The sequence below is a fragment of the Chiloscyllium plagiosum genome, unplaced genomic scaffold (assembly GCF_037043375.1).
Source record: "Chiloscyllium plagiosum isolate Xiang-an unplaced genomic scaffold, Cpla_swu_hap1 HiC_scaffold_14, whole genome shotgun sequence".
Lineage (NCBI taxonomy): Eukaryota > Metazoa > Chordata > Chondrichthyes > Orectolobiformes > Hemiscylliidae > Chiloscyllium > Chiloscyllium plagiosum.
Window position 1 is genome coordinate 55,325,534 of NW_028270152.1, and position 144,179 is coordinate 55,469,712.

Consider the following 144,179-nt stretch of genomic DNA (forward strand, 5'->3'; position numbering starts at 1 on the left):
AGCTAATGGAGAGAGCCTGAGGCAGGATCTGAGCTTGTGGAGAGTGCAGGATTCAATATCCGATCTAGTGCAGGGAGCAGGCGGCATTATCTGAACAAGTGGAGAGAGCAGGAGTCAGTGGCTGAATTAGTGGAGAGAGCAGGAGTCAGTTCTGAACTAGTGGAGAGAGCAGGAGGCAGTATCTGAGTTAGTGATGAGAGCAGGAGGCAGGGTCAGAGTTAGTGGAGAGAGCATGAGGCAGGATCTGAGCTATTGGAGAGAGCAGGAGTTAGTATCTGAGTTAGTGGAGAGAGCATGAGGCAGGATCTGAGTTAGTGGAGAGTAATGGAGTCAGTATGTGAACTAGTGGAGAGAGCAGGAGTCAGTATCTGAGCTAGTGGAGAGAGCGGTAGTTGGTATCTGAGCTAGTGGAGAGAGCAGGAGTGAGTATCTGAGTTAGTGGAGAGAGCAGGAGTCTGTATCGGAGATAGTGGAGAGAGCAGGAGACAGTATCTGAGCTAGTGGAGAGAGCAGGAGGCAGGATCTGAATTAGTGGATAGAGCAGGAGTCAGTATCTGTGCTAGTGGAGAGAGCAGGAGGCAGTATCTGAGCTTGTGGAGAGAGTCGGAGACAGGATCTGAGCTTGTGGAGAGAGCAGGAGGCAGGATCTGAGTTAGTGGAGAGAGCAGGAGTCAGTGTCTGAGCTAGCGGAGAGAGCAGGAGGCAGTATCTGAGCTAGCGGAGGGAGCAGGAGGCTGTGTCTGAGTGAGTGGCGAGAGCAGGAGTCAGTATCTGAGCTAGTGGAGAGAGCAGGAGGCAGTATCTGAGCTTGTGAAGTGTGCAGGAGTCAGTATCTCAGCTCATCATGAGTTAAGGAGCCAGTATCTGCGCTAGTGTAGAGAGCAGGACTCATTACCTGCGCTCGTGGAGAGAGCAGGAGGCAGTATCTGAGCTAGTGGAGAGAGCAGGAGTCAGTATCGGAGCTAGTGGAGAAAGCAGGAGGCAGTGTCTGAGTTAGTGGAGAGAGCATGAGGTAGTATCTGAATTAGTGGAGAGAGCAGGAGGCCGTGTCTGAGTTAGTGGAGAGAGCATGAGGCAGGATCTGAGTTAGTGGAGAGTAAAGGAGGCAGCATCGGTGCGAGTGGAGAGTAATGAATTCAGTATCTGAACTAGTGGAGAGAGCAGGAGTCAGTATCTGAGCTCGTGGAGAGAGCAGGAGGCGGTATCTGAGCTCGTGGAGAGAGCAGGAGGCAGTGTCTGAGTTAGTGGAGAGAGCAGGAGGCAGTATCTGAGCAAGAGGAGCGAGCAGGAGGCAAAACTGAGCGAGAGGAGAGAGCAGGAGGCAGGATCTGAGCTTGAGGAGAGAGCAGGAGGCAGGATCTGAGTTAGTGGACAGTAAAGGAGACAGTGTCAGAGTTAGTGGAGAGAGCAGGAGGCAGTTCTGAACTAGTGGAGAGAGCAGTAGTCAGTATCTGAGTTAGTGGAGAGAGCTTGAGGCAGTATCTGAGTTTGTGGAGAGAGTCGGAGACAGGATCTGTGCTTGTGGAGAGAGCAGGAGGCAGGGTCTGAGTTAATGGAGAGAGCATGAGGCAGTGTCTGAGCTAGTGGAGAGAGCAGGAGGCAGTATCTGAGCAAGAGGAGCGAGCAGGAGGCAAAACTGAGCGAGAGGAAAGAGCAGGAGGCAGCATCTGAGCTTGAGGAGAGAGCAGGAGGCAGGATCTGAGTTAGTGGACAGTAAAGGAGACAGTATCTGAGTTAGTGGAGAGAGCAGGAGGCAGTTCTGAACTAGTGGAGAGAGCAGTAGTCAGTATCTGAGTTAGTGGAGAGAGCAGGAGGCAGGGTCTGAGTTAATGGAGAGAGCTTGAGGCAGTATCTGAGCTAGTGGAGAGAGCAGGAGTTAGTATCTGAGTTAGTGGAGAGAGCATGAGGCAGGATCTGAGTTAGTGGAGAGAGCAGGAGGCAGCATTGGTGCTAGTGGAGAGTAAAGGAGTCAGTATCTGAACTAGTGGAGAGAGCAGGAGTCAGTATCTGAGCTAGTGGAGAGAGCAGGAGGTGGTATCTGAGCTCGTGGAGAGAGCAGGAGGCAGTGTCTGAGCTAGTGGAGAGAGCAGGAGGCAGGATCTGAGTTAGTGGACAGTAAAGGAGACAGTGCCTGATTTAGTGGAGAGAGCAGGAGGCAATATCTGAGATAGTGGAGAGATCAGGAGGCAGTGTCTGAGCTAGTGGAGAGAGCAGGAGGCAGTGTCTGAGCTAGTGGAGAGAGCAGGAGGCAGTGTCTGAGCTAGTGGAGAGAGCAGGAGGTAGTATTTGAGCAAGAGTAGCGAGCAGGAGGCTAAAATGAGCGAGAGGAGAGAGCAGGTGGCAGGATCTGAGCTTGAGGAGAGAGCAGGAGGCAGGATCTGAGTTAGTGGACAGTAAAGGAGACAGTGCCTGATTTAGTGGAGAGAACAGGAGGCAGTATCTGAGATAGTGGAGAGATCAGGAGGCAGTTCTGAACTAGTGGAGAGAGCAGGAGTCAGTATCGGAGCTAGTGGAGAGAGCAGCAGACAGTATCTGAGCTCGTGGAGCGAGCAGCAGTGAGTATCTGAGTTAGCGGAGAGAGCAGGAGTCTGTATCGGAGATAGTGGAGAGAGCAGGAGACAGTATCTGAGCTAGTGGAGAGAGCAGGAGGCAGGATCTGAGCTTGTGGAGAGAGCAGGAGGCGGGCTCTGAGTTAGTGGAGAGTGCAGGAGTCAGTATCTGAGCTTGTAGAGAGAGCAGGAGACAGTATCTGAGTTAGTGGAGACAGCAGGAGACAGTATCTGAGCTAATGGAGAGAGCCTGAGGTAGGATCTGAGCTTGTGGAGAGAGTCGGAGACAGGATCTGAGTTAGTGGAGAGAGCAGGAGTCAGTATCTGAGTTAGTGGAGAGAGCAGGAGGCAGGATCTGTGTTCGTGGAGAGTGCAGGATTCAATATCCGATCTAGTGCAGGGAGCAGGCGGCATTATCTGAACAAGTGGAGAGAGCAGAAGTCAGTGTCTGAATTAGTGGAGAGAGCATGAGCCCGTATCTGAGCTAGTGGAGAGAGCAGGAGGCAGTGTCTGCGCTAGTGGAGAGTAAAGGAGTCAGTACCTGAACTAGTGGAGAGAGCAGGAGGCAGAGTCTGAGCAAGAGGAGCGAGCAGGAGGCAAAACGGAGCGAGAGGAGAGAGCAGGAGGCAGGATCTGAGTTTGAGGAGAGAGCAGGAGGCAGGATATGAGTTAGTGGACAGTAAAGGAGACAGTGTCTGAGTTAGTGGAGAGAGCAGGAGGCAGTTCTGAACTAGTGGAGAGAGCAGTAGTCAGTATCTGAGTTAGTGGTGAGAGCAGGAGGCAGGGTCTGAGTTAGTAGAGAGAGCATGAGGCAGTATCTGAACTAGTGGAGAGAGCAGGAGTCAGTTCTGAACTAGTGGAGAGAGCAGGAGGCAGTATCTGAGTTAGTGGTGAGAGCAGGAGGCAGGGTCAGAGTTAGTGGAGAGAGCATGAGGCAGGATCTGAGCTATTGGAGAGAGCAGGAGTTAGTATCTGAGTTAGTGAAGAGAGCATGATGCAGGATCTGAGTTAGTGGAGAGTAATGGAGTCAGTATCTGAACTAGTGGAGAGAGCAGGAGTCAGTATATGAGCGAGTGGAGAGAGCGGTAGTTGGTATCTGAGCTAGTGGAGAGAGCAGGAGGTGGTATCTGAGCTAGTGGAGAGAGCAGGAGGCAGTGTCTGAGCTAGTGGATAGAGCAGGAGGCAGGATCTGAGTTAGTGGACAGGAAAGGAGACAGTGTCTGAGTTAGTAGACAGAGCATGAGGCAGTATCTGAACTAGTGGAGAGAGCAGGAGTCAGTTCTGAACTAGTGGAGAGAGCAGGAGGCAGTATCTGAGTTAGTGGTGAGAGCAGGAGGCAGGGTCAGAGTTAGTGGAGAGAGCATGAGGCAGGATCTGAGCTATTGGAGAGAGCAGGAGTTCGTATCTGAGTTAGTGGAGAGAGCATGAGGCAGGATCTGAATTAGTGGAGAGTAATGGAGTCAGTATGTGAACTAGTGGAGAGAGCAGGAGTCAGTATCTGAGCTCGTGGAGAGAGCGGTAGTTGGTATCTGAGCTAGTGGAGAGAGCAGGAGGTGGTATCTGAGTTAGTGGAGAGAGCAGGAGGCAGTGTCTGAGCTAGTGGAGAGAGCAGGAGGCAGTGTCTGAGCTAGTGGAGAGAGCAGGAGGCAGGATCTGAGTTAGTGGACAGTAAAGGAGACAGTGTCTGAGTTAGTGGAGAGAGCAGGAGGCAGTTCTGAACTAGTGGAGAGAGCAGTAGTCAGTATCTGAGTTAGTGGAGAGAGCAGGAGGCAGTATCTGAGCTAGTGGAGAGAGCAGGAGTCAGTTCTGAACTAGTGGAGAGAGCAGGAGGCTGTATCTGAGATAGTGGCGAGGTCAGGAGGCAGTTCTGAACTAGTGGAAAGAGCAGAAGTCAGTATCGGAGCTAGTGCAGTGAGCAGCAGACAGTATCTGAGCTCGTGGAGCGAGCAGGAGTGAGTATCTGAATTAGTTGTGAGAGCAGGAGTCTGTATCGGAGATAGTGGAGAGAGCAGGAGACAGTATCTGAGCTAGTGGAGAGAGCAGGAGGCAGGATCTGAGCTTGTGGAGAGAGCAGGTGGCGGGATCTGAGTTAGTGGAGAGTGCAGGAGTCAGTATCTGAGCTAGTGGAGAGAGTAGGAGGCAGTATCTGAGTTAGTGGAGAGAGCAGGAGGCAGGATCTGAGCTTGTGGAGAGAGCAGGTGGCGGGATCTGAGTTAGTGGAGAGTGCAGGAGTCAGTATCTGAGCTAGTGGAGAGAGTAGGAGGCAGTATCTGAGTTAGTGGAGAGAGCAGGAGGCAGGATCTGAGCTTGTGGAGAGAGCAGGAGGCAGGATCTGAATTAGTGGAGAGAGCAGGAGTCAGTATCTGAGCTAGTGGAGAGAGCAGGAGGCAGTATCTGAGCTTGTGGAGAGAGTCGGAGACAGGATCTGAGCTTGTGGAGCGGGCAGGAGGCAGGATCTGAGTTAGTGGAGAGAGCAGGAGTCCTTATCTGAGCTCGTGGAGAGAGCAGGAGGCAGTATCTGAGCTAGCGGAGGGAGCAGGAGGCTGTGTCTGAGTGAGTGGCGAGAGCAGGAGTCAGTATCTGAGCTAGTGGAGAGAGCAGGAGGCAGTATCTGAGCTTGTGAAGTGTGCAGGAGTCAGTATCTGAGCTCATCATGAGTAAAGGAGCCAGTATCTGCGCTAGTGTAGAGAGCATGAGTCATTATCTGCGCTCGTGGAGAGAGCAGGAGGCAGTATCTGAGCTAGTGGAGAGAGCAGGAGGCAGGATCTGAGCTTGTGGAGAGAGCAGGAGGTGGGCTCTGAGTTAGTGGAGAGTGCAGGAGTCAGTATCTGAGCTTGTAGAGAGAGCAGGAGACAGTATCTGAGTTAGTGGAGACAGCAGGAGACAGTATCTGAGCTAATGGAGAGAGCCTGAGGTAGGATCTGAGCTTGTGGAGAGAGTCGGAGACAGGATCTGAGTTAGTGGAGAGAGCAGGAGTCAGTATCTGAGTTAGTGGAGAGAGCAGGAGGCAGGATCTGTGTTCGTGGAGAGTGCAGGATTCAATATCCGATCTAGTGCAGGGAGCAGGCGGCATTATCTGAACAAGTGGAGAGAGCAGAAGTCAGTGTCTGAATTAGTGGAGAGAGCATGAGCCCGTATCTGAGCTAGAGGAGAGAGCAGGAGGCAGTGTCTGCGCTAGTGGAGAGTAAAGGAGTCAGTACCTGAACTAGTGGAGAGAGCAGGAGGCAGAGTCTGAGCAAGAGGAGCGAGCAGGAGGCAAAACGGAGCGAGAGGAGAGAGCAGGAGGCAGGATCTGAGTTTGAGGAGAGAGCAGGAGGCAGGATATGAGTTAGTGGACAGTAAAGGAGACAGTGTCTGAGTTAGTGGAGAGAGCAGGAGGCAGTTCTGAACTAGTGGAGAGAGCAGTAGTCAGTATCTGAGTTAGTGGTGAGAGCAGGAGGCAGGGTCTGAGTTAGTAGAGAGAGCATGAGGCAGTATCTGAACTAGTGGAGAGAGCAGGAGTCAGTTCTGAACTAGTGGAGAGAGCAGGAGGCAGTATCTGAGTTAGTGGTGAGAGCAGGAGGCAGGGTCAGAGTTAGTGGAGAGAGCATGAGGCAGGATCTGAGCTATTGGAGAGAGCAGGAGTTAGTATCTGAGTTAGTGAAGAGAGCATGATGCAGGATCTGAGTTAGTGGAGAGTAATGGAGTCAGTATCTGAACTAGTGGAGAGAGCAGGAGTCAGTATATGAGCGAGTGGAGAGAGCGGTAGTTGGTATCTGAGCTAGTGGAGAGAGCAGGAGGTGGTATCTGAGCTAGTGGAGAGAGCAGGAGGCAGTGTCTGAGCTAGTGGATAGAGCAGGAGGCAGGATCTGAGTTAGTGGACAGGAAAGGAGACAGTGTCTGAGTTAGTAGACAGAGCATGAGGCAGTATCTGAACTAGTGGAGAGAGCAGGAGTCAGTTCTGAACTAGTGGAGAGAGCAGGAGGCAGTATCTGAGTTAGTGGTGAGAGCAGGAGGCAGGGTCAGAGTTAGTGGAGAGAGCATGAGGCAGGATCTGAGCTATTGGAGAGAGCAGGAGTTCGTATCTGAGTTAGTGGAGAGAGCATGAGGCAGGATCTGAATTAGTGGAGAGTAATGGAGTCAGTATGTGAACTAGTGGAGAGAGCAGGAGTCAGTATCTGAGCTAGTGGAGAGAGCGGTAGTTGGTATCTGAGCTAGTGGAGAGAGCAGGAGGTGGTATCTGAGTTAGTGGAGAGAGCAGGAGGCAGTGTCTGAGCTAGTGGAGAGAGCAGGAGGCAGTGTCTGAGCTAGTGGAGAGAGCAGGAGGCAGGATCTGAGTTAGTGGACAGTAAAGGAGACAGTGTCTGAGTTAGTGGAGAGAGCAGGAGGCAGTTCTGAACTAGTGGAGAGAGCAGTAGTCAGTATCTGAGTTAGTGGAGAGAGCATGAGGCAGTATCTGAGCTAGTGGAGAGAGCAGGAGTCAGTTCTGAACTAGTGGAGAGAGCAGGAGGCTGTATCTGAGATAGTGGCGAGGTCAGGAGGCAGTTCTGAACTAGTGGAAAGAGCAGAAGTCAGTATCGGAGCTAGTGCAGTGAGCAGCAGACAGTATCTGAGCTCGTGGAGCGAGCAGGAGTGAGTATCTGAGTTAGTTGTGAGAGCAGGAGTCTGTATCGGAGATAGTGGAGAGAGCAGGAGACAGTATCTGAGCTAGTGGAGAGAGCAGGAGGCAGGATCTGAGCTTGTGGAGAGAGCAGGTGGCGGGATCTGAGTTAGTGGAGAGAGTAGGAGGCAGTATCTGAGTTAGTGGAGAGAGCAGGAGGCAGGATCTGAGCTTGTGGAGAGAGCAGGAGGCAGGATCTGAATTAGTGGAGAGAGCAGGAGTCAGTATCTGAGCTAGTGGAGAGAGCAGGAGGCAGTATCTGAGCTTGTGGAGAGAGTCGGAGACAGGATCTGAGCTTGTGGAGCGGGCAGGAGGCAGGATCTGAGTTAGTGGAGAGAGCAGGAGTCCTTATCTGAGCTCGTGGAGAGAGCAGGAGGCAGTATCTGAGCTAGCGGAGGGAGCAGGAGGCTGTGTCTGAGTGAGTGGCGAGAGCAGGAGTCAGTATCTGAGCTAGTGGAGAGAGCAGGAGGCAGTATCTGAGCTTGTGAAGTGTGCAGGAGTCAGTATCTGAGCTCATCATGAGTAAAGGAGCCAGTATCTGCGCTAGTGTAGAGAGCATGAGTCATTATCTGCGCTCGTGGAGAGAGCAGGAGGCAGTATCTGAGCTAGTGGAGAAAGCAGGAGGCAGTGTCTGAGTTAGTGGAGAGAGCAGGAGGCAGTATCTGAGCTAGTGGAGAAAGCAGGAGGCAGTATCTGAGTTAGTGGAGAGAGCAGGAGGCTGTATCTGAATTAGTGGAGAGAGCAGGAGGCAAGATCTGAGCTAGTGGAGAGAGCAGGAGTCAGTATCGGAGCAAGTGGAGAGATCAGGAGGCAGTGTCTGAGTTAGTGGAGAGAGCATGAGGTAGTATCTGAATTAGTGGAGAGAGCAGGAGGCAGTATCTGAGCTATTGTCGAGAGCAGGACGCCGTATCTGAGCTTGTGAAGAGTGCAGGAGTCAGTATCTGAGCTCGTCGTGAGTAAAGGAGCTATTTATTATCTGCGCTAGTGGAGAGAGCAGGAGGCCGTGTCTGAGTTAGTGGAGAGAGCAGGAGGCAGTATCTGAGTTAGTGGAGAGAGCAGGAGGCGGTATCTGAGCTAGTGGAGAGAGCAGGAGGCCGTGTCTGAGTTAGTGGAGAGAGCAGGAGGCAGTATCTGAGCTAGTGGAGAGAGCATGAGGCAGGATCTGAGTTAGTGGAGAGTAAAGGAGGCAGCATCGGTGCGAGTGGAGAGTAATGAAGTCAGTATCTGAACTAGTGGAGAGAGCAGGAGTCAGTATCTGAGCTAGTGGAGAGAGCAGGAGGCGTTATCTGAGCTCGTGGAGAGAGCAGGAGGCAGTGTCTGAGTTAGTGGAGAGAGCAGGAGGCAGTATCTGAGCAAGAGGAGCGAGCAGGAGGCAAAACTGAGCGAGAGGAGAGAGCAGGAGGCAGGATCTGAGCTTGAGGAGAGAGCAGGAGGCAGGATCTGAGTTAGTGGACAGTAAAGGAGACAGTGTCTGAGTTAGTGGAGAGAGCAGGAGGCAGTTCTGAACTAGTGGAGAGAGCAGTAGTCAGTATCTGAGTGAGTGGAGAGAGCATGAGGCAGTATCTGAGCTAGTGGAGAGAGCAGGAGTCAGTTCTGAACTAGTGGAGAGAGCAGGAGGCTGTATCTGAGATAGTGGAGAGATCAGGAGGCAGTTCTGAACTAGTGGAAAGAGCAGAAGTCAGTATCGGAGCTAGTGCAGAGAGCAGCAGACAGTATCTGAGCTCGTGGAGCGAGCAGGAGTGAGTATCTGAGTTAGTGGAGAGAGCAGGAGTCTGTATCGGAGATAGTGGAGAGAGCAGGAGACAGTATCTGAGCTAGTGGAGAGAGCAGGAGGCAGGATCTGAGCTTGTGGAGAGAGCAGGAGGCGGGATCTGAGTTAGTGGAGAGTGCAGGAGTCAGTATCTGAGCTAGTGGAGAGAGTAGGAGACAGTATCTGAGTTAGTGGAGAGAGCAGGAGACAGGATCTGAGCTTGTGGAGAGAGCAGGAGGCATGATCTGAGTTAGTGGAGAGAGCAGGAGTCAGTATCTGAGTTAGTGGAGAGAGCAGGAGGCAGGGTCTGAGTTAATGGAGAGAGCATGAGGCAGTATCTGAGCTAGTGGAGAGAGCAGGAGTCAGTTCTGAACTAGTGGAGAGAGCAGGAGGCAGTATCTGAGTTAGTGGTGAGAGCAGGAGGCAGTATCTGAGTTTGTGGAGAGAGTCGGAGACAGGATCTGAGCTTGTGGAGAGAGCAGGAGGCAGGATCTGAGTTCGTGGAGAGAGCAGGAGTCAGTGCCTGAGCTAGTGGAGAGAGCAGGAGGCAGTATCTGAGCAAGAGGAGCGAGCAGGAGGCAAAACTGAGCGAGAGGAAAGAGCAGGAGGCAGTATCTGAGCTTGAGGAGAGAGCAGGAGGCAGGATCTGAGTTTGTGGACAGTAAAGGAGACAGTGTCTGAGTTAGTGGAGAGAGCAGGAGGCAGTTCTGAACTAGTGGAGAGAGCAGTAGTCAGTATCTGAGTTAGTGGAGAGAGCAGGAGGCAGGGTCTGAGTTAATGGAGAGAGCATGAGGCAGTATCTGAGCTAGTGGAGAGAGCAGGAGTCAGTTCTGAACTAGTGGAGAGAGCAGTAGTCAGTATCTGAGTTAGTGGAGAGAGCAGGAGGCAGTGTCTGAGTTAGTGGAGAGAGCAGGAGGCAGTTCTGAACTAGTGGAGAGAGCAGTAGTCAGTATCTGAGTTAGTGGAGAGTAAAGGAGGCAGCATCGGTGCGAGTGGAGAGTAATGAAGTCAGTATCTGAACTAGTGGAGAGAGCAGGAGTCAGTATCTGAGCTCGTGGAGAGAGCAGGAGGCCGTATCTGAGCTCGTGGAGAGAGCAGGAGGCAGTGTCTGAGTTAGTGGAGAGAGCAGGAGGCAGTATCTGAGCAAGAGGAGCGAGCAGGAGGCAAAACTGAGCGAGAGGAGAGAGCAGGAGGCAGGATCTGAGCTTGAGGAGAGAGCAGGAGGCAGGATCTGAGTTAGTGGACAGTAAAGGAGACAGTGTCTGAGTTAGTGGAGAGAGCAGGAGGCAGTTCTGAACTAGTGGAGAGAGCAGTAGTCAGTATCTGAGTTAGTGGAGAGAGCATGAGGCAGTATCTGAGCTAGTGGAGAGAGCAGGAGTCAGTTCTGAACTAGTGGAGAGAGCAGGAGGCTGTATCTGAGATAGTGGAGAGATCAGGAGGCAGTTCTGAACTAGTGGAAAGAGCAGAAGTCAGTATCGGAGCTAGTGCAGAGAGCAGCAGACAGTATCTGAGCTCGTGGAGCGAGCAGGAGTGAGTATCTGAGTTAGTGGAGAGAGCAGGAGTCTGTATCGGAGATAGTGGAGAGAGCAGGAGACAGTATCTGAGCTAGTGGAGAGAGCAGGAGGCAGGATCTGAGCTTGTGGAGAGAGCAGGAGGCGGGATCTGAGTTAGTGGAGAGTGCAGGAGTCAGTATCTGAGCTAGTGGAGAGAGTAGGAGACAGTATCTGAGTTAGTGGAGAGAGCAGGAGACAGGATCTGAGCTTGTGGAGAGAGCAGGAGGCATGATCTGAGTTAGTGGAGAGAGCAGTAGTCAGTATCTGAGTTAGTGGAGAGAGCAGGAGGCAGGGTCTGAGTTAATGGAGAGAGCATGAGGCAGTATCTGAGCTAGTGGAGAGAGCAGGAGTCAGTTCTGAACTAGTGGAGAGAGCAGGAGGCAGTATCTGAGTTAGTGGTGAGAGCAGGAGGCAGGGTCAGAGTTAGTGGAGAGAGCATGAGGCAGTATCTGAGCTAGTGGAGAGAGCAGGAGGCAGTATCTGAGTTTGTGGAGAGAGTCGGAGACAGGATCTGAGCTTGTGGAGAGAGCAGGAGGCAGGATCTGAGTTCGTGGAGAGAGCAGGAGTCAGTGTCTGAGCTAGTGGAGAGAGCAGGAGGCAGTATCTGAGCAAGAGGAGCGAGCAGGAGGCAAAACTGAGCGAGAGGAAAGAGCAGGAGGCAGTATCTGAGCTTGAGGAGAGAGCAGGAGGCAGGATCTGAGTTAGTGGACAGTAAAGGAGACAGTATCTGAGCTAGTGGAGAGAGCAGGAGGCAGGATCTGAGCTTGTGGAGAGAGCAGGTGGCGGGATCTGAGTTAGTGGAGAGTGCAGGAGTCAGTATCTGAGCTAGTGGAGAGAGTAGGAGGCAGTATCTGAGTTAGTGGAGAGAGCAGGAGGCAGGATCTGAGCTTGTGGAGAGAGCAGGTGGCGGGATCTGAGTTAGTGGAGAGTGCAGGAGTCAGTATCTGAGCTAGTGGAGAGAGTAGGAGGCAGTATCTGAGTTAGTGGAGAGAGCAGGAGGCAGGATCTGAGCTTGTGGAGAGAGCAGGAGGCAGGATCTGAATTAGTGGAGAGAGCAGGAGTCAGTATCTGAGCTAGTGGAGAGAGCAGGAGGCAGTATCTGAGCTTGTGGAGAGAGTCGGAGACAGGATCTGAGCTTGTGGAGCGGGCAGGAGGCAGGATCTGAGTTAGTGGAGAGAGCAGGAGTCCTTATCTGAGCTCGTGGAGAGAGCAGGAGGCAGTATCTGAGCTAGCGGAGGGAGCAGGAGGCTGTGTCTGAGTGAGTGGCGAGAGCAGGAGTCAGTATCTGAGCTAGTGGAGAGAGCAGGAGGCAGTATCTGAGCTTGTGAAGTGTGCAGGAGTCAGTATCTGAGCTCATCATGAGTAAAGGAGCCAGTATCTGCGCTAGTGTAGAGAGCATGAGTCATTATCTGCGCTCGTGGAGAGAGCAGGAGGCAGTATCTGAGCTAGTGGAGAAAGCAGGAGGCAGTGTCTGAGTTAGTGGAGAGAGCAGGAGGCAGTATCTGAGCTAGTGGAGAAAGCAGGAGGCAGTATCTGAGTTAGTGGAGAGAGCAGGAGGCTGTATCTGAATTAGTGGAGAGAGCAGGAGGCAAGATCTGAGCTAGTGGAGAGAGCAGGAGTCAGTATCGGAGCAAGTGGAGAGATCAGGAGGCAGTGTCTGAGTTAGTGGAGAGAGCATGAGGTAGTATCTGAATTAGTGGAGAGAGCAGGAGGCAGTATCTGAGCTATTGTCGAGAGCAGGACGCCGTATCTGAGCTTGTGAAGAGTGCAGGAGTCAGTATCTGAGCTCGTCGTGAGTAAAGGAGCTATTTATTATCTGCGCTAGTGGAGAGAGCAGGAGGCCGTGTCTGAGTTAGTGGAGAGAGCAGGAGGCAGTATCTGAGTTAGTGGAGAGAGCAGGAGGCGGTATCTGAGCTAGTGGAGAGAGCAGGAGGCCGTGTCTGAGTTAGTGGAGAGAGCAGGAGGCAGTATCTGAGTTAGTGGAGAGAGCAGGAGGCAGGATCTGAGTTAGTGGAGAGTAAAGGAGGCAGCATCGGTGCGAGTGGAGAGTAATGAACTCAGTATCTGAACTAGTGGAGAGAGCAGGAGTCAGTATCTGAGCTCGTGGAGAGAGCAGGAGGCGGTATCTGAGCTCGTGGAGAGAGCAGGAGGCAGTGTCTGAGTTAGTGGAGAGAGCAGGAGGCAGTATCTGAGCAAGAGGAGCGAGCAGGAGGCAAAACTGAGCGAGAGGAGAGAGCAGGAGGCAGGATCTGAGCTTGAGGAGAGAGCAGGAGGCAGGATCTGAGTTAGTGGACAGTAAAGGAGACAGTGTCTGAGTTAGTGGAGAGAGCAGGAGGCAGTTCTGAACTAGTGGAGAGAGCAGTAGTCAGTATCTGAGTTAGTGGAGAGAGCATGAGGCAGTATCTGAGCTAGTGGAGAGCAGGAGTCAGTTCTGAACTAGTGGAGAGAGCAGGAGGCTGTATCTGAGATAGTGGAGAGATCAGGAGGCAGTTCTGAACTAGTGGAAAGAGCAGAAGTCAGTATCGGAGCTAGTGCAGAGAGCAGCAGACAGTATCTGAGCTCGTGGAGCGAGCAGGAGTGAGTATCTGAGTTAGTGGAGAGAGCAGGAGTCTGTATCGGAGATAGTGGAGAGAGCAGGAGACAGTATCTGAGCTAGTGGAGAGAGCAGGAGGCAGGATCTGAGCTTGTGGAGAGAGCAGGAGGCGGGATCTGAGTTAGTGGAGAGTGCAGGAGTCAGTATCTGAGCTAGTGGAGAGAGTAGGAGACAGTATCTGAGTTAGTGGAGAGAGCAGGAGACAGGATCTGAGCTTGTGGAGAGAGCAGGAGGCATGATCTGAGTTAGTGGAGAGAGCAGTAGTCAGTATCTGAGTTAGTGGAGAGAGCAGGAGGCAGGGTCTGAGTTAATGGAGAGAGCATGAGGCAGTATCTGAGCTAGTGGAGAGAGCAGGAGTCAGTTCTGAACTAGTGGAGAGAGCAGGAGGCAGTATCTGAGTTAGTGGTGAGAGCAGGAGGCAGGGTCAGAGTTAGTGGAGAGAGCATGAGGCAGTATCTGAGCTAGTGGAGAGAGCAGGAGGCAGTATCTGAGTTTGTGGAGAGAGTCGGAGACAGGATCTGAGCTTGTGGAGAGAGCAGGAGGCAGGATCTGAGTTCGTGGAGAGAGCAGGAGTCAGTGTCTGAGCTAGTGGAGAGAACAGGAGGCAGTATCTGAGCAAGAGGAGCGAGCAGGAGGCAAAACTGAGCGAGAGGAAAGAGCAGGAGGCAGTATCTGAGCTTGAGGAGAGAGCAGGAGGCAGGATCTGAGTTAGTGGACAGTAAAGGAGACAGTATCTGAGCTAGTGGAGAGAGCAGGAGGCAGGATCTGAGCTTGTGGAGAGAGCAGGTGGCGGGATCTGAGTTAGTGGAGAGTGCAGGAGTCAGTATCTGAGCTAGTGGAGAGAGTAGGAGGCAGTATCTGAGTTAGTGGAGAGAGCAGGAGGCAGGATCTGAGCTTGTGGAGAGAGCAGGTGGCGGGATCTGAGTTAGTGGAGAGTGCAGGAGTCAGTATCTGAGCTAGTGGAGAGAGTAGGAGGCAGTATCTGAGTTAGTGGAGAGAGCAGGAGGCAGGATCTGAGCTTGTGGAGAGAGCAGGAGGCAGGATCTGAATTAGTGGAGAGAGCAGGAGTCAGTATCTGAGCTAGTGGAGAGAGCAGGAGGCAGTATCTGAGCTTGTGGAGAGAGTCGGAGACAGGATCTGAGCTTGTGGAGCGGGCAGGAGGCAGGATCTGAGTTAGTGGAGAGAGCAGGAGTCCTTATCTGAGCTCGTGGAGAGAGCAGGAGGCAGTATCTGAGCTAGCGGAGGGAGCAGGAGGCTGTGTCTGAGTGAGTGGCGAGAGCAGGAGTCAGTATCTGAGCTAGTGGAGAGAGCAGGAGGCAGTATCTGAGCTTCTGAAGTGTGCAGGAGTCAGTATCTGAGCTCATCATGAGTAAAGGAGCCAGTATCTGCGCTAGTGTAGAGAGCATGAGTCATTATCTGCGCTCGTGGAGAGAGCAGGAGGCAGTATCTGAGCTAGTGGAGAAAGCAGGAGGCAGTGTCTGAGTTAGTGGAGAGAGCAGGAGGCATTATCTGAGCTAGTGGAGAAAGCAGGAGGCAGTATCTGAGTTAGTGGAGAGAGCAGGAGGCTGTATCTGAATTAGTGGAGAGAGCAGGAGGCAAGATCTGAGCTAGTGGAGAGAGCAGGAGTCAGTATCGGAGCAAGTGGAGAGATCAGGAGGCAGTGTCTGAGTTAGTGGAGAGAGCATGAGGTAGTATCTGAATTAGTGGAGAGAGCAGGAGGCAGTATCTGAGCTATTGTCGAGAGCAGGACGCCGTATCTGAGCTTGTGAAGAGTGCAGGAGTCAGTATCTGAGCTCGTCGTGAGTAAAGGAGCTATTTATTATCTGCGCTAGTGGAGAGAGCAGGAGGCCGTGTCTGAGTTAGTGGAGAGAGCAGGAGGCAGTATCTGAGTTAGTGGAGAGAGCAGGAGGCGGTATCTGAGCTAGTGGAGAGAGCAGGAGGCCGTGTCTGAGTTAGTGGAGAGAGCAGGAGGCAGTATCTGAGTTAGTGGAGAGAGCAGGAGGCAGGATCTGAGTTAGTGGAGAGTAAAGGAGGCAGCATCGGTGCGAGTGGAGAGTAATGAAGTCAGTATCTGAACTAGTGGAGAGAGCAGGAGTCAGTATCTGAGCTCGTGGAGAGAGCAGGAGGCGGTATCTGAGCTCGTGGAGAGAGCAGGAGGCAGTGTCTGAGTTAGTGGAGAGAGCAGGAGGCAGTATCTGAGCAAGAGGAGCGAGCAGGAGGCAAAACTGAGCGAGAGGAGAGAGCAGGAGGCAGGATCTGAGCTTGAGGAGAGAGCAGGAGGCAGGATCTGAGTTCGTGGACAGTAAAGGAGACAGTGTCTGAGTTAGTGGAGAGAGCAGGAGGCAGTTCTGAACTAGTGGAGAGAGCAGTAGTCAGTATCTGAGCTAGTGCAGAGAGCAGCAGACAGTATCTGAGCTCGTGGAGCGAGCAGGAGTGAGTATCTGAGTTAGTGGAGAGAGCAGGAGTCTGTATCGGAGATAGTGGAGAGAGCAGGAGACAGTATCTGAGATAGTGGAGAGATCAGGAGGCAGTTCTGAACTAGTGGAAAGAGCAGAAGTCAGTATCGGAGCTAGTGCAGAGAGCAGCAGACAGTATCTGAGCTCGTGGAGCGAGCAGGAGTGAGTATCTGAGTTAGTGGAGAGAGCAGGAGTCTGTATCGGAGATAGTGGAGAGAGCAGGAGACAGTATCTGAGCTAGTGGAGAGAGCAGGAGGCAGGATCTGAGCTTGTGGAGAGAGCAGGTGGCGGGATCTGAGTTAGTGGAGAGTGCAGGAGTCAGTATCTGAGCTAGTGGAGAGAGTAGGAGACAGTATCTGAGTTAGTGGAGAGAGCAGGAGACAGGATCTGAGCTTGTGGAGAGAGCAGGAGGCATGATCTGAGTTAGTGGAGAGAGCAGTAGTCAGTATCTGAGTTAGTGGAGAGAGCAGGAGGCAGGGTCTGAGTTAATGGAGAGAGCATGAGGCAGTATCTGAGCTAGTGGAGAGAGCAGGAGTCAGTTCTGAACTAGTGGAGAGAGCAGGAGGCAGTATCTGAGTTAGTGGTGAGAGCAGGAGGCAGGGTCAGAGTTAGTGGAGAGAGCATGAGGCAGTATCTGAGCTAGTGGAGAGAGCAGGAGGCAGTATCTGAGTTTGTGGAGAGAGTCGAAGACAGGATCTGAGCTTGTGGAGAGAGCAGGAGGCAGGATCTGAGTTCGTGGAGAGAGCAGGAGTCAGTGTCTGAGCTAGTGGAGAGAGCAGGAGGCAGTATCTGAGCAAGAGGAGCGAGCAGGAGGCAAAACTGAGCGAGAGGAAAGAGCAGGAGGCAGTATCTGAGCTTGAGGAGAGAGCAGGAGGCAGGATCTGAGTTAGTGGACAGTAAAGGAGACAGTATCTGAGCTAGTGGAGAGAGCAGGAGGCAGGATCTGAGCTTGTGGAGAGAGCAGGTGGCGGGATCTGAGTTAGTGGAGAGTGCAGGAGTCAGTATCTGAGCTAGTGGAGAGAGTAGGAGGCAGTATCTGAGTTAGTGGAGAGAGCAGGAGGCAGGATCTGAGCTTGTGGAGAGAGCAGGTGGCGGGATCTGAGTTAGTGGAGAGTGCAGGAGTCAGTATCTGAGCTAGTGGAGAGAGTAGGAGGCAGTATCTGAGTTAGTGGAGAGAGCAGGAGGCAGGATCTGAGCTTGTGGAGAGAGCAGGAGGCAGGATCTGAATTAATGGAGAGAGCAGGAGTCAGTATCTGAGCTAGTGGAGAGAGCAGGAGGCAGTATCTGAGCTTGTGGAGAGAGTCGGAGACAGGATCTGAGCTTGTGGAGCGGGCAGGAGGCAGGATCTGAGTTAGTGGAGAGAGCAGGAGTCCTTATCTGAGCTCGTGGAGAGAGCAGGAGGCAGTATCTGAGCTAGCGGAGGGAGCAGGAGGCTGTGTCTGAGTGAGTGGCGAGAGCAGGAGTCAGTATCTGAGCTAGTGGAGAGAGCAGGAGGCAGTATCTGAGCTTGTGAAGTGTGCAGGAGTCAGTATCTGAGCTCATCATGAGTAAAGGAGCCAGTATCTGCGCTAGTGTAGAGAGCATGAGTCATTATCTGCGCTCGTGGAGAGAGCAGGAGGCAGTATCTGAGCTAGTGGAGAAAGCAGGAGGCAGTGTCTGAGTTAGTGGAGAGAGCAGGAGGCAGTATCTGAGCTAGTGGAGAAAGCAGGAGGCAGTATCTGAGTTAGTGGAGAGAGCAGGAGGCTGTATCTGAATTAGTGGAGAGAGCAGGAGGCAAGATCTGAGCTAGTGGAGAGAGCAGGAGTCAGTATCGGAGCAAGTGGAGAGATCAGGAGGCAGTGTCTGAGTTAGTGGAGAGAGCATGAGGTAGTATCTGAATTAGTGGAGAGAGCAGGAGGCAGTATCTGAGCTATTGTCGAGAGCAGGACGCCGTATCTGAGCTTGTGAAGAGTGCAGGAGTCAGTATCTGAGCTCGTCGTGAGTAAAGGAGCTATTTATTATCTGCGCTAGTGGAGAGAGCAGGAGGCCGTGTCTGAGTTAGTGGAGAGAGCAGGAGGCAGTATCTGAGTTAGTGGAGAGAGCAGGAGGCGGTATCTGAGCTAGTGGAGAGAGCAGGAGGCCGTGTCTGAGTTAGTGGAGAGAGCAGGAGGCAGTATCTGAGCTAGTGGAGAGAGCAGGAGGCAGGATCTGAGTTAGTGGAGAGTAAAGGAGGCAGCATCGGTGCGAGTGGAGAGTAATGAAGTCAGTATCTGAACTAGTGGAGAGAGCAGGAGTCAGTATCTGAGCTCGTGGAGAGAGCAGGAGGCGGTATCTGAGCTCGTGGAGAGAGCAGGAGGCAGTGTCTGAGTTAGTGGAGAGAGCAGGAGGCAGTATCTGAGCAAGAGGAGCGAGCAGGAGGCAAAACTGAGCGAGAGGAGAGAGCAGGAGGCAGGATCTGAGCTTGAGGAGAGAGCAGGAGGCAGGATCTGAGTTCGTGGACAGTAAAGGAGACAGTGTCTGAGTTAGTGGAGAGAGCAGGAGGCAGTTCTGAACTAGTGGAGAGAGCAGTAGTCAGTATCTGAGTTAGTGGAGAGAGCATGAGGCAGTATCTGAGCTAGTGGAGAGCAGGAGTCAGTTCTGAACTAGTGGAGAGAGCAGGAGGCTGTATCTGAGATAGTGGAGAGATCAGGAGGCAGTTCTGAACTAGTGGAAAGAGCAGAAGTCAGTATCGGAGCTAGTGCAGAGAGCAGCAGACAGTATCTGAGCTCGTGGAGCGAGCAGGAGTGAGTATCTGAGTTAGTGGAGAGAGCAGGAGTCTGTATCGGAGATAGTGGAGAGAGCAGGAGACAGTATCTGAGCTAGTGGAGAGAGCAGGAGGCAGGATCTGAGCTTGTGGAGAGAGCAGGTGGCGGGATCTGAGTTAGTGGAGAGTGCAGGAGTCAGTATCTGAGCTAGTGGAGAGAGTAGGAGACAGTATCTGAGTTAGTGGAGAGAGCAGGAGACAGGATCTGAGCTTGTGGAGAGAGCAGGAGGCATGATCTGAGTTAGTGGAGAGAGCAGTAGTCAGTATCTGAGTTAGTGGAGAGAGCAGGAGGCAGGGTCTGAGTTAATGGAGAGAGCATGAGGCAGTATCTGAGCTAGTGGAGAGAGCAGGAGTCAGTTCTGAACTAGTGGAGAGAGCAGGAGGCAGTATCTGAGTTAGTGGTGAGAGCAGGAGGCAGGGTCAGAGTTAGTGGAGAGAGCATGAGGCAGTATCTGAGCTAGTGGAGAGAGCAGGAGGCAGTATCTGAGTTTGTGGAGAGAGTCGAAGACAGGATCTGAGCTTGTGGAGAGAGCAGGAGGCAGGATCTGAGTTCGTGGAGAGAGCAGGAGTCAGTGTCTGAGCTAGTGGAGAGAGCAGGAGGCAGTATCTGAGCAAGAGGAGCGAGCAGGAGGCAAAACTGAGCGAGAGGAAAGAGCAGGAGGCAGTATCTGAGCTTGAGGAGAGAGCAGGAGGCAGGATCTGAGTTAGTGGACAGTAAAGGAGACAGTATCTGAGCTAGTGGAGAGAGCAGGAGGCAGGATCTGAGCTTGTGGAGAGAGCAGGTGGCGGGATCTGAGTTAGTGGAGAGTGCAGGAGTCAGTATCTGAGCTAGTGGAGAGAGTAGGAGGCAGTATCTGAGTTAGTGGAGAGAGCAGGAGGCAGGATCTGAGCTTGTGGAGAGAGCAGGTGGCGGGATCTGAGTTAGTGGAGAGTGCAGGAGTCAGTATCTGAGCTAGTGGAGAGAGTAGGAGGCAGTATCTGAGTTAGTGGAGAGAGCAGGAGGCAGGATCTGAGCTTGTGGAGAGAGCAGGAGGCAGGATCTGAATTAATGGAGAGAGCAGGAGTCAGTATCTGAGCTAGTGGAGAGAGCAGGAGGCAGTATCTGAGCTTGTGGAGAGAGTCGGAGACAGGATCTGAGCTTGTGGAGCGGGCAGGAGGCAGGATCTGAGTTAGTGGAGAGAGCAGGAGTCCTTATCTGAGCTCGTGGAGAGAGCAGGAGGCAGTATCTGAGCTAGCGGAGGGAGCAGGAGGCTGTGTCTGAGTGAGTGGCGAGAGCAGGAGTCAGTATCTGAGCTAGTGGAGAGAGCAGGAGGCAGTATCTGAGCTTGTGAAGTGTGCAGGAGTCAGTATCTGAGCTCATCATGAGTAAAGGAGCCAGTATCTGCGCTAGTGTAGAGAGCATGAGTCATTATCTGCGCTCGTGGAGAGAGCAGGAGGCAGTATCTGAGCTAGTGGAGAAAGCAGGAGGCAGTGTCTGAGTTAGTGGAGAGAGCAGGAGGCAGTATCTGAGCTAGTGGAGAAAGCAGGAGGCAGTATCTGAGTTAGTGGAGAGAGCAGGAGGCTGTATCTGAATTAGTGGAGAGAGCAGGAGGCAAGATCTGAGCTAGTGGAGAGAGCAGGAGTCAGTATCGGAGCAAGTGGAGAGATCAGGAGGCAGTGTCTGAGTTAGTGGAGAGAGCATGAGGTAGTATCTGAATTAGTGGAGAGAGCAGGAGGCAGTATCTGAGCTATTGTCGAGAGCAGGACGCCGTATCTGAGCTTGTGAAGAGTGCAGGAGTCAGTATCTGAGCTCGTCGTGAGTAAAGGAGCTATTTATTATCTGCGCTAGTGGAGAGAGCAGGAGGCCGTGTCTGAGTTAGTGGAGAGAGCAGGAGGCAGTATCTGAGTTAGTGGAGAGAGCAGGAGGCGGTATCTGAGCTAGTGGAGAGAGCAGGAGGCCGTGTCTGAGTTAGTGGAGAGAGCAGGAGGCAGTATCTGAGCTAGTGGAGAGAGCATGAGGCAGGATCTGAGTTAGTGGAGAGTAAAGGAGGCAGCATCGGTGCGAGTGGAGAGTAATGAAGTCAGTATCTGAACTAGTGGAGAGAGCAGGAGTCAGTATCTGAGCTCGTGGAGAGAGCAGGAGGCGGTATCTGAGCTCGTGGAGAGAGCAGGAGGCAGTGTCTGAGTTAGTGGAGAGAGCAGGAGGCAGTATCTGAGCAAGAGGAGCGAGCAGGAGGCAAAACTGAGCGAGAGGAGAGAGCAGGAGGCAGGATCTGAGCTTGAGGAGAGAGCAGGAGGCAGGATCTGAGTTAGTGGACAGTAAAGGAGACAGTGTCTGAGTTAGTGGAGAGAGCAGGAGGCAGTTCTGAACTAGTGGAGAGAGCAGTAGTCAGTATCTGAGTTACTGGAGAGAGCATGAGGCAGTATCTGAGCTAGTGGAGAGAGCAGGAGTCAGTTCTGAACTAGTGGAGAGAGCAGGAGGCTGTATCTGAGATAGTGGAGAGATCAGGAGGCAGTTCTGAACTAGTGGAAAGAGCAGAAGTCAGTATCGGAGCTAGTGCAGAGAGCAGCAGACAGTATCTGAGCTCGTGGAGCGAGCAGGAGTGAGTATCTGAGTTAGTGGAGAGAGCAGGAGTCTGTATCGGAGATAGTGGAGAGAGCAGGAGACAGTATCTGAGCTTGTGGAGAGAGCAGGAGGCATGATCTGAGTTAGTGGAGAGAGCAGTCGTCAGTATCTGAGTTAGTGGAGAGAGCAGGAGGCAGGGTCTGAGTTAATGGAGAGAGCATGAGGCAGTATCTGAGCTAGTGGAGAGAGCAGGAATCAGTTCTGAACTAGTGGAGAGAGCAGGAGGCAGTATCTGAGTTAGTGGTGAGAGCAGGAGGCAGGGTCAGAGTTAGTGGAGAGAGCATGAGGCAGTATCTGAGCTAGTGGAGAGAGCAGGAGGCAGTATCTGAGTTTGTGGAGAGAGTCGGAGACAGGATCTGAGCTTGTGGAGAGAGCAGGAGGCAGGATCTGAGTTCGTGGAGAGAGCAGGAGTCAGTGTCTGAGCTAGTGGAGAGAGCAGGAGGCAGTATCTGAGCAAGAGGAGCGAGCAGGAGGCAAAACTGAGCGAGAGGAAAGAGCAGGAGGCAGTATCTGAGCTTGAGGAGAGAGCAGGAGGCAGGATCTGAGTTTGTGGACAGTAAAGGAGACAGTGTCTGAGTTCGTGGAGAGAGCAGGAGGCAGTTCTGTACTAGTGGAGAGAGCAGTAGTCAGTATCTGAGTTAGTGGAGAGAGCAGGAGGCAGGGTCTGAGTTAATGGAGAGAGCATGAGGCAGTATCTGAGCTAGTGGAGAGAACAGGAGTCAGTTCTGAACTAGTGGAGAGAGCAGGAGGCAGTTTCTGAGTTAGTGGTGAGAGCAGGAGGCAGGGTCAGAGTTAGTGGAGAGAGCATGAGGCAGGATCTGAGTTAGTGGAGAGAGCAGGAGGCAGCATTGGTGCTAGTGGAGAGTAAAGGAGTCAGTATCTGAACTAGTGGAGAGAGCAGGAGTCAGTATCTGAGCTAGTGGAGAGAGCAGGAGGTGGTATCTGAGCTCGTGGAGAGAGCAGGAGGCAGTGTCTGAGTTAGTGGAGAGAGCAGGAGGCAGTGTCTGAGCTAGTGGATAGAGCAGGAGGCACTGTCTGATCTTGTGGAGAGAGCTGGAGGCAGGATCTGAGTTAGTGGACAGTAAAGGAGACAGTGTCTGATTTAGTGGAGAGAGCAGAAGGCAATATCTGAGATAGTGGAGAGATCAGGAGGCAGTGTCTGAGTTAGTGGAAAGAGCAGGAGGCAGTGTCTGTGCTAGTGGAGCGAGCAGGAGGTAGTATCTGAGCCAGAGGAGCGAGCTGGAGGCAAAACCGAGCGAGAGGAGAGAGCAGGAGGCAGGATCTGAGCTTGAGGAGAGAGCAGGAGGCAGGATCTGAGTTAGTGGACAGTAAAGGAGACAGTGTCTGAGTTAGTGGAGAGAGCAGGAGGCAGTTCTGAACTAGTGGAGAGAGCAGTAGTCAGTATCTGAGTTAGTGGTGAGAGCATGAGGCAGTATCTGAGCTAGTGGAGAGAACAGGAGTCAGTTCTGAACTAGTGGAGAGAGCAGGAGGCTGTATCTGAGATAGTGGAGAGATCAGGAGGCAGTTCTGAACTAGTGGAAAGAGCAGACGTCAGTATCGGAGCTAGTGCAGTGAGCAGCAGACAGTATCTGAGCTCGTGGAGCGAGCAGGAGTGAGTATCTGAGTTAGTTGTGAGATCAGGGGTCTGTATCGGAGATAGTGGAGAGAGATGGAGACAGTATCTGAGCTAGTGGAGAGAGCAGGAGGCAGGATCTGAGCTTGTGGAGAGAGCAGGAGGCGGGATCTGAGTTAGTGGAGAGTGCAGGAGTCAGTATCTGAGTTAGTGGAGAGAGCAGGAAACAGGATCTGAGCTCGTGGAGAGAGCAGGAGGCAGGATCTGAGTTAGTGGAGAGAGCAGGAGTCAGTATCTGAGCTAGTGGAGAGAGCAGGAGGCAGTATCTGAGCTTGTGGAGAGAGTCGGAGAGGGGATCTGAGCTAATGGAGAGAGCAGGAGGCAGGATCTGAGTTAGTGGAGAGAGCAGGAGTCAGTATCTGAGCTCGTGGAGAGAGCAGGAGGCAGTATCTGAGCTAGCGGAGGGAGCAGGAGGCTGTGTCTGAGTGAGTGGCGAGAGCAGGAGTCAGTATCTGAGCTAGTGGAGAGAGCAGGAGGCAGTATCTGAGCTATTGTCGAGAGCAGGACGCAGTATCTGAGCTTGTGAAGAGTGCAGGAGTCAGTATCTGAGCTCATCGTGAGTAAAGGAGCCAGTATCTGCGCTTGTGGAGAGAGCAGGAGGCAGTATCTGAATTAGTGGAGAGAGCAGGAGGCAAGATCTGAGCTAGTGGAGAGAGCAGGAGTCAGTATCGGAGCTAGTGGAGAAAGCAGGAGGCAGTGTCTGAGTTAGTGGAGAGAGCAGGACGCAGTATCTGAGCTTGTGAAGAGTGCAGGAGTCAGTATCTGAGCTAGTCGTGAGTGAAGGAGCTATTATCTGCGCTAGTGGAGAGAGCAGGAGTCATTATCTGCGCTCGTGGAGAGAGCAGGAGGCAGTATCTGAGTTAGTGGAGAGAGCAGGAGGCAAGATCTGAGCTAGTGGAGAGTGCAGTAGGCAGTGTCTGAGTTAGTGGAGAGAGCATGAGGTAGTATCTGAGTTATTGGAGAGAGCAGGATGCTGGGTCTGAGTTAGTGGAGAGAGCATGAGGCAGTATCTGAATTAGTGGAGAGTGCAGTATCTGAATTAGTGGAGAGTGCAGTATCTGAATTAGTGGAGAGAGCAGGAGGCAGTATCTGAATTAGTGGAGAGAGCAGGAGGCAAGATCTGAGCTAGTGGAGAGTGCAGTAGGCAGTGTCTGAGTTAGTGGAGAGAGCATGAGGTAGTATCTGAGTTATTGGAGAGAGCAGGATGCTGGGTCTGAGTTAGTGGAGAGAGCATGAGGCAGTATCTGAGCTAGTGGAGAGAGCAGGAGGAAGGATCTGAGTTAGTGGAGAGGAAAGGAGTCAGTATCTGAGCTAGTGGAGAAGCAAGAGGCAGTTTCTGAGCTCGTGCAGTGAGCAGGAGACAGTATCTGAGCTAGTGAAGAGAGCAGGAGTCAGTATCTGAGTTAGTGGAGTGAACAAGAGTCAGTATCTGCGCTAGTGGAGAGAGCAGGAGGCAGTATTTGAGTTAGTGGAGAGCAGGAGGCTGTGTCTAAGCTCGTGTGAGAGCAGGAGTCAGTACCTGAGCTATTGTCGAAAGCAGGACGCAGTATCTGAGCTTGTGAAGAGTGCAGGAGTAAGTATCTGAGCTAGTCGTGAGTAAAGGAGCCTGCATCTGCGCTATTGGAGAGAGCAGGAGTCGTTATCTGCGCTAGTGGAGAGAGCAGGAGACAGTATCTGAATTAGTGGAGAGAGCAGGAGGCAAGATCTGAGCTCGTGGAGATAGCAGGAGGCAATATCTGAGTTCGTGGAGAGAGCGGGAGGTCGTGTCTGTGTTAGTGGAGAGAGCAGGAGGCAGTGTCTGAGCTAGAGGAGAGAGCTGGAGGCAGGATCTGAGTTATTGGAGAGTAATGGGGGCAGTATCTGAGCGAGTGGAGAGAGCAGGAGGCTGTGTCTAAGTTAGTGGAGAGAGCAGGAAGCAGTATCTGAGCTCGAGGAGTGAGCAGGAGTCAGTATCTGCGCTAGTGGAGAGAGTAGGAGGAAGTTCTGAACTAGTGGAGAGAGTACGAGTCAGTATCGGAGCGAGTGGAGAGAGTAGGATGCAGTATCTGAGTTCGTGCAGAGAGCACGAGGCAGAATCTGAACTAGTGGAGGGAGCAGGAATCAGTATCTGAGCGAGTGGAGAGACCAGGAGGCAGTATCTGAGTTAGTGGACAGAGCAGGAAGCAGTTCTGATCTAGCGGACAGAGCTGGAGTCAGTATCGGAGCTTGTGGAGAGAGCAGGAGGCAGTATCGGAGCTAAAGGAGTGAGCAGGAGTCAGTATCGGAGCTAGTGGAGAGAGCAGGAGGCAGTGTCTGAGTTAGTGGAGAGAGCAGGAGGCAGTGTCTGAGTTAGTGCAGAGAGCAGGAGGCAGTATCTGAGCTTGGGGAGCGAGCAGGAGGCAGGTTCTGAGTTAGTGGACAGTAAAGGAGACAGTGTCTGATTTAGTGGAGAGAGCAGGAGGCAGTATCTGAGAGAGTGGAGAGATCAGGAGGCAGTTCTGAACTCGTGGAGAGCAGGAGTCAGTATCGGAGCTAGTGCAGAGAGCAGCAGACAGTATCAGAGCTCGTGGAGTGAGCAGGAGTGAGTATCTGAGTTAGTGGAGAGAGCAGGAGTCTGTATCGGAGATAGTGGATAGAGCAGGAGACAGTATCTGAGCTAGTGGAGAGAGCAGGAGGCAGGATCTGAGCTTGTGGAGAGCAGGAGGCGGGATCTGAGTTAGTGTAGAGAGCAGGAGACAGTATCTGAGCTAATGGAGAGAGCAGGAGGCAGTATCTGAGCGAGTGGAGAGAGCAGGAGGCCGTATCTGAGCGAGTGGAGAGAGCAGGAGGCAGTATCTGAGCGAGTGGAGAGAGCAGGAGGCAGTATCTGAGCAAGTGGACAGAGCAGGAGGCAGTATCTGAGTTAGTGGAGGGAGCAGAAGTCAGTATCTGAGCTGGTGCAGAGAGCAGGAGACAGTATCTGAGCTATTAGAGAGTAAAGTTGTCAGTATCTGCGCTAGTGGAGAGAGCAGGAGTCAGTATCTGCGCTAGTGGTGAGAGCAGGAGGCTGTGTCTAAGCTCGTGTGAGAGCAGGAGTCAGTATCTGAGCTATTGTCGAGAGCAGGACGCAGTATCTGAGCTTGTGAAGAGTGCAGGAGTCAGTATCTGAGCTAGTCGTGAGTAAAGGAGCCAGTATCTGCGCTAGTGGAGAGAGCACGAGTCGTTATCTGAGCGAGTGGAGAGAGCAGGAGGCAGTATCTGAGCGAGTGGAGAGAGCAGGAGGCTGTATCTGAGCGAGTGGACAGAGCAGGAGGCAGTATCTGAGTTAGTGGAGGGAGCAGAAGTCAGTATCTGAGCTGGTGCAGAGAGCAGGAGACAGTATCTGAGCTATTAGAGAGTAAAGTTGTCAGTATCTGCGCTAGTGGAGAGAGCAGGAGTCAGTATCTGAGTTAGTGGTGAGAGCAGGAGGCAGTATCTGAATTAGTGGTGAGAGCAGGAGGCAGGGTCAGAGCTAGTGCAGAAGCAGGAGGCAGTATCTGAGCTCGTGGAGAGTAGGAGGCAGGATCTGAGTTAGTGGAGAGAGCAGGAATCACTGTCTGAGCTAGTGGAGAGAGCAGGTGGTAGTATCTGAGCTAGATGAGAGATCATGAGTCAGTATCTGAGCTAGTGGAGAGAGCAGGAGGCAGTAGCTGAGTTAGTGGAGGGAGCAGAAGCAGTATCTGAACTCGTGGAGAGAGGAGGAGGCAGTACCTGAGCTAGTGGAGAGAGCAGGAGTCAGTATCGGAGCTAGTGGAGAGAGCAGGAGACAGTATCTGAGTTAGTGGAGAGAGCAGGAGTCAGTATCTGAACTAGTGGAGAGAGCCGGAGGCAGTATCTGAGTGAGTGGAGAGCAGGAGGCTGTATCTGAGCGAGTGGACAGAGCAGGAGGCAGTATCTGAGTTAGTGGAGGGAGCAGAAGTCAGTATCTGAGCTGGTGCAGAGAGCAGGAGACAGTATCTAAGCTATTAGAGAGTAAAGTTGTCAGTATCTGCGCTAGTGGAGAGAGCAGGAGTCAGTATCTGAGCTAGTGGAGAGAGGAGGAGGCAGTGTCAGAGCTAGTGCAGACGCAGGAGGCAGTATCTGAGCTCGTGCAGTGAGCAGGACTCAGCATCTGAGCTCGTGGAGAGTAGGAGGCAGGATCTGAGTTAGTGGAGAGAGCAGGAATCACTGTCTGAGCTAGTGGAGAGAGCAGGTGGCAGTATCTGAGCTAGAGGAGAGATCATGAGTCAGTATCTGAACTCGTGGAGAGAGCAGGAGGCAGTACCTGAGCTAGTGGAGAGATCATGAGTCAGTATCGGAGCTAGTGGAGAGAGCAGGAGGCAGTATCTGAGTTAGTGGAGAGAGCAGGAGTCAGTATCTGAACTAGTGGAGAGAACAGGAGTCAGTATCTGAGTTAGTGGAGAGAGCAGGAGGCCGTTTCTGAACTAGTGGAGTGTGCAAGAGTCAGTATCTGCGCTAGTGGAGAGAGCAGGAGGCATGATCCGAATTAGTGGAGAGTAAAGGAGGTTGTATCTCAACTAGTGGAGAGAGCAGGAGGCTGTGTCTGAGCAAGTGGTGAGAGCAGGAGGCTGTGCCTGAGCTAGTGGAGAGAGCTGGAGGCTGTATCTGAGCTAGTGGAGGGAGCAGGAGGCAGTATCTGAGCTAGTGGAGAGAGAAGGAGGCAGTATCTGAACTAGTGGAGAGAACAGGAGTCAGTATCTGAGCTCGTGGAGATAATAGGAGACAGTATCTGAGTTAGTGGAGAGAGCAGGAGACAGGATCTGAACTAGTGCAGAGAGCAGGAGACAGTATCTGAGCTAGTGTCGAGAGCAGGAAGCAGCATCTGAGTTAGTGGATTGAGTAGGAGGCACGATCTGCGTTAGTGGAGGATAAAGGAAGCAGTATCTGAGTTTGTTGATATTGCATCCCATTTCTCTCCAGTCTAACATTTTTCCCTCCTTCAAAATTTTATCAGTTTGCAGAACATAATATAATAATGCGAAGATTAGTTTATTTTTCATCGGCGGAGCGTGTAGTAAAAGAATTATTGGTAACACATCGACAAGTAGTCCAGGGGAAATGGACCGATGTTTTCAATGTTTCAAATTCTGCTGTATGTGTGTGTCTGTGTGTGTGTGTGTGTGAGAGAGAAATGGACTTAAAAATGATTGTTCAGGTAACGTATGGGCAATTTAGATTTGCAATGTATGTATGTATTAACTGTGTAGCATGGTTAAAATGTAGTGTGAAAAATGTATCACCATCATAAAATAAAGCAAAACAAAGTGGCATTGCTTTCATTTCATGAAACCGACAGGAAATAGCACTCTTTCCTTCAGAGATTAATGGAACCACATTTAAAAAGAGTAAAAAGCAGCCAAGAATTGCCAATAGAGCTCAGAGCACCTATTATCTTTCTGTGCAAACTCGTGCGTTCATGCATTGACTTCCCTTTCCCTGCCTAGCCTCATGTGTTTCTTGAACTAGATGTAGAAATTTCATTTTGAAGACAAGGCTTAATGTTTTTGATCTATCTTAAACCCACTGCTCAACATAACAAATCGGCCAGAGGTAGAAGAAATCTTAAAATTCATGCAATAAGATAATGCTTTTTAGACATAGTTAACCTTTCTAATATCATTTACCAATAGACTTATTTTTACATTGTAATTTTACTTGTGATTAAAACTTCCAGTAACTCAAATAAATAAAGTTTTTTTATGTTTTAGTAGTTGTGATAAATATTTCCTTCAAGAAATTCAACAATTATAATTTAAGTTATTCTCGGTTGTATTCAGGAAATTATTGTTTATACTACAGTTGCATATCCATTTTCATTGCCTTCATTCATGAAAATTCAGAGTACAACAAACAAGTGCACCCGCTATAATAAACAGTGGAAGTCTGGAATCTTTTTAACATGTTCAAATTTCATTCTCAGTCTTGCAAAAGAAAGTGACGTTTGATTCTTTTAAATCCAAACTACTTGCTTACAATAATTGCTTTACTTGATAGCATACACCTGGTTCAAAACACGCATATCAAATAATCACAAAGAAATGATTAATGGATTAGATTTGAATGGATTATCCATTCAATGGCATATAATGTACATTGCTACCCTGAGAAGTTTCAAATCCCTATAATTTTGAATGTATGCCATGCACTTAATCTCTCTTTAATAGTGAGATGGTTGAACTAGGAAGAAATGTAGTAATGAACAATCCTAATTATGTATTAGGCATTTACATTATATTTATATCGATGAATGAAACTGCTATTGGAACTCCTTGATTTCTTTAGGTGAAGTCTAAAATTAAATTGCACAAACAGTAAGACATTGTTAGATGTATAACTGACTTTAGGTTTGAATAAATAACTTGCGTGGTCTCTGTGAAACAAAATGTTAATAAGCAACAAGCCATTCAAGGTGAATTTGCAAACTGCCTGTTTCAGGTTTTGTTTTTTTGGATGGTAAAGTTAGTAATAGCTTCAATAGTCAGTTGCATTACATAACATAAGTACTATTTTCTGATTGCCATATTTTTACTGAAGTTCATTGTTGCTTGATTTGAAAACCTAAAACTAATTATCATTTAATTTGGCTTATTTTCATGCATATTGCCGGGTGGATTGTCTGTGAATATTTAATGACTTAATCAACGTACAAAACAGAGTTCAGACACATTTTCCATTCTAAGCCATTGACCAGGAAGGAGCTGCTTTGTGTGTTTGTAGTAGACATTGTAACATAGGTAGGTTGATGCTGTTGGAAAATCTAGGGTAAGCGAACTTCTAGTAAAAATAATGCTTAGTTTTTGACACATTTAATTGTCATGACATAGTACAATGTGGATGGAAAGAGGTGGAGATAAAGATAATTTAACATGGCATAAATTTAAGAAATTGACTTCATAGAATAAGGTCACCTTCACTGCCCTTGTAAGGTCACTAATTCTTTTTACAACATTGAATCCAGATTTGTCGAATGGTTAAATTAGTTGAATAAAAAATTCTTTGAGAATAGGAAATATGTAAGATTTAAAGTCTGCAAAAATTCAAATTCCAAACCTTTCTTTTTAGACTCGGAGGATAAAATTCAATTTGGCCTAAGTGAGGAAGTTGAGAGATGGGAGGGATCTGTAGAATCAGAGAGAGGAAGTAGGGTCTGCCGGTGCCTTAAAGATATTGCACTATTATCTCAGGGACGTGGAAGATTTAGGACATTGTTCCTGCTAAGAGGTCAGTTGAGGCCTTTATGTGGCCAATTAAGGGACGTTAGTGGGCCTCTTTCTATCACTGTTGGTGCAGTGGAACATTTTGCTAAGTGGAAGAGTATAAAATAAAAACAAATCCCCTTGTCTGTTGAAGGCTAACTTTTATGAGTTGGGTACCATGTGGTGCAGGGAGAATTCTACCTATTGCATGACCAGCTAGTATGGAAACACACCTTTTTCTTCACCAATAACAACAACTGCCATCCTGTCAGGGCTTACCTTGCTGGCCTCAATGACCTGGATCACAACTACCTACCTCTCCATATTATTGCTTCAGCCTGGATGCAGTCCCAGCAGTGGACAGTGCTGCCTGTGTCTATCTCAACCTTAAATACAATTAATGACCCAGCCTCTAGCTCGATCTGCCTTAAAGAGTTTTATAGGTTCAGTACCCTCTGAGAGAAGAAATTTCTTCTCAACTCTGTCTTAAATTGGTGACACCTTATTCTGAGATTATACCCCTCTGGTCTGAGGTTCTCCTACAAGTGAGAGCAACTTTTCCACATCAACCCTGACAAGCCCAGCCAGAATCTTAAGTAATTCACTAACATAATCTACTCAACCTCTCCTCAGAGAGAAAAATAAATCCCCCCATATCTTAGATTGCCCTAGTGAACTTTCTTTGGTGCCAGCCCTCTTGTTGACTTTTGAACTTGGCATATTTTCCCCAAAGATGAATGATGGCCTCAATGTCAGACCATTTAATTGTCTGAAGGCCACAAAATAGCTTCAGGACTCCCAGAAATGATGAAGGTTATGCTACTCCTGGATTTTCAGCTTGCTGTCAGGACTCCTTCCTGCTTACTTCACACACAGCCCTGAGAACATCCCAACTCCTGTTTCATTAATGCAGCTCTTGAAATTTAGTTGTAATAGTTGTGCTAGAGGAGAGGGCCTGCCTTTGGGATGGAAGGAAACTAAATCTACAGGTCAATGTTGCAATGTGCATGGAAAGAGATGAAAACAAGTGCGATTACATGGTCTGCTCATCACAAAGACTGGAATTGATGCCACAAAATATTTAACAACCTGGCCAGCCATGTTAGCATTACCCAATATAAAGTCAACTTCTTAAGTACTTGTGCAAGTAGAATTTTCTCATCTCCTATTACCTCTACCCCTCCCTTGTGCCCACACATGCCCTATTTCACAGTATGAAATTGTGCTCACAATTGTTCTCTAACAAAGATAAAAGGATTTATCTTAGTCTTTGTTCTTTTAAGTCTGTTAAAAATGAAAAAAAATGTTAGAGTGTGCATAGTCAACCTTAATGAATACGTCAATTCCAAAAGCTTCATGTTACTGCTTAGGGTTTTGTTTCTTTAAAATGATTATTTTAAACATGAGGGTATAGCTAGAAAAATGTATAGTTATATAAGCATAGTAATTTTAATTTAACTTTGTTCAATTAGAACATCTGCTGTAATATGAAACTCTTCGATGCAGAAACAGTTGCTGACTGACTTGTTGAGCATGTCCAATATGTTCTGTTTTTATTTCAGATTTCCAGTATTTTGCTTTTGTATTAGTGTTGTTTAGATGTATCTGTTGGCTTTATCTGGGGGCAATGGTGGATGTTTGATATCTAGGAAGTCCCTTTTGCCCTTTCAGGGATTAAAAAAAACACTGATTCTGACTTAATCAGGGGAGGCATTTTCTGAGAAAAAGATTATGTGAAGGCAGTGATAATTCAAATTGAACTTCTAAGGAACTATTCAAATTACATAGGCTTCTAAAGTGGCAAGAAGATCAAAGAAAATTAATGCTAGTATTAAATATTACTGAAAAGGTTTCTTTTTACCAGATGACAAGGGATGAATTGATTTCCATCTTGTCAAACCCCTTGGTTGACAGCAGCAAAGATTTATGTTCTTTTTGCACACAGCTTTACCTCACTCCAGTTAGAATGGAGGGGGTGCTCCTCATCCTTCTAGAGCACCCTTAACAAGATAACACATTCCTACTTCTCCCCCACTGTTTTAAGCACCTTAAAAAAAAGTAATGAATCCTACTCGTCTCAAACAGCATTGAACCTACAATGAAATTACTTAGCCTTATATCGTCTTGTGAAATTACAAATACTTTTCTTTCCTGCAACTTCAGACTGTTCTTTGTTTCAAAATTTAGAGACAGAAGATTGAAATGACTTTACAAATTGACAATTCAACACATCTTATTCACTCTTTATGCTAATTTGTGTTGCATCAATAATCTCAAAAACATCCCATGACCTCTGTCAAATGGGTACTCCAAGTGTCAACACTTGTAAGTGCTCCTTTAAGAGTATTCATTCAAAACATATATTTCCCTGTAATGCAATATCTTGGTCCATGGTAACTTGAGAATTAATGTATGGCTTCCTGACAATTCAATTCTGTTACCTGTTGTTACCTGAGAGAAAATATCAGGCAAATTTCCTTTCTTTAGTCTCCTACAATAGACTGTATTTGCTAGTATTTAATATTAATTGGATAATTTGTAACAAATATGCACTCCTTTAAGGTGCAGAAACTTCACAAAACTGTTCCAAACATGGCTAACAAGGGGAGTTAAATGCAGTGTTCGATCAAAGGAAAAAACTTATGTTGTCAAATAGAGCAGTAAGTCAGAGGTTTGGTAGTAATTTGGGATTCAATCCAGGAGCAAGAAATGAATAAGGAAAGATAGAAGAGCTAGAGACAGGCAAAATCATAATGGACAACAAGGAAATGGAAGAGATATTAGATAAATACTTTTTGATTCTCATACTGGGAAGACTTCCGGTATTTTTATTCCTTGCCAATGATGGTCCGAACAATCAGTATCCTCTTCTCATGCTGTACAAATGATGTTTCTTCAGTCAAGTCTACATCCTGGTTCTGATGAGTTCATGATGAAAATCTTCCACTTGTTATCTCCTTTTAACAGTATTTAAGGTACATACTGATATACGAGTAAGGAGCAGGAGTAGGCCATTCAGCCCCCTGAACTTGCTTGGCCATTAAATAAGATTATGGCTGACATGATTGCAGTCTCAAATCAACATTCCCACATCTCTACGACTTTTGCTCCTTTGCTTACCAAAGTTCTATCCACCTCTATCCTGACAATATTCAAAGCCTCTGCTTCCAAAACCTCTTGAGGAAGAGAGTTTCAAAGATCTTCAACTCTCTGAGAGAAAACAAATATTTTCTCATCTCTGCCTGTAATGAGCAGCTGCTTGTTTTTAATTGGTGATCCCTAGTTCTAGATTCTCTCTTAAGATCAAACATTCTTTCCGTATCTGCCCTGCCAAGCTTCTTAGAACCTTCTGTGTTTCAATCAAATCAAAACAAATCCCCTGGGCTTGACAACTTATACCATTGGGTTTTAATAAAAGTTCCTGCAGAGATAGTGGTTTTGATCTTCCAGGATTCCTTAGATCCTAGAACTGTTCCCAAGGATTAATAGACAGTAAAAATAACAGTGCTTTTGAAGAAAAGGAGGAAGAAAGAAATTGGGAAATATAAGACTGTTGGCCTAATATCAATAGTAAAGACAACTTCAAAATCTATTATTCGAGGCATGGTAACAGGGCACTTAAAAAATCTTAATATGGTTAAGCAGAGTCAATAAGCATTTATGAAAGCATTTTTAAAAATAAATCTGTTCATTTTGTTTTGGAAGCAACTAATAAGATGAATAAGGGTGAATAGGATGAATAAGGGTGAACCAGTGGACATAGTACATTTTCAGAAAACAATTGCTAAAGTGGCACTTGGGAGGTTATTAGACTAAATTAGGATTTGTAGTTGGGGTTAATGTCTTATTAAGAATTGAAAATTGTTTAATCAACAAGAATTAAGGGCGGCACGGTGGCACAGTGGTTAGCACTGCTGCCTCACAGCGCCAGAGACCCGGGTTCGATTCCCGCCTCAGGCGACTGACTGTATGGAGTTTGCACATTCTCCCCGTGTCTGCGTGGGTTTCCTCCGGGTGCTCCGGTTTCCTTCCACAGTCCAAAGATGTGCAGGTCAGGTGAATTGGCCATGCTAAATTGCCTGTAGTGTTAGGTAAGGGGTAAATGTAGGGGTATGGGTGGGTTGTGCTTCGGCGGGTCGGTGTGGACTTGTTGAGCCAAAGGGCCTGTTTCCACACTGTAATGTAATCTAAAATTGACAGCAGGGATAAATGGGACATATTGGGCCTGGCAGTTTATTACTACCAGGGGACAGTAGGGACTGATTATTAGCATTTTCTTGAGAGGACTGAGTACAATGTATTTAAGTTTGCTGCTGATAAAAAAAAGATTAAAATAAATAGCCAGATAGATGTAAAGAGGCTTTGGGGATGTAATCAGGTTGAACATAATCTTTTCCTATACCTGGGAATGGGAAGAGAGGCAGGTGAGTGAACTTAGTTCAGTGGGAGGACAAAGATCAGAATCCAACATTCAATGAAATTTTAACTTCTTGTAGCTTTAAAGGTGTGTCAATTTTCCTGATGCATTGAGCAAGCGCTTATACATGCATTTACATCTCATGAATGCTCATAAAAATGCCAACTCATCAGAATTAAGTTGCCCAAGAGTGAGCTATAAATGCCTTCTCATTCCAGACTGTATTTAAGAGGTATGCAGCAGCTAAGGTGCTGGACTTTAGGGTGAGTTAGGGTGAGTTGGCATACCGTGATTGAGGTAAGTTAACAGTAGTCTACATCCACAACCATGGGTGGATGACTGAAAAAAGGAGGCTGGAGTGTATTGGATATAGAACAGGAGGCTAGTCAAGGGTAGAAATCTGTCTCTCCAAGGAGCTAAGGTGACTGAGGAAGGATAGAATAGCCAGAATGTTTCACTGCAGGTGTCCATTCCCAGACCAGAATGGAGTTCCTGGCTAGTAGGTCGTGAATAGCTTTCTAGGTACTCTTTAGATATGGCACGAAATCCTTCAATCCTGAAAGGTAGAAGCCGAGCAAGGAGTTCCACTCCACCATGCCCCAAGTTTCACCGGCTACTTACACATAAATACATTGTGAGCTGAGAATAGTGTGACTGTGTGAGAGAAGCCAACATGTCTAAGTGGAAGTGACACTCACATTTTTGTCCTATGCTGAACCTAGACTCAGAAATGGAAAATTCTACCATTGGAGATGTGGAAGAAGGTGGCAGACGCAATATAATGTGACTAAATGTGACGTTATCCACTTTGGCAGGAAAAATAATGAAACAGGATATTTTTGACAAGAGATTGGGAAATGTTTGAATTCAGAAGGACCTTGGTATTCTTTGTAAATGAATCATAAAGTGATAACATATGGATACAACAACAAGTAGGAAGGCAAATAGAATGCAAACTTCTTTCCCAAAGAGATTGAAGTATAAGAATAAAGAAGTCTTACCATAGTTACACAGGGAATTGGTCAGTCCACACTTGGAGTGTTGCTCTCTTTATCTAAACAGGGCATACTTGTCCTAGAGGATGTAAATCTTTTCATCAAGATAAATACAACTTTATTGGAGGTGCCAGCAGTTCTGAAAAAGAGTCACTGCACTCAATATGTTAACTCTGTTTTCTTTCCACAAATGCTTCCAGAGCTACTGAGTTTCTCCAGCAATTTCTATTTTTTTTTCTGATTTTCAGCACCTGCAGCTTTTTGTTTTATTTAATCAGACTGGATCCTGGAATGAAGAGATTGTCTGTCTGTTATACATATGAACTGAATAAAGATACCTTTCCCAATGGAGAAGAGTATGACCTAAATATCCTTGAGATGGTGTTAGTTAATCTTGGTTAGACTTGTTGATAGTATTTCCATGTTTACTGAAAACCTCTGATTAACATGGGCAATCCTCAATTGCCACAATATTTACTGACCTGAAAGTCACTGCATTTAACCACATTATTTATAACACATATTTTCACAGAAACCAATGTAATTGTTCGGGTTATGTTCCCGGAATATCTAACAAGTACAGAATGCAAGTACAAAGCTAATATAAAACAACAAAATGGATGTGAATATACGGAATTAAAAAAAACTTTTCATATTTCTTGCAGCAAATACAAGATTGCTTATCTGGTGGTGGAAAGCAGCTAACAATTTTGAAATATTTATACAGCCTTAATTGTGGCAGTTAATGAGTAAAGTGAGTTGAACAGGAACTTACTGAGGAGTGCAATGTTTTAGTACACATTTATTCCTCAACAGTGTTAGGTACTAACCACTATTCCACCAGTCAGGCATGTATTTTATCAATCATCGCCAATGTCCCCTCCAGTAGCTGCAAGTGTGCATTGCCACTTTGAGGGTCTGTAAAGACCATTAGTGTGCTGGTGCATTTGCAGCATTGACTTCTGATTCTAGAGCTCAGTGCTGTGTATGGTCCTCAGAGGATTCTGTAGAAGAAAAAAAATGACAGGAATGCTGGTAATGGCAGTAAAGTAAAAATTATATTGTGGCAAAGTGCTAATTGTGGACTACCTGCAGTTCATTATCCTTTATAGCTTTTGCAGATAGAGATATTTTAACTTTCCAATGTACTCTCCTGAAGGAACTGACTCAAGCTAAGTCTGGTTTCATTCATAGGTATCCAAGACATGAGTTAGGTTTTTCCATTGTTAGGCTAAGTATTGTTTTTGGGACTTTTCATGATTCGCGCCCTATCATGATTCACAGCAACTTTGCTCATACCTTTTTCTGCTCCTCATCTTGTTTGTTATGCATCTAGCATCGTTGGCATCCTCTCATATAATCATGCAGCAAAAGGGGAGACATTGCTGCTGCTGGGACCCTCCAGTATATGAGCCATTAGCATCATATTTAAATCCCAGGTGCACATCACTTCAGAGCTCACGTGCTGTTCTCTTGGGAAAACTGAAATGTCCGAAAAAGGGAAGCTTATACCTGGCTTTCCAGATAGAGACCTGTAGGTCCTGCTAGGAGAGTGATCAAGAGGAGGGTCATGTCTAACTGTGGACCACCAGAGAATCTCAAGGCACCAAACGCAGCTAACCTGGTTACAGACAGAGGTTTAGGTCCATGATGTCTTCAGGGTCAGACAGAATGAGTAGCAATTCAGGAAAATAGTCAATGATTTTCTGTGCTACACAAGGCTATGTGCCACCTTCTCTTCTCTGCTACCTCACATTAATTTTAGTTCTGTCACTGCACACGAACCCCATCAACACCCATGGACTACCCACCTCACTACTGCATACAGCACTTCAACTCAATGTGTCTCACAAGCTTCATCCTCCATATCTAACCCTTTTTGCACTCTGCTAAAATGTTGTGCAATCCACAGAGCCTGGCAGCCTCTAAGTAAGCACAAAGTGAGAGAGTGCAAAGAAATGAAGCTAAGAGCCATAAGATGCAAGAGATAGTTGGATATGGTTCTAAGCACAGTGACCTGGCAGGAGCATGCAATCCAAAGGTATCCTTAGCTCCATAGTAGAGCCCTGAAGGGTTAAAGTAGATATTGAGTCAGTCTGAGGTCAGCTATGATCATGTCATGAGGCTGGTAGTTTGACTGTGCTGATTTAAGTGATCAATGGGTGGAGGATCTGGCTGGGCATGGAGCATGCAATGTAATATTGAGTGAAATATGAGCCTTAAACTGGAGCCCTGGAGAAGTGAGCAATGATCTGCTTCCACTAGGCAACTGCTCTGACTTTCAAGTCAGGAATTGTCAAAGTCTTGTTTCCTGGGGGAGGAGGGGAGAATTGCAAGCTGCATAGAAATGATACAAGATTAGCCAAACTGAAATGGAAATGCAGGGAAATAAGGTAGTCACTGTTCATTAGCCAGATTTAGCACCCAGCATTGAAACTTAAGAGGAAAGTCAGCACTTCTTCTCAATGTCAAGATTCAGATTTTTTCAACCTCACCATATTTTTCCACAGTGCCCACACCAATTAAGCGCTAGGAAAACATCATTATTGATAGTCTTTCTTCACATTTCCATCTAAGGAATAAGTACTAATGAACTATTTGACAATTGGGTGCATCACAAGTTGGCTAAATACAGTCCTCATTTCAAGCCTAGATGTGTATGTTTCCATTGTCACATAAACAAGTGGAACAATTATGCTATTTTCTATTTTTAAATCCAAGCATTTGATGCCATTTGCAGTGTTCTTTCTGCTCCTTTAGACAAAATGAGTATATTCAGTTTTAGCCATAGTCTCTACTCTGCTCTTTCTTGGTCTAACTTGCTTGATATTTTTCTAATCAAACTATTCAGTGGTGTTATTACACAGGAGCAGGTGGGGCTTGAACCAAGTCATCCTATCTCAGAGGTAGACACACTACCACTGCACCACAAGAGCCCAGAACTTGATACATTTATTCAATTAGATTTGTGTGTTGAGTTGAGGGGTGTTCCAGAAATGCTTATTCACTTGAAAGTATTTAAAGCTATTACAATACTTTATATTAAAATAACAATTGACACAAATAACAGACTTATTTATTGGTGAATATCCACGATGTGGCTAACAGCAATATTAGTATCTCACTGAAAAATTCACAACTGAAATACATGGAGATGTGTTCTTACTTTAATTAACAGACAAATACGTATTAAAGTCTTCAGAAGAGATTAGGGTTTGTCCATTACAGTATAAGTAATGATTTTCTAATGATTTGATCATTCTTACATTCTGTGAAACGATGTCACTGACACTGAAAATCAACTTCAAGATGTATGGTGTCTTAATCTCAATCTAAATGATTGCTAGTGATATAATTTTCGTTCCTTTACTTTTTTTTCTTTCTGTCTCTTTTATTGCTTCCTTCATCACATTTTTTGATCTCTATTTTATTTTCTGCAGTCAATTTAACATTGAAGTACAGGTCATTCTGCTATAGTATGTTTTGTTAACGCAAATTCACTATAACGCAAATGATGAATTGGGGACACTGTTTTTAAAGTGCAAACTTTTAAAGCATGTATTGGTTATAACATGATTCTAGCCCCATTAGTTTAAATGGTGCTGCTATTACATGATTTTCTTATTATACGGGATTGCATGAGAACGAAACTATCGCGTTATAGTAGAACTGACTGTAACTGTTTAAAGAAATACATCCTAGTTCAGACTCTGTGCTTCTCATTAATGATGCTTCATTAGTTAAAGAGACACACAGTTGTTTGCTCTGTTCACACAGGTTCTACATGCACTACAAAAGGGGGCTGCACTTGATAATTGGTTAACGGGAACACTCACTGAAATCGACAAGAAAGTGCAAGTGTAATAAATGTTTGGCACTGTTTACTGCTCACTGCAGAATCCATCTCAGTAACTTGAAGTTATAAATTGAAAATCTCCCCATCTATCTTGTTTCCAGATAAAAAAGTTGAAATGATAGATATTATTAAAATTAGCGGATTGAAGCATATGAAATATCAAATACCATAGAATATGATGTTGAACATGTCTTGTTATGTTTATTTCATAACCACGAAATGTGAATCTCTAGTAGTAGCAAGCTGCACTGCCAAAAACCTATTCAACTATGAATCAGCAGATTGCAGAGGGTACTGTGAATTTTGTGCAATACTCTGAGCAATCTGGAAAAGATTCTTCTGTAAATTTTGATTGGCATGTTGTTCCATGGGAATTTTTTGTGCTCTGACTAACCTAAAGGTTGTGAGAGAATGAACAACATTGACTGATGGTTCTAAAAGGGAATAAATGGTTACTATAACATTACCTGTGAACTTAACAAGGTTGTGGAAAGTTCAAAGGCCATCTAAGTAGTAACATTGATTTATATCCTTGACAGTCTTCATTGCCCTTTTAACATCTGTGTGTTTTATATTGGATGCTATCTGTGAACATTAACAATTGTTAAAATTAAAAAGATGAAGAATTTGTACTCTATTGCAATTTTTGTGCATACTGTTGTTTACATGATCAGCTGACGCAAATTCCACCCTTATGGCTGAATGTAACAATTAATTATGTTGAGTGGTGCAGGACTGAAGAATAGCAACAGACTGTTTAGTTAAATGGAAGTAGTTACCTACAGTTTGAAGAAAGTCAGTGCTTTTGTAAGGAAAGGCAATAAATTAACCTTCCCCTCAGCAGTTAAAGAACACAATATCCGAATAGCTCTACAGATGTGCAGTCTTCAAATTATAGCCTTGTGCTGAAATATATAGACAAGGAACACTAACTATCAATGCAGAAAATATTAACCTCGAGAAAATCTAATTTTAGGATTTCATCTTAGAACACCACATGACATCTATTTAAATGATCAATTGCCAAACATTTACCTGAGTACATTGCTGAATTGCTTATAATTCAGAGATAGATGTCCCTAGAGGCTGAAGATAATCTGCAATAATTTTTATTCATTCAGTTGTATATTTATATAATTATTTATTACTTAAATTATAAGATTCCCATGCGACTATATTAAAGTTTTATTGATGTTGGTCATATGAATGTAATTAGCATACAACATTCTTGCTTGCAAAGATTACAGTCCGTCTATCGAGATATTTCTACTCAAGATTATTTACGAAAATAAATTGCTCCTATGCTGTCCCAAAATATCTTGTTGTTGGAGATATGTTAATTTTTGGTTGAGGAGTGGGTGTTGGCACAAAGAGAAAAATAAGCTTTGGTTCTGGCAGGCGAAGAGATAAATATTTGCAAATATCTGCCACAGTTCAATGGGCAGCACCATTGCCTCTGTGTTTGAGTTCCACTCTAGGATTTGATCTTGGTTGACATACAGCAAAATTCTGAGGAAGTACTGTGCTGTTGGAATTGCTGCTTTTTGGGTGAGACGTTCAACAAAGACTGTTTATAATTTCAAATTGATGTAAAATTCTCAAAACAAAAACAGGTGAGTTATCCCAATTACCCTAGCTAATATTTGTCTCTTGATAACAATAAGACAAAAACAAATTGGAATCACATTGCTGTTTGTTGTGTGCTCATTGTTAACCATGTTTCTTTTGTGAAGGTAATAGTGATACTTAAAGAAAAAGTACTTAATTTGCGAAAAAAAGAACTTTGTGATGTCCTGGGATTGTGAAAGACATTATATAAGTGGTACTTCTTACATGTAATTCAGACTTTTTTGTGAACCTAAAGGATAATTCCTACCATTTTTGCAATCATTGCTGAAAAATGAAGGGTTTTCTCTTTACCTAATCCTCACCTACTTTGTGGTAATCCATGGTGGAACTTCATTTTGACAGATTTGTATAATTTAATCTTCCCCTTCTTTCAACATTCTTGCTTGCAAAGATGTAAGCTAAATTATTTTTTGATCATAATCATTACAATTCATGGGAAAGATGGGCAGTAAAAATAAGTAGAGAAATATAGATAACAAAATGTTTTAAAATGCTACATTTATGGCCAAATGAATCATTTTGCTCTAAAGAATGTTTGACATGAAACTATTCATTTAAATTGTATCTACTTCAATTAAAAATTCTACATTAATTTGTGTCAGTATGTTATGCTCATAAGGCCAAGTAACCATGCTATTTCCGGAAGAGGCAATTTTGCACAGTAAATAATCAGAACATCAAAAGCTATTTACATTTGAATGCAGCATTTAGATGTGACACTGTTTTGTTAAACGTGCTGTAGTAACTTTGAGCTGAGAAATGGATTATGGGCACAGCAGTCTACATATGAAACAATCTCACTGATGAATTCAAGCTCATTGTAAGCACACTGTAAATGACACTGAAAGCTTCTTTTTACCCTTGCACAATTTGAGAAAAGTTATGTCTTTTTCTTTGTCCTTTTAGATGCTGTATTCAATTGTAAATAGCTTTGGGTTCCTGATCTATTGCCTTGTAAAATCATTTTCCCACCGCATAACTGAAGATGCTTTTATGCTAAACCTATGATTCGGAAGAGGAATGCCAAAGAGATCTCTGCGTTGCTCATTCACAGCTTGTGGTTCCAAGATGTGTTGGAAGCCATTTTGTAGAACACTACTTCTTGGCTTTACAATTCAGCCTTTAAATAAAGAACAGAGGCACAGACAATATAAAATGTTCCCACTTAATTTCAGAGACATTGAATTTATTAGATTTAAAATGTGGCTGATATTGGAATATACATTGAATTGTACAGGTGAGACACATAGATACTGTGTACTCTGAGCATTTTGGCACTGACCTGTTTCACTACATTTGGCAGCTGTAGAAATAGGTCTTCAGATAATATGAAATATGGGTCTCTTTTGTTGTCAGCTAGAAGGAGCTTGGGAAATTTATTGGAGGAGTACAGCTTCCATAGGGCTGAGCTATGTAGAACACACAGTTAAGGCAAAAGCACATTTAGTTTGATTATGTTAACACAAAATGGAGGAAAATTATATGTTTGAATTTGAGATTTTTATGTTGTAAAACTACAGATGTATTAAATATGTTGCTCTCTGTAGCAGATCTGTCAAATGCATTTACCCACTAAGTTAGGAGGGGAGGGAAAAGGCAAAAAAATAAACTGCATCACCTCAAAATGATCACTATTATCAGGGTTTTTTTTTCTGATTTGCACTAATATATTAAAGTTTACCACAAAATAATTATACATGTACAGTTAAAATCCTTTGTTTCTGAATACTAGAAAACATAATACAGTTTTAATTGGAAAGGGCACTCCAGATTATATGTTAGAAGTTTTATATGAAGTTATATTAGTTTAATGGAACTTTGCCTTAAAATATGATTGTACATATTTGGAAGTAACACAAACACAATGGCAGACATTTATATGTTTTCAGTGTTCACCCCACATTGTCTCATTGCCTTCACTAAGTATGGCTAGGATTCTCCATTGGGTTGGCATCCCCACAAAAAACCACTACCCATGCCCCCAACAGAAATGTTAAGAAGGAGCCTGCCCTTGCTCTGTCAGTTTGTCTTGCAGCCATTTAGCAGCCAGCATTAACTGACATGAGGTGGACCTTCTATACCATCTGTGAAAAAAAAATCTCCAAAAGCTTCTGGCCAATCATGAGGCTGAGGTAGTGTTCTGTCCTCCAAGGTGATATTCACAGGACCTGAGCATCCTGGTAACAGGAGAGGTGTTGGGGAGGGACGTCTATGAATTTTACATTGGAGTCAGGGAAGCAAGCCCCGGAAAGTTGGATGGGTGGCCACAGTGACTGGTCAGGAGGGGAGAGGAAATGCTGGGTTGCATGGGAGGAGAATGAGGGAGCTGGGGCAGGTCTGGGAAAGTCACATTGAGCTCAGGATGCACATAAAGGAAAGATTCACTCTGTTGCCCACCATCAGGCCAAGCAGTGAAGTTTGCCAGCATTCACAATTGGTGCACACCTACAATGTCTTGGTAAAAATTATGGTGGGAGCAGGAATAAAATTTTAAGTGAACAATTATTGCCATTGGAGTCACATGTAGGCCAGACTAGGCAAAGATGGCAGATTCCTATGCCAGATGACATTAGTGGAACAGGTGGGTTTTTCCCAACAACAGATTCAAGGTCATCATTAGACTCTTACTTCCACAGTATTGTGCTCAATTTTATGCAACCCCACTCCCACAACACCTCATCCCTGGAGAGAGAGGGCTGAGTTTGGGTGTGAGATAAAATTCAGGCCTAAGTTTCAGTATTGTTGGACTTCAGGTGGCCATGAAACACAAAGTAATTCTATTTCCAAACCCAATAGGCTGACTTAGTGACAGTGTTAGTGTTACCATTGTAATGTTTGTTGTCTTGAATTTTTTCAGGAAAGGATACTCAAAAGCTTTGAAATCTCACATCGTGCAGCAAGAACTGAATAAAGTCTCAGCTACACTGAAGCAATCTTCAAAGTAATGTAATATGCATTATATTTTTTACTAGCTGTTTCACACATTAATTTTAACCATTCATTTTCCCCAATGCCTTCACACCACAGATATAAGGAAATCACAAGAGCAATGAGATAATTATTTATATTCAATTTGTTGCCCTTCTGTTACAGCATCAGCTGACTTGAGGCAAATAGATCACATACCATGGGTTTTTCTAATGTCTCCCTTGTGTCTCTTCCAAACTGATAAAACAGTCCCATTGCACTATTTGTTGATGTACTGAAAGATTATGCTAGTGTGTCTGTACACAACAATCCTTTGTTGTACAGTACTTAGATTTTTTTCCTTTTTGTAGTTTATTGACATAATGCTCAGATGAACACATAAATTCTAAAGCTGAGATTTTATTTTATATTTTGCTATTTTATTAAATATATAGTGGTCTTATACTTACAATTTTGGTTTTCAAAATAATTCCAGGCCCATTTGTAAATTAGGAACATGAACCGTAGTTGAATTAAGTTTCACCAATTGCTAAAAACAGTGCAGTAATTAATGCTAATATGGGGAGGCAATGGGCTAGTGGTATTATCGCTGGACTATTAATCCAGAGAACCAGGTAATGTTCTGGGGACCTGGGCTCAAATCCTGCCACAGCAGATGGTGTAATTTGAACTCAGTAAAATCTTGAAGTAAGAGTTTAATGATGAATCTGTTGTTGGGAAAAGCCCACATGGTCCACTAATGTCCTATGGCAAAGGAATCTACCATCCTTGCACAGTCTAGCCTACATGTGACTCCAGATCTACAACCTATCTCTGGGTAATTAGGGTAGGTTGTGTGAGTGATTAGAGAATACAGAGGTCATGCAGGGTTTGTAGTGTTGAGGGAAACAGTGAGTAAGGAAGGATATTGCAAGCATTAGTGAGACTGGTGAAGCTTGAGTCTGATTGGAAGGGGGCATAGTAGTAGAGATGGACTGAGTGTGAGGTATCAAAGAGAAGATAGTGGGAAAATAGGTTGGCAGGGTGGAGAGAATCGTTGACTTTCTTCCTACAGTGATGGGCATTCTTCCAGATAGCTGAGACTACTTTAATACTGATGTAAATCTAGGATGGGCCAGGCATGGTGTGATGTTGTGGCCTCCATTGCTGGTCCGGGGGGAAGAGGATAATCTGTATCTGCACAGCTTCAGGAGCTCCAGCTCCCTGGCCAAAAAGCAGGATAAAGATTTGCTCTGGTCCGTCAGGTCTGGGGCAAATGGAGGTGCAGCTCCAGACAGACAGTGCTTGTCTGGGGATGGGGGTGAGGGGGGAGGGGTGCAATAGATTTTTAAAAATGGTGGGTGTAAAGGAATTCTGATGACTTCTGGGATATCCGCTGAGTAGAGAATTGTTCTGGTGAAATTTGGACCTAAACCCCAGCTATACATAATCTCAGATGCTGCTAGCCAAGATCTCTTACATCACAGTGCTCGGCTGTTATTGACCAGGACGTGGTCCAGAAAGGAAAACTCACTCCTCATTTTGCAAATAGAGACTCAGAGGTACCGCTGGTAGAAAGGATGGCTGTTCTATTTACTGAAAACTGCCAAAAGAGGCTATACCACTGGGCAGAGCCAGACTGGGCTCAAGAAGTGGCACAAATCAGACCAGTGTCCCAGGTAAAAAGAAACACCCAGCTGTGCAGGAACAAGATGTTGTGTGTGTCACAGCCTTCTCTATGCTACTGCACACTCAGAAAGCCAGCAGTCGCTCTAACTCTGACTCTGCACACACATCTCGCTCAGGCTCAAGGACTTCAACTCTGATTATTGCCTGAAGTCCACTCAGTGGTTCTCACCCAACTCATTTTCAACCCATCCTGCCCTATGTGCCTTCTCTCTTCCACCCTGATGTTGATGACATCACCTCTGCTACCCAGAAATCTCCATTAACTGCTCTTCTGTCCATGTCTATTGCACATTCCATCCATGGCCCTGCAGGAAAACATGTCTCAAAATTGGAGCAAGAGGACGAAGGTGGGTGGTGGGATGGTGGACAGAGGAGGAGAAAATGTGTGACTGTTCATGTGGGAGCATATAGACTTCCATGTGCAATCGGCCCAGAGAGCCTGATTGTGCTGTGCTGCTCGGCCATTAATACCAACACTAGAATTTTAACACTAATTTTTTGTGGGACATGAGCATTGCTGACTGACCAGCATTTATTACCTGTCCATCATTGCCTTTGAGATCGTGGTGGTGAGCTGCCTTCTTGAACCATTGCAGTCCACCTGCTGTGGAACCCACTTTGCAGTTAGGAAGGGAATTACAAGATTTATTCTTAACCTGCAAAAGCTTTGATCCCTTTTACACAATCCAGTTCCTCTCTTCTTTTATGCAGGAATTGTCACACCCAGTGAAATCTCACCAAGAAAAAGCCAGTGCTGGAGATCCTTGGTTTCAGCTGCACCTCTGAGGAGTACTCTGCTTGCTATAGATGGGGTGAAATAGAGCAGTACAAGCCTCTTTCCTTTGGAATGGACAGAAGGACAAGGAAAGGCATTCGGCAAAGCAAGACAGAAAAACATGGAGATGCTGTGAGCATCCGAATAGGGGCAAAGTGGATGAAAACTAAGAGGAAAAGCAAAGACACCTGAGAAGCACCCTAGCCAGGGTTGGAAGAATTGAGCTACAGGGAGAGGCTGAACAGGCTGGGGCTGTTTTCCCTGGAGTGTCAGAGGCTGAGAGGTGGCCTCATAGAGGTTTATAAAATCATGAGGGGCAAGGATAGGGTAAATAGACAAAGTCTGTTCCCTGGGGTTGGGGAGTCCAGAACTAGAGGGCATAGGTTTAGGGTGAGAGGGGAAAGATAGAAAAGAGGCAACTTTTTCACACAGAGGGTAGTGTGTGTATCGAATAAGTTGCCAGAGGAAGTGATGGAAACTGGTACAATTGCAACATTTAATAGACATTTGGATGGGTATATGACTAGGAAAGGTTTAGAGGGAGATGGGCCAAGTGCTGGCAAATGGGACTAGATTAGGTGAGGATATCTGGTCGGCATGGATGAGTTGGACCGAAGGGTCTGTTTCCATACTGTACACCTCTATGACTGTCTGACTGTATGATCGGATCCATGCTTGTCCCTGCTGAGTGATCTGGCAACAGCATTGTAATGAAAGGTGTCAATGCACTCCAAAGAGCAGCACCACTTGGGTACATGGGCTGAGATGTCCCATGAAGAGGGTGATAAGGCTAATAATTGTTCAATGTCAATGTCTGTGAGGGGGGTTGGTGGCATCCATTGAGCGTGACCTGTGATGTTAGTCACTGGTGACTGAAGGGCCAGAGGAGCAAGCGGTGAGCTGGAGTCTGCAGATAACCACTCTGACTTACATGTCATCAATTGTTCTCATCTACATTCTTTAAGGGTGTGGGAAAATGGGAAGCTGCACATCAATGAGGTGAAGTTAACTAATAAGCATGCTGGTCACCATGCCTCACCACTCACAAGAAAGATTCTTGTCTTGCCTTTCAACAGTAAGTTGGAGAATGGAATTTTCTGCTCTCGGTGTTGGAAATCACCTGATGTTGTTCTCATCTGATTTTCCCAACTTTCTCACTGATGCCCACGCTGTGGCTGGGAAGATTCTGCCCTTTCCAGCAGTCTTTGCAGAGGAAGGCTCAAGATGTCTTCTTGAAATAGATCCAAGCATTTAGTGAGAACATGGAACTGAAGGAAATTAGCATTACTGGAAAAAATAGTATTGAAGAAATTATTGAGATTGAAGATTGACAGATCCCTGGACCTGATGGCATTCGTACCAGAATGTTGGAAGGGATGGCTACAAAGGTAATGGATTTACTGATGATGTTCCATCAAAATTCCATCAATTCCACAATGGTGCCTGTGGGTTTGAAGTTTGTAAATACAATTGAATGTTTAAGAAAGGAAGAAAAGAGAAAACAGTTAACTACAAACCTGAGATCCTATCGTTAGTAGTGGGCAAAATCCGAGAATCTATTGTGATTGTTAGGCTCCCAGCCTATGGTAATACTGGTCAAATCAAAACAAAACCTGGCTTGATGGACCTGAAGTTTTATTTTTGCAATTGGGTTGCCTTAGTGGCCAGTCACTGAACATATTTATGCAAAGTTACTAGTGTACTTTCAATAAAAGAATATAAGTTTATCACACAAAAAAGAAGAAAAATATCAAAAGACTACATATATTGGATGATTTGTAACTATCTTTTAACCACCAAAGAGAAAGATTCAGCCCCATTACCCAGTAATATCCTTTACAGATACTCAACCTCAGAATAATTACCACTCCTAGTTTCACTTTAAATTTTCTAACTCAATTGATGTCCCATTTCTTCTTGGTGATTTTCTTTTTGGTTTGCTCATGGGACATGGACTTTGCTGGCTGTTCTAACATTTATTGCCTACCCCTAGTTGCCCTTGAGAAGGTGCCGCTGAACTGCCTTCTTGAACTGCTAGAGTGCATGTCTGTGGGTAGACTCACAATTCCGTTGGGCAGAGGATTCCAGATTTTGACCCAATGATAAGTGAAGGAACAGTGATATTTTCCAAGTCAGGATGGTGAGTAGTTTGGACGGGAATTTGCAGGCAATGTTGTTTCCATACTTTTGTAAGCATTCACCTAATCTGATTCTCTTCCCCCGTGACATACAGACCCAGCCTAACTCACTGACTTTCCTTTCTCAACTCTAAGAGAAGTTTATGGCTTTTTCTAGGCCTGTGTACCTGGTCTTCTAAAGCAGCTTAAGAGTTTTTATCCAGCTCAGATGACAAGGACACTGCCAAACCTAAAATTACGCTCTTGCCGATATACATCTCTTTTTCTGAATGGAATCTGCCCTCTGTTGTCTCGGAGATCTAGAACCAAGACCACAGTCTCAAAATAAAAGGCACGGACTGAGATGAAGGAGCATTTATTCACTTCGAGGGTGGTGAATCTTTGGAATTCTCTACCCCTCAAGGAGTTTGGAAACTCAGGCATTAAGTTAAGATCAAGACAGAGAATGATAATTGCTAGTTACTAATAACATCAAGAGGTTCTGAGGTAGTATTGCCATATGTTAGATGATCAGAATGATCTAGAATGATGGAGTGAGCTCAAGGAACTGAATGGCCTTGCCCCTAAATTCCTACTTCTTGTGAATTGGTGAGTCCAGGAAGTCAATGACAAGTTGAGGATCTCTCAAATAGATCTGCACACTTGCAATTGTAAGCTGGGAATTGACTCACTTTGCAGGTGAAACACAAGTTTCTTTCCAGAGATCAGACTTTTGATATATTGAGTATTTAGGTCACCTAGAGCCTCTTCTGTTGTCTTCTTTAACTGTTGTTACAAGAAGATTGATGTAAGAAGTCAAAAAAATTGTAAGTCAAAAGCTTAGGCTACGGCAGCTTTCCATGAGCATGAAATTATTTAGAAGACATTTGGGGTGTGAAAATGTACTAAATTTTTCTTTTCTATTTTTCTTGCGGGACTGGAATGGCTACCTTTGGCTCAAAAGGATAACTTACGCCTCTCTGAATCCAAGCTCCCATACATGGCCCTGGTACTCACTTCCCCATTCTTACCGACATGGCAGTGGGTGACCTCTGTTGCTTGACTTTCCACGGGCCAGCAACTGCTTCCTGCTCAGAACTGGTGGGAAATGAACACATAATATTTTGAGGCCTGACCGATAAAATCATCATGGCTTTCCGTTGTAGCTGGTTGGCGAAATAAACTCTCTAATGCCATTACTACTGCATACCTGCTGGGAGAAGGGGATGATGGTTAAGATGTTGTTCCCTTCCCATAACACCCTCTCTGCCCCCAACTCCAGATTCCTGTAACAATTTTGAGACAGTTGTTGGGTATACAGCCTAGGTCTGGAACAGTAAACTTTTAAATAAAACATCTAGAAAAGTTACTCAGCATTTATTACTAGGCAAAGGTTTCATGTGATCATTCTTTCCAATTGTATGCCATGAGAGAACATGATTTATCCTCTTTACCGATTTATTGTGGATTAAGAATATGTTTATGATTTTCCTGTGTATAGCAAACAATGACATTCCTCTCCCTAAGTGGCTGTTGTGACATGGTAGCATATAAATATGATTATCTTCCTTTTACAATGCAGACTTACTGGCTGCCAAATAGCTGCTTTATGCATGGGTTCCACTTTTAAATGTTTGTGTCTGTCTTAGACTAATGTTGGAGAAATTCAGCAATATGCTGTTGTAGAATTAATTAAAATCATATGTTTCTATGTCTTACATATTAATTTGCTCTGTAAGCCCTCTTAAGTTTACATGGAATTTATTTGTACATCTGTTTTCAAAATTCAAACATGTGCACTTTAATTCTAATCCACTGTCTCCCACAAACACTAACCATGTGATATTTTGATTCTATTGTTGTGTGAATCACAGAGTTCTGCAAAAGATATGCTTTTAGAAAAAAAATGTAGTTTAGCTGCATGGTGCTATAGCGGGCCCAGCATGGGGGTGCTATTAAACTTTATGTCCCCATTTCCACTGTCGCTACAGCAGAACATTAATAACACATACAGATACGTGAAACATCCATCAAACCTAACAAAACTGAAACCAATATTCTCAGATTGGCATCATGTCTGTTAAAATAATGTGGTGTGATTGCGATGTCTGTGGGACAATTATGTCTGTGAGACAATTATATATGTGGGACAATTATGACCGAATGAGTCAAAACAAATTCACAATGAAATAGAGCAAGCCAGCAGAAAGGAAAGGATAGTAGATTGTACGAGATTCACCATTTTATGTGCAGGCAGATGATTCAAACCATACTTATTGTGATGACATTATATACTGTTGAGCGTAAAACATTTTAAATGTGTTTTCATAAGTGTTCACTATTTTTGAGTGCAGACATTATTCACAAACCTTTTATAGCATCATTTTTAAATCCACAACACCTTTGTAATTTCTATATAAAGAAATGTTAACAGCATTTTGAGTCAAAAATGTTTGATTGCATCTATTGTTCAGTGTTGCGAGTGTTTTTGGTTTGTTCTGTGGTTAATGATCTCAATATCTTGCATCTTGCTTCATTTAATTAACCTAAGTAAAATACTACATTTCTAAAGTGTTTAGAAGAAAGAGAACAAAACCATATTGTACTTATAGATCAGCATGTGAAGGATAGTTATAAGATTAATTATCAATTCACATGGAGATATTGCTGGTTACATATCAAAATACTTGCCTGAAACCAGTATAAAACGGCATTGATTATACGGTCTTTGTATGGTTGAATATAAATTTAACAACATTTTAGCTGATTTGTCAAATTGATAAGGAGCTCAATTGGATGAACTGATATGTTTCTTCTATTTCCAATTCTTATAAATTAACCTATCCACAAGGTGCGTATTTAGTGGTGAACATTTTTTAAGTAACTTTTATTGCTATGCTTTCAAATTACATTTCTTAGTCAAGAGTTTGTACAGAGACCAGTGTTATAGTGCTGCTGGGAAATGATGCATCTGTTACCAGGCACTGCAAAATTTTATTCTCCAATATTTATGTGAATCTTGGATTGAATTCATTGGTCTTCTGTGATTTTAGTTTTGTTTGTGGTTTAAATAAGGTTGCACCATTGATGCTCCAAATCCATTCAGCTTTTTGATGATCAAAAAGTATCAAGTTTGAATAAAAAAGATCCATACCCTTTCTAGTTGCTCTACTCTATTTCTACAGAAGTGAATCATTTTATTCATTATCTCACTCCTGACAGTGCCAGTGTTTACTGAAACACTTGGGAAAGTTAATTTTAATGTAAGCTTAATCTTGAGAGCAGTATCATCTATACTTATGGGTTCATGTGACTTAGGCAAACTATCTGGAATTTGAATTGGCTCACATCTTTTTTTTACAGATAAAAGATTTTGTCCTGATTAGGAGATGCCGGTGTTGGACTGGGATGTACAAAGTTAAAAATCACACAACACCAGGTTATAGTCCAACAACTTTAATTGGAAGCACACTAGCTTTCGGAGTGACGCTCCTTCATTAGGTGGTTTTGTGTTATTGCGAGATTAGCAATATGACTTCTGTCCACTTTTCAGGTAATTGTGTTTTTTTGGAAAACTAGGCTTCACAGAGGGTGAGACTTAAGACAGGCCTAGCTCAGCCTGCAGTCTGACTATGATTTGACTAAACCTTGGATTCTAAGGAAATTGATGCTAACACTAACTAGATTCTTATCAAACTGAAGTAATGTTTCAGCAAATGTACAATTACAGTTTTGTTTTCAAAGGTGAAGATCATAGTCATATGATGGAGCACCTGGATTTCAGCTTAATGAGGTAGTTTCTATTTGGAAAGTGGTTTCTATCTCCCTTGTCAGAGACATTGTTTGAATGAGATCAAATGGTGAGCCATTCGTGCCATTTGTAATGAGTTTCAATAGCTTCCCCCTTGTTCAAAACTGGCTAAGGAGGCATCTTGTTTGTTGGCCTTTTTATGTTTGTGGACTGCAAGGTCCACAAAGTGCAAAGATCTTATATTCCAGGGGAGGTTATAGTGACTGACTGTGAAGTCGAGGCTGCATTTGATAGAGTATTACATGAAAGAGCCTTAGCAATTCTACAGTCGAAAGGAATCAGGGAGAAAAATCTCTGCTGGTTGGAATCAATTCTAGCACAGCAAAGATAGTTATTTTTGTTGAAGATCAGTTATTTCAGTTACAGGACATCTCTGCAAGAGTTCCTCAGGGTAGTCCAGAGTCCAATCATCACCGGTTACCTTGCTTTCAACATGAGGTCAGAAATAGGGATATTCGCTGATGATTATGCAATGTTCAACACCATTCACGATGCCTTAGAAACAAATTCAATCTATGTTATAACACAGCAAGATCTGGACAATATCTGGATCTGGGTTGACAAATTGCAGGTAACATTCTCATTGCATAAGTGCCAGGCAATGACCATCTCCAACAAGAGACAACCTTACCTTTTTTCCCCAGAAATTCAGTGTATTACCATCATTGAATCTCCTCACTGTCAATATCTTGGAGGATATCATTGACCAGAACTGAACAGCTCCAGCCCCTTAACTACTATCGTTACAGGAGCAGGTCAAGTCTGAGGAATCTTACATTGAGTAACTCACCTGTTGACTTCCCAAAGCATGTCTACCATCCAGAAGACATAATTCAGGAGTATGATGGAATATTCTCCAGTTGCATGGATGCTTGTAGCTTCAAGAATAATCAAGAAACTCAATTTATTCAGAACCCGGCAGCATACTGGATTGGCTTCACAGCCACAAACAGTCACTCACTGCATCACCGATGCTCAGTAGTGGCAATGTGTACCATCTACTGCTCAGATGCTCACCAAGGCTTTTCAGACAGCATCTTCCAAACCCATGGCCACTACCATCTTGAAGGACAAAAGCAGCAGATACAAGGGAACATGATCATCTGCAATCTATTCACCATCCTGACTTGAAAATACATTGCTTTTCCATCAATGTCACTGGATCAAAATCCTGGAATTTCCTCCCTAATGGTATTGTGGGTCTACCCTCACTAAATGAGCTGCAATAGTTCAAGAAGGCAGTTCACCACCAGCTTCTCAAGGGCAACTAGAGACAGGTAATAAATGCTGACCCAGCCAATTTTTCCCACATCCCATGAATGAATAAAAATAGAATTCCAGTGGGATGATGTCTATGTCCTGGATTGATAATTACTGATTAGAAACCTTCCAAAAGTCAATATGCAGGTGGAGTGGGAAAATCAGGTTGGTAGGAGATTTCAAGAAAAGGAATTTGTGGATTTTTAAAATATATTCCTTCATGGGATCTGGATAATGCTGGCCAAGCCAGTATTAATTGCCCAAGCCTAATTGCCCAGAGTGCGGTTTAAGAGTCAACCACATTGCTGTGGGTCTGGAGACACATGTAGGCCAGACCAGGTAAGGATGACAGTTTCCTTCCCTAAAGGACATTAATGAACTATATATTTTTTTCTCTACAATCAACAATGAGTTTCACAGTCATTATTAGACTCTTAAGAACATCTACTAGATTTTGGAGCTGTTTGTTGTAGACCCTACAAGGAAACAGGGAATTCTGGATTTGGTGATGTTTTATGAGGCAGACTTGATTAGGGAGATTAACGTGAAGGAACCCCTCAGGGGCTGTGACCATAATATGATAGAATCCACCCTGCAGCTTGAGGGAGGGAGAAGCTGGAATCAGTTCAGGATTCTCTAAAGCTTAACATGCAAATTCAATTGGTGGTTAGGAAGCCAACTGCAATGTTCACGTTCATTTCAAGAGGGCTAGAATAAAAGGCAGAGATGTACTGCTGAAGCTGTATAAGGCTCTGGTCTGACCATAGTTGGAATATTGTGAGTAGTTTTAGGCTCCATCTCTAAGGAGGATGTGTTGTCATTAGATAGGGGTCCAGAGGAGATTTAAAAAAATGATCCTGGCGATGTTTGAGGACTCTGGGTCTGTACTCAATGAAGTTTAGAACAATGAGGGAGGATCTCACGAAAATGTACAGAGTACTGAGAGGCCTGGATATCGTGGACATGGAGAAAATGTTTCAATTAGTAAGAGAGACTCAAAGCGGGCACAGCCTCAGAATGAAGGGAAGACCCTTTCGAATTGAGATGAGGAGGAATTTCTTCAGCCAGAGGACAGTTAATCTTTGGAACTTGTTGCTGCAGAGGGTTGTGGAGGCCAAGTCATTGAGTGCATTTGTGGCAGTGATAGATAGGTTCTTGATTGGTAAGGAGACCAAAAGTTATGAGAGAAGGCAGGAGAATGGGATTGAGAAACACATTAGCCATGATCGAATGGTCAAGCAAACTTGATGGGCCAAATGGCCTAATTCTACTCCTATATCTGATGGTCTTATTGTCTTATTGTGACCAATTTGCATCATGAGATTGGTAACATCCATTTTTAATTCAGTGAAGTTAATTTCAAAGTTTAAACAAGTAAGTATAGTTTTTGAATCAATGTGTGCAGGAAGGCCAGGAGAAACAATGACTGTAATTTAGCAAGGATTATAAAGAAGAAAAATAGGATAATCCACAGACACATAAATCTCAGGATGAGAATAGAGCCAATAAGAGATGTACCAATCAATGCACAGGTACTATTATATTCTTCTCTTAAACGTAAAAGTACAAATCACATACAAAGATTGTTAAAACAAGATGTGAGTTCATTATTTTGAAAATAAGATGACATAAACAGATTTCCTGAGAGGCTTGGTAGAGTATTATGTGATCTCTATTATTACTGCTTCAGGCTGGCTTCAAGCCATGGGATTAATACATCACCTCATATCAAGACATGTTATGATAGTCAGCAGCTTAAGCTTACTTCCATTTAAAGATGTATGCACATCATATCACAATGGGTCAAAAATAACAGAGGTATTAAATAATTCATTTGCCTCAGTATTTACTGGGACTAACATGGTGAAAATGACATTTGAAGAAAAGTTATAAAAAGGCAAAATTATTCAGGATATGAAGTGTGAGATTAATTCTGAACTAATTAACTCTGAGGAGATAGAGTCCACGTTGCACTGATGCAATTTTAAATAAGTTGCAGAAAACATACCAAAGGCACAATTATACATAGATAGCTATTCATTATAAAAGGGAATATTATCAGAGCATTCGTAGACAGCTTCCTTTTGTTCAAGAAATGAGTTAGAACAAACACCAGAGCAATTTGCTTATCACTAATAGTAGGAGAGGTAGTGCAATCCTCAATCAAAGATGTCATTAGATATTCAGCAATAATCCCAAAAGAGAAAATCATACTTGAGAAATTTGAGTGAATTACTTGAAGGACTAACAGAAAGGGTGCATATAGTTAATGTAATAGACATGATGTATTTTGATTCGTATAAAAACTTCGATGCGATATCTCGCAGTAGAAACGTGTCTGAAAGGTCAGAACATGAGAAGTTAAGGAATGAATAGCAGTAAAGATTGAAAACTTGATACAAAACATGAAACAGAGAGTTGAAGTGAAAATTTGGAGAAAAATGAAAAATGGATCACTGCTGAGGCTGTTGATATTCAATATTTATCTGAACAATCTGGACTGAGGAACTGAAAGTGCAAATGTAAATCTTTTACAATTTCTCCTGGCTGTGGTTGCAATTTTACTCATTTTGAGGACTGTTTTACACTTGATTAAAGTGACAATAATCAAGGGCGTGGTCTGACAGATATAGAAATATATTTTACTTTGGAGGCATGTACAAAGATACTTTTAAATATAGGTATAGTCTATTGGCCATCCTGTTCACATTGAGCATGACTGTAAGGATGCAGGATAAGTTACAAGAGGAAAGACAGAAGTAGGGTAAAAGGTGAGGTTGGGGAAAGAGGTCTTGGCAGTAATGGCCAGCCATTTGGGGGTGAAGAGATACAGTCAAGTCTCACTCCAACTGATTCCTGTTGCCTCCTGGTGCGTGCCACTTTTGCAATTAAGAGAGAGAGTAAAGTGTATTTCTCAGTGTTGGAGAATAGATTTTAGAAGATGTGGTTATCGTGGTCGACTAGGTACCAGTCTGTATAAGTTGGGAGACATGAATGTAAGACTTGTAACAGTATTATGTGTAAAAAGATGAGTTAAAGCACAGAAAGATTAAATAAGAGTCATAACTGATCGAGGTTGCTGCTAACAGTGATGGTAGTGTAGTTGAGCAGTAGATGAAGCTAATGGTGCAAATTTGAATATAGCATTTGAAGATTCGGAGATCATTAACATCTTCTGGAAGTCCATCCAGATCTTTCAGGTTAAATTCCTGGCATTGATCTCCACTTCAATCACTTTCCACTGCCTCTTGAACATATGTCTGGAGGGCTTTGGACTGAGGATGGAGGAAATTGTTCCTTCTTTCCACCTTTTCCACCAAAACGCACTGTGCAATGTCTGGAAACCTTGGTGCTTTCTCTGTGCCACGGTTAACCATTGTTGAAGATTGCACATCTGAATATTCAGAACTGTCTCAGTACCATTACAAAACACAATGTTCTTTCCCTATAAAAGATACAACTTTTAAGTAGCACAGAACAGCTCTCAGCAATGCTAGGCGTTCATGCAATTCATTGCTGATGCATGCAGCCAATCAACAGCATAGGCGTGCTTGCCGAACATAGCAACCAGGAAAATGAGCAAATGGCATAACGTTGATGTCCTATCTGCAGTGCGATGAACTGATGAAGGTTGTTCATGCATTGCAATCCCTGGGCCTGTTCTCAGTGGTTATCCAATTTAATCTGTTATATCTGTCTTCAGGATAATTTGAACCACTTCACAGCTATTGTATTCAATTTGAGCACAGCAGAAGTCCACAAGCAGAAATGGGATACTGAAAATGTTGACTCCCTGCAGGGATATGGTTCATGATCATCAGTGTCTCCTCTCCCACATAGTCATTCCAATTGAGAGCTGAAATAACAGGCTTTTATGTGTTGGTTTTACTAAAAGAGATAAAGTATTGAACCAAACATGTCCCTGCATCACCTGAGTCAAGAGTCATTGGATAGTGCTCGAGTGTAGGAAAACCTATCTATCTGATATTGGTTCCCCTTATTCAGGACTGCGAACTGAGGTGCTACTCTGGTTGAACACAGGCACCTCAGGGTGCGTAGGGGCCTCAGTAGGGTCACAGTCTTTTGCACTCAAATCTGCTTCCTCAGGGTGAGAGAGGCACAGCATGGATGTCCCAGGACATTGTGATGGAGCAATGTCAGCTCCTGGATCAGGACCTGAGATCTGCAGGAGTCCGAGACCATTTGTCCCCCAGTGCTTTTGAAGGTGGCAGTTGTTATGACGTTCAATGTGACTGGCCCCTTCCAGGGAGCAATAGGTAACCTCTGAGGGATCTCTCAACTGTGCAACACAAATACTTCAGTGTCTGATTTCACTGTGCAAGATCATGCTGGCTCATTTTGGCCCCCAGTGATGAGGTCAGTGCTGCAGTCTAGGCAGTAGACTTCAAGAACATAACCTGCTTCTCCTAGGGGCAGTGTTCCATTGTCTGTATGCATGTAACACAGAGAGGTTGTAACACAACACTACAGAATTCATCAGCCTGCTGGAGTTTCATTCCATTAACAATCAAGTGATCTATGATCATTGTTACAACTTCCTGGCGTGTGTGCCCTCTACCCTGGCAGCTACCAGGACTCCTACATACTTGAGCACTTTTATGCAGTGGTACCAGGTGTAACCTTGCAAGGCTGGCCACTGCACTAACGGCTGATGACACTTTGGTACAACTCCCCAAATGATGCAGAGCATCCATGCTTTGACGATAGAGTCATAGAGATGTACAGCATGGAAACAGACTCTTCAGTCCAACCTATCCATGCTGACCAGATATCCCAACCCAATATAGTCCCACCTGCCAGTACCTGGCCCATATCCCTCCAAATTCTTCCTATTCATATACCCATCCAAATGTCTTTTAAAAGTTGTAATTGTACCAGCCTCCACAACTTCCTCTTGCAGCTCATTCCATACACATATCACCCTCTGCGTGAAAAAGTTGCCCCTTAGGTCTCTTTTATATCTTTCCCCTCTCACCCTAAACCTATGCCCTCAAGTTCTGGACTCCCCCACCCCAGGGAAAAGACTTTGTCTGTTTATCCTAACCATGCCCCTCATAATTTTGTAAACTTCTATAAGGTTACCGCTCAGCCTCCGACACTCCAGGGAAAACAGCCCCAGCCTGTTCAGCATCTCCCTATAGCTCAAACCCTCCAGCATGGTGGAGTAGATGGCAGAGATACCGAAGCTGCTGCAATCTGGATTGTGAGCAGGGAGAGAGAAGATTATCTCCTCCGGTATACTCTGCACGGAGTGTGCCATGTCATCCTGGTGGGCTCTGCTCTGCACAAGTTGGAGTAGGCAACAAGGCAATGTGCTAAATGTTGATGAAAGATACTGAGGAAGAGTCACTGGGACCAGAAACATTAACACTGGGTTGGAGTAAGGACATGGGAGAGTTCGAGCCCTAAAGTTTCCTAGCTACCATCAGTTCTAAGGAAGGGTCACCACACCCAAAACATTAACTCTGATTTCTCTCCATAGATGTTGTCAGACCTGCTGAGCTTTTCCAGTAATTTCTGTTTGTGTTTCTGATTTCCAGCATCGGCAGTTTTTTTGGTTTTTATTTTGCTGAATGCTGACGATGTGGGAGAACATGAGCAGTCTCCAGCGAATGAAGCTCTCCGTGTGCATGACAGAGCTGAGCTGTACTGGGTTGTACAAACCTGGTTGATGCCTGCTTCCAGTAGATGAGAGCTGGGTGCAGCAGACTGTCATGGAATGCTAAATAGTCATTAGTCATCAATGCCATTGTGGGGGTGAATGGTAGCCTTTATTTGTTTTGTTTGTATTTATTTTTTCTGTCTGTGAATCAAAGCTCATGATTCATGTTGTCTGATTATGATGTTTCCTCACTGGACAATGAGAGATGCTGGTTTGCAGTGAGCACTGGGCAGAGAGTAGTGATGACTTGAGAGAGTAGTTAATGTGAGAATAACTAATGTGACAGGTAGGCTGTGTGAGATAGTGGCTGGACAGCAACTGGGGCAAGAAAGTGGAGCTGCATCTGCCAGGAAGTGTTAGCCATGCCAGCTAGGTGCTGTAAACACTGTGTGTGTTTGGGGCTGCTGTGCTGACCCCTAACCATATCCTTCCTATTGTGAGGTGACAAGAACTACACACTCCAGCTGTGGCCCAACTAACATTACCGTCGTCCATTCTCCTAGTCCTCTCCCTTGCTCTAGTGCTGCTTCCTAACTTCTAAATGAAATATTGCTTTTGAACTCCTGAGCTTACCACTTTGTTGCTTCCACAACTGCTGCTCTCTCTATATATCGACTCTAACTTTTTAGCTGCTGACTCTATATTCTTTAAGTGGCAATGTTTTGAAAGTGGTCAACTCACTTGCTTGAATTATGTTCTGGACTACTTCTGGATTTCTTTTTCTCATGCTTGGAGTCCGAACTGTACCATTGCATCCATATGGTATTCTCCCAGATGACCTGAACTAGCATCATGTGATACTTGTCACCTCTTACACGTACGTGGTACAGTGAAGGTCGTTTGGGGTTGACACTGATTGAAAAAAAACTTGAAAACAATAAACTACTACAGAAAATCTAAAAATAGAACATTTGTTGAAGAATTTAGTACAGTCGCTCTGTAATGCAAAGTCTTAAATATAGGGAATGCTACATCAAATCTATCAAGCTGTACAATACTTCAATTTAAAATAACATTTGTGAATGCAAGAATTCAATGTTAAGAAACAGCAGATAACAAGCAATGTGGCAATGATACTGTTTGAAAACAGCTTTACATTAAAGGATTAATCAACACATTGAGAAGAAATGGAAAGCAATGAAATACTTTCTTGAAGACTTATAATAACTTCCTCATTCTTTTATTAAACACTTTGTCTAATAAAAGCAAGTTTTCCATGTGCCTTCTTGAACACCTTATCTCCCTGTCCCACTGCCTTCAAGGAACTATGGACATGCTCAACAAGGGTTATCTGATCCTCTATACTTTCTAGGATCCTACCACCCAACATTACTCTCTTGTCTTGTTGGACCTCCCAGAATTCATTACCTCACTTTTAAGGATTAAGTTGTTTCCCTATAAATCTTCTTGTGTAGCTACAGCTTGTGTATCTTCTAACACAAATTGTTGGACAAAATCATGGCAAAACAAAGACAAAGGAATTGGTATCAGTGAACTACCATAAACAATCTTTACTCTACCACATACTTGTAGAGGGGACAAATATTACAAGATACTAGTGCTGACCATCTGGGAAAGTACTCCATGCAGTGGTACAGATCTGACTCCAACCACAAAAAGAAGAAATCCAGAAATAGTTGTGAACATAATTCTAGCAGTGAGTTTACTACTTTAAGAATATTGCCACTTTAACAAGTCAGAGTCAGAAGCTGAAATATTATAATCAATGCAGGGAGACAGCAGCAGCTGTGGAAGGGATCTCAAAGGCAGTGTTACATTCAGAAGCAGGGAAGAAGCACTAGACCAAGAGAGTGGGATAGAAAAAGAGAGAATATCCAGCCAAATGTAAATACAGAGGCCATCGTGAAGGAGGTTCTATAAGGAACAATTGAAGGATCTAGGATATAAGGTTTGAAGATCCCCAAAGAAAAATTGAATATCTCTATGAAAACCTGTACAAAGACTAGAAAGGGAAGTCAACAGTCCTTAAAAGAAAATTCTCACCTCTCATAACAAGCATCATTGCTATCCATATTAGGCTGTGTGACGTAGTGGTGAGGAACAGTGAAATGGCCAGAAAAGAAATTTAAACGATAGCTAGACAATTGGGAAGGACCTCACTGCAACGTCATTGTTTTAGCTGAAAATGAATTTTGTTTTAGTTGAAAATGAACAGGATTAAAGGAATTGAGTATAAGTTCCTATTCAAAGAAATAATGTCAGAACAAGTCATAGATTTAAAAGGATCTGAGTAAGATTTATAAGGGGTACTGCCAGAGATTTTAAAAGTATGAGTAGAAAAAAGTTCTTGGTGTTCTTGACCATAAAAGACAGGAAAACATCCATTTTTACCAGGAAATGAGCAAGAAATCTTCACTTTTCTCTGCGAATGAATGTTAGCAATTCTATTAAATGCTAACTGTTTTCATTCTTTCCCTCTAAGTAAGAGTTGACAGATCACATGCTTAGGTAAACACCTCATATCTGAAGATTACAGAATAACATCTTGACTTAAACAGCTCATAGTCCCTACTTGTCATTCACTGAACCACAAGAAGTTACATTGAGCAACTTTCCCCTCCGGCTCTTTACCAGAGGGTGGTCAGGTCTTTCATCACCAACCATCAGTTGATGATACGACAAATACAAAGATAGATGTGGAGCATTATGTCAGCTCTTCATTCTGCTCTGTGCAAGATAAAGGAAATTTAATTTTGTCATCAGTTTGGTTTTAACTTCACTAAATTTTAATGAAATTAGCCTATTAACATGGATAGACCAGTGTCAAATTGTTCTGAAAATTGTGATTAACGATAACATAAAAGGATCATTAACATGTGAGATTTCATGAATAGCCACCAGGCAATAAATAGCTTTTGAGTTACTGACAGCCCTCAATTCAATCTCCCTGTGAAGTTATTGACAGGGTAAAAGTCTCTCCACAAATAACACAATTCTGTGAAAGGAAATCTGGTTTAATTGAGAATGAAGGTGAAGGAATAATAAAACTGCTTGGAAGAGTAGTAGCCCAGTCAAATAAACTGCCTCAAGAAATGGATGAAAAATCCTAAATCATCCCTTCAGTTCATTGCCATCAGAATATCTTGATGCTGCCTTATTGCAGGCAAATATTTATCACTCAAGCAATCTTAAAAAAAATGAACAAGAACAGAAATTGCTGCAAAAGCTTAGCAGGTCTGGCAGCATCTGTGGAGAGAAATCAGAGTTAGCATTTTGGGTCAAGTGACCCTTCATCAGAATTGATGGTGGCCTGGAAGATATTGGTTTATATGCAGAAAATAGTGTGGAAGCGGGTAAGGAATAAATGGGATAGAGAGAGAGAGAGAGAGAGAGGAATGGTTGGACAGAGAGAGGAATGGTTGGACAGACAAAGATAATGATCTGGCTACAAGGGTGAATAGTTATTTATGGGGTCTGTCAGAAGCTAACAATGGGTTGTGTGTAATAGCCAACTATGTAATAACAAGGCCTATTGTGCGGGCCTGAGGTAAGGACATGGAAGAACTCAAGCATTAAGGTTTCCTTGCTACCATCAGTTCTGAGGAAAACTCACTTGACCAACAATGTTAATTCTGATTTCTCTCCACAGATGCTGCCAGACTTGCTGAGCTTTTCCAGTAGTTTCCATTTTTGTTTTTGAACTGCAATTCTTTTGGTTTTTAAAACAACACAATCTAGTTGTCATCAAATTGCTGTGTTTGGATGCATCTGTGCACAAATTAGTTGTCACATCTTCGAAATTAAAATGATGACTACATTTCAAGGTGCTTCATTGTCTGCAAAGTGTTTTGGACTGTCCTGAAGTATTAATAGGCACAAAAAAAAAACACAGGTCTCTCTTTCTTGTGTGCGCAACTATTTCAACAAGACTGACAAAAGTTTTTTGTTCAAAGGGTACCACAGATGCTGTAAATCAGAAATAAGAAATAGAAAATGCTTGAAAAGGACTCAGCAGGCTAGGACAGTATCTGAGTAGAGAGAGAAACAGAGATAATGTTTTCAGGTCTGTGACCTTTCACCAGAACCATGAAAAGTTTAAGATATTTGAGCATGTGGTGAATGGTACAAGGACAACAGGAAGATTGTCAAAGGTTTGAAAACAGGAGAGATGGAATGGCAGAGAATTGGCCATAGAAGGCCAAAGAAAATGGTTGTGGGACAAGAAAAGAATCAAAACATGGGCTTGGAGCAAGTGCGTTGCTCACTGTAAGAAATGAAAGAAACCAAGGAGAGAAAAGGAAACAGAATGGAGACAGTATATGGTCTGGACTTGAACTCACCATTGAATCCAGAAGGCTGTAATGTGCCAGATTAGAAAATGACTTTTCAAGATGAAAGATGGTCCTGAAGCTGACATTGTGTCTCACTCAGGTTGAGAGCAAAAGTAGCAGTATGAAAACAAGAGGGAGATTAAAGGCTGCTGGAAATTTGGGACCATACCAATTGACAATTGGAGGTGTTTCACTAAGTGATCATCTAATGTGCATTTGATTTTATCAATATTGAGAAGTGAATACAGTGTACAAAATTGAAAGGAGATTGCAAAATTGTTACTTCACCTGGAAAAGGCTTTGGACAGTGTGGAGGTTGGAAGTAAAACACTAAGTGTTTACATGGGTTTTGAAAGGTGCCTTGGGAGAGAAAAGGGATGTTGGTGACTGAGGAGTGGACTAGGGTATCTCAGAGGGAATGGACACTTCGAAGTGCTGAATCGGGTGGGAAAGGAAGATGTGTTTGAGGGCAACATCACACTGAAAGAATGAAACATGGCAGAAAATGATGCACTGAATGCAGAAGCTGGTGGGATGGAAAGTGAGGACAAGGAGAATCCCATTGTGGTTCTGGGGAGAGGGAAATGTTGTGGGAAGAACTGTGACTGACATAATCAAGGGATTCATCAACCATGGTGGGGATGGGGAATGCATTCAAATTAGTAAGCTAGTTTCATTAAAATTTAGTAAATTTAAAACCAAACTGATGACAAAATTGCATTTCCTTTATCTCGCGCAGAGCAGGACTAAGACCTGGCATATTACTCTGCATCTATTTTTCTGTTGTATTTGTCATGTCATCAGCTGCACCTACTGGAAGGTCAAACACACATTGAATGAACTCCTCCATTCTGTCTAATCCCAGGCTTCCAGTGGTCCCTCATTTTAACTGTCCATTGTATGGACATTGCTGCACAATCTAGTACAACTGACTAGCAACAAAGAAAATCATTCAAAAGGCTGTAATTTAAACTTCTGGTGATAATGTGAAATCAGATTGGCTTTCTGTGACATTATTTCAAGGCAGTGATGTACAACTGTACAGTGTGCTCATTACATCTTCACTGAAAGTTCAGATTTATCTCAAAAATGTGTTGCACACATGCATTACTGTTTTAGTAGCACAGTACATGCATAGACACATTGGTAGATTTCTTAATCCTATTGTCTATCAGAACTATTAAGCAGGGAATACGACTGCACTATTTGACCGTACTACTCCAATGAGTCTCAACATCATGCCATTTTTACTAATCACTCATTAGCTGCATGGATTGAATTCTACTGGCTAGAAGTTATTCATTGTTAAATATTGTTTGTTAAAATTCTGATCGGTCTAGAGCAGTTGCACAGAATTTATGTCTGGAGGTTGAAAAAGTTCCTGAAGAGAAAGAAAAGAAAATTGCATGTAATTTAAATCTAAAGACAATGGGATTGCCTGGGTTCTGTAATTTTCCTTGGCTGTTTAACAGCTCTGAGGACTGACACCCCTTTTGTGTCTGGATGATATTTTTGTCTATGGTTTTAAATGAACATGCTTCAAGGTAAAGTGATCTGTTTCATGGGAGAACATTTTAGATGATGTGGCAACATTTTGAGGAATAGAACAGCTGTCTGAAACTCAGATGTTTTGCACAAACCATCGCTGAAATCGCTCAGCTGGCACCTGCACATTTAGTGATCATTTGGTGAAAGTAATCATTTGGGGACCTGCTCAAATTGACTGTTTGAATTGAATTTCAGTGTAATGAAATTAAATGTGAGAATAATTGTATAGAACAACACTCTTCACAACAGCTTACAACTTGCATTAGTGAACTGCTTATTTAGTGTTGACGGAGCCAATTCTATTACATTCGTTACTTTTTGTTCATCTGATTAATTCTTGATAACAAGACTCAACTGTAGTTCCTAAATTAAAATAAAAGGCTGAATTTTCCAATTTGCAGTTAAAGTGTGATGGTGACTGAGTTTCATTGCGTCCAGTCTGCCATGGCCTGGAGCAAGTTTCTCTCCCATGATCTTTCTCTTTTCAACTTATTAATTTTTTGACCAAGGTGTCTGTGGGGGATAATATGGCAGATGAGATAGGTTTGCTTGCCACTGGTGCGACCTTGCTGCCTACAGGCTTGTGGTACGGTGTTTAAAGCCCAACTTCAGATCTTGCAGTTCAGGAACAATCCCTCACACTGTGGTGCTTGTCATAGAAAAAAGTTGCAGAGAAAAGGAAAGCTAGCTCCATGAAGGGGTCTGGATGTTTACTGGGTGATAGAGATGAAGGCCATCCTTGGGGACCTTGATAGTGTGTGCTGTGTGTGACAGAGGTAAGACCCCTTACTTGCTAGAGGAACAAATATTGGATTTGCCTAGAAAAGAGCGGGAATGCTCATGTGGAGATGGAGAGACACCATTGGTAAGCTTCATTGTGTTGTGCTGCTGTCAAGCACTAACACTTTCTTAATTTGCTCAAACTTTTATCCATCGTCCTTAACTACCTCCCTTTCTCCTCTTATGCGGATACTTGTTCGGACAAAGATAGTATTAGAGACACTCAGATCAACATCCAACTTCAAGAAAGAAGCCCAGGAACCCTCAGGAGGATGCACCAGAAAGGTATTCTCTTGCATCTTCCAACAGTTCAGAGACTTTCACCTCGCCAAGTACTTTTTATAGATTAGACTTGGGAGCACAATTTGGTGAGAACATAATTGACGTATCCCTGCATCTGGTCAAGGAAGAAAATGCCAGGTCTATAGCACTTAGGGTGCTGCCAGAGACCAGGTAACTGCTAAGACATGTCCATATTCATGACCATTCATTACTTGACCAAACTGCAGGTAAAGGCACTGGAACAGCAGGTAGGCTTTTTTGGCAATCAGTAATTTAGAACAAAGGATGAAGGAGTCCACTAATGTTCTCAGTACTGTGTTGGTTCTGCAGCCTGCTTAGCTTCATGGGATAAGTTGGAGACTGCTGCAGAGATTCAAGTCTGGCAGAACTCTCAGTGGCTCAGATCCATTACAATGCATCCTAATGTTCTGCCTTTATACAGAACTCCATAGTCTCATGCCTTGAGACTTCAGAGATACATGACATTATCCAATTATCTTTTGCACAACCAAGGATTTGATGAAATATTGAAATAAGTTCTGTGAGTAAGCCATCATGTCAGCACCCCCAAACCCCCACTCTCTGACCCGCACAGATGATCAAAACTAGTTTGGGGATTCCATTGATCTTTGTTTATCTTACAGGACATATACATGCTTGTACACGGAGATCTTTTCCCGGATAGAAACAATCCTACCTCTTGTTATAAAGAATCAGCATTCACCGTGTGATATATAGCAACCTGCTCTGCAGGTCCAGTGGTGTGTGGGAAAAGGAGAACTGTAACACCTAGCCAAGTTTTTACTTTATATAACTTGTGAGTATAATTCCCGATGCTCTCTTATCAAATCCTATTGTAATAATGGTTCATAGGAATAGAATCTAGCTCCTTCATTCTATTATGAACTTTAATCAGATCAACACAAAGTACACATTACTCTGAAGTACAGGAAGCTAGATAATTGAGCCAATTTGTGTTACTGAGGTTTTAACCTGGGGATTAAGGTTTATTTTTAAAAAGGTGCATGCAGAAATGTATTTATTGCCCGTTCCTAATTGAATGGCTATTTAAGAGGCGATCAGATTGCTATGGGGCTGGGGTCACCAATAGGCTACATCATCTACAGATATCACTCTCTAAAGGCTATTAACAATCAAATAGGTTTTTATGACAATCCGTTAATTACAGGATCACAATTACCGATACTACTTTTTAAAAATTAAAATATAGTCATTAGCTGAATTTGAGTTCCTCAGCTGCTATGTTAGGATCTGAATTTATGTGCTACCAGATTATTAAACTACCCCTCTGGATTGCTAGTCTAGTCACATAATTACTATACTGACACTTCCAAGTGGAATCTTATGGTACTTCTTTGAATTTTTTTCAAAGCATCGATACCACCAGCTGTTTGAAGACAATGAAAACTGGATGTTGTGAATGGAAACATTTGTGAGGCAGGAACATGATATAATATTTGTTGAGCTTTGTCAAAACACTTTCCCAGAGCCATGGCACATCCTGCTTCTAGGTTCCCCAGCCATTTTGTTAATTCTGTCAAAGAGAGAGTTTCTGATTAAAGAGACCAAGACATGGGTTATAAGGGCTAACCAGCATTTAGATTTTTGACACTGCAGCCTGGGAAGGATACCCCTTTTGGGCCATTTGCTCTAAACCAGAAGTCCAGCTGTGGGATCTGAGGTGAAGTGAGGATAACTTTCCCAATAATGAGAAAAGGAGCTGGAACTCTCGAACTGAGCATGCATGAGTGGAAGCATGAGGAAGTTGGTGGTGGAGGTGTGGCCCCTGCAACCTTCAGACTGTGCACTAAGAGGATCCAGTCACTGAGAAAGAAAGGAAAGGTGAGTCATGTAGCACTTTCAAGCTCCACACCCGGCCTAATGCTGTCTACAACAACACAATTTGCAGCTCCACTGATTCACTCTCTGCTGCATCTCACATCTGCATGTGAGTTTATTATCACACTCACCATCAGTCTAATGCCGTCTGAGACTCATGCCTTCACAAGCAATGTCTTCTGCTATGCTGCACAGATCTTATTATGTTGCAGTCACATTTTTCTCTGCTTTTTTTCTCCCTGCAGGAAAAGGAAGTACATGGCTTGCTGGAAGAGGTGGGAATATGAAGGCAGCATGAGGTGACTAGACACCTTATTAACCACTGGCAATGCATCTCTATCTGGATCACTGGGAGGAATGCTGTTCCTGGAACCTGCAAATATCAGCAGTGACCTCTGAGATCCTGAGGCTCCTGATGCACGCAAGCTTAGATACGTCAGGACAGATGATTTTACGACTGAGGGTCTTGTTGTAGTGATCAAGACTTTTTCTTGTTGAATATTGGTATTCAGCCCTTCTGCCCTGTGGAGGGGCATGTGACTGAGAAGGTAGTTGCTGCTTCTACTGGTGTTACTGCTGCTTGAGATATGTTTGGTGACGTAAGTTGTGCTTGTTTTCGTCATCAGAGGGGAAAGATGGAACAGTATAACCTGCTTCTTTGCTGTGTGGAGGCTTGTTGGAAAATGATGCTGAATGAAGTGCCAAATGGTGTAGGGACTTCCAAGAAGTTGCCAATCACCATTGCAGTGGTAAGAGCACTCCATGAGAGGAAATGCTTTCAATAGCCCCCTCTCAATTGGCCAAGGCTGGAGTTCTTCAGTTTCATTGAGCAAAGGCTTCACAACTTGTCAGTTTCAATGAAGAAGCATTTTCCATTGTGCAAGCAACTCGTGACTCTGACAAGTTGCTTGTAACACAGGAGATAGGTGCCCTGGCTCTTACAGTTGAATCCAAGAAGATTTATGGAGGTTATTAGTTAGTTTCCCAATTACCTTAATTGGTTTTTCACCAGATTCTTGGACTTTCTCCACCCAGAATTGATAGAGATAGGATTCTATGCAAGCTTGCAAGCCTAGCCTAACTGGGAATATCTCCCACCCCTCCTGTATTTTAATTATGGCCTCAGCCATGAACGTTTACAAGGCCAAAATAGTATGTTTTTCATTTTGATTGATGATACTCCTACAACAATTCTCCAGACATTTTAATACTTTATATAAAAATGTAAATCGTCCTGTGACTGCAAGCTTGAACTTCTGGTGTTTTGACGATAGTGCCAGTGATTTGTTGGCGAAACCTTTGCAGTGCAAAAAAAACTGAAGCTTCCAGCCCTCTTTCTTTCACACCACTTTTTCTCCCCTGTAGGGTGTACCAGTGTTTATAATGTAGAAAACCACATCATAAGATTGTGGGCCATGGCTTCCTGGGCCACTGCTACAGAGGTACAGACAGTCGCTTTTCTGGCAACTAATTGAGGTCCTTATATGGTCAATCAATGCCCACTTGATGGTCTCCTGTTGCTAGCAGTGGGATTTTATGTGTGGTCCAACTGGCAAGCTAAGTTTAACTGACAGAATGGTGTTCAGAGAAGGAGTGAGGGTGCCTCCTATTTGCTCAATGGAAGCCATACCCATGGTAATTTCTACGCTTCATTTTTCCCTTCCCCCCATTACCAGACAGCCATGGCCCTCAGCACCTTCAATGGGTACTGTCAGCCAAGGCCCATGTTTCACCCCAGCAGCAATGCTAAATGTCCACCTCAGTGATTGTTGCCATGATAACCATGGCGATATATCGCCCCCGTTGGCACCGCTTGAACAATAGAGCTGCTGGTGATCTGATGGATTGACAACTCTCAGAAGATGGAGTTCTTCTCCAAAGGGGAAATCCAAACTTGAGCCAAAATAACCCCAAGAATTGGTAAATAACCCCAGGTGATTTGATTTATTTATTTATTGTCACAAGTATTTTGTTACAACAGTGAATGAAGGCTCACCAATAACTTGTTGGGAGAACAAGACTCAGTCCCCAGTGTAAACCTTGGACCCTTGATCTGTAGGATGATTTCCTATCATCCTAACACTTGTACACACCTTGGCATAATTCATAAACTTGTAGATCATTCCTCCAATATTTACATCAAGATTATTAATTAACGTGGCAAATGGTCTAACACTATTCACTATGGGTCACCAATAATAATTGGTCTCCAAGCAGATCTAGATCCATCAACGACCAATTTCTGCCCATATGCTTTCAGTCAATTTTCAAGCCACTGCAACAAATTGTCACTAATTCCACAGTATTCAGTCTTCCAGACAAACTTCTTATATATCTGAATAAAATAAATTTCTGAAACCCAAAATAGGTCATGTCTATTAGATTACTCTCACTGTAAATGCATTCAAAAATATTTATAATTTTGCTGCATGTGGTGTTCAAAGCATTAAAATATCATTACAATGAAAGTCCAAGGGAAACAAAAATGACCTTTAATTGAAAGCAAATTTTAATAGCACTGAAAACTTTCAAGAGCCTTCAACATCTGTGATATTGACGGTGGCATTAAAGCTTTCCATTTATTGGTCATTAGCTGTACAGCACACAGCCTTTCTGAGGAAAGTGGTCTTTTGAGCTTCTTATACCAAGCTTGCAGTCACCTCGCACCTTTAGCACACGAAGACAGCCAAATGTGCTTGAATCAAATGTGCGTGAATCAAAAAATGAAGCATCAGGAGAGCTGGCTGAAAGCTGATCAAAGAAGGATCTTAAAAGGTTTGGGGAGGCAGAGAAAATTGCAGAGCTATGGGTCCAAGACAATGATGAAGTAAAAGGCAGGAAGAGTTCAAAAATTCAGAGTTCAGAGAGTTAGGTGTATACATTTTAAAAATTGCAATATGACATTAACTGGGTGGCTGTGTTTGGACTGAATAATAGAAATATGTTAGAAAGCTCTACTAAATGAATTATTGCATTCAAGTGCAAAATTGTACAAAATTAAATATTGAAAGAAGTAGAAATGTTGCAAATCAACATTATGTAAGTATTATACTGATTATATGATTAGTCACTAGTTGTAGAAATATTTAAACATGTTTTTAATGATGATACAATTTCTGACTGAAATTTGAAACACGCCTAGTGTGGCAAGCCTGAAGATGAGCAATATATTTCTGTGGTGCGTCACTCTTCTCCTGCTTCTCCAAAGCTTGTCCACCTTCACTTGCCTGGATGAGTGCACGCCTGGCAATGCTTAGACAAAGAGCATGATTGGGAGGCAAACGTTCTCTCCCTTTACCACCAGCATGCAGCAGCAGCAGAATTAACTAATTGAGAGATGCATTTCAGCAACTTGACAAGCTTCCTGTGACAGCAGTTTCCAAATTCTCAACCTCTATCTTCTAAAAAGACAAGGGCAGCCAAGTCTAGAACAATACCTGCATGATCCCTCTTCAAGCCAGGCACTATCTTATTTTGGAACTATTTGACTGAGTATGGCATCAGGGAACACTGGAATGAATTTGTATCAGGGACAAACTCTCTGGTGGTTGAAGTCAGGTCTGGCACATAAGAAGATGGTTGTGGTTGTTGGAGGTCAGTTATCTCAGGTCTGTGACATCTCTGCAGGAGTTCCTTAGGTTAAGTGGCCTAGGCCCAACCATCTTCAGCTGTTTCATAAATGACCTTCCCTCCATCATAAGTTCAGAAGTGGGGATGTTCGCTGATGATTGCAGAATGTTCAGCACCATTTGTGACTCCTCAGATACTGAATCAGTCAGTGTTCAAATCCAACAAGATCTGGACAATACCCAGATTTGGGCTGACAAGTGGCAAGTAACATTCACACCACACAAATGCCAGGCTATAACCATCATCAATAAGAGACCATCTAAACACCGCCTCTTGACATTCAATAGTGCTACCATCATTAAATTCTTCACTATCAACGTCCTACAGGTTATCATTGAAACTCAACTGGATTCACCACATAAACACAGTGGCGACAAGGGTAGGTCAGAGACTAAGAATACTGTGGTGACTAACTCTCCTCCTGACTCCTCAAAGCCTGTCAACCATCTACAAGGCACAAGTCAGGAGTGTGATGGAATACTTCCCACTTACCAGAAGTAGTGCAGCTCCAACAACACTCAAGAAGCTTGACACCATCCAGGACAAAACAGCCCGCTTGATTAGCAATACATCCACAAGAATCCATTCCCTCCATCACTAACGCTCAGTAGCAGCAGTGTGTACTAGCTACAAGATCCATTGCAGAAATTCACCAAAGATCCTCAGACAGTATCTTCCAAACCCACAACTAATTCCATCTGGGACAAGAGCAGCAGATACATGGGAACACCACCACCTTCAAGTTCCCCTCCAAGCCACTAACCATCCTGACTTGGAAATATATCAATGCTCCTTCACTGTCACTGAGTCAAGGTCTTGGAATTCACTGCTTAATGGCATTGTGGGTCAACACACAGCAAGTGGACTGCTGTGGTTCAAGAAGGTAGCTCACCACCATCTTCTCAAGGGCAATCATGGCTGGGCAACAAATGCTGACCAGCCAGCGATGCTCACATCCTACAGATGAATAGTTTTAAAAAAAAATCACTGCTCCTTAAGTGTAGCTGGGTCAAAATCCTGGAAATTTATTCATAACGGTACTGTGGGTTCAAGAGGGCAGCTGACCACCACTTTCTCCAGGTCAATTACAGATAGACAAGAAATACTGACCTTGTTAGTAATATTTGCTTTCCATTAAATAATTTTTAAAAATTGTAAACAGGTTAGTTGTTTTGTGTATATCTTGTTAAACTGTTGCAGTTTTAAAAACAAAGAATATTTTTGAATAAATAATCATAATTTAGGTGATGTTATACTGTATTCCTTTTAAGTAGTGATTAATAGACACTTTTTCTAGAATTCAACCTGCTAACTACAATAAGGTTACTATTTATTCTTGAGAATGAGCTGGCAGCTCATGATCTTGCAACTGAGTTCCTGCTTAGCTCATTTATGAATTGATCTTTATTTTCCAATGTTTGAGTTGTCACAGTTGTAAATTTTGTATCACGTCCTCATGACTAAACCTCCCATTCAATGATTTTGGTGCACTCAGACTAATTTCATGGGAAAATCATTACTTCAATTGCTTAGTCAAATCACTTTTGTTTGTTAAATGGAAATAGATCGCTATTCAATAGTGTACAATGCACTTTGAAAGCTGTACTGTAAATCTCTTTTTTTAAACTGTATTAATTTTTCTTGCTTTTGAGTCTTCAACTATTTACCATCACAATTAAGGATAGTTAGATAAAATATATCAGACTCCTGCCAGAACCAAGTACAGGGAAGCATTTATAACAGTGAGGGATCACTCATCAACTGGGATCTTTGAACACAATCCACAACCACAGGCCCCTTTAAAATAGGTGGATTTTTATACTGATCAAAGGGCTGCAAGGATGGCATAGCGAGAATGGAATCCTTTTTTGATAACCTGAACCTCCCCAGAATAAATGCAGAGCAGGCATCCCTTTTAAATGCATCCCTGATGATAGAAGAGGTGCAGGAGGTGAAGCACCCGGTCCAGACGGGTTCCCAAGTGAGTTTTACAAGGCGTTTATGCACATGTTAGCTGAACCACTTCTGGAGATGTATGGTCATTTGTATAACCAGGACTGCCTGCCACCATCCCTTTGGGAAGCCAATATCACCCAAAAGGGAAAGACCCCGAGGATTGCACGTCATATAGACCTATCTAGTTGTTGAATGTAGTTTTCAAAATTTTAACAAAAGTCCTGGCCCTGAGGCTGGAAAAGATACTGCCTGTTATGATAAAAGAAAACCAGATGTGTTTTATGTGTTTTATCATCCATAATATCAGGAGGGTACTGAATATAGTATATGTATGTCAGCAGAGATTGATTCTGTGCTTGGAGGTATCCTTGGATGCAGAAAAGGTGTTTGATCAGGTGGAATGGTCGTATCTCCTTGATGTTCTAGATCGGTTTAGCTTTGGAGGGGCCTTCGCTTGGTGGGTGGCAGTGATATATAGAGACCCCAAGGCGGCAGTTATCACGAACGGCAGCCGACAGGAGTGGCCTCTCTCACTGCTGCTATTACTTTGGTAATTGAGCCGCTGGTAGATGCCATCCAGCGGGACCCTGAAATAGTGGCACCAAAATTACTCTTTATGCAGACGATGTCTTTCTGTTTCTTGCTAATCTGGAAAAGTCCCCAGCAAACACAAAAAGTTAAATTATTCGGCAGTTTCTTGGGATGCAGGATAAATTTCAACAAGTCGGAATTCATGCCTGTGGGAGGATTAATGGAACTGCCTGAGTTGGAGGATAGAATGCAGTTTCCTTTTTGGTAGTCACAAGAAGGTTTTCTCTACCTGGGAATGTTTATTACCCCTGTCTTCCATCAGCTATATGCAGCTAACTTTGTGCAACTGTTGGATAGGATAAAGCAGGACATGCAGCAGTGGGAGGGGCTACCAATAATGTGGTAGGCCATATAGCCCTGATTAAAATGCATGTTCTTTCTCGGTTATTATACCCTATGAGGATGTTCCTGTTGTTGCTACCCAGATAGGTGCTGTGGTGCTTTACCGGTTGGCTTGGTCATTTATTTGGCACTGAAGGCACCCCGAATTAAGTTTATTAAGCTGCATCTCCTGCAGGGTATGGGGGGGAAGTGGGTGGGGTCATGGATCTTATAGATCACAAGAGATGCCAAATAGATGTCCTGTTGTCATATGTGGGTGGCTGGGTGTGTAAGGACTTGAGGTCGATGCAGCTTGATGCTGAGGCCTCGCAGGCAAGGTGTCCCCTTGTTAATTTATTGTTTATGGACAAAATGTGATCTGTGGCTGTGAGAGGCCAATTATCTTCAATATGGTGAAAGCTTGGAGGATAATGCAGCAGGGTGAGGGCAACTTACTTAAGACTTCGCCATTCACCCCATTAGTGGGACTCTCAGGATTTAGGCCGGGGTCAATAGACTCCAGCTTTCGAGTATGGAAGGGTAAAGGAATCTCCTGTCTGGGAGATTTATTTGAGGGAGAGATCTTTATGTCTTTTAACCAGTTAAGTCAGAAATATGGGTTACCTTATAGGGAACTCTTTTGATATTTTTAGGTTAAGGATTATATACAGAAGAAGACCATGCTCTTTGCTCAGAGCTGAAAAATGTGTTGCTGGAAAAGCACAACAGGTCAGGCAGCATCCAAGGAGCAGGAGAATCGACGTTTCGGGCATAAGCCCTTCTTCAGGAATCATGTTCTTGGCTCAGCCCTACAAGTCAGATATAGAGAGCAGAGTGCTCCGATGTGGGGGTATTCCCTTGGTCAGTACCATATATTACCTGCAGAGAGGGAGTGCCTTGGGGGATATGGAGAAACTCCATGGGATCTGGTATCAGGAATTGGGGGAAGAAATCTCATTAGAAACATAGGAAGATCTATGGGCGAATGTAAAGAAAATTTCAAAATGAAATAAAGCACAAACAATGCAATTAAAGATCCTTCACAGATCCCATATGGCACCAGGGAGGTTAGCAAAGTTTAAGAAAGGTTCCTCTCCAGAATGTCCCAAATGTAAAATTAGCAAGCGCACCCTTATACATTGCTTTTAGAGCTGCTATTAAGATTCACTGATAGAGGGGTGCCATAGTGAATGAGTTGGGAAGGATCCTGGGAATTGAAGTTAAGGCGGACCTGGTATCCCTTCTTTTGGGACTGCCGAATCTGCTCTCTCTGGGTGAACATGGGAAGAGGTTATTTTACATTCGTACACACTGTACCAGGAAGAACATTCTAATGAACTGGATATCAGAAAATCCTCCAGGTCTTGCAGGGTGGCGCAGACTTGTGATAGAGCACATCCCCCCGAGACTATCTTACAAATATGGTGCACCATAGAACAGGGCAATTTTATAAGATGTGGGGGGCTCTTTCTAAATTACATAGACACAGACCTATTGATTAGGGCCTTTAGACAGTTGTGAGGGTCAGGTTTGGCAGTCCGGGTCGCCAAGGAGGGGAAGCTTGGTAAATACGGGTATAATAAATGTTGGTCCCGTGGACGGGAGCCTCAGTGGAGGTGCAGCGAGTGGAGCAATGTAATATAATCTAATTTAATTTAATTGTAATTTAATTTAATTTCATTTTATTTAATTTGTTCTTAATTTAACTTGAGTTAAGTTAAGTAAGTATGAGACAATGGTACCCTGTAGGTTATTATTGTTAATACTATTGTAATAGAATAATGTCGTATTATCTCTATTCTTCTGTACCTTTGTATTTTTATAATTCTTTTGTAAAAGAGTAAAACTTCTTTTTTATTAAAAAAAAAGTGGCTTTGGCTCTAAGAATGCAATTAGCTACCTTAACCTAAAGCTTAAGAGGAAAATCCTGGCTGGACCAGACACCTGGCCAATGGTGCACTGTGGCTGATGTTTGTACAATCCACTGAATGTATTGCCAGGCTTCTTTGGCAGTATCTTGCTAATCGGCCACCTCCACCACTTAAAAGGACAAGGACAGAATGCCAATGCAAACACTATCACGTCCTAGTTTCAGTCCATCTTGATTTGGACATTTATTGCTGTTTATACATCATAACTGGGTTAAAAGCCTAGAATTTGTTTTGTGGCAGCATTGTACGAACATCTACATCACATATGACACGGTTCAAAGCCTCTAAGAGTAACGAACAGATACTAACATTGTCCATAATGCTCACATTCTGAGAATGAATGAAAAGATGTCAGTCCATGAATAGAAATCTATGGTAATGGTTTCAGATACTTTTGTTTTTGATCTCTGCAAATGTTCACAAATTTCTGCAGCCTTCTGCCAATATTAACATCTTCTTAGGGTTTTTTTTTAACGTATGAAATAAATCTTCAATTGCACAAGAAAAATGGTGCTAACAAAACAGAAAGTATTTATAAAACCACACAAGAACACGCTTAATGTGCTAATATTCAACATTTCAGAGAAAGATAAAGCATGAAGTTTCATCTCCTTAATTTTTTTTTAACCTATTTTTCTAATCAGCTTGTTCAGTGATGCCATTACACAGCTCTGGAGCAGGTGGGACCTGAACCTACGTCTCTTGGTCCAGGGGTAGAGGCTGTACCTCTGTGCTACAAAAGGCCTTTCAGCTCCATGAGGTTTGGGTCCTAAGTTGGAAAAGCTGTACTCAATTTTGCAATTACTGAAAGATAAATGAAATGCACAGCCGGTCTTACAATTGTGATGTTACATTGAAGTGCGGTTAATCATTCCATCAGTAGTGTCATAAATATCATTTAAATGAGCATATGGGGTGACTTGTGCATAAGTCTTTTCCCTGGAGTGGGAGAGTCCAGAACTAGAGGGCATAGGTTTAAGGAGAGGGGGAAAGATTTAAAAGGGATCTAAGGGACAACTTCTTCATGCAGAGGGTTTTGCGTGTTTGGAATAAGCTGCCGGAGGAAGTGGTGGAGGCTGGTACAATGACAACATTTAAAAGACATCTGGATGGGTAGATGAATAGGAAGGGTTTAGAGGGTTATGGACCAAGTGCTGGCAAATGGGACTAGATTAAAATTTATAACATCTGGTTGGCATGGATGAGTTGGACGGAAGGGTCTGTTTCCATGCTCTTCATATCTATGACTCTAAGATGATTCTTCCAATTTTTTGTCAAAGTTAACAGTATTTTTCATTGTGCAGATTACAATCAAAGAAGCTGATACCTTTACAAATGAGGAGATTCAAGTCATTTCCATTCTGAGGAGCTAGCACATCAGTTACCCAGCTCTCTTAACATGAAATATTTGATTTGTCCTGTTTTGAAAGGAGGAAAGTGAGGATATGGAAGCAGAATGAAAGAACACTATTAAATGCAGATCTATACTCAACTTGACACAGAAAGTTTAGATTAGATTCCCTACAGCACAGAAACAGGCCCTTCAGTCCAACAAGCCCACACCAACCCTCTGAAGAGTAATCCACCGAGACCCATTCCCCTATCCTATACTTACCCCTGACCAACTCACCTAACTCTATGGGCAATTTACCTAACTTGCACATCTTTGGATTGTGGGAGAGAACCCACACAGACACAGAGAGAATATACACACACCACACAGACAGTCACTCAAGGCTGGAATTGAACCTGGGTCCCTGGTGCTATAAGGCAGTAGTGCTAACCACTGAGCCACTATGCTGCCCCTTGTCGTCCCTTGTCTTTTTTGCTTGCATTAAAATAAAGATTAATGTTTAAGAAGGCAGAATCTATCTTTTTAGTACTTAATGTTAAATGAACTCAATGTGTATTTGTGGCTCCTGTCTACTTGCTTTCTCAGTGGCAACTACACTCAAGTCATGAGCTTCTCTGATCAAAGACAAGGTATAGCCGCAGGATTGCAAATAAAGGTCTGAATGTATATCCTCAGCAGAAGGCTGCAACTGAGTGCAAACATGTCCAAAACATCATGTACAACACTAAAAATATAATTAATCTTCTTCTTCCCCATTCTCTTTGGTTTTGAAGCATTTATACTCAAAAGTAGCAGGTATGGCTAGTTGGAAGAACACTTAATGTATAGCTACTCCCTCAATACCAATCTTTGAGTTTTATATTTGCACAGAAGCTTACACTTTGCTGTCATTTCACCTGTCCCTAATTTAAACTCCTAAACAGTCATCTATGTAGCTGTCTTGGCTAAACATTTTCACTGGAAAGATAACACAATATAGAAGAAAATTCAGAATATCACCATGAAAGCAAGACACAGAGAAATGATTTCTGTATGCCAATTATATTTAGATTAAAACAATCCATTATGAAAGCTGCAGTGAGTTGCACCAAAAACAATGTAAAGTTGCTAACAAATAAAAATTGCTACTGTGCAAATCAATCAGATGCCCCCCAATGTTGTTGGCATTTTTTCAGCAGCCTACAAAAGCTTTCCATGTTGTTGGCATACAAGGCCGACTGCCTCTGGCTTACTCGTTAGTTGCTATCATCCCTGGAGAGGCTTGAATAGATTTGTGGGATGCTTTGCAGCATCAAATTTTCTTTAAATAAATGAAATTAATGAACAGAATTGCATTAAGGTCCATCTGAACTATTGTTCTCCTGAGGTTAAAATTTCACCAGCTGTAATTTCTTGACTCAACTTTCTGATGTCGCATGTCTGTTTCCATTACCGTAGAACAAATATCTAATTTCAAAGTTACATTAATTGTTAACTCTTCTGCTCAAAGCTAGATTAAAACTAGTTAAAATATCAAAGCTTTTCCTGGCATGTGTACTGTAATGCTATTGCTTAGTCTGTTTCCTCTCCATCTAATGTACGTGATCAAGATTAATCAACATGAAACATACTTCTCTTTACCATTTTATTAATGGCATAGTGAAACATGAACAGGTTAGTTTCTTCCTTTGCATTTTTTGAGAAATAAATGATGCCATGCAAACAAGCCAACATGAGCCTGTGCTTCGAGATTTTGCTTTAATTTTATACTTGTGGATTGCTGGTTTGCTGTTATTATACTTCCATTTGGTGCTGGCATATTCCATACATCAGAACTACTTTGATGTGATAATAGCCATTTAGTAAGAACAAAGATAAGATTAAAGAAAAGCACTTAAACTCAGGCTTTGCATGAAATAATGTATAATCAGGTGATTGATGTGTTGTGTGCAGAGGTCGCTTGGCTGTGGGCTTCTCTCAAGCATACATTCATCAAATGGAGTTTTCACACATTACTATTCACCTTAAATATCTATTTTAAAAAGGGCTTGAGCCAAAATATATCTAATTGAAGTACAGAGATACAACAGTAGTCATTATACTATGTTTTAAAGAACCAGAAGGGTGTGAATGGAAATAAATGTCAGCAATGTTCTTTTTCACAATCATTGAGATCAAATGGCTGGTATATCAGCATGTTAGCACTCTAATTAATATATTAAATTCATCTGCTTTATATGTGGTGCATTTTTCTACTGCATCTCCGCTCTGTCATGTTACCATGGCAAAAATGCTTCATGCTTGTGATACACTTATATGATAAGCTCACAGCATTACTTGCAACTGCAGGAAAAGCCTACAGTGGAGGCTAAGCATGTCCACAAAGGGTGGCCTGAAAATTACGTAATATGGCCAAACACGGCCAATCTCATTTTCCCACCGTCACAAACAGCATAATGCATTGAGTCTGCAGGAATTTGCTTGCCCATTTTCTTGTTCAATAATTGGCTCCTTTGTGTCACCCTGGAAAATTGTCACTCTTTGATTTTAAAGTGCTATTGTTCCCAAGATAGAATGTACCACAGCTTACCCATTAGGTCATGTTGGTGACAAAATGAAGAGGAAAGTATTGGAATAAAACATAAAACTACAAACAAATCACAGACAGGTAAGAGAGAGAAAGAGATTGTACTAGAATCATTCAGTACAGAAGAAAGCTATTTGACCCTTCATGGCCACCATTCATAGAGCAATTCAATTAATCCCACTTCTCTATTCTTTCCCCAGAGTCCTCGAAATTGTTTACCTTTAAATAGTTATCCAATTATTTTTGAGTGCCATTATTAGATTTGCTTCCACCAGCTGTCCTGGCAGTGCATTCCAGATCACAACAACTGTTTAACAAAATGTTTTTTCATGCTGTTTTTGGTTCTTTTAATTGCCTTAAATCCACATCCACAGGTAACAACATTTTCATCCTTTTTTCAGTCTTTTTAAAATTGATGATTTTGACCACCCGTGTTAAATTCCTTTTCTGCTTTGAGAATAAAAGTGACATTTTCTGGAACAATATGTTGTGGAATGAATTAGGAATAAACTTGTTTTAGATATAGCATTGTGCAACATGTTGGGGCTAACTGTTAATATCTTAGTAAAATTCCACAGGTGACCATAATATAAAATCAAATCCCATGTCTTTTAGAATAACATTCACCAATCGCAAACATGAATCTTAAACTTACAACAAAACCAATTACATCTGCGGAACAGGAATAGGGAGAGCTATTTAAGGTTGTTTGGGTAGATAAACAACAAAGTAAGTTGTTACATAAACAATAGGAAACAATTAAAGAAACAATTTAAAACCTTCAACAAAAGTACAGTGTATTGAAACAGAAAACCTTGTTGAGAAAGAAACAACTGTGACGTTTTAAGGAGTTTAAGAGTAGTATTGGATTAAAAGAGCCTATAATATTTCAAAGAAAGTAATAAATATGAGGTTACAAGTTTTTTAGAAACCTGCAAAGGGCCACCAAAAGTTGATAAAACATGAAAAATAAAATGGATATTATCTTCAGAAGGGTAGAAAAATAGCTAGGAACATTTACAATTAGAAACAATTGCAACAATACATTGGGGAGACTGGACGCCTTCTAGCAGAGCGCTTTAGGGAACATCTCCGGGACACCCGCACCAAACAACCACACCGCCCTGTGGCCCAACATTTCAACTCTCCCTCCCACTCTGCCAAGGACATGGAGGTCCTGGGCCTCCTTCATCGCCGCTCCCTCACCACCAGACGCCTGGAGGAAGAACGCCTCATCTTCCGCCTCAGAACACTTCAATCCCAGGGGATCAATGTGGACTTCAACAGTTTCCTCATTTGCCCTTCCCCCACCTCACCACAGTTCCCAACTTCCAGCTCAGCACTGTCCCCATGACTTGTCCTACCTGCCTATCTTCTTTTCTACCTATCTACTCCACCCTCCCCCCGCCCCCGACCTATCACCTTCATCCCCTCCCCCCACTCACCTATTGTACTCTATGCTACTTTCTCCCCATCCCACCCTCCTCTCACTTATCTCTCCACCCTTCAGGTTCTCTGCCTTTATTTCAGATGAAGGGCTTTTGTCCGAAACATCGATTTTACTGCTCCTTGGATGCTGCCTGAACTGCTGTGCTCTTCCAGCACCACTGCACGGTGGCACAGTGGTTAGCACTGCTGCCTCACAGCGCCGGAGACCCGGGTTCAATTCCCGCCTTAGGCGACTGACTGTGTGGAGTTTGCACGTTCTCCCGTGTCTGCGTGGGTTTCCTCCGGGTGCTCCGGTTTCCTCCCACAATCCAAAAATGTGCAGTCAGGTGAATTGGCCATGCTAAATTGCCCATAGTGTTAGGTAAGGGGTAAATGTAGGGGTATGGGTGGGTTGCGCTTCGGCGGGTCGGTGTGGACTTGTTGGGCCGAAGGGCCTGTTTCCACACTGTAATGTAATCTGTAATCTGTAATCCAGAATCTGGTTTCCAGCATCTGCAGTCATTGTTTTTACCCTGAACCCAGATCCGTATCTCCAGCTTAATCAACACCTTTCTGGAAGTTTCAAATACATTGCATGAAAGACTTACCTGTAGATTATCCAACTACAAAACAAAATGAAGCCAGGCATGGGAATATTCAAATTAACTCAGGCAATGATTTTTGGGTGAGCAAAAGCAAGGATGATGGATTTGTATCAATAGAAATGCAGATTGTCTTCGACTCCCTGATTGTTTCCCTTCGCCTTTCAAAAGAAAACAGTATTTTATGATGAAGTTATTCACAGAGAATTCAAAGATAACGACATATATTCACTAAGGTGAGGAAACAAGTTATCAATTAAATAGTCTTGAACATGAACTAACAACTCAAAGATCCTAAGGACTTTTTAAATGGCAAACTCTTGATCTTTTTTGTACTAGACTTTCTACTTCTTAAAATTTTAGACCTGGTGTGACATGTCACATTTAATTGTTTTTCTTGGGGTCAATAAGCAATAAAATTCCTTCATCCATCATACAAGAAAATCTTTCGATTGACTCCTTAATTTTGAACTAGTGAATATATTTGCTTTGAATTGTGATATAGCTGTGTGCTTAAAAGAACTTGAAAATCTTTGATGCAGTCAGCCATGAGGATTAAAAATTTGGGATCCCGATTCATCTCTTCGCATCTGGTCACACAATAACATTAGAAATACAAAATATTTTTTAAAAGCATAGAAGTTGTAAGCGTTTATATTCAGAGACAGTTCTTCATTCTGATGAAGGGTCACTTGACTTGAAGTGTTGATTCTGTTCTCTCTCTCCACAGAAGCTGCTGACTTTCTCTAGCACTTTGTTTTTGAGATCTCAAGCATCTGCAGTTCTTTGTTTTATTTTGTGCTTTGACAGAATTGGCTGTTCTCATGGATGAAATACAGAAACTTAGCATGAAGGAGGAGCAAGCAATTAGAAAAATAGATGGTGTGGTCTTTAGTGCAAGGGGATTGGTTTACAATGATAAAGAAGACTCGCACAGGGCTTTGGTGAGACTATATCTGAAATACTTTGCACAATTTTGATCTCCAAACGGATGAGAGGTTTTGTTTTCCAATGGAGACTGAAAGGTTGCTTACTTGCATGGGGAATCCATGTCAAGAGACCCCAGGGTCAGGATAAGGGGTCAATCATCTTCGAGAAAAATAAAGACAATTTTCTGCTGATTTGTGGAAGACAGAAGTTCTGAACACAGAAGTGACAGAGGATGATTTGTGGGTTTCCAAAGCAGTTGTGGAAATTTCTAGTAATTGAGAAGGTGAGAGATGATGGGAGCAGGGGGTAACGCTAGAACACAGAAGAAATACTTCTGCTTCACCTGGCCCACAAGCAGTGTCATGAATGTGCTTACCTTAAAAATTCAGATCAACTCAACTCTTTTTACTTGATAGATTTGCTGCTGTGTGAGAAGCCAATTAACTGTGATAAAAGAAAATGGAATCAGTTATTAAAATGAAGGCTTACAGCCATGTGGAAATGTTTGAAAGAACTGACTTGGCTACTGCTTTCAAATTGATCACTGTTTCCTGTTCTATTTCCACTAAAACCAGAAGAGATTGTGTTTCAGATAGTTTCAATTCCTATTTCAAATTGTCCTGGGGAAGGTGGGACCTCTACAAACAGGATGGTCTTCACCTGAACTAGAGGGGTACCAATATCCCCGGGGGGAAAATCTGCTAATGCTCTTTGGAGTGGGGGGAGGGGATTTAAACTAATGCTGCATGGGGATGGGAACCTGAATTGTAGTTCTAGTGTACAGGAAGTTGAGGGTAGTGAGGTCAGGGATAGGTTTACAAGGTTGCGAGAGGACACTGGCAATCAGGGTGTTAGTTTGAAATGTGTGCACTTCAATGCCAGGAGCATCCGGAATAAGGTGGGTGAACTTGCAGCATGGGTTGGTACCTGGGATTTTGATGTTGTGGCCATTTCGGAGACATGGCTAGAGGAGGGGCAGGAATGGTTGTTACAGATTCCGGGATTTAGATGTTTCAGAGAAAATGGTAAAAGTTTGTAGCAGGCGGTGGCACTGTTAACCAAGGGTAGTATTACAGCAGCTGAGATAACATGTGAGGACTCACCCACTGACGCAGTTTGGGCTGATGTTAGAAACAGGAAAGGAGAGGTCACCCTGTTGGGAGTTTTCTATAGGCCTCCGAATTGTTCCAGGGATGTAGAGGAAAGGATAGCAAAGATAATTCTCAATAGGATCGAGAGTAACAGGGTAGTTGTTATGGGGGACTTTAATTTTACTAATATTGACTGGGAATACTGTGGTTCAAGTACTTTTAGATGGATCAGTTATTATTCAATGTAAGCAGGAGGGTTTTCTGACACAGTACGTAGACAGGCCAACAAGGGGCGATGCCATATTGGATTTGGTACTGGGGAATGAACCCAGCCAGGTGTTAGACTTGGAGGTAGGTGAGTATTTTGGCAATAGTGACCATAATTCGGTTATGTTTACAATAGCAATGGGCAGGAATAGGTATACATTGCAGAGAAAAAGGTATAACTGGGGTAAAGGCAATTATGATGTGATTAGGCAAGGTTTAGGATGCATGGGATGGGGAAAGAAACTGCAGGGGATGGACACACTTGAAATATGGAGCATATTCAAGGAACAGCTACTGTGGGTCCTTGATAAGTATATACCTATCAGGCAGGGAAGTAGATTTTGAGAGAGGGAGCCATGGTTTACTAAAGAAGTTGAAGCTTTTATCAGGAGGAAAAAGACTTATGTGAAGATGAGGTGTGAAGGCTCAGATAGGGGGCTGAAGAGTTACAAGTTAGCCAGAAAAGATCTAAAGAGAGGGCTAAGAAGAGCCAGGAGGGGACAAGTGAAGTTGTTGGTGGATAGGATCAAGGAAAACCCTAAGGCCTTCTAACGGTAAATCAGGAATAAAAGAATGACTAGAGTAAGATTACGGCCAATCAAAGATAGTAGTGGAAAGTTGTATGTGGAATCTAAGGATATAGGGGAAACACTTAATGAATATTTTTTGTCAGTATTCACATTGGAAAAGGGCAATGTTAGAGAGAATACGGAGATACAGGCTACTAGATTAGATGGGATTAAGGTTGATAATGAGGAGGTTTTAGCAATTTTGGAAGATCTGAAAATAAATAAGATCCCTGGGCCGGATAGGATTAATCTTGGGATTCTCTGGGAAGCCAGGGAAGAGATTGCAGACCCTTTGGCTTTGATCTTTATGTCATCATTGTCGATAGGAGTAGTGTCAGAAGCCTGGAGTATAGCAAATGTTGTTCCCTTGTTTAAGAAGGGGAGTCGAGACAATTATAGGCCAGTGAGACTTACTTTGGTTGTGGGTAAGGTGTTGGAAAAAGTTATAAGAGATTGGATTTATAATCATCTGGAAAGGAATAATTTGATTAGAGATAGTCAACACTGTTTTGTGAAATGTAAATCGTGCCTTGCTAACCTTATTGAGTTCTTCAAGAAGGTAACAAAACAGGTGGCTGAAGGTAAAGCAGTTGATGTAGTCTATATGGACTTCGGTAAGGCGTTTGATAAGCTTCAACACGGTAGGCTATTGCACAAGATATAGAGTTTCAGGATTAAAGATGATTTAGCGGTTTGGATCAAAAATTGGCTAGCTGAAAGAGGACAGAGGATGGTGGTTGATAGGGAATGTTCATCCTGAAGCTCAGTTACCACTGGTGTGCCGCAAGGACCTAGCTCCTCCTCCTCCTGCTCCTCGGATGCTGTCTGACCTGATGTGCTTTTCCAGCACCACTCTAATCTTGACTCTGATCTCCAGCATTTGCAGTCTTCACCTTTGCCCTGCTGCAAGGATCTGTTTTAGGGCCACTGCTGTCTGTCATTTTTATAAATGATCTGGCTGTGGGCTTGGAAGGATGGGTTAGTAAATTTGTGGGTGACACTGAGGCAGATTTGTGGAGAGTGCTCAGGGATGTTGTGGGTTACAGAGGATCATAGATAAGATACATAGCTGGGCAGAGAAGTGGCAAATAGAGTTGAATGCGGAAAAGTGTGAGGTAGTTCACTTCAGAAGATATAACAGGAATGCAGAGTACTGGGTTAATGATAAAATTCTTGGCAGTGTAGATGAACAGAGAGATCTTGGTGTCCAGGTGCAAATCCCTGAAAGTTGCTGCCCAGGTTGATAGGGACATATCAACTTAATCGAGACATATAAGATAATCAAGGGGTTAGATAGGGTGGACAGTGAGAGCATAAGAAGGCATACGGTGTGTTGGCATTTATTGGGAGGGGCATTGTGTTTTAGAGCCACGAGGTCATGCTCCAGCTGTACAAGGCACTGGTAAGGCCACACTGGAGTACTGCTTACAGTTCTGGTCACTACGTTATAGGAGAGATGTGGAAGCTTTGGAAAGGGTTCAGAGGAGATTTACTAGTATGTTGCCAGGTACGGAAGGAAGGTCTTACGAGGAAAGACTGAGGGAACTGAGGCTGTTTTTGTTGGAGAGAAGAAGGTTGAGAGGTGACTTAATCGAGACATATAAGATAATCAAGGGGTTAGATAAGGTGGACAGTGAGAGCCTTTTACCTCAGATGGTGAAGGCTAACACAATGGACACAATTTTCAATTGAGGGGTGATAGATTTAGGACAGATATCAGGGGTAGTTTCTTTACTCAGAGGTGTGGGATGGCCTGCCTGCAGCAGTAGTAGGCTCACCTACATTAAGGAGGAGAAAGTGAGGACTGCAGATGCTGGAGATCAGAGCTGAAAAATGTGTTGCTGGAAAAGCGCAGCAGGTCAGGCAGAACCCAAGGAGCAGGAGATGATTCCTGAAGAAGGGCTTATGCCCGAAACGTCGATTCTCATTTTTCAGCTCACCTACATTAAGGGCATTTAAATGGGCATTGGATATGCATATGGATAATATTGGAATGGTGTAGGTTAGATGGGCATCAAATTAATTTCACAGGTCAGGGCAACATCAAGGGCCATTCTGTAATGTTCTATGTTTTATGTTCTATGTTGAACTCTATATCTCACCTGACAAAACCACTTATTTTTGCCATGAAGCTTCAGTTCTTTGTCTTTCACCCCTCATTGATATTATGCCTCTACAATGCGTTGACAGTTGCTTTCATTCTCCAGTTTACGGCCAACAACACCACATATTCGCTAATTCAATTTGGAAATACAGTTACACTTAGACAGCGAGCAAAGAACTATGGTTTATTTTGTAGCATTTTTTGCGCTGAAGCTTTCTTGCTGCACAAAAACAAAGTTTGTAGATTTTGAACAACACAAAGGAAAAATCCCTTTGGGGTATTATTCTATTTCACTGTTCAAATCTGGCAGAGTATATCATCCATCTCTTATAGAAACTGCCTGAAATTTCATTTGGGAAGTAGGCAGATTCTAAAACAGACAAGTAAGGAAACATAGGAGCATATCGCTTTTTAGCTTGTAGTATGTTCTACTATTCAAAGACAGCATAGTTAGCTATGACCTAACTCCAAAGACCCACCTTTGCCCCACAACACTTTAAATCTTATAAATCAATCTCAGCTTGACCTAGTATTAATTGCCATTTAAAGAAGCAGATTCTAATCACATAAATGAACATTGCATTCTCTCTAAGGCCAATATATCCCTCCTGACATATGGAATGCCTAGAACTGTTAAGACAATTGTTGTTGTGGTCTAACCAGTGTTGTGCACAGGTGAAGCAAAATTCCTACCCCATTTTCTGCTTATTTCCTCTATCCATTTTAACTTTAAAGTGAATAAACTCACCTCTGCCTAACAATGAAATCTGTCCATTTACTTCATCTTGTTCTAGCTCTTTGTAATTTGACTTCCTGAAATCCAAATCAATATAATCAATTTGTATTGCATTGTCTTTAGTCACTCCAGTCACATCTTTGATGACTCAGACCATCAACTGGAACTACTCACCATAGCCAGTAAATGTATGTCACATTTTTAACTGTCTTTTCTTTTTAAAATGGACTTTGGAAAATTGATAAAATGGCTGTGAGAGTCAAGTGACCATTGTAATTTCTGTACCAACTCAGAAGTGTCTCAAGTTTCCAGAACATTCCCAATTGAATGATCAGTGGAACATCTCCCTTAATATGACATACCAAGATAAAACAGTTTGAAGCATTTTTTGTGAATTTACTCAAAACTCAAAATCCATGGAGTCCTTCACCCATTTGCCAAAGTGTTAACAGCAGGAGATTTATCGTGCTATTGAAAGGACAGACTGACGGGTGGGGGGCCCTGTTGGTGAAGAATGATATTCAGTCCCTTGCGAAGGGGGATATAGAATCAGGAGATGTAGAGTCAGCATGGATAGAGCTGAGAAATTCTAAGGATAGAAAGACTCTAATGGGAGTTATATACAGGCCCCCAAACAGTAGTCTAGATGTAGGGTGCAAGTTGAATAAGGAGTTGAAATTGGCCTGTCGCAAAGGTACTACTACAGTTGTTATGGGGGATTTCAACATGCAGGTAGACTGGGAGAATTGGGATGGTACTGGACCCCAAGAAAGGGAGTTTGTGGAGTGCCTCCGAGATGGATTCTTAGAAGAGCTTATACTGGAGCCTACCAGGGAGAAGGCAATTCTGGATCTGGTGTTGTGCAATGAACCGGATTGGATCAGGGAATTTGGAGTAAAGGAGCCATTAGGAAGTAGTGACCATAATATGATAAGTTATAATCTGCAATTTGAGAGGGAGAAGGGAGAATTGGGAGTATCAGTATTACAGTTGAACAAAGGGAACAATGGAGCTATGAGGGAGGAGCTGGCCAAAGTTCAATGGCGCAATATCCTAGCAGGGATGGCAACGGAACAGCAATGGCAGGGATTTCTGGATATAATGCATAAGATGCAGGATCAGTTCCTTCCAAAGAGGAAGAAAGATCCTAAAGGGAGGCAGGGGTGGCCATGGCTGACAAGGGAAGTTAAGGATTGTATAAAGATAAAAGAGAAGTATAACATAGGAAAGATGAGTGGGAAGCTGGAGGAGTGGGAAACTTTTAAAGAGCAACTGAGGATAACTAAAAATACAATACACAGAGAAAAAAAATGAGGTATGAAGGAAAACTGGCCAAAAATATAAAGGAGGATAGCAAAAGCTTTTTTAGATATGTGAAAAGAAAATAAGAAGGTTAAGACTCAAATTGGGCCCTTGAAGACAGAAATGGGTGAATTTATTATGGGGAACAAGGAATTGGCAGAAGAGTTGAACAGGTACTTTGGATCTGTATTCACTGGGGAAGACACAAGCAATCTCCCAGATGTAATAGCGGCTGAAGGACCTTGGGTAATGGATGAACTGAAGGGAATTCATATTAGGCAGGAAATGGTAATGGATAGACTGTTAGGTCTGAAGGCTGTTAAGTCCCCAGGATCTGATGGTCTGTATCCCAGAGTACTTAAGCAGGTGGCTCTAGAAATCATGGACACACTGGTAATCATTTTCCAATGTTCTATCAATTCAGGATCCTGCAAATTGGAGGGTGGCTAATGTTGTCCCACTTTTCAAAAGGGAGGGAGAGAGAAATCAGGGAATTATAAACCAGTTAGCCTGATGTCAGTGGTGGAAAAGATGCTGGAGTCAACTATAAAAGATGAAATTATGAATCATTTGGATAGCAGTGACAGGATAGGTCAGAGCCAGCATGGATTTACGAAGGGGATATCATGCTTGACTAATCTTCTGAAATTATTTTGAGGATGTAACTATGAAGATGGACAAGGGAGAACCAGTGGATGTAGTGTATCTGGACTTTCAGAAAGTCTTTGATAATGTCCACATAGGAGATTAGTGAGCAAAATTAGGGCACGTAGTATTGGGGGCAAGGTATTAACTTGGATTGAAAATTGGCTGACTCTGACAGGAAGCAAAGAGTAGTGATAAATGGGTCCCTTTCAGAATGGCGGCGGTGATCAGTAGGGTGCCGCAAGGTTTGGCGCTGGGACCACAGCTGTTTTCAATATACATCAATGATATAGATGAAGGCATTAAAAGTAATATTAGCAAATTTGCTGATGACACAAAGCTGGGTGGCAGGGTGAAATGTGAGGAGGATGTTATGAGAATAGAGTGTGACTTGGACAGGCGAGTAGAGTGGACGGATGCATGGCTGATGCAGTTTAATGTGGATAAATATGTGGTTATCCACTTTGGTGGCAAGAACAGGAATTCAGATTACTATCTAAATGGAGTCAAGTTAGGTAAAGGGGAAATACACCAAGATCTAGGCGTTCTTGTACATCAGTCAATGAGAGCAAGCATGCAGGTACAGCATGCAATGAAAAAAGCTAATGGCATCCTGGCCTTCATTACAAAAGGAATTGAGTATAGGAGCAAAGAGGTCATAGAGTCATAGAGATGTACAGCATGGAAACAGACCCTTCGGTCCAAACCGTCTATGCCAACCAGATATCCCAACCCAATCTAGTCCCACCTGCCAGCACCCGGCTCATATCCCTCCAAACCCTTCCTATTCATATACCCATCTAAATGCCTCTTAAATGTTGCAATTGTACCAGCCACTACCACTTCTTCTGGCAGCTCATTCTATACATATACCACCCTCTGTGTGAAAACGTTGCCCCTTAGGTCTCTTTTATAAGTTTCCCCTCTCATCCTGAACCTATGTCCTCTAGTTCTGGACTCTCCGACCCCAGGAAAGAGACTTTGTCGATTTACCATATCCATGCCTCTCATAATTTTGTAAAACTCTATAAGGTCACCCCTCAGCCTCCAATGCTCCAGGGAAAACAGCCCCAGCCTGTTCAGCCTCTCCCTATAGCTCAACTCCTCCAACCCTGGCAATATTCTTGTAAATCTTTTCTGAATCCTTTCAAGTTTCACAACATCTTTCGGATAGGAAGGAGACAAGAATTGCGCGCGATATTCCAACAGTGGCCCAACCAATGTTCTGTACAGCCTTATCCTTATCAATATATATATTGGCTGTGCTAAATTGCCCGTAGTGTTAGGTGCATTAGTCAGAGGGAAATGGGACTGGGTGGGTTATTCTTCGGAGTTACCCTGGTGCTGTGAGGCAGCAGTGCTAACCACTGAGCCACCGTGCTACCCCACGGAACCTGGGTTCGATTCCAGCCATGGGTGACTATCTGTGTGGAGTTTGCACATTCTCCCCGTGTGTGCATGGATTTCCTCCGGTTGCTCTGGTTTCCTCCCCCAATCCAAAGATGTGCAGGTCAGGTGAATTGGCCGTGCTAAATTGCCCATAATGTCAGGGGTGAATATAGAGTAGGGGAATGTATTTGGGCAGGTTACTCTGCGGACTTAGTGTGGACTTGTTGGGCCCAAGGGCCTGTTGCCATATTGTAGGTAATCTAATCTAACCAAATTTTTCTGAGATATTTGCATCATCACTAGTTACAGGTGAGGTGCGAGAAGACTGGAGATTGGCTAACGTGGTGCCTCTATTTTAGAAAATTAGTAAGGAAAAGCCAGGGAACTATAGACTGGTGAGCCTGACACTGGTGGTGGGCAAGTTGTTGGAGGGAATCCTGAGGGACAAGATTTGGAAAGGTAAGGATTGAATAGGGATAAGTTAGTATGGCTTTGTGCGTGGGAAATCATGTCTCATGAACTTGATTGAGTTTTTTGAAGAAGTTACAAAGAGGATTGACGAGGGCAGAGTGGTGGATGTGATATAAATGGACTTCAGTAAAGCATTCATCAAGGATCCTCATGGGAGACTGGTTAGCAAGGTCAGATCTCATGGAATACAGGGAGAACTAGCCATTTCGATATAGAACTGACTCACAGGTAGAAGACAATGAGTGGTGGTGGAGGGTTGCTTTTCAGACTGGAGGCCTGCGACCAGTGGTGTGCCACAAGGATCTGTGCTGGGTCCACTGCTTTTCATCATCAATATAAATGATTTGGATGTGAACATAGAAGGTATAGTCATTAGGTTTGCAGATGACACCAAAATTAGAGGTGTAGTAGACAGCGAAGAAAGTTACCTCAGAGTACAATGGGATCTTGATCAGATGGGCCAATGGGCTGAGAAGTGGCAGATGAGGTTTAATTTAGATAAATGTGAGTTGCTGCATTTTGGAAAAGCAAATCAGAGCAGGACTTTTACACTTAATGGTAAGGTCCTGGGGAACTTTGTTGAACAAAGAGACCTAAGGGTGCAGTCTCAGGTTCTTTGAAAATGGAGTCAGAGGTAGATAGGGTGATGAAGAAAGCATTTAGAATGCTTGCCTTCATTGGCTAATGCATTAAGTATAGGAGTCGATATGTTATGTTGAAGCTGCATTGGACAGTAGTTAAGCCACGCTTGGAGTTTTGCGTGCAGTTTTGGTCTCCTTCCTATCAGAAGGATGTTGTGAAACTTGAAAGGGTTCAGAAAAGATTGACAAGCATGTTGCCAGGGTTGGAGGATTTGAGTTATAGGTAGAGGCTGAACAGGCTGGGGCTGTTTTCCCTGGAGCATCAGAGTCTGGGGGGGGGGGGGGGGCGTGGCAAAGACCTTATAGAGATTTATAAAATTATGAAGTGCATGGATAGGATAATTAGACAAGATCTTTCCCTGGGGTGGAGGAGTCCAAAACTGGAGAGCATAGGTTTAGGGTGAGGGGGAAAGATATAAAAGGGACCTAAGGGGCAACGTTTTCATGCAGAGATGCCAGAGGAAGTGGTGGAGGCTGGCACAATTATAGCATTTAAAAGGCATCTGGATGGGTATATGAATAGGAAAGGTTTAGGGGCATATGAGCCAAGTGCTGGCAAATGAGACTAGGTTAGGTTAGGTTAGGTTATCTGGTCGGCACGGATGAGTTTGACCAAAAGGTCTGTTTCCATGCTGTACATCTCTATGACTCTAACCAATATCCTGTACAGCCACAACATGACATTCCAATTCCTTTTCTCAATGCACTGACCAGTGAAGGCAAGCATGCCAAATGCCTTCTTCACTATCCTGTCTGCCTGCCACTCCACTTTCAAAGAACTACGAACCTGCAACCCAAGGTCTCTTTGTTCAGCAACAATCCTCAGGGTCCTACCTGTAAGTGTATAATTCCTGTCGTGATTTGCCTTGCCAAAATAAAAGATCGCATATTTATCTAAATTCAACTCCATCTGCCACTCCTCTGCCTATTGGCTATCTGATCTGTCCTTGACAAATTGCTATGATGTTTTTGAGATGCTTTGAGAAACTGTATTATCACTTTTGACAATAATGTAACAATACTTGCCTCAAAAACATTATGGAAAAAGAGATAGAACATTGTCAGTTTCCACATACATGTGAATTTGTGTTCACTTTGACATCCTTTACAAGTTTCATTTAATATTTGCTTTCTGCAGCCCTTAACATCTAGTTGTCACCCTGAACTGTTGTTTGTATCTCCACTAACATTTGTGCTATTCTTTTGCATTTCTGTGCTTTTTAACTTTGTACTTTTATGTTGTCTCTTCATTCTTTAGTTATCCATGGCTGTATTTTTGGCAAGGGATTCATGCCCCAATAGGGCGCAAATTGATTCTGTATCATAATAATCTTTTTTTTTAACAATTCTTACTGATCTTCTGCCACTTAATCCATCAAATAGTGTTCCTAATTTATTGTGTACAACAATGCCTCATCAGATTGAAGCCAATCTTATTTAGCTATAGAATCTTAGTAGCTACTTTGTGAATCTTCCTTTCAAACACTATGTTGAATTTGATTAAATTATGATTACTATTAGATAAATATTCATGCACCTTTCAGCTGTTAGCCAAACTTGGTTCATTTCTTATGACTAAATTTAAAATGGCATGCTCCCTTCTTGTTCAAGCACATATTACCAGAGAAAACTAATACAAATAGGATCAAGGAATTCACTACCTCAGTGACATGCTACCCAATCTCTATTTTTGTTATTTGAGATTGTGGAATTGAAAGTTATCCTCTCTTCTGTTTAAGAGAAAGTTACTGAACTGAATTTGTCTAGATAAAGGTGGACCTTGATATGTGATTTATATGCAATATGTAATTGTGTACCAACAAGCCAGTTCCCCAGTTCTATCCTACCCCACCGGGCTACTTTTCAGAGGTGGGTTGATGGAAGCAATGATAGAGCTACCTATCTGAAAGTGACAGATAGTCAATTAAACTAATTAAAGGTCGCTTGCTGGAAGCCAGTTGAAATTTCCAATTCAGACTGTCGGTGCCCAAAGGCAGTGAGGAATAGATTAGGTACCTGGAGGCAGCCTCCCAGCTGTAGACTTGGATATAAGCACTCCAGATAGCTTTAAGAGCCTTCCCTTCCTGATCAGGTTCAGCTATAGCCTTTGCTTGCTGTGAAGATGTAACCCACCCATCCCCAAACCCCAAGGAAGATGACAGCTCCGCACTCATTTTCTGCAAAGGCAACCTACTGTTGTTTCTGAAGTGGAGGGCTTTCTATTGTCTTTTCAACCTCAAGAGCCAACCTTCCATCCGAACTCAAGGCCATGCTTGCTGTTTGCCCACTAGAACAAAGAACAAAGGACAATACAGCACAGGAACAGGCCCTCTAAGCCTGCACTGACACATTTTGCTCTTCTGTACTAAAACTGTCTTCACTTACAGGATCCATATCCCTCTACCCCCTTCCTATTCATGTCCAGGTGTTTCTTGAATGCTGCTATGGTGTCTGCTTCCACTATTTCCTCTGGCAATGTGCTCCAGGCACTCACCACCTTTTGTATAAAACCCAGGCACTGTATATTTCTTTTGAAACTCACTCTCCGCTGCTTATCTTGAACCTGTGTACCCTAGTAATTAGCTCCTCCACCCTGGGAAAAAGTCAATATGTTCCACTCTATCCCTGCCATTCACAATCTTATAGACTTCTATAAATCTCCTGTGTTCCAGTGAAAACTAGCCCAGTCTATCTAACCTTTCTTAACAGTTAAAATCCCCCATACCAGGCAGTATCCTGGTAAACCTTTTCTGTACCCTTTCCTTCTGGTAGTGTGGTGACCAGAACTGTATGCAATATTCCAAGTGTGCCTACCTATAGTTCTATAAAGCTGCAACTTAACTTGCCTATCCTTATATTCAAAGTACCTCCAAATGAAAACAAGCATGCATAGAACTTTGTTTTTACTATCTTATCTACCTTCAGTGATCTGTAGACTGCACACCCAATCCCTAAACATATCAATACTCATAAAGCTCTGCCAATCACTGTATAATTTCCACCTGTACTTGACCTTCCAAAATGCATCACTTCATAATTGTGCAGATCAAACTCCATCTGTCATTTTTCTGCTCATTGTTCCAACTGATCTATATCCTGCTGTATCCTCTAACAATTGTCCTCACTATCTACAACTCCACCAAGTTTTGTATCGTCTGCAAACTTACTAATTAGACCAGCTACATTTTCCTCCAAATCATTTATGTAGATCATGAACAGCAGAGGTCCCAGCACTGATCCCTGTGGACCACCACTAATGAAAAACCTCCTTCCACTGCTGCCCTCTGTTTCCTCTGACTGCTTGCTGTCGACTTTCCAGGTCTGTATCCATCTTGCCAGTTCACCCCTGATACCATATGACTTCATCTTCTGTAGCAGACAGCCATGAGAGACTTTGTCAAAGGTTTTACTGAAGTCCATGTAGAGGACATCAACCGCTTTTCCTCATCACCTTCATCACCTCCTTGAAAACCTCGATCATCAAGTTGGTGATGCACGACCTCCCTCACACAACACTATGTTGTCTGTCACTAATAAATCCATTTGCTTCTAAACACATATAGATCTTGTCCCTGAGAATCTTTTCAGATAATTTCCCTACCACTGATGTGAGGCTTACAAGCCTGTAAAATCCTGAATTACCCTTCTTAAACAATGGGGTAACATTAACTGTTTTCCAGTCCTCTGGGACCCTATCCATGGCCAAAGAGGATACAAAGATGCCTGTCAATGCTTCAGCAATTTGTTCTCTTGCCTCCCTCAATATTTTGGAATAGATCCCATCAGGACTTGGGGACATACCTACCTTAATACTTTTCATGATGCACAACACCTCTTCCTTTTTAATAGCAACTTGGCTTAGAAACTCAATACTCCCCTCCCCGAGGTCATCCTCTACCAATTCCTTCTCTTTGGTGAATTCTGACACAACCCTACCACTTCTGGCTCAACAATTAGATTCCTCCTTTGTCTTTGAGTGGACCAACTCTTTCCTTGGCTACCCTCTTGCTTTTTATTTATGTATAAAAAGCATTGAGATTCCCCTTAATTCTGTTTGCTAGTGACTTTTCATGACCTCTTTTAGCCCTTCTAATTGCCAATGGGCTGAGAAGTGGCAGATGGAGTTTAATGCAGATAAATGCAGGGTGCTGCATTTTGGGAAAGCAAATCTTAGCAGGACATATACACTTAATGGTAAGGTCCTAGGGAGTGTTTCTGAACAAAGAGACCTTGGAGTGTAGGTTCATAGCTCCTTGAAAACGGAGTCACAGGTTGATAGGATAGTGAAGAAGGCGTTTGGTATGCTTTTGTTTATTGGTCAGAGTATTGAGTACAGGAGTTGGGAGGTCATGTTGCGACTGTACATGACATTGATTAGGCCACTGTTGGAATATTGCATGCAATTCTGGTCTCCTTCCTATCAGAAAGATGTTGTGAAACTTGAAAGGGTTCAGAAAAGATTTACAAGGATGTTGCCAGGGTTGGAGGATTTGAGCTATAGGGAGAAGCTTAACAGGCTGTTTTCCCTGGAGCATTGGAGGCTGAGGGGTGACCTTATAGAGGTTTACAAAATTATGAGGGGCATGGATAGGATAAATAGGCAAAGTCTTTTTCCATGGGGTTGGGGAGTCCAGAACTAGAGGACATAGGTTTTGGGTGAGAGGGGAAAGATATAAAAGAGACCTAAGGGGCAACTTTTTTACACAGAGGGTGGTATGTGTATGGAATGAGCTGCCAGTGGAAGTGGTGAAGGCTGGTACAATTGCAACATTTAAGAGGCATTTGGATGGGTATATGAATAGGAAGGGTTTGGAGGGATATGGGTCGGGTGCTGGCAGGTGGGACTAGATTGGGTTGGGATATCTGGTCGGCATGGATGGGTTGGACCGAAGGGACTGTTTCCATGCTGTACATCTCTATGACTTTATTTCCTTATATACTTTAAGGGCTTTGTTAGTTCCCATCCTCCTAGGCCTTATGTATACTCCCTTTTTCTTTTTGACCAAGGTCATCACATCACTGGTTATCTAAGCTTCTTGCCATACCTATGCTCCATTTTTGCAGGAATGTGCCACTCATGAATGCTTATCAACTACCATTTGAAATCTACCCTCAAACAATCACCTTCATCCAAAATTATCCAGTTCCTGCCTAATATTGTTGTGGTTTGCCTTCCCCCAGTTTAATACCTTCACTCAAGGACTGCTGTTATCCCTGTCCATATGTATCTTAAAATGCACAATATTATGGTCACCACTCCCGAAATGCTCCCCCGCTGAAACCTCACTCATCTGGCCGGGCTCATTTCCCAAAACCAGGTCCAGTATAACCCCATTCCTGGTTGGACTGTTTCCCTGCTGTGTCAAGAAATCCTCCTGAATGGGGTCCTTACAAATTCTGCCCCATCCAAGCCCCTAGCAGAAAGAGAGTCACAGCCAATATAGAAGTTAAAATCACCCACCATAACAACTCTGCTGTTTTTACATCTTTCCAAAATCTGTCTACATATTCTCTCCTCTATCACCCACTGGCTGTTGGGGGGCCTGTAGTATACCCCCGACATTGTGATTTCACCTTTCCTGAGTTCTATCCATATTGCCTCACTGCACGAGTCCTCTGATGTATCCTCCCTCAGTTCATCTGCGAGATATCCCTTTACCAGTAATGCAACTCCTCCACCCTTTTTACTTCCCTCTCTATCACACCTGAAACATCTAAATCCTGGGACATTCACCTACCAGTCCTGTCCCTCTTTCAGCCAAGTCTCTGTAATTGCATTAATGCCATAGCTGCTCTAAGTTCATCTGCCTGTGGTAATATACTTCTCGCATTGAAACACATGCATTTCAGACCACCTTCCCTGCTCTTTCCAACAGCATTTCTCTGCCTGTTCTTGTTCTCAGTCATGTTTGCCTTGGTTTCCACCTTGCCCTCAATTTCTGCTTCTACTGCCCTTATCTTCTGGTTCCCATACCCCTGCCACATTAGTTTCAAACCTAATTGAGGAAACAATAATCGGGGAAATTCCGAGGGAAGTAGGGCTCCTCAAATAGGTGAAGTCCTAAAATACAGCAAGGAAAATCCTGCCCAGCATTACAAGGCTTTTCTGACTTACCGTTGGGTGGAAATGTTTATAGAGGTTTACCTTGTTCCCATATGAAGCAGTGAGTGATTGAGTGACCATATGGGCATTACAACAACAGAGGTGCCAGACCTCTTGGTGGGTGATGTGCTGTTTGGGTTGGAAGAGAAACTCGTTGACAGGAACAGTCTACAAGCTAGAAAACATGGCCTTTTGTTTATTCAAGCCAGTTTCATTTGGATTTGATGAATTAGCTTGAAAATTCGCTTTTGCATCAAAGTTCTTGGCCATAACATGCACAGTAACAATTGAAATCTTCATCAACTATAACAAGCTCCCCAGTGAAATATTCATGATTAATAAAATAATATAATGGGACCAATGTTTCTGTTGTGACATCTGTCAACGTTTTTTGTAACATTAGAAATTGAATTCTGGCGAACGTAGTGATTTTACATATTCTTTGTGAAGGTGATCCAGTCTAAGTTTTGGCAGCATTTATCCGAGCAGGATTCATCCAAACAGGGTTTATTTTAGTTGGATTAGTGTTGCAACAGCAAACCTTTTACTCAGTGGTAAACAGAAACTGTAGCCAGCCTACCAACGAGCATAATGTTATAATGTTTGTGGCTGATTAACAAAAGCAAGAAAATAGAATTCTCTTTTAACAATTTAAAAAGTCATTATCATTAGAGGCTGGCTTCGCGTAACTTTGTGCTGAATTTCTGTGAATTTAGATTTATAATGCCGATTGCAGTACCCAAACAAGGTAAAGCTCACCATCAATCTTTGAGTTGTATGAAATTTTAATGTTAGAAAAGAACTGATAGGGCAATTATCCCTTTCCTAACATGAGGACTTTAAAGATGGAGATGAGGTTAGGTATATTTTTCCCTTTTGCACAAGCTTATCCTAGGTCTAATTGCTCCCTGAGTGGGATGAGCGACTGGACCAGAAGGCTGCTGTTTGCTGTTGTGGCCATCAAGAATGTCTGGGTGCAGAATAATGAGGATAATGAGTTTTAGCCAGGTCTGTGGCTTCCAGCTCATGCTGGCACAGTGGGGGAACATATTGAAATTCTGAGAGAAGTGAAGCAACTCCAATTGCCCATTCAACCATTCTTCAAGGGCTGGATGCCAGTGAATAACCGCTAAGCTTTATGAGAGAAGATTTTGTCTCACCTCTGAATATAAACCCTAAATTTCCCAGATGATACTCCAACATATTTATTCTCGGACTCTTGTGGACTGGTCTCCAATATTTCTGTTACTGCATTGCTGAGAGAAACTAGGTCAGTGCTTGATTCCTCAGTGTTTGGGGCTCCATCAATCTTGTTCATGAAGATGCCATATGCTCTGCATTTGAGCAATTCCTACAAGCAAAACTGTAGTGTTGTCAAATAGGCTGCAGATTTCTTTTGCTAGCTGACAGTTCTATTGGTACTACTATACTGTCCAGATATCATGGAGCTCTTTAATTCTTTCCATCATCCCCTGCCTGAAGTTAGGTCTAGCAGCTCGGGTACAAATCCTTTACCCATTCAGGCAGACAAAAGTTTTGAGTTGTTGGCCTGACCTATTAATTTTTCTTCCTATTCTCTCAGCTGTGCAGTGCTCACCTCTAAGTGATTAATCATTGATGCTCCTTTTGAAGACGTACTGTAGAGATTACTCAGGCTGATAGCATTTGTGGTTGTTAGAGTTAGAGTTAGTAGCCTTAGAGTTAGTCCAGTAGAGGTTCACTAGGCTGATACTAGAGAGGAAGGACTATCTAATGAGAAAGATTGGCTTGAGCCATGATCAAATGGAATGCCAGAGCAGGCACGAAGGGCCAAATGGCCTACTTCTGTTCATAGTATCCATGCTTCTATGTGTATTTGGCAGACAAAATGGCACATCTTTAGTATCCTCTCAAATGCATGGCTTTAATACCTTTGCAAGTTCCTTAATGCATCAAGCAAAGGAAGTAATGGTGAGCCACGATTACGTGAGGACACAATCCAGATAATAAATAGAGTTGCCTATACCTTAGAGAAAATCGGTACATTAACTAAAACACGTGGTGACAGTAGCAAGGTTCAAACATGTCATGGCGGTTTTGGAAAGGAATGAGTTACAAGTTGATAAAAAATGCAAGACAATAAAACTGCATTGGACTTTTAGAGGGACTTAGCTGTGCCATGAAAAGGAATACACCAATTGTAAAATAAAGAATAAAGTCATTTGAGAAATACACAGTCTCTCTGGTGAACTCTGTCCTGGTTGAGGATCTTTAGAATTTAAGTAACACTAAAATTTGAATATCGTAAATAATTCTACTTGAAAAGACCCTCAGGAGAAATTATTAAACTAGACTATCAAAACTAGGGATATTCCCTAATGGATGGAAATAAATAAGGTGTTTTAAAAATGACTAGAAGCTTTGTGTCAAAGACTGATGATTTGTATAAGATAGATCACTTTATGTCATTGCTCTTGCAATGCACAAGAGACACGTATGAGCTACATAGGCACAAAGCTCTGTATTAAAAATGTATCTGATAGAGATTCTATTTTATAATGTAGCAGTTATCCATGGATTTTGTTTGTATATTTATCTTTTGTTGTAGGTTTGCATGATCTCTTAAATATGAGCCTCTATTGTAACTTGACTGTTATTCAATTGACAACTGGTCAGCCATTAGTAAGACCATAAGACTGTAATGAAGAAGAACAGGAGTAGACCATTTGGCCCTCCTAGCTTGCTGAGTCATTCAACAGGATCATGGCTGTTCCAACGTTCTTCATGTCCAATTTTCTACCCTTTTCCCATAACCCTTGATTCCCCATACTGATTTAGAATCTACCTATCTCAGTCTTAAATATGCCTCTACAACTCTCCATGGCAAGGCATTCTAAGGACTCTCAACCTCTGAGTGAAGAACTTCTTCCTCATCTTAGTGTTAAGTTGACGACCCTTTATCCTTAGATTGTGTCCTCTGGTCTGAGACTCTCTCCTGAGGGGAAAGCCCCTTAAAAATCCTGAGGTTTTCAACAAGATCACCTCCCGTTCTTCTCAACTCAAGTGAGTAGAGTCCCAACCTGTTTAATCTTTGCTCATATGACAATCCCTCCATACCAGGGATCATCCCAGAGAACCTTTTCTGGACTGTTTTCAATGAAAGGATATATTTTCTTTAAATAGGGTGATCAAAACTACTCACAGTACTCCATTTGCGGTCTCACCAGCACCTTGTACAGTTGCCATAAGACTTTCCTACTCTGATACCCCAACCCCCTTGAAATAAGCGCCAACATTCCATTCACTTTCCTGATTACCTGATGTTCCTGTGCGTTAGCTTTCAGATGTTTTTGTGCACCAGTACCCCCAAGACACTTTGAGTTACAGCTTTCTGCAGATTTTTTCCATTTAAATAATACTTTGTTCCGTTATTCTTCCTTCCAAGTGAACAACTTCACATTAAAAACATCCAATGTTTAAATTCAGTACTTTATTCATGTGACTTTGTGCATTCGATAATAAAAATATTCTCTCTGTAGAAAAGACAGAAAGAATATACTCAAGCATATCCTCTTGGGTGTGTTCAGCACTTGACCAACATTAATACTTTTGAATGATAAAAATGTATGGTAGACAGGGAGGCCATTTGGCCCTGCTGGCTGTCTGAGAAAGTAGTCATGCTTAGTTCCACATCCCCTGTGAGTTATTAATCCTCACGTTCCTCTCCAATTCTCTTTTGAAATTTTCTAAGAAATTAGCATTTTTCAATAGAGTGCTCCAGATTTCAACAACTCTCTGTGAAAAATAAAAAACACATTACACTTTTAAATCTTCCTTTAACCTTTAGTTATTGACCCACTCAGCAGAGGGAATATCTTTTGTCTATCTAATCTATCAAAGCCTCTCATCGTCTTGAAAGTCTCCATTAGCTTATCCCTTAATCACCTCTTATCCAAGGAGAACAGTTCTAACTTTTCCCATCCTTTCTCTTCACTGAAGTTCCTTATTCCTTATAATCCTCCTTGTTACCTTTTCTAATATATTGACAGATTTTCTGAAGTATGGACCCAGAATTGCCTACAATATTCTAATTGAGGTCTATCCTGTGATTTATAAAGTTCCAGCATGAGCTATTTGTTTGAATATATTGTTCCTCAATTTATAAGCAGATGTTTAAGGGGAGGTGACAGCCTTGTGGTAATACAGCTGGACTATTAATCCAAACACCCAGGCATTGTTCTGCAGATTCTGGTTTGAATCCTAACATGACAGATGGTAGGATGTAAATTTAATAAAAGTCTGCAATTAAGAGTCTAATGATGACCATTAATTGATTGTCATTTGTCACAAAATCCATCTGGTTCACTAATGCCCTTTAGGGAAGGAAAACTGCTGTCCTTACCTGGTCTGGCCTACCTGTGACTTCAGGCCCCCAGCAATCTGGTTTACTCTTAATTTCCATCTGGGCAATTAGGGACGGGTAATAAGTGATGACTTAGACAATGATGCCCTCATTCCATGAATAAATGATAAAAACTAAACTACATTTTCGTGTCTGTGCCATCTTCTAAGGATTTATGTATAGGGACACCAAATCTCTCTGTTGATTTGTGTGTACGACGTTACAGTGTGTTGAACACTAGGACTTTAGTGAAGTGAAATCAAGTTGTCTGCCTAAGAGTGTATGCCTCATAGTGGAGGTCACATGACTACACCAAGTTAGGATAGACATTTGTAAATGATGCATTTCAATCCAAATATTCCCCTTTCAATACAAAAAATGAAAAAGAATGCAAAGCTCATACATTTTTAATTACTCAATTCACGAACTATATACACTACAGTTCTCAAGTCTTGGTAGTCAATTATTTCCATCTGTTTCTGAGTACACGCTGTTCACATTGTCCTTAAGTAGTATTGGTTTCTTAGTATGTGTTGTTACCTGTTTGAGTGATGTTGTTTTGCCAGGGAATCTCATTCCTGGGACATTTATTGTTGCTGTGGTACCTGTTGTTCCATTTCTGTTGTTATGGACCTCTGGGTCTGATGTTTAATGTGTGATCCATGCAGGTGGTGCATTTGCCTCTTCATGATTAGCAGCCTGCAGTTGAGGAACAGCTTCTGCAGTTGGGAATATGTGCTTGCAGATGCAATGATACATCTGGTTGTTCACTTCCAGTGTGTACAATCAAGGTGGTATATGCTCCATAAAGATTCCGAGTTATCACTTGTGCTGGCTTTTGATGAGAGCTTTAAAGGTTTGCATCATGACTGGCTCTCCAATTCCTGATGAAGGGCTTATGCCCGAAACATCAACTCTCCTGTTCCTTGGATGCTGCCTGACCTGATGTGCTCACCAGTGCCACACTTTTCAACTCTCCAATACTCAACTTGTGCAATGGTTCATCTTCTTATCAAAATTAACTTTAGCTTTCTGCTGTTTTACATTGAATGTTTCATTCACACCTGTTACTACTCCTGACTTCAGTAGTTTTTCTTTGCAATTGGAAGAATAGTTGGCATATAATAGTCTTTGTTCCATGTCTAGTTTCCATGTCTTCAGAGATGTGTTTCTCTATTTGAGAATTACCTTGTATCCATCTATGTGGGAATTGTTTGATTTCTTTAAGATTTCTTTGTTGATTTCCACTGCTGCTTCAGCCTTTCCATTTGACTGAAGATAATGTGATGTGTGACCTAGAATTTCCCAATCTTTCATAAAGTGACAGAAGTAATGCTCATTACAAACAGTTTGGAGCAGATAGTAGTGGCTTGAGGAAAATGTGTTAAATGAGTGGCTTGGGGTCAGACTTGACTGTTCCTTAGTCTTTTCAAGGTAAGTATTGGTGAAAATGCTCACAAGCAAAAACAATGTTTAAGCGCTCTTTCTTGACTTTGGGCATAAAAGATGTCTCTTTGTGTTACCATCCTAAAGACATATGTATTTTGTTAGTCTTAATGCAATAGAGTTGCCAGAAACTATATCTTATCATACTTCAGGGTGGCTTAGTCGTTCATGTCATAGTACTTCAGTACTGGTATTGCTATCACTAGTAGCATGATTTTACAAAATGCTGCTTCTTCTTCCATCTATGGATACCATTGCGTATTCTTGGTAATGAGTTGTCTTAGTGATTCACCTTCTGGTGACAAACTCGGCAAGAACTTTCCCAAAAATTTGATGAGTCCAACAAATCGTGACATTTCTTTTGTGTCTGCATCAATGTGACAGCTCTCGACCTTTTGAGATCCAGGAGAAAACCTTTTATTGTGAGGAAAGACTTGACTTTGGTCTTCTTAATTGTCATGGTTTCTTGTTCAACTTCAAATTCACTCTGTAAGCCGTGCAATGTAGTCACACTAGATTTTAGTCGTGGTCAGTGCTGGCGTTGTCTGTTATATCATTACACTCATAAACTAGCAGGTCATCCATTATATCATTAAATCCAGGAATATCACTAACTATCTCATGTTATCTGCATTAATATTCTTCTGGAGTGATAAAAATGCTACATATCATGCATAACCATCTGTATCCCCCAAAGGACATCCTGAATGTAGTAAAAAAAGCAATTGCTTTTACCTCACCCATTTACCATCCTTTAAATTTAGAGTGGTAGAGATTTTTGGCCTTTGTCAGTGGTGGGAAAATTGTCTCAGTGTCTGGCACTGTTACTATGCTGTTAATCTATTATGTTGGAGTTGTTGTTATGAAGTTGTGATATTGTACCTTTAAGAAAGTTAGAAGCTAGCAGAACTACCTGACAGCACCAAGTGTTCTCAATAAGGTAACAATGTAACACTTGGTCAAAAACTAGATTAGCTGGGTTGTGTGGAAATGACAAATCATATTCAAATTAGGCCAATCAGTTTAAATTATACACCAAAAAATACCGAACTCCAATCAAGTTTGAATTAATATATTGACAATCTTAAAAGCTAATGACACAATCCAATGTTTTGGGAGTATAAAACTGGGGAGGAAAACATTTGGGAGGAGAACTGCCATGCCAACAGCATGTAGAGATTGCCCAAAAAATAGCTCTCTTAAAGGTACCTTTATCAATCCATGACCCATGAAGCATTATCCCTAAGAAGAATAAAAGAAAACACAGGAAGATCCAAATAGAGGATTTGATGTCTGGCTGATTTTAAAAACTTGAATTTTTGGTAAATCTTAGTCAGGGGGTTTTATCGGAGTGGTATTATAGAAGGGAAAGTAAAAGATAGGTTAGAGGAAATTGTTATTTAATTATTCTCTGTTATACTTTAAGAAGTAAAGTTGTTAATTTTTACTTTAAATAGTTCTTGGCCTCTCAGGTTTTCACAGATTACAGCATGGGATAAACCTTTTCTGTGTTGCTGGTTTAAATTAAGCAGGAGGGTTTACCCAGTGTCATTATTGTTTGGGGGCTCACTGGGATTTGAATGTTTCGGGGGGCTTTTGTCTATGGTTTGAACAGTTTGGGTCTTAGATTTGGGATTTGAACTGGTTTAGGTAGATTTGAATAGTTTTAAGGGTATGAAAAATCCCAGCAGATTTAAACACTTGCAGGTTAGTGTCCTAGATCTTTAAATAAAACATAGGTGAGACAGTTTGTTTAATTTCAGCAACTTGTGGTTGATTAAATTAAAAATGAGAGAAATGGCTCTTAAAATTGCGAAAGAGGTTCTGGGATTTGAAGATGATTCTCAAATTTGCCAAGAAAATTTAGAAGGAAAGAAAAAGGCCATACTTTTAGAAGTGGCAAAGAAATTAGATTTCAGTTTAAGTAAGGACAAAAGTAAAGCTGAAATTGTAAGGGAATTATTCAAACACTTAGGCGTGTCAGAGAAACAGCCAAGTGCAGTAGAGGTAGGAAAATTTAAATTACATGTGGGGAAAATAGAATTAGAAGATAAACAAAGAGAGAGAGAGGAAAGAGAGAGGGAGAGAGAAAGAGAAAGAGAGAGGAGAGAGAGAGGAAAAAGAAAGAGAGAGAAGGTTCTGAGTTGACAAAAGAGAGATAAGAAAGAGAGAGATAAAAAGAGAGAGAATTTGAACTTGATAAGTTGCGACTTAGTCATCAAAGTCAAGTTAACAGGTTGGAGATTGAAAGAGAAGGTAGTGATACATGCAAAGATAAACAAAGAGAGAGAGAGGAAAGAGAGAGGGAGAGAGAAGGAGAAAGAGAGAGGAGCTAGAGAGAGGAAAAAGAAAGAGAGAGAAGGTTCTTAGTTGACAAATGAGAGAGAGAAGAAAGGGAGAGAGGTGCAAATATGTCAAGACTCTGCCATATTTTGATGAGAAAGACGTTGAAGCCTTCTTTACTTAATTTGAAAAATTGGCTAAGCAGATGGAATGGTCCAAATATTTATGGGTAATGCTAGTTCAGACCAAACTGGTAGGCAGAGCAAGTGAAGTATTTGCTGCACTGTCAAGTGATTATGAAGAGGTTAAACAGACTATTTTAAGTGCTTATGAAATGGTAACCAGAAGCCTATAGACAGCGGTTCAGACACACAAAGAAGGAACCAGGTCAGACTTATGTTGACTTTGAAAGAATTAAACATAGTCATTTTGAGCCATGGGAGTGTGCTTTGAAAATAGATAGGACCTTTGAGGCTCTATGAGAGATTATTCTGCTGGAGGAGTTTAAGAAATCACTTCCAGAGATGGTAAGAATTCATGTGGATTAACAGGAAGTTCAGGAAGTGAGAAGGGCAGCAGAAGTAGCAAATGAGTACATGTTGGTGCATAAGACACGCTTCCGGCCAGAATTTCATCCTGTGAAGGATAAAAGTTGGGAGGAGAGAAGATCCTATACTATGAAACCAAGAGTAGAGAGCACTGGTAATAATTTCTCACAGGATAAAAAACAAGCCCAAGAGGATGGAAATGAGGTGGAAGGACTCAGTTTCCAATGTGGTAAAGTGAGACACGTAAAATCACAGTGCTGGTCGTTAAAGAAAGGCACTGTGGGAAAAGATGTGGTAAAAGAAGTTAAGCCAGTGGCATTAGTGAAGGTAGTAAAGGAGACCCCAAGAAGAGCCCAGGAGCTGCAGGAGAGTGCACAGACTAGACAGGGCTGGGTATGGAGTTAGTACCCGATCTCGACAAAGAATTTGCCTCTGTGGGTAAAGTTTACTCAGAAAGAACAAGGAGAGAAGGACAAGAAGTTATAATTTTGGGAGATACAGGATCAACCAGTTGCTGATAGTAAGAGACAAGTGAATATGCACTTTTTCTGATCTGTTACCCGAGAGTGTGGTAATTTGTGGAATAGACAAAAATTTAGCATTCCCTTATGTAAGATCAGCTTGGAGTGCCAACTCAAGACTGGGGAAGTTACAGTGGGAGTGATTAACTGAGTGTCAGTCCCAGGGATTCAGTTTGTTCTTGGGAATGGTTTGACAGGATCCAGTTGGGAGTGACACCCATTGTTGTGGAGAAGCCCAAGGAAGACCAAGAAACTGAGGAGTTAAAACAGAAATATTCTGGTATTTTCCCAGACTGTGTCGTAACCAGATCCCAGTATCATAAGTCACTGCCCGAAGCAAAAAGTAAAGAGAAAGATGAAGGAGTTGAGGTTCAGTTAGCTGACACCCTGTTTGACATAATGGTACAGGAAAAACCTGAACAGGCAGAGGGTTAGACAGAAGTGTTTGCTCCTGAAAGACAAGATACTTGTAACAGCAAGACAAGATGATAAAAGAATTATATGTGGATGCATACTCTGAAAAAGAGGCAGAGAATATTCCAGAGGGTTATTATCTGAAAGATAGAATTCTAAGGCAGAAATGGAGACCACAGCAGGTTAGTGCAGAGGAGAAATGGGTCAAAGTGCAACTGATTGTGTTGCTGGTAGCATTCAGACAGGAGGTGTTACGGGTAGCACATGAACTACCTGTAGGAGGTCATCTAGGGGTACAAAAGACTCAGGCTAAGGTAAAAAAACATTTTTATCGGCCCGGAATGCACAAGGATGTGGTTAACTTTTGCTGTATGTGTCAGACATAACAAATGGTAGGTAAGCCACAGGCGGTAATAAAACCTTTGTTGCCAATTCCCACATTTGAAGTACCTTTCACGTGGGTTCTAATTGATGGTGTAGGTCCCCTCCTGAGAACTAAAAGTGGGAACCAGTACTTGTTAACCATAATGGATGTGTCTACCAGATTTCTGGAGGATATTCCATTATGGAGTATCAAGGCAAAAAAGGTGGTAGAGGAGTTAGTAGCTTTCCTCACATGGTATGGGCTGCCAAAGAGATTCTGTTGGACTAAGGGTCAAATTTTCCTGCTTGGCTGTTTAAGGAGGTTATGGATAGCTTAGGTATACAGCACTTTAAGTCCAATGTGTATCATCCTGAATCCCAGGGAGTTTTAGAAAGGTGGTATCAGACCTTGAAGACCATGTTGAGAACATACTGTCAGGACTACCCAAATGATTACCTTTATCCCATTCATATTGTTTGCCATTAGAGATGCCCAAAATGAATGTACTCAGTTCACTCCCTTTGAGTTAATATTCAGTCGTGAAGGGAGAGGCCCTTTGAAATTAATTAAAGAGAAATTGACAGGACCAAAGTCGCGGATCTCACACTTAGATTATGTATTGGAGGTGAGGGAGAGATTAAATTGAGTAGGTGAGTTAGCTAAACAGCAATTAAAGACAGTACAGTATCGATTGAAGCAGGTGGCAGATAAAAGCTCTGAGACTCGGGTGTTTTCCTGAGGGGATGATGTGTTACTACTATTACCAGTGGTAGGAGATCCCTCCAAAGCCAGGTTTAGTGGTCCTTATCCAATTGAGAAAAAGTTGAGCCAGTTAAACTAGCTCGTAAAGATGTCAGATAGAAGAAAAAGGTATTGGGTATGTCATGTGAACTTGTTGAAACTTGTATTTTCCTGGAGAGAAAGAACTGGAGAAACAGATGTTAGTTACTGCTCTGCAGAGTGAGGAATCAAATCCAGGTGCTGTGGATTTTGATCTGCCTCAAAATAGATTAAAAAATGAAGAAGTCCATGAGGAGTGGGATCGGTCAGTAAGCTATCTGTCTCAGGAGCATAGAATGCAGTTGAAAGATTTGTCACTGCAGTGGAAGGACATATGTAAGAATCAGTTTTGACACTATTGTACATGAAGTAGATGTAGGGAATGCCTCTCCAATAAAACAGCACCCCTATCGGCTTAATCCTTTCAAAGCCAGACAGGTCCAGATGGAGGTGGAGGCCAGACTCGATGAGGACATCATTGAACTAAGCCAGAGCGAGTGGAGTTAGCTGATCGTCTTAGTTCCCAAACCGGACAGGACTCAACGATTCTGTGTGGATTATCAGAAGGTCAACGCCATTACAAAATTGGACTCATATCCAATTCCTAGATTGGAGGACAGTATCAAGAAAGTCAGTTACATCACCAAGTTGGACTTAATGCTGGAAGCAAAACTGGTGATAAACTTAAATAAAACTGAATTCGTGAAAGCAGAAGTGATGTTCTTGGGACATAACGTCGGTCATGGAAGGTTGACCCCACAGAATGCAAAACTGAAGACTATCGAGGAATTTCCATGAACAACCTCGAAGAAAGAGGTGCTTCAATTCTTAGGACTCAATGGATTCTATTGGAAAGGATTCCAAACTGCAGAAGTGTTTTGGAACCATTAACCGATTTGCTGAAGAAGAACACAAAGTTTTGGTGGATGGAACCATGCCAGGAGGCACTCGACCATTTGAAATCAATATTATTCACCAAACCAGTATTAGCTACACTAAACTTTTCAAAATCTTTTGAAGTCGCCATCGATCCTAGTGACATAGGAGTTGGAGCTGTATTCCTGCAGGAAGATGAGAGTGGGATTGAAATACCAGTTGGTTACTTTTCAAAGAAGATCACCATCCACCGGAGGAAATATTCCATGATCGAAAAAGAACTATTGAGTTTGGTACTGGCCTTACAACATTTTAAAGTGTATGTCATGAACAATGTGTCAGAGATGGTTGTGTACAAGGATCACAATCCACTTACATTCTTAGAACGCTTTCAAGACAAGAATATGAGACTATTTCATTGGAGTGTTATGTTACAGACTTTTAATTTAAAAATCGTACATGTTGCCAGTCATAACAATGTAATCGCAGATGCGTTATCACGGATTTAACTGATAAAGTTTAGATGAGATTTGTATTTATTTAATATTTTATATATATAGGTATATGGGAAGAAGTTAAGATGAACTTATATTAAAGTTATCTATATGTTAAGGTAATGTGGTTAAAAAAATAGGAAAAAAAATGAAGCCATCTTTTTATTATGATAGTTCATTTTTTCTTAAGGGGGAAGGTGTTATGAAGATGTGGATCTACTGTACCTTGAAGAAAGTTCGAAGCCAGCAGAACTACCTGACAGCACCAAGTGTTCTCAATAAGGTAACACTGTAACACTTGGTCGAAAGCTAGATTAGCTCGGTTGCCTGGAAATGACAAAACAGATTTGAATTAGGCCAATCAGTTTAAATTATACCCCCAAAAAAACAATCTCCAATCAAGTTTGAAATTAGTATATTGACAATCTTAAAAACCAATGACACAATCCGATGCTTTGGGTGTATAAAACCGGGGACAATTGAACAGTTGGGAGGAGAACTGTCACGCCAACAGCATGCAGAGACTGCCCAAAAAATAGCTCTCTTAAAGGTACTTTTATCAGTCCATGATCTGTGAAGTATAATCCCTAAAGAAAACACAGGAAGATCCAAATAGAAGATTTGACGTCTGGCTGATTTTGAAAACTTGAATTTTTGATAAATCTTAATCGGGGTTTGTATCAGACTAGTATTATAGAAGGGAAAGTAAAAGATAGGTTAGAGGAAGTTGTTAGTTAACTCTGTTATACTTTACAAATAAAGTTGTTTATTTTTACTTTAAGTAGTTCTTGGCCTCTCAGGTTTTCTGCACGGGACAAATCTTTTCTGTGTTGCTGGTTTAAACTAAGCAGGAGGGTTTACCCACGTTGCAACATTGTCACTTTCTTGATTAATTGTTTCTTTTCCAGTTCTGTTACTTTTTCTTTTCATGCTGGTTTTGAGGATAACTGGAACTTCCCTTAGCAGATGCTGAATTGGTCTTGCAATCTCATCTACTTTGAGATGATATTCTCCTGGAAGACATCCTAACTTTGTGAGCACATCGTTGTACTCATCCAGAACGTATTCCAGAATCTCTGCAGAGGCCGAAAGAGGTTGGATGAATCTCTTGAAATAGGGCTCAGCTCTTGCACTTACAAGAAGATGTTAATAGAGTGGAAAGATCAACATAGGCAAGTGGTAATCCAATCAGCATTAGATACTGACTGACATCATAACCTTCTTACTCCGCATTCTTCTGCCCTATGCATGTGATGCCCACCCTAACCTCTTACTGAGGTGATGATCAGTAGAAGCGAAACCTGAATTAATTAGGAATGGCTTATTCACCATTTCTCACCGAACATGATACTATAGACATAGAATCAATGCCAGCACCAAATTTTGTAGCCTTTTTTTCTCTTTGTGCTTTTCTCCTCTCTACCCTCTTTGCTTCATTGTTGCTGCATGTGCAAATCTGTAGTTGTGTCTGTAATCTTTTTGTCCCTGGCTTACTTTCACCCTTTGTCTGTATGTCTTTCCATTTCTCTGTGCGATTTTGTAAGTGACGAATTGGGAGAAGTATATTTTTTGAGGAAGGCGGCAAAATGAAGATCAAATATATAAAAAAAATGTTTTCACCTGAAATGAAACAAATGTTAATTACATCTAGTCACTCCAGGAATTTGCCTGATCCGATCGTTTTCACATTACTATTTTAACAATGAATGGCGAATTAATCTTTTCTTGATTATACAGGTTTCATGGTTTTACATGTACTCAATGATTTGATGAACATACTTTTTGCTAAAGAAGGGTCAAGTGAAAAATATTATATCAATTTTTTTTGAAACAGGAGATCAAAATGCAATTGCAACTTCAATCTACCAGTATGTACAGTTACTCAGTGTATGAATATGTGGCAAATGCTATAATTATTTATATATTAAACTAATTTGCTCACTATCATACTGTTTGCTTAACTGAAAATACAGTTGACGATACATGAAAATGCACTAATCAGAAATAATTCACATGCAGAGTGGCAATGGGTAATCAATTAGCTACAATTGTCATGCTGGGAACAACTTTCTTGTAAACACAATTATACATTCTTCCACCCAATGAACTAAGAACCATTAATTATGGAAATTAGTCCTAATTGAAGCTGTTAACATTTGAAATGTAAAATTTTATCGCAAGTGTTGAACATTTATCATTGGGAACTGGGACAAAACATTTGGCTTTTGTATTTTATGCTTTTCAGATCTATTTTGTCATGTTTTCTTGGATAATTCATCTTTTTACAAGAGAGGATACCAAATGAAACTGGTTTACTATGATTTAGTCATGCCATTAAAAGACTTGTGCATATTTTCCAATTTCTGAAATGTTTATAAAATGTCATGTTTATTTGAACAGACTTTCCTAATTAGATGACTTTTCACACATGCTGACTTGAAGAAGCCAAGTTGTAAATTCTAAGAAGGAGTTTAGATCATTTTATATTAGTTCAATTCAATTGAGCTTGGATAATTAAAAGATTCAAATTAACCTCTTTAAACTATGACGCCCAAATGTGTCAGATTCAAATGTCATTAGAGAAAAGAGTAGTGTTAATGTCACTGGTCTAATAATCCAGAATCCATAATTAATTATCTGGGATGGGGGATATATGGGTTCAAATCCGACCATGGTAGCTGATGGAATTTAGAAAGGAGTTCTCATGGTGTAGTGGCATCCTGACCTCTGGATCAGGAGTCCTGCATTCAAGTCCCATCTGGTCCAGATGTGTATCATAACATGTCTGAACAGGTTGACTTAAAAAACTTCCTTAAGGGAACAAACACATGTTGTAGAGTTTCAGTTGACCCCCTGATCTGACGAAATGTATCAAGTCCCGGAGGTGATGCCATAGTGGTGAAAATGTTGGCCGACAATGCTGCCGGTTCGATTTCTCAGGAGTTCCTGTGGTGATGTGGTACTGTCCCTACCTTGTGCTTGCTGGACCAGGATGCCCACCTGCCCAGAGAGGTGTAATGGTATCTCTGAATAGGTTGGAAAGACTTGCTGCAGCTTGTAACTAAATTCTGGTATCGAGCCAAGATTCTCACTAGTCTTTGGCCAGTTGTTAATAAAGAGGAATTATTGCTTGCTAATGATATTATTCACTGCGAATCTCACCTCATTTTTATGTTCATTGACAGCTTCCTATGCTACCAGCTGCCTTGAACAGCCTTGACACTGTGATTTCTTCATGTGGAAATCAGAGCAGGTACCTGCTGACTTCAGCTCACCACTGTGTGTGGACAGCCATCATGTTACTCAGCACCAAACAACATCTCAGGGTACGCTCCATGGCCACCAGTCATCCATTGGCATTGAATAATTACGGGCGGCACGGTGGCACAGTGGTTAGCACTGCTGTCTCACAGTGCCAGAGACTCGAGTTCAATTCCCGCCTCAGGCGACCAACTGTGTGGAGTTTGCACATTCTCCGGTTTCCTCCCACTGTCCAAAGATGTGCAGGTCAGGTGAATTGGCCATGCTAAATTGCCCGTAGTGTTAGGTAAGTAAGGGGTAAATGTAGGGGTATGGGTGGGTTGCGCTTCAGCGGATCGGTGTGGACTTGTTGGGCCGAAGGGCCTGTTTCCACACTGTAATGTAATCTAATCTAATCTAAAATTGTAACCCTTCAGGATGCTTATGTCATCTCTCTGACCCAGGATGCTTAGGAAGAACAGGCTTTCAATGCAGGGAGGACTGGCACCTAGCATTGAGAAGCTGCTGCAAGGACATTTTGTACACAGCTAGGCACCCAGCTCACAGGTTTTGGAGCAGGTAGCATCTATCTGTGTGCTCACACTGTCCGTACCTTGCTGTGCCTTACATTATCAGGCTGTGCCGTGCCTGTTAGCACATGAATCAGAACCAAAAGGCTGTTAGTAAAGCTGGGTTGATGTACACTTTATCGCAGGCACACAGGTTGCTTATGAGTAGAGGTCAGTCCACAATGTGTGGGGGTGGGTGGGTGGGGTGGGGTGGGGGTGGGGGAGAGGTGGTGCAGGGAGGATATCTTATTTCATTCACACCATCGAGTCATAGAGATGTACAGAACGGAAACAGACCCCTCTGTCCAACTCATCCATGCCGACCAGATATCCTAAACTGATCTAGTCCCATTTGCCAGTATTTGGCCTATATCCCTCTAAACCTTTCCTCGTCTTATATCTATCCAGATGCCTTTTAAATGTTCTAATTGTCCCAACCTCCATCACTTCTCTGGCAGCTCATTCCATACACACACCACCCTCTGTATGAAAACGTCGCCCCTTTGGTCCCCTCTCACCTTAAACCCATGCCCTCTAGTTCTGGACCCGCCAACCCTGGTGAAAAAGACCTTGTCTATTAATCCTATCCATGCCCCTCATGATTTTATAAACCTTTTTAAGGTCACCCCTTGGCATCTGACGCTTCAGAGAAAATAGTCCCAGATATTCAGCCTCTCCGTAAAGCTCAAATCCTCCAACCCTGAGAACATTTTTGTAAATCTTTTCTGAACTCTTTCAAATTAAACAATATAATTCCTATAACAGGAAGACTAGAATTGAATGCCATATTCTAGAAGTGGCCTAACCAATATCCTGTACAGCTGCAACATGACATCTGGACATCCATACTTAATGCACTGACCAATGAAGGCAAGCGTTCTAAATGCCTTCTTCATCACCCTATCGACCTGTGACTCCACTTTCAAAGAACCTGAGTCTGCACCCTTAGGTCTCTTTGTTCAGAAACACTCGCCAAGGCCCTACCATTAAATGGGCAGAAGTGGGTACTGCAGATGCTGGAGATTAGAGTCAAGATTAGAGTGGTGCTGGAAAAGGACAGCAGGTTAGGCAGCAGCTGAGGAGGCGGAAAATCGACGTTTCAGGCAAAACGCCTTCAGCAGGAATCTCTACCATTAAGTGTCTAAGTCCTGCCCTGATTTGCCTTACCAAAATGTAATACCTCGCATTTATCTATCTGCCACTCCTCAGCCCACTGGCCCAACTGATCAAGGTCCTGTTGTAATCCGAGTTAACATTTTTTGCTGTCTACTACACCTCCGATTTTGGTGTTATCTGCAAACTTACTAACCATTCCTCCTCTATTCATACCCAAAACATTTATATAAATAACGAAAAGCAGAGGATCCAGCATCGATTCTTGTGAAACACCGCTGATCACAGGCTTTCAGTCTGAAAAACAATCCTCCACTACCACCCTCTGTCACCTACCTTCCTGTCAATTGGATAGCTCCCCCAAGATTCCAAGTGATCTAACCTCGCTAACCAGCCTACCATCTGAAACCTTGCCGAACACCTTACTGAAGTCCATATATACAGTGTCAACCATTCTGCCTTCATCAATCTTCTTTGTCAGTGATTAGCACTGCTGCATCACAGCAGCAGGGACCCAGGTTCCATTCCAGCCTCAGGTGACTGTCTGTGTGGAGTTTGTTCATTTTCCCCATGTCTGTGTGGGTTTCTGTCGGTTGATCCGGTTTTCTCTCACAGCCCAAAGATGTGCAGATTCTTGGATTGGCCATGCTAAATTGTCCACAGTGTCCAGAGATGTTAGATGGATTAGCCATGGGAAATGCAAGGTTACAGGGAGAGGGTTGGGGGGTTGTGAGTCTGGCTGGGATGTTCTTTGAAGAGTTGGTGTGGACTTACTGGGCCAAATGGCCTGTTTTCAAACTGTAGGGGATTCGATAAAACAATGTTAATGAGACATAATTTCCCAAATACAAACCCTTGACTGTCCCTAATCAGTCCTTTCCAAATGCATTTAAATCGTGTCCCTCAGAATCCCCTCTAACAATTTAACGACTACTGAAGTCAGACTCACCGGCCTATAGTTCCCTGGCTTTCCCACTTTTCTTAGATGATGGCACCACATTAGCCAACCTTTTGGCACCTTGCCTGTGGCAATCAATGAAATGAATATCTTAACAAAGGGTCCAGTAATCACTTTCCTAGCTTCCCACAAGGTTCTAGAGTACATTTGACCATGTCCCACAGACTTATCCACCTTTACATGCTTCCTTTTCAGTACTATGGGCACTTTTCGAGATATCACTATTTATCTTCCCAGGTTCTCTAGCTTCCATATCCTTCCCCACAATAAGTACTGACACAAAACATTCATTTATTATCTCACCCATCTCCTGTGGTTCCATACACAGACGGCCTCGTTGATCTTTAAGGGGCCCTATTCATTTCATAGTTACTGTCTTCCCTTTAATATATTTGTAGCATCTCTTTGGATTCGCTTTAATGATATCTCATGTCCCCTTTTGCCCTCCTGATTTCCCTAGTGTGCTCCTACTGCCCTTATACTCTTTCAGGGATTCATTCGATCCCAGCTGTCTACACCTGTCATATGCATCCTTCTTTGTCTTGACCAGAGCCTCAAGTTCTCTAGTCATCCAACATTCCCTATACCTACCAGCCTTGCCCTTTGCACTAACATACTATCGCTGAACCCTTGTTATCTCAATTTTAAAGACCTCCCACTTTCCAACCATCCCTTTACCTGTGAGTAGCTCCTACCAATCAACTTTTGAAGGTTCTTGCCTAATATTCTCAAAATTAGCCTTCCTCCAATTTAGAACTTTAACATTTAGATCAAGTCTATCCTTTCCCATACCATTTTAAACAAATAGAATTATAATTAGTGGCCCCAAAATGCTCCCCAGCTGACACCTCAGTCACTTGCCCTGCTTTATTTCCCAAAAGAAAGTCAAGTTTTCCTCCCTCTGTAGTGGGTACATCCACATACTGAATAAGAACATTTCTTGCACACACTTAACAAATCCTCTCCATCCAAGCCCTTAAGGCTAGGACATTTGAGTCCACATTTGGAAACCTAAAACACTGTTATTCTTACAGATATCTGAGATCTCCTTACATTTTGCTTTACAATTTCCCTATTGGGGGTGGCCTATAATACAATCCCAATTAGATGATCATCACTTTCTTATCTCTCAATTCCATCTATATATCTTCACTGGATGTTCTCCCACGAATATCCTCCCTAAGTATAGCCATGATGTTATCCTTGACCAAAAATGCCACTCCCCCTCCTCTCTTTCCCCCACTTTCTATTCTTGCTATAGCATCTATATCCTGGAACATTAAGCTGCCAGGTCTGTCCATCCCTGAGCCATGTCTCTGTAACTGCTATGTATCTCTATCCCTTGTTGCAACCATGCCCTGAGTTCATCTGCCTTTCCTGTCAGGCCTCTTGCATTGAAATAAATGATATTTCATATATCAGTCTTTCCTCGGTCTCTGCTCTGATCTTGCCTGCCTTGACTATATAACTTGCTCCTCTTCTCTACTGTACCAGCCTCAACCTTATCTCTTTTCTCACTATCAGCTACCCTTCCCTTACTAGCTTAAAAGTCTCTTGACTAGCAAATCTCCCCTCCAGGATATTGGTCCTCTTTCAATTCAGGTGCAACCTGTCTTTCTTATACAGATCAATTCTATCCCAAAGAGATTTCAATGATCCAAAAATACGAATCCCTGTCTCCTGCACCAGCTCCTCAGCCATGCAATCAACAGCTCCATCCCCTGATTCCTACCCACACTAGCTCATAGCGCCATGAATAAACCAGATGTTACTATCCTTGAGGACCAACTTTTTAACCTCTTGCCTACTTTCCTATATTCTCTATGTAGGACCTCATCCCTTTCTCTTCCTATGTCATTGGTAGCTGGAAATGTGTTGCTGGAAAAGCGCAGCAGGAGGGCTTATGCCCGAAACGTCGATTCTCCTGTTCCCTGGATGCTGCCTGACCTGCTGCGCTTTTCCAGCAACACATTTCCAGCTCTGATCTCCAGCATCTGCAGACCTCACTTTCTCCTATGTCATTGGTACCAATGTGTACACTACCTTCTGCTGATCACTCTCCCCTTTGAGAATATTCTGCACTCATCCCGAGATATCCTTGACCCTGGCATCAGAGAGGCAACACACCATTCTGATGTTATGCTGTCAGCTGCAGAAACGTCTGTCTGTGCCTCTGACTAAAGAGTCCCCTGTCTCAATCAATCGCTTTGAACCTGACATACCCCTCATTACATTAGAGCTAGGCTCATTACCATAGACCTGCTGCCAGTGTTACATTCCCACACAGGGCTGTCACCTCTGACATTACCTAAAGCAGCATACTTATTTGACATGGGGATGGCCACAGGAACTCCCTGTCCCACCTGCCTACCTCTCCTAGCAGTAACTCTTCAACCCAACTATATCGGCAGTCTATCTACCTTCCTGCCATCTGTCACATCCACAGCTCCTGTAAATTCCTTATTGTCTCTAACTACCACTTCAACTGATCCTTGTGATCCAGTAAGGTTCACAACCAAACACACTTCCTGCAGACATAATCTCCAGGAACATTGAAATTTTCCCTAATCTCCCACATCCAATCTAACACCTACAATATGTGTTAACTGCCTGTGCAGCAAACACACAGCACATTGGCAGCTTGTACACTTGCAACTGTACTCCTGTATTCCTATACTTGAGTACACATGACAATAAAGTCCAATTCTAATTCCAGTTGTAAAAATGCCTTATTGGAAAGAAGGTGGGGCTAGTCCTCAATCCAGACTGGGGGGGTGGCACTATCAGTCAGTAGGTGCTGGAACTGTCAGTCACGGGCACATTCTGTACACAGACCAGAGGCTTGGCCAATGTCGGTCACCCACTTGGGCTGATTATGGAGGGTATGATGTCTGACTAAAATAAGGAGTGGGCAACAGCCTGTAGGGCCATCACAATGAGTCAGAGGAATTGTGTGTTGTGTGTCAGGGAGCAGCATGTTGATCACTGTGGCTACCTTCCAAAGAAGGTAATGGTGAATGCAGAATGAGAGCTCAGGAGCAATAGCACCAACTGTGGAGTTCAAGACGCACCAAGGTCAGGCAGGAGTTGCAGGCACAGGGCCCTTCAGGATGAGTCAAGTTCACAAGAGGAGACAAGAGTTTTGTCCCAGACTCATTTCCAGGGGATGAGCGAGGCAGGAAACAGGCTCTGTACACAGTGATGGAACTGTGCTGGATGCTAGTGAGAGCCCTGATGCTAGTATTACACTGATGCTGAGTGCAGGTCTCATGCAGCCCTTCTTCGATTAAGGCAAAGTTGCCGATGTTTAGTTGGTTGTATGGTTAGTGTGGGTATGAGCAACACCAGTCTTTTGGTAGTTGTCCAGTGAGTGGCAAGTTATTCCAGGATTGATGCACAGCAGAATGAGGCTAGGATTGGGTGAGAGGGGCCAAGTGGCAGGGTAGGTAGTTTGTGAGGTACATTTGGTAAGACGTGGTGAAAGATTTCTCTAGGGTCCAGGGGAGAAACATTCCAAAAAATCAACAAAAGTGGCACTTCGCCAAAAAAAAAGATTTAGCCTTTATCATGCAGTAAGAAAAGGATACTGATTTCCCAAATTATATCAGATTTTATTATACATAATCAGGTAAGACATTCAACTAACAACTAAAAAGTATTAAAGTGATAAACAAAAGACATAAAAGCTATACTAATCACAAATATATGATCGGCTTCAAACTGAATTCAAGACCTGGCTCTTGGACAGGAAATTTCTTTCTGTAAGACTAAAAGCCTGTAGTTTTAACAATATTAAAGTGCCTGACTAACTGCCTCTTCAAAGTGCTAAAATCCAGACAGAAGTCCTGGACTAATTGCCCTCACTTTTAGATTTATCTAAACCAAACCTGGGAAAGAATTACACTTCATTTGCCCTCAGGATACTTGGAGAACTCACAACATGATGCTTGTGTTAATGGTTAATTGAAGTGGTCTTTCCCATCTGCATAAATTGTTCTAACAAAAGTATTTAGATTGTCTGCCCTAATCTCCTCTAATGACAAGCCTCTGTTCATTTGTGTAAGCGTGGCTTTAAGACAACTAGGATGGTTTTAGCTGATGAGCAGCATGTTGTACCTTGCATTCCAGATGCTGTTTCTCACAGCACTTCAAAAAATATAGGCAATAACTAAGACTGATTAGAAAGCTAATGCAAAGTACAGCTTTAATGATTGATAGTTAATTACTCTTCAGTTCTAATGCAATTGAGGTGTTTCTCAAAATTTAGCTTGTTAGTGTTTTAGGCTAGGCGAAAGTGAGGACTGCAGATGCTGGAGATTAGAGTTGAGAGTGTGGTGTTGGAAAAGCACAGCAGGTCAAGCAACATCTGAAGAGCAAGAGAATCAACATTTCGGGCAAAAGCCCTTCATCAGGAGTGAGGAATAAGTTTTAGGATAGTTAAGTGTGGCAGCATGACAGCATTAGTCAACTTTTTCCAAAGATAATGTGTTAATACAGGAAACAATGGCCTCCTTCCCCTTGTTAGACTAGCAAAATATGTGCTTTTAAAATGTCTCTAAAAATGCCAGATCATCTTAATCATACATTAAAATCTAAAAACCAGAATTACTTACACAGTCCAAATAGTTGCATCTTCGTCAATTTTTTGGGTCAGTTAAAATGATATACGTAACAGCAGACCTATCATTTCTGCTATCATACCACATGCTGTGTGAGGTACTTTAGACAGTTATATCTTACAGACAACTTAAATGAGTTCAATGGCGCGAAACAGAATTACTCATTTCTGTATTTGTTTAAATGGATAACTCAGTGTGTGTGACAGTTAGGAAATGGCAGACAAATTCAAATTTATTGTAGAAAGGATAAATGTGAACTTGCAAATGATTTCAGTCACAAGAGTTTACTTTATGAGTGAGATAAATAACTCAGACTATTGCTCCCTACTGTGCATTTTACTTTCACAGCATGTATGAGCATGAATATGTTTAATATAAAATTATGCACTTTTTTAAAATGGAGATTATTATAGATATAGGATTCACTGTCCTAATTGTTGGTTTTCCACAGGATCAACAATCCAACATCCTGAAAACTTTTCTGGCCCCAGACTGAGTCATAAATTCATTGTACAGTTTGAATTTAAGCTTTGCATCTTTCATGGAAGAGCTGACTATTTTTCTTTAAAGGTCCATACAAGACGAAACATTGAATTTTCTGCTTAATTCAGGGAAAAGATGCCCCATAATGGGCAGCCCATGCTTGATGCTCAATTATACTATATTCACTGTTCATTCCGAAAGGAAAATACAATTCTGGATGAAATGTGAGCACAATGTATAATGAGCTTGGAATCAGGGGTTTTAATCATATTTATTAAGGAATTGAATTGAAGGTGGCACATACTGCAGCATCAAGGAACAGTAATAGGGAGGGACTAAAATGCAATCATTTCCATCTGCAATTTACCTGCATTTTTGATGTATTTTGTGCTATAAGCTAATACTGCATTTAAATACTTCTCCTCAGTATTTATGGGCTTTTACAGCCTTCTCTTTCCCCATTTTTTAAATCAATGTCCTTCAAGTCCCTGTCCTGTATCCAAAGCATTCCTGCTTTTCTCAGCTGCACCTTTGAATTGTTCTGAGGCACAGTCTGCTTTCAGGCCCTTCCCTTTTCAGCTGTCTCCCATTAACTCTGCTTTAACTTCAGAACCCAGCTCTGGATTGGTTTTCTCCCTAGATACCACCAAGCTTTATATTGTACTTTAAGTTAATACTGTATGTTTGAATAATTGTCCTCCATGTCTCTGGACAGTGGATGTTTACACATACACTGTCCTTAAGGCAGTTGCCTCCTTACCTTTAATTAAGATGAGCCAACTTCTGATGTAATAATGTTTTATTTATATCCGTACATCGCAAGAAACTAAATACATCTCTCTAGTGTAGTATTTGTGACTGCAATCTCTCAACATGCTTCCTCTCGCAATTTCTCTTAGTGATGTCAGAGTCACAGCATCAATCACATTGTCAATATTTGCATGTATCATTATACTCAAATTAACACGAAAATTACAAAACAGTGGCCCCACATTTTAGCACAAAAGTTGAAAGAAAATTGATTGGAGATTTGTCTTTGTATTATTTTTGCATGTTAAGTAACAACAGTTCACAGTGATCGATTTTTCAACTTGTGGTTTTATGCTCATATCTAAGAGGTTGGGCTGAAGATACACTGGCCAAGTGGAAGGCACAGTCAAGAATGAACTTTAGGCTTAGAAAGCTTTACAATTCATTTTATTGCACATTAAAACTAATTGCTATTATTCATGGTGATCTAAGATGCACCAGGCTCTAATCTTACTGTTACATTATTGAAAGATTAACCTCTACATGAGCTTCTCTCTGTCAAACCCACATGTCTTTTTGAAACAAACTCTTGCAACATTACTACGGTTTTAAAAGGTGTATTTTATTCATTATTTTGTGAGCAGTGGTTGAGACAGAGGTACCGAGATGCCTCTCTAAAACCAATAAAGTAAACAGCTTGAGGCCCTGTTTTTTTTTAAGTTAGAACAATAGAAGCAGCACGACTGGATGGAGTCAGGCTCCCACTGAACCAGGGTTTTAGTTTAGCTTTCAGTAGTTGTTGGGCTTTTGCAGTTGGCTGTGGAAGCTGTTATATGTCTCTTGACCACAGCAACAAGCTTGAGTCTTCTCTCTCTGTCAGAATTTTCTCTTTGTACTCCGTTCTCCTGGACTAGAGAAACATTAAATGTGATACCATCTACTTCACTGAAATTGTCTTTGCCAAGGTTTTTTTATGGTATGTTATTATATTGGAACAGTTGCTATTTGGTAGTTAAAAAAATCTATTATTCTGTTAAATTTTCCATAGAGTTAAAGTTTACTAATTCTTCTTTTTTGTTTGTATTTTAACAGGGTATAAGAACCAAGTGTATTATGATTAAAGCCAAGTAACATGACCAATTAAACTGCATGTGGAACACAGTACTTTGGATAAAATCCAATGTCATGGTCCTGTGCTTAAACAAGGGAGACTACAATAGAATGAGGGAGGGATTCTGGATTAGTGGTGCTGGAAGAGCACAGCAGTTCAGGCAGCATCCAAGGAGCTTCGCAATCGACGTTTCGGGCAAAAGCCCTTCATCAGGAAGGGCTTTTGCCTGAAACATTGATATCGAAGCTCCTTGGATGCTGCCTGAACTGTTGTGCTCTTCCAGCGCCACTAATCCAGAATCTGGTTTCCAGCATCTGCAGTCATTGTTTTTACCATCAAGATGAGGAGGGAGTTGGCTGAAGTAGACTGGAAGCAAAGAGTTTACGGTGGGGCAGTTGACAAACAGTGGGGGACTTGCAAAGCAATTTTCAACATGCTCAGTAAAGGTATATACCAGTGAAAAGGGAATGTGTTGGAAAGGGAGTAATCTGCCATGGGTGTCCAAGGAAATAAGGGAGGAAATCAAATTGAAACAGAAGGCATGCAAAGTGGCCAAGATCAGTGGGAAACTAGAAGATTTGGAATCCTTTTAAAAGGCAACAGGAAGTCACAAAAAAAGCTTTTAAAAAAAGTAAGATAGAATATGAGAATAAACTAGCTCAGAATATAAAGACAGTTAGCAAAAGTTTCTATAAATATATAAAACAAAAAAGAATGGTGAAAGTAAACACTGGTACTTTAGAGGATGAGAAGGGGGATTTAGTCATGGGATATGAGGAAATGGCTGAGGCATTGAATGGGTATTTTGTGTCAGTCTTCACAGTGTAGGACATGAATAACATGCCAGTAATTGACAAAGAGATGAAGGTAGGTGAGGACCTGGAAATAATCATTATCACAAAAGAGGTCATGTTGGACAAGCTAATGGAGCAAGTTTCCTGGCTCTGATGGAATGCATCCCAGGGTTCTAAAAACGATGGTGGGAGAAATGACAAATGCACTCGTGATAATTTTCCAAAACTCACTGGATTCTGGGGCAATTCTGACAGATTGGAAAATAACAAATGTGATGCTAGTGTTTAAAAAAGGAGATAGACCAAAGATGGGGAATTATAGATCAGTTAGCTTAACCTCTGTAGCGGGGAAAATGCTTGAGTCTATTATCAAGGAAGAAATATCAGGCATCTAGATAGAAATTGTCCCGTTGGGCAGACGCAGCATGGGTTTATGAAAGGCAGGTCATTCTTAACTAATTTCTATGAAGACACTACAGCACAGTGGATAATGGGGACCCAGTAGATGTGGTGTACCTGGATTTTCAAAAGGCATTTAACAATATGCATGGTGGTACGGGCAATATATTAGCATAGATAGAGGTTTGGTTATCTAACAGCAAGCAAAGAATGGGGATAAATGAGTGCTTTTCTGGTTGGCAATCAGTGCCTCAGGGATCAGTGTTGGGACTGCAATTGTTCACAATTTACGCAGATGATTTGGATTTGGGGACCACATATAGTGTGTCGAATTTGCGGATGACACTAAGATGAATGGTAGAGCAAAGTGTGCAGAGGACTGTGAAACTTTGCAGAGGGACATAAATAGTTTAAATGAGTGAGCAAAGGTCTGACAGATGGAATACAATGTTAATAAATGTGAAGTAATCAATTTTCATAGGAATGATGGTAAATAGGACTGGAGAGTGACTGGGTGTCCTTGTACAAGAGTCATAGAACGTTGATCTGCAGGTGCAACAGGTAATTAAGAAAGCAAATGGAATTTTGTCCTTCATTGCTAAAGGGATTGAGTTTAAAAGCAGGGAGGTTACGTTGCAGTGGTATAGGGTGCTGGTGAGGCCACACCTGGAGTACTGTGTGCAGGTTTGGACTCCTTACTTGAGAAAGAATGTATTGGCACTGGAAGGCGTGCAGAGGAGGTTCACCAGGTTGATTCTGGGGTTGAGGGAATTGACTTATGAGGAGAGACTGAGTACACCAGGATTATATTCATTGGAATTTAGAAGATTGAGGGGGGATCTTATAGAAATGTATAAAATTATGAAAGGCAATAAATAAGATAGAAGTAGAGAGGATTTTTCCACTGGCAGGTGAAACTAGGACAAAAGGACACAGCCTCAAAATCAGAGGGAGCAGATTTAGGATTAATTTGAGAAGGAACTTCTTTATTCAGAGGGTTGTAAATCTATGGAAATCCCTTCCCAGTGAAGTAACTGGAGCTCCCTCAGTAAAGGCTTTTAAAGCTAAAATAGATCATTTATTGAACAATAAAGGCATTAAGGGTTACAGTGAAAGCACAGGGAAGTGGAGCTGAGGCCACAAAAAGATCAGCCATGATCTTATTGAATAGTGAAGCAGGCTCGAAGGGCCAGATGGCCTACTCGTTCTCTGCTTCTTATGTTCTTATAGTTCATTTTGTTTTTAAGAACGAGTGAAATAAATTTTATTAATACTAGAGCAGTTAGCTACTTTTTATAGAACTATTTTCAAGTTCTTTTAAGCACCAGTTTTGATGAGTGTACTTGCTGGTAAATCTATTTGCTGATACTTTAAGATATCTTAAGATAGTCAAGAGGAGATATGATGATCAATGTAGTGTAGCTTGGTTTAAGGTCACATTTGGAAATCATAAAATGATTGATTATTATCTTCATTTCCAATCTGTGCAAATGCTAAGGGGTAGTAAATCTACAACAAAGCTGGGGAGAAATAAGGGTTAGAGTCGCAAATCTGTGGAATTGACTACCCAGAGTCCAACAGAGTAAATGTTGGGAGGAGACAGACGGATTTTTAATTAATAATGGTTTGAAGAGTTATATAGAGTGTGCAGGAAAGTGGAATTGAGGCCAAGATGTGATCAACCATGTACCAATGGGGGAGCAGGTCAAATGGCTGAATTGCCTATTCTTGCTCAAATTTCTTACGTTCTAAACGTCGCCCTTCATTCTTCTAAACTCCAGTAAATACAGACTCAACCTGTTCAATCTTTCCACAAAAGGTAGCCCCTTCTTCCTCAGAACTTGTACCCATATCCACATGACTAAGAAACAAGAGCACTATCACTAAACCAACATTGGTGCTTTTAGTTTCACAATTGTTTAAACATAGCCATTGAACAATGAACTAAACTGTAATCAAATTCATAAAAAATACAAAAGGTTATTATCAGAATATTCTTGAAATGGTACATTCTCTCCTATCGTAAGAAGTTAAATCTCCATTAGGCAGGATTCTGATATTACAAGGGGCATTTATCATACTGCTTATGACACATCGGATAAATGCATCAAATCAGAGACCACTTCTTGAAAAATTACAGGTTGCAGTCTATGATTTTCTGTCCATTAAAGTGCAGGGTTTCACAATCTCCACTATAAATCTTAGCTCTGTGCACACTTAAGGTCTGTACATAAAAATCCTAGCTCCATACGTGCATCAAATGATATTCTATACACATGTTAATTCTTACCCTCCACCACATTAATATGAGCCTTATGATCACCTTAAGAACAAAATTCTGAACTTGCCCTATCTCACATTAATATTTTAACTTTGTATACTTAATCATAGTTCTATGGATACATAACTCCTGGCTATGTGAAAGTGTAACCCTAGTTCTGTGGTCACCCTGTCACATAATCACTTTCAGGCATTAGTTTATGCATTTTTGCATTTTGCTTTTCAAAATAATGATGATGCCAATCAACCATATACTATTAAGTATTTTGGAATGATAACTCTTTAAGGAAAAAAGATTCCATAGCAATGAAGTTTTTGGACAGCATAGTAACCACTGTTTTGATATCTTATTTTCTGTTTGCAACAAGTAAAGTGACCAGTTTATAATACAGGGTTATGAAATTCAGCTCCTATCATCCCTTGCAGTCAAGGTGGTAAAGGTATTGTCGTGAATCGAAATAACGGAAAAATACAGAGTGGGCAGATTGCAACACAAAACAGCCTGTACAACTAATTTACTGCACATTTTGACAGTTTGGATCACACTGATTGATTGCATCATCACACCATTTGACTGTAGTCAGTTACAGGGTCAGCATCTCGCCAGCAAGAACTATCCTCTTCAGATGTGATTCTTGCCAGGAACTCAATCACTTCTTTTAATTCATTCACATGATGTCCACATCCTACAGCTGAATTTAAAAAAAAAACAGTGCTTGTGTTCCTGACAGGAAGTTACGAATCAAGTCTGAAGAGGATAGCTTTTGTTGACTAGATGCTGACCTGTAGCCTGGTTTGCATAAAGGTAACACAGAGGACTGGCAGAGGATGGGCACAGAGGACTGACAGAGGATGAATGCATCATCACTGCTGCGAGGAAACCAAACACAGACATCAATGAATACCTATGGTCACGTGTAACATGGACATTGAGGAAATGTGATCTTTTTCAGTACAGAAAGAAAGCAAGATTCCTGCATGGCAATGGAAAGCAGCCAATGTTGGTGCAGTCTATGGCATCTTAGACCCTGGCAATGTTAGTGCTGTGGATGAAACCCAATGCTCACTCATCCTGCTGTGCTCTGTTCAGTGGGATAAGAGGAACAGAGGTGTTCCCCCTCATGTATGTAACCTCAGTGATTCCCTTTACACAAAGGTGGACAATAGGCTGGAAGATAGCACTTATGTCACCTACTGTAATCTGGAAGAATGCATTTCAAAAAGTTAGACTTTGACAGCCATGAGTGCTGTGGTGATGTCCTGCATTAAAGATTCAATTGTGGCTGCAGCAAGTGACATAACTCAGTGAAAGCTTCATTTATGAAGCAAAATTACCTGATACATTTCTCCCTACATTAGTTCCATTAGGAGATGCACTATGTCTATGATCTGATATGCAGTACCCTCCTTCCCAGTACTGTCTCAATCTGCTTATTTCTTCTTTGCCTCTTCTCTTAGTCCAATATTCCCAATGTCAAACATGTTAATCCTCGCGGATTGCAGTGAAATTGTTTTGAAGCTAATTAAGTAATACGGTGATAGTAAAAGCTTCTTCTTAGATGCCAGAGTTAATTCTAATTGTTAGAAAGCAGGCTAAATAAAGCACAGAAATCAACCACCAACCTCAGAGAAGAAACTAGTAAATAATCTTGATGTATTTGATGAGTTTTAAACTGCAGTGCTGGTATCAAATTATCATTGCATGATAACTGACCTTACATCATTCTATTCTTCCACCGCATATTCCCTGTGCCTGCCCTAATATCGTTTTCAAATCAAATTCATGTAGTTTGCTTTTATTTCCCAAACTGGTGTCTGGTGTGGCTAACATCTAAAATGTGAACGCTGCAAATGTAATTTTGCATCCAAACTGCCACTTGCAGTGCTCAAACATTAAGTGCTTGACAAACATATTTTACAGTCTTAAAATTTGGGTTTGTTGAAAGATTTAACAATTGCAATTAGTTCAATTACTAAAACTCTGCCTGAACTTTTGAGCTATCTTGATGTCCAATAGTTGAGAAATGCTTTTGGCATTGCAATCCTTTTTAATTGATATTTATTGATAAAATGAAATATCAAGTGGAACACTAGTCATGTTAATAATTGATTGTTCTCAGACAGTACAGACCATCATATGTTATAACTTAGCTTCCCACTGGATGTTTAGTAAAATTAGTACAACTGACCTGTGTTACACTTCAGGCAAAATCATAACTGCAGTATAATGCAGTCTTACCCATTGTTTTTCCAAATATTGTAATTATAAATCATCCATTGGGAAAAATATTGAGTAAAAACAACAAGAAAAGATACTGAAGCTCTTAACTGAGTTCCATTTCAAAATTCAATAGTGACACTTTTAAGTACTGCTTACTTGTGTGCAGTCAACTTCTGGAATAAGCAGATTTCTGTTGAATTGTAATTTTGATTTTTTTATGAAGCTTTTCTTTTTAAAGAAAACAATATCAGAGAGTCCTACCAGATCACTGGCTAAATCTAACATTTATCAGATGACAGGCAACTACAGAGAGATCTGGGCGTCCGAATTTATGAATCACAAGAGTTTATTATGCAGGTACAAAAAGTAATCAGGAAAACTAATTGAATGCTATATTTTATTGGGAGAGAGCAGGGAGTTTATAGTTCAGTTACACAAGGCAATGTGAGACCCCATCCGGAGCACTAAGTATATTACTGGACACCGTACTGATGAAACAATGTTATTGTGTTGGAAAGCAGCTCAGAGAAAGTTTATGAAACTAAAGCCAGGAATAAGTGGATTGCCCTTAAGTCTAGACTAGGCCTGTATCCCCTGGAGTTTAGAAGAATCAGAGGTGGCTTAATTGAAACGTATAAGATCCTGAGGGCACTTCACTGAGTAGACGTGAAAAGGATAACTTTTCTTGCAGGAGAATCAAAACTAGTGGTCATAGCTTAAAAATAAGGGGTCATTTCAGCCAGAGCTTAGGATTTTGCTTTCTCTTCGAGGGTTGTGAGTATTCGGAATTCCTTTCGTCAAAAGCCAATGGATATAGAATCTCTAAATTATTTTTAAGACAGATGTTGATATATTCTCCATTACCAAGGGATGAAAAACTTGACGTTTACGCAGGAATGCAGAGTCAAGGTTAAAATCAGATCAACCATGATCTTATTGAATGATGGAGAAGGCTTCAATGGTTGGGTTTGGATTGAAAATTGGCTCGCTTCTAGTAGACCGAGAGTGATGGTGGAGGGGTGCTTTTTTGAACTGGAGGCCTGTGACTCACAGTGTGCCACAGGGATCCCTGCTTGATATGCTGTTTTTTGACATTTATATAAATGATGTGGATGTGAATATTGGAAGTAGGGTTAGTAAATTTGCAGATGACATCAAAATTGGTGGGGTAGTGGACAGTGAAGAAGGTTACCTCAGAGTATAATGGGACTATGATCAGATGGGCAAATGAGCCAAGGAATTGCAGATGGAGTTTAATTTAGATAAATAAGAGATTCTGCATTTTGGCAAGACAAAATCAGGGCAGGATTTATACACTTAATGGTAAGGTCCTGGGGAGTGTTGCCAAACAAAGAGACCTTGGAGTGCAGTTGAGGAATTCATCAACTTCACCAACACATTCCACCCTGATCTTAAATTTACCTGGACCATCTCTGACACCTCCTTTCCCTTCCTGGACCTCTCCATCTCCATTAATGATGACCGACTTGACACTGACATTTTTTACAAACCCACCGACTCCCACAGCTACCTGGATTACACCTCTTCCCACCCCACCTCTTGCAAAAATGCCATCCGGTATTCCCAATTCCTCCGCCTCCGCCGTATCTGCTCCCAGGAGGACCAGTTCCACCACAGAACACACCAATGGCCTCCTTCTTTAGAGACCACAATTTCCCTTCCCTTCCCTCCAATGCATCTCGTCCACGTCCCGCACCTCCGCCCTCAGACCCCACCCCTCCAACCATAACAAGAACAGAACCCCCCTGGTGCTCACCTTCCACCCTACCAACCTTCGCATAAATCAAATCATCCTCTGACATTTCCGCCACTTCCAAACAGACCCCACCACTAGGGATATATTTCCCTCCCCACCCCTTTCCGTCTTCCGCAAAGACCGTTCCCTCCGTGACTACCTGGTCAGGTCCACGCCCCCTCCCTATAACCACCCTCCCATCCTGGCACCTTCCCCTGCCACCGCAGGAATTGCAAAACCTGCGCCCACACCTCCTCCCTCACCTCCATCCAAGGCCCTAAAGGAGCCTTCCACATCCATCAAAGTTTTACCTGCACATCCACCAATATCATTTATTGTATCCATTGCTCCCGATGCGGTCTCCTCTACATTGGGGAGACTGGACGCCTTCTAGCAGAGCGCTTTAGGGAACATCTCTGGGACACCCGCACCAATCAAACACACTGCCCTGTGGCCCAACATTTCAACTCCTCCTCCCACTCTGCCAAGGACATGGAGGCCCTGGGCCTCCTTCACCGCCACTCCCTCACCACCAGACGCCTGGAGGAAGAACGCCTCATCTTCCGTCTCGGAACACTTCAACCCCAGAGCATCAATGTGGACTTCAAGAGTTTCCTCATTTCCCCTTCCCCCACCCCACCCTAGTTCCAAACTTCCAGCTCAGCACTGTCCCCATGACTTGTTCTACCTGCCTATCTTCTTTTCCACCTATCCACTCCACCCTCCCCCGCCCCCGACCTATCACCTTCAACCCCTCCCCCACTCACCTACTGTACTCTGTGCTACGTTCTCCCCACCCCCACGCTCCTCTAGCTTATCTCTCCATGTTTTAGGCTCTCTGCCTTTATTCCTGATGAAGAGCTTTTGCCCGAAAGATTGATTTTACTGCTCCTCGAATGCTGCCTGAACTGCTGTGTTCTTCCAGCACCACTAATCCAAAATCTGGTTTCCAGCATCTGCAGTCCTTGTTTTTACCAAGTTCATACAGTAGTTCCTTGAAAGTACAATCACAGGTAGACAGGGTAGTGAAGAAAGTGTTAGGTATGCTTGCCTTTATTAGACAATGTATTAAGTATAGGAGTTGGGAGATCATGTTCCTGCTGCACAGGACATTGTTTCGGCCACTTTTGGAATACGGCATTCAATTCTGGTCTCCCTGTTACAGGAAAGATATTGTGAAACTTGAAAGAGTTCAAAAAACATTTACAAGGATTGTTGCCAGGTTTGGAGGCTTTGAGATATAGAGAGAGGCTGAATAGACTGGGGCTGTTTTCCATAGGAAGATGAGAGCTGACTTTATAAAAGTTTATAAAATCATGAGGGACATTGGTACGGTGAATAGCGAGGTCTTTTCCCCACTGTAAGGGAGTCCAAAATTAGAAGGTATGGGTTTACCGTGAGAGGGGAAAGATTTAAAAGGGACCCAAGGGGCAACCTTTTCACGCAGAGGGTGGTGCATGTATGGAAAGAGCTGCCAGAGGAACTGGTAGAGGTTGGTACAATTGCAACATTTATAAGGAATTTGGATGGATATATAAATAGAGAACGATTGAAAGAGTTATGCGTTAAATGCTGGCAAATGGGACTAGATTAATGTAGAATATTTGGTTGGCATGGACAAGTTGGACTGAAAGTTCTGTTTCCATGCTATACATCTCTATGACTCTATGAGTAGCCTATTCTTACTCCTTGTTCATATGTCATATCCCATTAGTGTTAATAGAAATATGTTTTATTGTGGTGTTTATGATAGGTACAGTAAGTGTGTAAGACCATTTTGCTTTGTGTTCAATTCAGAAGAATTCAAGAATGAGCATGATTTTTAATTCAGTTCAAAGGACACCTGGAATAAGTTCAGAAGCCAACTTAATTTCTCTCCTTGACAGAATTTAGTACAATTCAGGAAACAAGTCACCTTAGTATAAGGGTTTAGGTTGTAAAATTTCCAATCGAGGAGAGTTTGTTTCGAAACCTGGAAGTTTTTATAAGTAAGAACATTTAGGCTCTAGACTTGTGAAAGGTTCATGTTAGGAGACTTTGAAATAATTAATTTACTTGTCTCCACAGTCCAAGTCAAAGAACTGGAAGGAGTCAGTTAAATAGAACACTAACAAGTTGAGATAAGGGTATGATATCTCTGTATTAGAGTCTCTGTAATGGATAATTTCCAGAAATAGGTTAAAAGTTTGTTTTATTATCTGTTTGGAGACCTTCCTAACTATATTCTGGTCACATGGTTTGTTTTCTTTTTTTTGTGGAATAAACATCTGTTTCATTGTTGAAGAAAATATGCAGCATTGTGTGAATATGCTGCAGTGACTAATCACCACATTTAAAAAAACACATTTAAAAAGAAAACATGATTTATGAAACTTAGTTTTCATTCTGGGCTCTGACTCTTAGTCATTACATCAGATGAGATCATAATACTTTGTAATCATGAAATTACAAAATTATCCAACTTCAGACTAACATAATATAAAATGTAAAATGAATTCTATGAAATGTGATTATTGTATAATTTGTTAAATATTTCTAACTGCACAATACATCATTTAGATTTGATTCTCTAAGAAACAGTATGATTTTCAGTAATCCTATCAAATTCTGTCAGTCTAAGAAAATATTAGAAATTCCATATTATGATTTGTCAGTTTTCTAATTGTTCAACATCAGATAATACTTATTATTTAAATAAATTAATCACTTATGAACTGTACAATGTATTTAAAATAAACATCTATACTCTATTGAGTGCTGTATTTATTTTGAAAAAATTTAAAGAATTACTTAAAATTATATCAATGTTCATCTCTTGAGTCAGTGTCCTTTAATCTTCATCAACACATTCAACTGGTAGGATTTCAGAATAAGGATAGATATTATTTTATGCTTAGAACCTTAAACACTGAAGCTGAAAAATTATTCTCACTCATATTAGCAAGCAATTGTTTAGTGCAATCATTTGACTACCTTCTATTTGTTATTTTAGCAGAGGTATTAAGCAATTTAAAATGCTGTCATCGATAGCTCTTTCTGGCCTTAAGATATGCGGGCATGGCACATACATTTTTTTTGTTATCTTCTGCTGATATCCATGTCAGTGCTGTTTGAAACTTAAAATAAAATAAATGTACATTTTTAAAACAATAGGCCCGAGGTGCTCCAGGCTTTCTCATGATGTACGTGGAAGGTACAACCAAGCTGAACAGAATTTCTAGGTTATCACTTCAGCTGCGCTTGCACACACAAATTATTTCTCCCACAACTCAGAAAATTCTCTTTTTCACTAAGTGGAAAGTGAGAAAGGCTGCAAGCCTTTCAGTTTTTTTTTGTTGCATTTTCATTTAGTTTATTTCCACCATCTTAGAGACAAGAGATTTACTGTTGATTGTTTGTCTGTAACCCTTTGGTAAACATACAATACAGTAAATTACCTACAATATTTCTTTTAGTCACAATCAACATGAGAGTTTAATACTTAATGTGCAACAAAAAATACACCATGACAAATTATTTAAGCTGGTGATCTGAAACTGACAACTATCAGAAGGCTACATGCTCTTAGAGACCTTTGACCTTGCTATCTTTTAATTTGCATCCTGCTGTCGAGTCATTGTTTATTTGTCACAAGCGTGGATCAAAAATGGGCTAAGGTGAATTATGATAGTCAAGTAAATGACTAAGAACTGATTTGTAAGTTTTTGGCACTTCTGACATTTATTGTTATTTGACTTCACATTTATTTTCCACTAAGGAGAAAATGAGCAGCCTTTAACATTTTGTCGCATACTAGTATGCGACGGACAAATAATAAATGAAGGGTCATTAACACAAAAAATAGCAGGGGTTGCTGAAAATGGGGACAGAAAATACAAATAAAAGCAATTTTTTTTTAACCAGAACTTGACCTAGTGCAGTCAACATTGTCCCGAGGCAAAAGATATGATGAGAAACTGCAGATACAGCAAATGCAATTTCAGAACTGAGGAGATCAATGGACAACAGCAGAAGAGGAGATGTGACCTAAGATTGCAGAAATGACAAGGTGCCCAGAATTTTTAAGACTGTTGGGGAATTATTTCCTCCAACGATCACTGCTAATAAAAACACAAATGCATCTGACAAACATCCACTTGATAGAATCCTGACATTTTGGAAATAGGCCGTTCAGCCCATCAAGTCCACACTGACCTTGCAAAGGCCATCCCCCCAATCATCATAAACCTACTTTTCCCATGGTTAATTTGCAAGCCTGCATGTCCATGGACACTATGGGGAAATTTTACTCGGCAATCCACTTTACCTGCACAGCTTTGGACTATGGGAGGAAACCTACACAGCCACTGGGAGAATGTGGAAGCGCCACGCAGCCAGCCATCCAAGGTGGAATTGAACCTGAGTCCATAGCACTATCAGGTAACAGTGCTAACCACTGAGCCACCACACCACCCCTTATTGCTCCTGATATAATTTCCTCTCTGTTGATCATGGTTTGAAATGTTAAAAATATGCTTTCGCCAGCATTGGCAGTCAGATACCTTTGTATGCAACATTTGTACTTCACAATACTTCACTAAAAATAATGTCTTCATATACAGTGGCCAGAGCTTTCCAGAGCAGGGCAGCTCACAGACGGTACCTTCAGATAAACAGTTTCCTATACTATTCAGATCAAATAGTTCATTTGCTGGAAGTACATATTAATATTATCTCAGTTGAAGGTAACTGGAAACTTAATGAATGACGGGGCCTTCAGGCTGAATTTTGCTAAAAGCAAGCCTAGTGTCAATTTCAGGAGTTTTGTGGGGGTAGTTTCTTCCCTCCATGAGCCCAAGTGTGTAGTCATACAATTTAACTCTTCCTACCTCATTACGCAACACGTCTGCCTGGCACCATAGTCATGCCATGAGGCGCTCCCCAGCAGCAGAAGTACACGGCACTGCCAGGAACATCCGGGATTTCCAGCATCATATTCAAAGCCCAGTTGTACAGCAGGTCAAATGGAATTGCCTTTCACAAAAATGAGTAGGATGAAAATGAGAAAGAAGACATTTCTGAGGACATATGGGTCGCAGGGGTGACAGTTCGTTGGGAATACAAGTTCACGTTTGGAAGCATATTGCTACTTTACATCATCACCTGTCTGATCCATTGCTATTGTAACTGCAGCTACAGGAATGGAGCCACCCATCCTGAGCACTGTGATGTGTTAGAACCCAATCTGAGGGAGTGCTATTCTTGCCCTCATGCCAATTTAACATAGCATCTTATCATTGTTCAAAGCAGGAACATCAAGCCTGGAAAGCCTTCAAACAGCTCAAAGATGTTACCTTTAATTCAACAATGGCATTTAGTTCTGGGATCAAACAGGGGCCATTTGTCTTAAGAGCAACAATAAGTTTGCTGTTAATAAAACATGCTGCAGCCAACACCCATCTATTGGAACCAGATGGTAGCTAAGTCCCATCGAGCTTGTTGCATCTGATGCTGTGCCATTCTATCTTACTGAACATGATGTCCTTTCTGTACAATGTCTTCAGCTTACCTTCTTTCTATACCATTCCAATTTTCCTCTTCCCCTCCGAACAACCATTTTTATACCATTCACTTATCTTGTGCTTACTAGGAGGCTGCCAGCCTTAGTTGCCTTTTAGCACAGAGGGATAGGTAGGAAGCTCACCATAGTGGGGAGAACTGAACAGTGAATGGGGTGGAGATGTCTCTGTATGCACCAAGCTATGTCAACATCACACCTGCAGCTTGTGTCAGCAACTTACACAGCAACCATACTGCATTAAGCAAATGGCCATGTCTGAAAGTCAAAGGGATGCAGTCCTTAGTGGGGTCAAGGAGACTACAGTCATTCAGACAGTCCAACTCCTGACTAAGAGGTTGGTTATGTTTTGTCAGGCTCTTAGTCTCACCAGAGTCTGGGGATCCATGTCCTTACAGTGGGGCGATTGGGCCATGGTCAGTCATGCAGCTCAAGTGTAACCAGCCCAGGGATTCCAATTAGGTCAGCCTGGGCACTGTGGAGAAGCCAGTCCATGGGGCACGGCCATGAGGAATTTGGACAAGAGGTCAAAGGGCTACTCAGGGGCAGTTCCTGGAGGTTTGGTAAAGCAAACAGTTCAAGTCTGGAGATGGGATTCATTGGACTGTGTTGCTGAGAGAATGATTACAGTGGAATGAGGCAATGGAAGGGTGAGATGTTGTCGAGAATAGGATGGTTTAGGGAGCTCCAGAAGTGTGCTTCTCACAGATTACAGACTCTTTGGCTTGGGGAAGTGTGTAAGACTAACAAAGGCTTGGCAATTTGCAAAGTTGTTGGTTTTATGTTAAATTGAGGTTAGAGTCATACTTTGTTTTATTTCAAAAATATACTTTATTCATAAAATACTTTAATGGTCTGTACAGTTGGATATGCCATACATATGGAGGAGAAAGTGAGGACTGCAGATGCTGGAGATCAGAGCTGAAAATGTGTTGCTGGAAAAGCGCAGCAGGTCAGGCAGCATCCAATGAGCAGGAGAATCGACATTTCGGGCATGAAGAAGGGCTCATGCCTGAAACGTCGATTCTCCTGCTCCTTGGATGCTGCCTGACCTGCTGCGCTTTTCCAGCAACACATTTTCAGTTCATGCCATACATATGTAAATATTCCTTTTGTTTGCATACCGAAAACAGAGTAATCATTCCTATTTACAGGTCGGTACGATTACATTTTTAGCTGAGGCGTCAGCAGAGCCCAAATGACTGCCCCTGTTCTTCTTTAGACAGGCAGATGTCACACGGTGGTCTTTCCCCACTGCACCTTGGCGGCAGCTGCCCCAAGCTTCAGCACGTCACTCAACACATAGTCCTGGACCTTGGAATGTGCCATTCTGCAACACTCAGTCGGGGTCAACTCCTTCAGTTGGAAGATCAGCAGGTTTCAGACCGCCCAGAGAGCGTCCTTCACCGAGTTGATGATCCTCCAGGCACAGTTGATGTTCGTGTCGGTGTGCGTCCCAGGAAACAGGCCGTAGAGCACGGAGTCCCGCGTCACGGCGCTGCTCGGGACGAACCTTGACAAACACCACTGCATTCCTCTCCACACTTCTTCTGTGTAGGCACATTCCAGAAGGAGGTGTGTGACAGTCTCGCTCCCTCCCGCAGCCGCTTCGAGGGCAGCGTGCGGTGCGGCTGAGAGTCCGGGCGTGCATAAAGGATCTCACAGGCAGAGCCCTTCTCACCACCAGCCAAGCCATGTCTTGGTGCTTGTTGCAAAGTTCTGGCGATGAGGCATTCTGCCAAATGGCTTTGACAGTCTGTTCAGGGAACCGCTCGATAGGATCCGCCCTCTCCTTTTCCCGAAGGGTCTCAAGGACACTACGTGCTGACCACTGCCTGATGGACTTGTGGTCAAAGGTGTTTTTCTTCATAAACTTCTCCACGAAGGACAGGTGATACGGAACGGTCCAACTACTCGGAGCGTTCCGCGGCAGCGAGGCCAAGCCCATCCTTCGCAACACCGGGGACAGGTAGAACCTCAGTACGTAGTGACACTTGGTGTTTGCGTACCGGGGATCCACGCACAGCTTGATGCAGCCACACACAAAGGTGGCCATCAGGGTGAGGGTGGCATTGGGTGTATTTTTTCCTCCGTTGCCCAGATCTTTATACAGTGAGTCCCTTCGGACCCGGTCCATCTTTGACCTCCATATAAACTGGAAGATGGCCCGGGTGACTGCAGCGGCACAGGTTCTGGGAATAGGCCAGACCTGTGCCACGTATAATAGCAATGACAGTGCCTCACACCTGATGACCAGGATTTTTCCCGCGATGGAGAGCGACCGTAGCTTCCATCTGCCTAGTTTCTGCCTCACTTTGCTGATACACTCCTCCCAAGACTTGGCGCACGCCCCAGCCCCTCCGAACCAAATACCCAGCACCTTCAGGTGGTCGGTCCTGACGGTGAAGGGGATCGAGGATTGGTCGGCCCAGTTCCTGAAGAGCATGGCCTCGCTCTTGCCTCGGTTTACCTTGGCCCCTGAGGCCCGTTCGAACTGGTCACAAATGCACATGAGTCTGCGCACGGACAGCGGATCCGAGCAGAAAACGGCGACGTCATCCATGTACAGGGAGGCCTTAACCTACAGGCCCCCGCTGCCAGGAATAGTCAACCCTCTCAGGCTCGCATCCTTCCTGATGGACTCGGCAAATGGCTCTATGCAGCACACAAACAAGGCAGGAGAGAGGGGGCAGCCCTGCCTGACTCCAGATCTGACTGGGAAGCTATCTGATTCCCACCCGTTGATTGAGACTGCACTGTCAATGTTGGTGTAGAGCAGTCTGATCCAATTGCAGATTCCTTCCCCAAAGCCCATTTTGGAGAGAACATCTCTCATATACCTGTGTGATATCCTGTCAAAGGCTTTCTCCTGGTCCAGGCTGATCAGGCAGGTGTCCAACCCTCTGTCCTGCATGTAGGCGATCGTATCCCTGAGGAGTGCGAGACTCTCAGCAATCTTCCTGCCCGGCACAGCACAGGTTTGGTCAGGGTGAATCACCGACCCTAGAGCAGACCTGACCCGGTTGGCGATTACCTTTGACAGAATTTTGTAATCTGCATTCAACAGTGAGATTGGTCTCCAATTTTTGAGTTCCTCCCTCTCCCCCTTCCGCTTGTAGATGAGGGTGATGATGCCTTTTCTCATGGATTCACTCATGGTACCTGCCCGAAGCATACTGACATACACCTCCAGCAGGTCCCGGCCAATCAAGTCCCACAGAGCGGAATAGAGCTCGACCGGTAAGCCGTCGCTTCTGGGAGTTTTATTCTTTTCGAAGGACTCGAGGGCCTTGGTCAGCTCATCCAGAGATAGCGGCTGGTCCAGCCTCTCCCGTATTCTGTCGTCTAAGACCTCCGTGATAGAGGACAGGAACGACTGGGAGGCCGCGCTGTTGGTCGGCTTCGCGTCATACAGACTGGCGTAGAAGGATTTACTGATCCTCATGACGTCAGCCTGAGATGACGTTAGCGAGCCATCTTCTTCCTTCAGGCTGCTGAGCACAGAGCTCTCTTTGTGCACCTTCTGGAAGAAGAAACGTGAGCACGTCTCGTCCTGCTCTACCGAACGGACCCTGGACCAGAAGATTATCTTGGAGGCCTCCGAAGCAAAGAGCGAGGCTTGCTGGCCCTTCACCTCCTTGAGGTCCTCCGTGACATCCACCCCCATCGTCTGCAGCAGGAGCAGGTTCTGCATACTTTCCTGGAGCTGGGACAGTTTTCCCCGCCTCTCTCTCGCCTCCTGAACACCTTTGAGGATGAAGAACCTCTTGATGTTCCCTTTTACTGTTTCCCACCAGTCCGCTGGGGACTCAAAGAGGGGCTTCACGGTTCTCCAACCTGCGTAGTCCCTCTTGAGCTCCTCAATGTTTCCCGGGGTCAACAGCTTGGTGTTCAGCTTCCACGTTCCCTTACCAGCCCGCTGCTCGTCCTGTAGGTGACAGTCGGCCAGCAGGAGGCAGTGGTCGGAGAAGAACACCGGCTTGACGTCGGTGGATCTGACGGAGAGCGTTCGGGACACAAACAGGTAATCTATCCTTGAGCGGATAGACCAGGCAATACACGTTTTTTTTTATATCAAAAATATACTTTATTCATAAATAATTTGATGGTCTGTACAATTGGTCATGCCATACGTATGTAAACATTTACATACAAAGATCAAAATTTATCATTTTTACACAGGTCTGTACATTTTTTTGATCATAAGCCCATATAATTAGCTGAGGCGTTAGCAGAGCCCAAATGACTGCATGGGCCCCCTGTTCTTCGCTCGGCAGGCAGACTTTACACAGTGGTCTTTCCCCACCGCGCCTTGGCGGCAGCTGCCCCAAGCTTCAGCGCGTCCCTCAACACGTAGTCCTGGACCATGGAATGTGCCAGTCTGCAACACTCAGTCGGGGTCAACTCCTTCAGCTGGAAGATCAGCAGGTTTCGGACCACCCAGAAAGCGTCCTTCACCAAGTTGATGATCCTCCAGGCACAGTTGATGTTCGTCTCGGTGTGCGTCCCGGGGAACAGACCAGGCAATACACTTCCGCTGCTTCGAACCCGCAGCACTCCAGCAAAATCTTCTTCACGACTATGGTCCGATTGACTGGTGTGTGCTCCTCCACCTTCTTCACAGTCACCCTGACTGTGTTGTGAATGCCCTGGCCAGGGCTGCGAGCGGCTGCTGAGGCCATAGCTCTGAGGTTGGCTGGTACCTGAATTGGCGTTAGGCCGAAGCCAGCATAAAGATTCACCAAGAGCAGGTCAGCACAACGAAACGATCCTCCAACGTCCAATCACAATCCAGCAATGGTCTCCAGCAGCTCCAACGACTCGCAACACGATCCCCGCGGTTCCTCCCCTGCCAGTACACGTCCGCTGCGTCGAACCTGCAGCGCTCGAGCAGAATCTCGACAATGAAGCCCCACAGCAGACCAACAATGCAGAGTTGCTGAGCAGAGATTAGAGTCATACAGTCATAGAGTCATACAACATGTAAACAGACTCTTCAGTCCAACTCGTCGGGTTGAACATGTTCCCAAACTAAACCAGTCCCATTTGCCTGCATTTGGCCCATATGCCTCGAAACCTTTCTACTTCATGTACTTATCCAAATGCCTTTTAAATGTTGTAACTGACATGCATCCATTTAAATGACTGCATCTATCTCTCCTCTGGTGGTTCATTCCAGACACTGACCACACACTATGTAAAAAAAGATGCTCCTCATGCCCTTTAAAAAACTTTCTCCTGTCACCTTGAAAATATGTCCCCTAGTTTTGACCTCCCCACTTTAGGGAAAAGACCCTTGCTATTCACCTTATCTATACCCCTCATGATTTTATAGGCCTCTATAAGGTCACCCTTCAACCTTCTATGCTCCAATGAAAGAGGTGCCAACCTTTCCATCCTATTTCTATAACTCAGACCCTCCATTTGTGGAGACATCTGGGGAAGTCTTTTCTGAACTCTCGCCAATTTCCTAGTATCCTTCCCACAGCAGGGCGACCAGAATTGCACACAACATGCTGCATCACCTCAACATGACATCTCAACACCTACACTCAACAGTCTGAGCAATGAAGGCAAGCATTCTAAACTCCTTCTTAACCATCCTGTTTTTCTGTGACCCCATCCTCCAATCCAGTTTTACCATTTGTTCTGACAAGTCTGCCTGCGTTACTGTGCCAGTCTGCGCATTTTGATGAAGTCATTAATGCCTGAGACTAAGGGATCACCTTCTGCCTGGGACAGAGCAGGTGCCTGATCTCTGGCAGTCCATTGTCAGCCATGTGCTCACCAGACTGTGCCCCTGAAGTCTCATCGAGAAAGAGAACCCACTGAGCTGAAATGCTTGGAGCTGGTGGAGGACGTAGGTGAAAGTTTTTCTGGTGCTTACTCTGAGTGTTCAATGGCTTCTTCTACAGAGATGGAGATGGAGATGAGGGTCTCTGGCACTGGTACCTTCCTGGTAGAACTCTGCTGGGCACCATTAAGGCCTGCATAAGTAAGAGAGGGAATTAGTTGAGTAAGGGGGATAAATGCTTGTGTGGATTAGGAATACATTAGCACTGGTATTAATGAGAAAGCTGCACAGCACAATGGAACATATAGGGTGGGCTAGCCATTGAGGTCTCCCTGTCCTCACATGAGTGGTCAACCACTCCTCCGTCTAAATGTTTTCTCCTCAAAAGGAGTGAGGAGCCTAATGCTCAAATCTTTCTCCTCAGTGCACTGGCTTTTGGATCACTTGTGCATCACTGCAATTTGTGCCAAAATATCGCCGGAATTAGTGCTGCAACCACGTTAAACAAGTGACCTTGTGCCATGCTACTGCAAAAAGTCCACATCATGTTTTGCAGATATAAGAGAAAACTTTCAGGCAGCATGGTATGCCCTCATCCAATTACTGAAGAGTAAAAATAATTGGCTCCAGCAAACATTGCTTTCTCTCAGGCTTAATGTTTGCATAAAATGAAGAATTGCATCTTTTTCTTTGCTTCATGTGAAAAGAAAAGTAAGCCATGTAGCATTCCAATCACACAGCAATGTATACAACTTAAAATAAGGATTGGATGAAGGAAAATAAATTATATGTTTCGCACCCTGATGGCGGTTGTTGGCATTGTGCATGTTGATTCACTGGCAGCTTGGGACGCTGCAGAAGTGTTGGCCTATTATCATTTCTGAGGAATGTTTTCATTTTTGTTACTGTGTATGGATTTTTAAAAATTGAGTTGAATTTTTTTGCCCTTTAATTTTTTTGTTACCTGAAAATGGAATGGCTTGAAAAAAAGTGCAGTAGATTGAAAGCACACCACCCAATTGTTAAAGCTAATCACAATGGCATTACACTACTCTGTTAAAGATGGAATTATATGGTATGAGAGACCTAATGCATGATATTCAAGCTTTTCATGTAAATATATGTAATACATGCAGTAACATGCCATTTAGAAAGTACCTTTCCAGTATTTAAATATGTTTGATATAATATTTCATATTATTATTTATAATAGTTTCAATAGAAAAGATATTGTTCAAACCTAAAGGATTAATGAAACTATTAGGTTCATATATTTGCATAGATGTATTCAATTCCATGTTGACATTTTGCACATCGACATGAAGCTTCAATTTAGTCTGCATGGAATGGAGGGAAATTTCTTATTTAACATCAGTCAATTTCACGTTTTTATCAACAATCTTATTAATGGATCCTCTGCAATCAATATCTAATTGGAATTACTCAAATAGCACCTTTTTGTCATATCGTTATTACTCCTCTCTTTGATGTCAGCGGAGGACAAAGATTTTCTCATATCATATGTTTTTCAGTCACTGTATATTTGTGTTTTATCAGTCTTTATTTGTAGCAGGTTGTCCACATTTGTAAGTGTTCCTTAGCTGTGTGAGATTTGAAAGTCACTTGGGAGTTAAACTATTATAAACGGAATAAATCTTTTGCAGGAAAGATAGAAACATTAAGATGCTGCAACTTGTATCCCTTGTGGAATGACATTGAAACTTTGGTTAATCAAATCAACTCTTGTTAACAGGGTATGGCACTTGAATCATCTTGTATTTGTCTTGTGGCATGCTATGAGCCAGCCATGCATCATTTATCATGAGATCATTCAGCGCATGTGCTGTGGGCCTCTTTGGTACAATGGTAATATCCCTATTTCTGAGGCAGGCAGCCTAAGTTCAAGTCCCGCCTACTCCAGAGGTGTCTAATAACTTATCTGAACAGGTGAATTTGAAATTTTCTTTATTTCATACATTTGTGACCTTATCCAACAGGTGTGAGATTCTTGCTTCCTGTGTGGATGAGGAAAGGGCGTTGGGGAGCATGAGCCAGCTGACCAAGGCACCACGGTGCAGAAGGCCATTCAAGAGGGGGGAGCAAAAAGTCAAGTGGTAGTTACAGGGGATTCTATAATTGGGGAACAG